General features: G+C 31.7%; 9 protein-coding genes and 2 non-coding genes across 30 annotated transcripts; 9 read left to right on the top strand and 2 right to left on the bottom strand.

The window, feature by feature from the left end:
• Positions 1-9,130: 9,130 nt before the first annotated feature.
• On the top strand, positions 9,131-10,249 carry LOC137828112 (transcription factor WER). 2 transcript variants are annotated; one of them, XM_068634555.2, is made up of 4 exons: positions 9,146-9,307; positions 9,387-9,516; positions 9,602-9,951; positions 10,042-10,249. In XM_068634555.2, the coding sequence occupies exons 1-4, from the start codon at positions 9,172-9,174 to the stop codon at positions 10,170-10,172; spliced, it is 747 nt and encodes a 248-aa protein (XP_068490656.1). In that variant the 5' UTR covers positions 9,146-9,171; the 3' UTR covers positions 10,173-10,249. The 2 variants fall into 2 exon arrangements, with proteins under 2 accessions (XP_068490655.1, XP_068490656.1); XM_068634554.2 differs by having other exon boundaries at positions 9,131-9,307; positions 9,602-10,249.
• Positions 10,250-27,798: 17,549 nt separating this feature from the next.
• LOC137827686 (protein indeterminate-domain 4, chloroplastic) lies at positions 27,799-32,065 on the top strand. Of its 8 annotated transcripts, none has more exons than XM_068633942.1 (5): positions 27,799-28,225; positions 28,352-28,387; positions 28,542-28,708; positions 29,117-29,513; positions 30,841-32,065. In XM_068633942.1, the coding sequence occupies exons 3-5, from the start codon at positions 28,570-28,572 to the stop codon at positions 31,889-31,891; spliced, it is 1,587 nt and encodes a 528-aa protein (XP_068490043.1). In that variant the 5' UTR covers positions 27,799-28,225; positions 28,352-28,387; positions 28,542-28,569; the 3' UTR covers positions 31,892-32,065. The 8 variants fall into 8 exon arrangements, with proteins under 8 accessions (XP_068490043.1, XP_068490048.1, XP_068490044.1 ...); XM_068633943.1 differs by having other exon boundaries at positions 27,880-28,225; positions 28,497-28,708; XM_068633949.1 differs by having other exon boundaries at positions 27,965-28,221.
• Positions 32,066-72,231: 40,166 nt separating this feature from the next.
• On the top strand, positions 72,232-73,460 carry LOC137827693 (uncharacterized). The gene is made up of 2 exons (XM_068633957.2): positions 72,232-72,984; positions 73,201-73,460. Exon 1 carries the CDS (start codon positions 72,257-72,259, stop codon positions 72,956-72,958), a length of 702 nt encoding a protein of 233 aa, XP_068490058.1. The 5' UTR covers positions 72,232-72,256; the 3' UTR covers positions 72,959-72,984; positions 73,201-73,460.
• A 1,388-nt stretch (positions 73,461-74,848) lies between these two features.
• Positions 74,849-76,926, top strand: LOC137827907 (Papain family cysteine protease). The gene is made up of 4 exons (XM_068634280.2): positions 74,849-75,356; positions 75,835-75,954; positions 76,159-76,402; positions 76,487-76,926. Exons 1-4 carry the CDS (start codon positions 74,889-74,891, stop codon positions 76,786-76,788), a joined length of 1,134 nt encoding a protein of 377 aa, XP_068490381.2. The 5' UTR covers positions 74,849-74,888; the 3' UTR covers positions 76,789-76,926.
• A 100-nt stretch (positions 76,927-77,026) lies between these two features.
• TRNAE-CUC (transfer RNA glutamic acid (anticodon CUC)) lies at positions 77,027-77,099 on the bottom strand. The gene has a single exon. It is a non-coding gene; the product is annotated as a tRNA-Glu (tRNA).
• A 3,570-nt stretch (positions 77,100-80,669) lies between these two features.
• TRNAE-CUC (transfer RNA glutamic acid (anticodon CUC)) lies at positions 80,670-80,742 on the top strand. Its single transcript has one exon. It is a non-coding gene; the product is annotated as a tRNA-Glu (tRNA).
• Positions 80,743-84,399: 3,657 nt separating this feature from the next.
• LOC137827897 (zinc finger protein) lies at positions 84,400-93,660 on the top strand. 3 transcript variants are annotated; one of them, XM_068634257.1, is made up of 5 exons: positions 84,400-84,607; positions 86,120-86,436; positions 90,804-90,891; positions 92,468-92,534; positions 93,294-93,660. In XM_068634257.1, the coding sequence occupies exons 2-5, from the start codon at positions 86,274-86,276 to the stop codon at positions 93,348-93,350; spliced, it is 375 nt and encodes a 124-aa protein (XP_068490358.1). In that variant the 5' UTR covers positions 84,400-84,607; positions 86,120-86,273; the 3' UTR covers positions 93,351-93,660. The 3 variants fall into 3 exon arrangements, with proteins under 3 accessions (XP_068490358.1, XP_068490357.1, XP_068490360.1); XM_068634256.2 differs by having other exon boundaries at positions 84,405-84,607; positions 93,179-93,298; XM_068634259.1 differs by lacking the exon at positions 84,400-84,607 and adding an exon at positions 85,005-85,415.
• Positions 93,661-95,288: 1,628 nt separating this feature from the next.
• On the top strand, positions 95,289-99,686 carry SCPL49 (SERINE CARBOXYPEPTIDASE-LIKE 49). The gene is made up of 9 exons (XM_068634255.2): positions 95,289-95,590; positions 96,130-96,298; positions 96,396-96,515; positions 96,775-96,918; positions 97,015-97,168; positions 98,096-98,184; positions 98,804-99,062; positions 99,155-99,288; positions 99,488-99,686. The coding sequence occupies exons 1-9, from the start codon at positions 95,301-95,303 to the stop codon at positions 99,614-99,616; spliced, it is 1,488 nt and encodes a 495-aa protein (XP_068490356.2). The 5' UTR covers positions 95,289-95,300; the 3' UTR covers positions 99,617-99,686.
• A 689-nt stretch (positions 99,687-100,375) lies between these two features.
• On the top strand, positions 100,376-103,461 carry LOC137827895 (vacuolar acid trehalase). 2 transcript variants are annotated; one of them, XM_090305089.1, is made up of 8 exons: positions 100,376-100,578; positions 100,854-100,937; positions 101,242-101,283; positions 101,714-101,755; positions 102,328-102,411; positions 102,795-102,882; positions 102,994-103,091; positions 103,172-103,461. In XM_090305089.1, the coding sequence occupies exons 2-8, from the start codon at positions 100,935-100,937 to the stop codon at positions 103,187-103,189; spliced, it is 375 nt and encodes a 124-aa protein (XP_090161215.1). In that variant the 5' UTR covers positions 100,376-100,578; positions 100,854-100,934; the 3' UTR covers positions 103,190-103,461. The 2 variants fall into 2 exon arrangements, with proteins under 2 accessions (XP_090161215.1, XP_068490355.1); XM_068634254.2 differs by having other exon boundaries at positions 100,377-100,578; positions 100,854-100,927.
• Positions 103,462-111,717: 8,256 nt separating this feature from the next.
• Positions 111,718-131,269, bottom strand: MOR1 (ARM repeat superfamily protein). 2 transcript variants are annotated; one of them, XM_068634253.2, is made up of 54 exons: positions 130,863-131,269; positions 130,580-130,685; positions 130,343-130,466; positions 128,996-129,075; positions 128,731-128,908; positions 128,559-128,623; positions 127,771-127,853; positions 127,571-127,656; positions 127,341-127,454; positions 126,563-126,682; positions 126,029-126,131; positions 125,407-125,543; positions 124,998-125,063; positions 124,784-124,901; positions 124,566-124,606; positions 124,111-124,182; positions 123,905-124,012; positions 123,705-123,810; positions 123,086-123,198; positions 122,893-122,980; positions 122,707-122,807; positions 121,860-121,967; positions 121,669-121,774; positions 121,522-121,601; positions 121,293-121,442; positions 121,087-121,162; positions 120,816-120,940; positions 120,607-120,717; positions 120,385-120,534; positions 120,210-120,284; positions 120,042-120,123; positions 119,851-119,960; positions 119,676-119,774; positions 119,517-119,591; positions 119,334-119,429; positions 119,141-119,242; positions 118,940-119,041; positions 118,582-118,764; positions 118,394-118,505; positions 118,054-118,130; positions 117,898-117,977; positions 116,294-116,353; positions 116,053-116,179; positions 115,828-115,950; positions 115,669-115,746; positions 115,422-115,580; positions 115,158-115,316; positions 114,403-114,500; positions 114,159-114,315; positions 113,961-114,077; positions 113,244-113,339; positions 112,877-112,948; positions 112,487-112,769; positions 111,718-112,398 (listed from the first exon to the last, which is right to left on the bottom strand). In XM_068634253.2, exons 1-54 carry the CDS (start codon positions 131,020-131,022, stop codon positions 112,124-112,126), a joined length of 6,072 nt encoding a protein of 2,023 aa, XP_068490354.1. In that variant the 5' UTR covers positions 131,023-131,269; the 3' UTR covers positions 111,718-112,123. The 2 variants fall into 2 exon arrangements, with proteins under 2 accessions (XP_068490354.1, XP_068490353.1); XM_068634252.2 differs by having other exon boundaries at positions 119,851-120,123; positions 130,863-131,241.
• A 9,384-nt stretch (positions 131,270-140,653) lies between these two features.
• On the top strand, positions 140,654-143,979 carry LOC137828107 (uncharacterized). 8 transcript variants are annotated; one of them, XM_068634544.2, is made up of 3 exons: positions 140,654-140,872; positions 141,114-141,207; positions 143,104-143,979. In XM_068634544.2, the coding sequence occupies exons 2-3, from the start codon at positions 141,139-141,141 to the stop codon at positions 143,881-143,883; spliced, it is 849 nt and encodes a 282-aa protein (XP_068490645.1). In that variant the 5' UTR covers positions 140,654-140,872; positions 141,114-141,138; the 3' UTR covers positions 143,884-143,979. The 8 variants fall into 8 exon arrangements, with proteins under 8 accessions (XP_068490645.1, XP_068490647.1, XP_068490643.1 ...); XM_068634546.1 differs by having other exon boundaries at positions 141,059-141,207; positions 143,100-143,979; XM_068634548.1 differs by having other exon boundaries at positions 140,656-140,872; positions 143,100-143,979.
• Positions 143,980-144,179: the final 200 nt, after the last annotated feature.

Below are 144,179 nucleotides of genomic sequence, written 5' to 3'. Positions count from 1 at the left end.
CCTTTTCTTCAATTTTCCATTCGGTAGTTTTGATTCCTAGAGTTTACTTCTTTTTCTACCGTTTAATTTTGTGTTTCCAGCATTGCGTTCTCAATTCTGTTTTGGTTCAGTAGCTATCATTTAAATTCTGTCCAGTTTTAATTCTTGTTCTTCTTTCCTTTTGTTTTGATTCAATTTGACAATACATGGACTTCCATATGAGTCTTGGTTGGTGCTTAGTTTTGGTGAGTTCTTGAATTTAGAACATTGATCCAATTCTAAAGTAAAGTGCCTTTCAAATCCAGCTCAAGTTGTTCCTAAGAATGTCAAGAATCATGTGTTCTTGTAGTTACATTCACATCAAGAATGTACAAAGGTGCAGGAAGAAAACACCATATTATTATTATTATTATTATTTTACACTAAGTAGTACACAAACCCCACAAGCTAGGAAACTTGGTTTTAGGGTAGCCAGACTTTTATTCTAAACTTTAAACTTTGGTAATGTTTTTTGGCCGAGCTTTGAAAAATGGGTCGTATTTTCACGACTAGCCTTAGACCAGACTTTGCGACCCTTCATATAGCTCGAAGGGCCAAGTTTATCTAGCTCGATGGTCCAAGCTTATCCAACTTGATGATCCGAACTCAGTATAATTAAAGTATAATTAAAACAATAATTATTATTATTATTAAGAAATGGTAATTAAAATAGTAATAATTGTAAAATAGTATGAAACACCATGAAAATTAATGATGAATTTTTATACCTAATGATGAGTTCTTATGGTTATGTCAGTTAGGTGGTTGATGTTTCACCACGACCCTGCCACATTGGCTTAGGATGACATGTTGCCCTAAAACATTACAATGCTTAAAAATTATGTTTCACGCTTTAAGACCCAACCCTACACAAGAAAGTGAAATGTCGCTAGGCATTTGTAAAAGTTACGATATTCTTATTTCTTACACTTTTCTTCTTGCTTCTTTTGATACTTGCTCGAGCATTTCATTCATCTTTCCTCTTTACTTCCATTTTCTTCTATTCTCTCTAGATATGTTCCTTTAATGGCTTATTCTTTGCCTTTGTTTTCTCACTTTGATTCCTCCAATAGTAATAGCCCTATGGTAAGAAGAGAGGTTACTTCTATCGAAGATGACTCTTCAATGAGTCATACAAACTTGTTTTCCATTTAAGAGGACTCCTTGGAGGAAGTTGTTCCTCCCAAATAACTGGGTTTTTATAAAATTCTTTCAAATACTATGCCATCATCTCCATATTAGGCCTACCATAAATGATTTTAAGTATTTTTACTTTGAAATGCAATTCTAAGGTCAGTTGAGTTTCATTGAACGAAGCTCAACATGGTTCTCTATTTACCATTTACGCCTCTTCCTTCGAAAAGTTAAATTTTTTTTTTGAAATGCTCGTTGCAAGACAACCAAAAGCCCATTTTCTCTTATCCAAATTTTACACCTAAATTTCCCTTATATTGGCAACGGCCGAACAAGTTCAAGTCTAGAGTCGAGTACCTCATTTCTTATAAAAAGATGATGAGCATATAAAGAATTAAAAACCTCCATCGCCCTATTAGTAATAAAGGCCTCCTCATCGTGCCTCTCGTGGAGGATTCTCGTGCGTTGGTCATGGGTAAGTGATAAGTGCAAAATTGCAGTAATATTTCATATTAAAATATAAGAACTTATGAGTATTAATTGCTAAAATAAGTATAAAATAACCCCTAATTTATGAATTTATAAATTTTACATATTTTTTCTGATTGAAGCCCTTGGCAACCAATTTGGTTGTGCACCTTTGAAAGCTTCCATCATCATTAAATATTTTAAAAAAAAATCCATTTACAACCTATCACAGTTCACTACAAAAAAATGTATATTGTGGCGGTTATTTTCGTATAAACTGGCGTTTATAACCGCGTACGCTTGTGGCGGTTTCCCAAACCGCCATAGAAATGGTCGCCACAAAGTTTAATGTGATGGTTTTACACTATCCGCCGCAACACCCAACACTTTAAACATAGTGTAAGTAGTGATGGTTTTTATATGTGAGTAGTGTCAGTTATAATTGTCGCAATTTACATTCATTGAAGAAGATTCTGACGCCATAATTATACGTAAGTAGTGTCAATTATAACTGTCGCAATTTATATTCATTTAAGAAGATTCTGACGCCATAATATAAGTAAGTAGTGTCAGTTATAACTGTCGCAATTTACATTCATTAAAGAAGATTCTGCCGCCATAATATATGTAAGTAGTGGTGTTTTAACTGACGTAATTTTAATTCTGAATAAATAAAAATTTAACCACCACTTTTTTCATAATAAAATAAAATAATGTATAAAGTTATAATCATCCATTCATTTCATTGAAAATTAAAGAAAAAATAATAATGTTCAAAAGTTTATATGTAATTGAAAATTAAAACACATAAAAAGTTCATACATCCCTAATCAAGTTTAAAATTACAACACATAATTGTTCAAAAGTTCATACATCCCTAATCAAATTTAGAATTAAAACACACATCCCTAATCAGTTTTGCTTTCGGCACTTGATCCTATTATTTGATTAGGTGATGGAGCACCACTTCCAGTATCTGATGCCTGAAAAAAAATTAAGTTAATTTTTATAATTATAAAATAAAAGACACAAATAAATATTTAAATATTTACACACCTCATTGATGGATGCATGAACCAAATTACAACATAATTGCTCTCAGCCATTCCGAGTCAAAATTTGGGAATGACAACAAATTTATTTAGGGTTTGGAATGTTAGGACTGAGAACCGCAATGAACACTAATCATCTCTCTCTAACTCTGTTGTTTGCTTCGTCGGCGTAGTTCTTGAAGATGTGAGTGATTTTCACTGAAGTTACATCTTTCCTCAGGCAAGTCATGAGAGAGAAGAAGAAAAATAAATATTTTATTATTATTTTAATTTAATATAATATTTACTAATTCTAGAACCCACATAATTAATATTTCCAACTTTTTCAAAATAATTGGGAATAATGAGGGAGGGAAAACTTATTTTTATTCTGAAGGGTAATTGTGACAATTGAAAATGACATATTTTGAAAGATAATTGTAGCAGCTAGTCAAATGACGTATTATATTGAAATTTGTGACAGATATTAATAACCGCCACTATTTACATGATTTTTTTGTAGTGGTTGCGCCGAGGGGAGCAAAAGTCCATGTATGATTTTTAATAGAAGATATTTGTGTTGCATGGCTTGGTACTAGTCAAGGGAAGATAGTACTTGCTTAACAAAAATTGTCTCACAAGGAACAAAGGAATTAGTTAAAGTATAAAGTTTTATTTTAAAAATACTAGCCTTAGCTCTAGTGATGACTATTTGTAGTATCACAAGAGTGGATATCATTAGTATTTAGAGTTGTAGTAGAAACATTAAGGTTGTTATAAGTAGACTAACAAAGTAAAAGAGCATGACCAAGGCTATGATCACCATCTAACATGAAATCAATATGCATAGATATATTACAATTATTAGAATTACAGATAAATTTAATAATAGTTAAGATAGAAGGTCGAGTAGATTCTAAATATGTGCGGGCGTGCGTGCGTGTGTGTGCGTGTATGAAATCATTGGTAGAAGAACTTGGGAGTCAAACTACATTCTTTACTGTTTTAAATTATCATTTATATTTTTCTGCTTAACAATCGCAACCCTTTTGCTTTACTATTATTACTAACATATTTGAATATCCTCCTCATTTTCATCTAACTCAGAATCCTCCTTTTGGTCCCTTTACTCTATGTTTGAGTTATTGTCCTCCAAGTGTATTGTTAATGGAGAACTCTTTGGGTGCTCCCCCTTTCCAAGGTCGAGTGGTGCAACTAAAAAAGAAACGTACAAACACAAAATAATAGAGTCTATTTTTTCTCATATAGATGACGTTTTCATCCAAACCGCCATCCTTAATCTCTATAGTTGAAAAATAAAAAAACAAAAATTTATTACACATAGACGACAATTTTGGTTCCAACCATCGGCTAGCATGTGACAAAATTGAACAATACAAAAGTCACAATATAGACCGTGATTTTTGTCAATAACTGTTGTCTATATTGTGATATAGATGACAATTTTGATTTGAATTGTCGTCTATGTGACGATTTTTTTAGTTTAGTTTGATTATTTTATTTCCTCCTCTTTGTTAACTTGTATTAACTAAAGCAGAGAAAGATTCAGGAATATTAAAAAAAACATATAAATATTATTACTAAATAAATATTAAAATATATTAAATTCATTAAAAATAATAATGATAAAAATAAAAATAAAAAATTACACTAAAAATCCTAAAACACTAACTAACCTAGTGTTTTATTTTTACATATGAAAACGTGCAGGAGCATGGAGGCAGCGCATGAGCTGTGGAGGAGGTGTAGGGAGGTTTGGAGGCGATGTAGCAAGCTGCGAAGGCATAAGGCAGGTGCAGGGAACTCTGCCCCTTAAAATGCAAAAACCACAAGAAAGACAACATGTAACACACAAAATGAAAAAAAAAAACTAAATGAAAAAAATTGATAGATAAGATCATAAGAAATGAAGACAATGGAGAGCAGAGATAACGCACAACAAAGACAATGGAGAGTAGAGATAACATGCAACAAAGACAATAAAGAGTAGAGAACAAAAAAATAATGACAGTTAAGTAGAAAGAACAAAGGGAGAAGAGTTGTGGAGGACATGTAAATAAGTCCATATACGACAATTCTTAGTTCATAATTGTCCTCTATATGAAATTTTCAACTTTAGGTCACAATTTCATCCTCAACTGTTATCTATTTTTAATCAATAGACTACAATTATCTAATAAAATAATTGTCTACACATTCTATTTTTATATAGGCAATGGTTGTCATCATAACTATTGTTTATATCTTGAGTTAGATCAAAAAATTGTGACTACAATTTTAGACGAAGAATAGTTCTAAACTGTCGTCTATAAATGTCGTCAATAAATGTCGTCAAACAAACCTTTTGCAATCGTATTTACAAGAAAAAAATTAAGAATTTTTCTATAAAAAAAACTATTTGACGTGAATTGAGATTTCATGAGAAGTGAATATTACAAAATAGAACAGAGATGAACAAAAGAGTAAACTGAAGACAAAGGATATGAGAATGAATATCTCTTCTTTCTTATTATTCAAATCAAAACAAATGGTCTGAATATATACAAGTAGTACACTCATTCTAGGTTTAACTAAAGAGGAAAAGAATCAATAATTAAATACTAGAATAATAACACACAAGACAAAATAAAGGTTATTCACCTCTATAAAGAGAAACAAATGATAATTAGAAAAGACATCAAATTATTCTCCTATATAAAGAGAAACAACTGATAATTAGAAAAGACACCCAATTAATATTAGGATCCTTCTATAACTCTGGTATCCGTATCCTTTAATACCCCGCCATAAGCTGGGGAGCAGCAAATATTGATGAGACCCAGTTTGGAACAAATATTCTTAAAAGATTGAGGACTTAAAACTTTGGTATAAATATCAGCTAGTTGCTCTGTGGTGGAAATGGGAAGCAAATGGATAAGACCCTTCTTTAATTTTTCCCGGACCACATGACAATCTATTTCTATATGTTTTGTACGCTCGTGAAACACTGGATTTGCTGCAATGTATCTTGCTGAGTTATTGTCACAGTATAAAAGAGATGGTTGCTCAAAAGGAACTTTGAAATCTTGAAGAAGATAAGTTAGCCATTGAATTTCACATGTAACAGTGGTCATTGCCCTGTATTCATCTTCACAAGAACTCTTTGATACTGTTCCTTGCTTCTTTGATTTCTAAGATATGAGAGAATTCCCAAGATACACACTAAAACCATTCACTGATTGTCTTGAATCACTACAGGTGCCCCAATCACAAAAGGCTTTAAGATGAACAGAGGTAGTGGAAGAGAAAAATAGACCAAGACTTGGAGCCCCTTTGATATATCTGAGAATTCTAATAGCTGCATTATAGTGAGCAATTGTAGGCTTAGGAAGAAATTGAGAAAGTTGTTGCACAGAAAATGTTATGTCAGGTCGGGTATTAGTGAGATACATAAGTCTTCCAATCAATCTTCTGTAGGCTTGAATATCTGTGAAAGGAACACTTCCAGTAGAAGAGAATTTCTCATGATTATCAATACGAGTGGGTGCAGGTTTGCAGGCTAAAAGACCTGCATCTGTTAATAATTCCAATGCATATTTCCTTTGATTTACCATTATTCCTGTCTTACTTCTTGCTACTTCTAGACCAAGAAAATATCTTAAATTCCCAAGATCTTTAATCTTGAATGTCTGATTCAAGGCTTGTTTGATTCGAGCAATCTCTTCTATTTGTTGACAAAGTGCTAGCATAACATAAAGAACCAAACACCTTTAATCCATTAAAATCTGCATCAGTTTTGAAAAGCATTTCATGAGGGGAAGAATAGTTTAAAACAGGTGTGGGAAGCATGTTTATAATATGCGCAGCATGTATCACAAAATATGACCAATAAATTTTGGGTAAATGAGATTGTATCATAAGAGCTCTTGCTACATCTAATAAATGACCATGTTTCCTTTCAACTATACTATTTTGTTGTGGAGTATTGACACATGATGTTTGATGTATTATTCCTTTACTAACAAAAAAATTAGTCATGACAAACTCAGTTCCATTATCACTTCTTATTATTTTTATTGTTGTCTCAAACTGTGTTTGAACAAAAATAACAAAATGTTCCAAAACCTTAACAACTTCATATTTTTGTTTCAAAAGAAAAATCCACGTGTACCTCGAATAGTCATCAACTATGGTCAAGAAATATTTATGGCCATGAATTGATGGTATTGAGTATGGTCCCCAAATATCTACATGAATCAAATCAAAACATTTTTTCGATTTAAATGTACTAATAGGAAAATAAAGTCTTTTTTGCTTTGCAAAATGACAAACATCACGAACAAAAGATTTATTATATTTAACAAAAGGAAATTTATTCTTGATAATATCAATACCAGAGTTATAGAAGGATCCTAATATTAATTGGGTGTCTTTTCTAATTATCAGTTGTTTCTCTTTATAGAGGAGAATAATTTTGGTGTCTTTTCTAATTATCAGTTGTTTCTTTTTATAGAGGTGAATAACCTTTATTTTGTCTTGTGTGTTATGATTCTAGTATTTAATTATTGATTATTTTCCTCTTTAGTTAAACCTAGAATGAGTGTACTACTTGTATATATTCAGACCATTTGTTTTGATTTGAATAATAAGAAAGAAGAGATATTCATTCTCATATCTTTTGTCTTCAGTTTACTCTTTTGTTCATCTCTGTTCTATTTTGTAATATGGTATCATAGCTATGATTAGAGCTCTGGTTGCTACATTTATCTATGGGTGACGTTGTTGATCCCTCACAAGATCTTTATTCACATTACCATGTTAGTTTATCAGATAATTCATCCTTGAATAGAGTTTACTCTCTCATTACACAACAAGAGAGGCAAGTTTTTGGTGATCAATCAAAGGCAATAATTGCTACTAGCAAATGAGGTTATAATAACAATGCTACAATCTATGGCATGGGTGGTGGATATGGAAGAGGAAGCTATGGAAGAAGATATACTTCCAAAATTTGCAATTATTGTGGAAAGACAGTGCATACCAGTGATACATGCTATAAAAAGCGTGGTTTTCCACCTTATTTCAAATTTAAAAATCAGAACCATCATCAAAGTCATGCAGCCTTTCACAATACAAATTTTAACAATAATGAAAAGAATCAATAATTAAATACTATAATCATAACACACAAAGACAAAATAAAGGTATTCACCTCTATAAAGAGAAGAAACAACTGATAATTATAAAAGACACTAAATTATTCTCCTCTATAAAGAGAAACAAATTGATAATTAGAAAAGACACCCAATTAATATTAGGATCCTTCTATAACTCTGGTATGTGTATCCTTTAATAGTGAATGAGCCACAATTGTGTTAATATTACATGTAAAAAAATTATTTTTAATTAGATAGTCAGCCGTTTTCACAGCCAAGAGGACCATTAGGTTGGCCTTTATTTTCTGGAAGGAAATCTTACATATTGATTGCTATATATAAGAATAATTATTCTTGACGCCAATTTTACATATACTTCTTTTCCATAGCTTTATGTTAGTTAGATGTGGAAAGAAAAATAAAGTAAATAAGAGTTACTAAATATTGTCTTATTGTTTGAATATAATGAAAAATAAATAAACAAAATACTTATTTTTTTTTATTTATTATAAGAAAGTTTAAGAAATTTTCATTTGAATAAAGTAACTTTTATAATATAAGCAGACAGAACTAAAAATACTACTTGACAAAACAAACTTTCCTTTCTACTTTTTTATCATAAAAAGATGGAATCTTTATTCTTTACACGACTCTATCATTCTAGCGATCTAGTTTCTCACTCTTTATTTTCTTCTTTAGACTCAGTTGCTTTCCATTAACACAGAACACAATGCTACGTTGATTCTTTGTAGTAACATTGAGAAGAGCAAATATCTTAGTTCTATTATTGATTTTTGAGGAGTAGTAAAACTGAGATTGGAGGGACCCGTGTGTGTTATGATATAATTGAGCACATGCTCTGATATTTCAGCCACTTAGTTTGCAATCTTCAAGGGTCGATGCCCAATCCTTTTCTCCATATCCTTTTGTCATAATAACTGTTCTCTTTAATCAGACTCTTTTATCTCAGTGAAATGCTACCACTCCAACACTTATTATATTATCAGAACATACTTTAAGTTCTCTTCATAATTATATAAATGTTACAAAGTGTAAACTTAATTTGATATATAATACTAGAAATTTTTATGTTTGCTACATTATTCTAAATCACTTTTCAAAATACTTTTTTCTCCTTTAAGGAGCACTATACGTAGTCCACTAGGGGTCCCATTTGAATGGAAAAAATGAGGTAAAAGAACTGTTATAGTCGTGATCCTCATTTGGTTGATTCATCTACCACATATACATGGCATTTATTTAAATAATTAAAAGAAAAGTGAGCAAGTATTTAAGGGGCATTAACAACACCTTTCAGAATCCAATAATAGAGCGAAAGAGGGTGAGTGAGAGAAAGAGAGAAGATGGAAAGAAAGGCCAACTGTGAGAATGAATATGCTATGAACAGAGGTCCTTGGTCTGCTGAAGAAGACAAAATTCTTATGAACTACGTTCAAGTCCATGGAGAAGGTAAATGGAGAGAGCTTTCCAAAAGAGCAGGTATATATATGCAATGCAGAAATATATAGAGTTTCAAAAGTATTCTACTTTCAAAATTTGATCATTTGTATTTATGTAGGCTTGAAAAGATGTGGCAAGAGTTGCAGACTTCGATGGCTGAATTATCTAAACCCAGATATAAAGAGAGGAAACATTTCTTCTGATGAAGAAGATCTCATTATCAGATTACACAAACTCTTAGGGAATAGGTACATCTGTTTATATTTTACATGCATTTACTCCATTTTTTTTTGTCAATGTATTAATATTTTATCATATTGTTATGGTGAATAGATGGTCTCTAATTGCGGGACGATTACCAGGGAGAACAGACAATGAAATTAAGAACTACTGGAACACTTATTTGAGAAAGAAGGTAGAGCAGAAGTACAATCAAAACCATGTTGTTGGCCATGACAGCAACATTCCTATCAACTTAAGCTCCAAAAATTTCTTGGATGATGTTCTTGATCCTACAAAACCCCCTCACCCAATGATGATTACACCAAAATCAATGAGGTGTACCAAGGTTATGATGCCAGGCAATGATTCAGTCAGCACAATGAATTTGATCACAACGACCAGGGACCATAATAACCCTTCTGCATCCATGTCACAAGATCACCATAACCACTGTTTAACAGGTGTTTTTCAAGACTTTGATATCAGTGACTTGTTAATGTCGTACGAGGATGATTGTCGTTTCAACGGGTATGCTTGTGTTGAAATACCAGAACGTACTTTTGAAGATGAGACTTGGAGGCTTGATGATTCAATGGTTGGAGAAGCATGGTACGAGAATTGGAAGCACGACAGTTACTTTTCACAAGAACAAGATATGGTCATGGGTTTTTCTTTCTTCTAAGAGTGGACAAAATTTAGGTACATTACTTTTAAGTGTTTTTAATACTGTTCTATAATCAAAATTAGAATTTCATTTTAGTATCATGTGCAATAAAGGTTGAAATTAAATGTTGGTACTAATTAGAAATTCTGATTTTGAATCAAGAACAGATCTAAAATCTCTTCAAGTATTTTGAATGAAATGGTCGATGATATTTAAAAAAAACAACAATGAAGTTAATAGAGCTTTTGTGGTTACTTTACTTTTGGTACGAACAGTGTGATTTTTATGAAGATGTGTAAGTTGTGTCTGGGACAATTATGCTATACCAGAAATACATTGCAATTTTGGGCTATTCTATGAAAGTTCTGAAACTAGTGTTACTATAGTATAAAGAACTGCTAAGGTTGTGTAATTCCTTTGAGTTTTCATACGGGTCTTGCAATAATATTACTTGGATTTTTTATTTTAGTAAAGTTTCAATTTAATCCTTAAATATGTAAAATATTATCTATTTAGTTTTTAAAAGAAGAAATATTTATTTTAGTTTGTACAATATCTTAAAATTACTTACCCTTGTTAAGTTTCATTACATTGTTTTTTCATTAAAATATAATTTTAAAAATTGATTTGACATTAAATAAAAATTATTTTATTATAAATTTATAATATTAAAGACTACTGTTGAAATAGAGGAAAAAGTTATAAAAGAAAAGAAGATATCAATTTTGTAAATAGTTATTATAAAAACATATACTACATTATATATATATATAAGTTACGAACATAGATTGACTTTTCAAATATTAAAACAAGCCTAATAAATTAACATTTTCACCATTATTTTTTATTTGTAGTGTTTGTTGTTAATGCATAAAAACAAGAATTGTAGTAAAGAGTACACATTAGATGTTGCATGAGTTTGTGTGAACATGAAAAAATAGGCATATGTTTAAAATATAAAAATAACTATGTTAGGACTTTTTCCCATTAATTTATAATTTATTAAATATTTTGCTGTAAACAAAGCAATTGTTCTAGAATATTATGTGTATTTATTATTAAAATGAATAATTTAAATTTCAACAAATTTTAGTAAAGAAAAGGTAAAAAAAAACACTTCCAAAAGATTTGTTGTTAATACGGGATTGAAAGAAATAACTTTACTAAATGTTACTCTTATTGGACTAAATTATTTCTTCTTATATATGTACATTATCAAAACATTATTATTTTATATTAAATAATGATTCACAATTTTTAAAGTTATATATACAATTATTTTATATATTAGGTTAAATTATGTTATGTAGCTATTCCAAACTTTAAGTAATTACTATGATTTAAAAATTTACAAAAGAAATTCTTATGTTGTTTGTAAATAAAACTCAATTTATGAATAGAGATTATTGAATTTTACTAAACTCTGGTAATTTATTTAAAAACTAAAATTTAATATGAGAACAAGCTCTAGTGTGATACCTATTAAATGAATAATTATATTTTGTGTTGGTTTTTAAATATGTCTTTTTGTGGCACGAACTTTTGAATAGGTATTTATAACTTAATCAAAAAATTAATTGTTAAATATAATCATTCATTATATTTAAGCAATTAAAATGTAGTAAAATTTTAAAATTATACAGGCTTTTTTAAAATCTTAATAAAATTGTAAGGAGTTATTATATAATTTAACCATAAAAAAGTGCATTAATTCAATATTTAATGTAATAATCAATTTAAAACACAAAATTACTGAAAGAATTAAGTATGTATGATTGCAGTTTGTAGAATTAAGTTTTTTTTTTAAAATTGCTTTTGGTTAAAAGTTAAAAACAAAAGTAAGATTTACGTCATAATGAGAATTATATGTTATGTTTTATTACAAACTTATTTTTAGAAGAGATATTTTAAATATAATTTATTTCGTTATCAACTTAATTTCAATAAAATTAGGTTTGTAAAAGTAAAGAAAAATAAAATCAAGTTTTTAAATACTTACTCAATATATACTTAATTGGGCCCATATTGATGTGGGCCTAGTTTACCTTTCCATCTCTAATGGATTTGTTTCTTTGTTAACTCCAAAAGGCAATTTCTTCTTCTACCTCCTTTTTTCATCTTTTTAATTGACACCCGTCTTTCCTCTTTTTGGATTTTAAAACTCCGAACTCTAAAATACCTGGAATATAGAATTATATTTTGAATAAATTTTAGTAAATTTTAGAATTTGAAATTTATTTTATAGGTTTGAAAATATCTTTTGAACTCTAGAATTTCAAATACAATTTTATATTTTGAATATTAGAGTTTAAAAGATATTTTTGAATCCAGAAAATACATTTCAAACTGTAAAATTGGAAAACAAAATTGTATTATGAATTTTTAAAAATATAATATATTTTCTGGGTTCAAAATATCTTCTAAATTATATAATTTAAAATACAATTTTGTATTTCGAATTCTTTAAAACATATTTCTTAGAGTTTAAAAATATATTTCGAACTCTAAAATTTAGAATAGAATATTTCAAATTTTAAAATTCAGAAGTTCTACGGATTATACAATTTGAAGATGAAAAAAAAATAAAAAATCCTGCACCTTTTGTCGAAGGGTAATTTTGAAATTGAAAGATTTAGGGAGGTGCAGGAAGATAGTGCCTAATTGCAATAATCAGCTATGGACTTTTATGGGCTTAGACCAAGGTAACATAAGGCTTATGCTGATATCTTCATGCACCTCTATGATTCCAACCTGCACTCCTATGATTTCAATCTGCATTCACACATACTATGATCTCAATCTGCACTCTTGTACAGTATTAAAATGAGATAACATGTATGCATCCCTGTGTAGTAATGATATGAAGTAGACGGAAACTGTGACAGATAATTATAGTATTTTACTTTATACAATCTTGAAATACAAATTTGTATTTCAGAACTTACAACAAATATATTTGACATTTTAGATTATATAATTTTGGAAAAAAAAATCAATTTTACAATGCAAAATTAAAACTCATAATATTTTTAGAATAATTAAATTTATGAAGTGCAGGTTAAAATCCCTGGGATGAAAAATTAATATTATTAATAAAAACTGATAAATATATTAATTTAGTTTAACAGACTCATTTAAGAGATTAAAACTGTATAAATATACCTGGGAAAAAGAATTATAAAGAGTCAGCTGAAGGGTAATAATCATCTTCTAATTCATGTTCTATCAAGTTATTGTCATTTGACTAGAGTTTGAGGCAAGGTTTGACGAGTGAAAACCTAAGGGAATATTTTCCTTTGTTTCTTGGCTCTTTTCTTTCAAAAAATAAAATATATCACTTTTTTATTTAATGTCTTTTAATAATATACAAATAAAATAGAATCCATCCATTTATTTCTGTCTCATTCTACTCTGCATTTATAAAAGGACTACTTAAAACTTTGTCAACCAAAAAAACAAGTGTTATTATAAGAGGGTTGTATGCGTATTTTAGTGATATTTTGTTAATTCAGTTTTAAAAAAAATCCTTAGTAACATTTTTAGACATAATTTTGGTCATACTTTTCTTAACATGCATTAATTTGTAGCAAGCCCCTAATGCGTGTTTTATTAATTGTTCTAAAATATGAGTAGGGATATACAAAGAGTAAAGTTTTTTTTTATCAACAAGAAACAATATATACATAAGAATCACTTCAGGGTAATCCAACTCATATACAAAAAACATGAGACGACCTTACAACACAATATCTTCCAACCGACTACTCATAACTAACCATGCCAAAAACCACAACGGCAAACAAGCTAAAGCGAAAGAAGACAAACCAGATGAACAAGACACCAATCAGAATAAGAGAAACAAGTAGAGGACAATTTAGAAGTAATCCAAGACTAAACTTTCAATTGAGCCAATGAAAAGATCTCAGAGTAGTCCAACACTCCACCTTTGAATAAAATCTTGTTCATATGACTCCAAATCTCACTAACCACCACAATCCAAATGATTTAACTCTTCCCCTTTTACCTTGCAAAAACAACAGGGAGCGCTTCCGACCGTAATCTCACGTCTAAGTAAATTAACCTTAACGACAATCTTATTTTTTATCACCCTCCAAGCGGTAACATGAGCAAAAGGCCAAGCCTTAATCCTCCAAAAGCAATTAAACATCCTCGACCAGATCCCCTCAGACCCACCTCTAAGAATCATGTACGTCGAATTAATTGAAAACTCATGAAACTTAACGTCTTTCTAGACCCACCTATCAACTTTATCCAAGACAGGACACAAGTCGTGCACTACCTCGAGGAGTTGACTAAGTTAGTCCTTCTCCCAATCAAAAAGACTTCTTCTCTACGCCAAAGACCACTCCTAGACACGGTTTGCCCAAGACCCACAATGTCCAACGACACATGTTTCTCAACACAAAGAGAAAAAATGCCTTGGAAACTTATTCTTCAAGATATCATTACCTACCCTCTGGTCCTCCCAGAACTTGATAATCTTCCCATTATCAACTTCCCATTTAAAGCAGTCATCGAAGTTATTACCCCAGTTCTTCAACTTCCAAATCTTTCCACCAAAGGGAAGCATTATAGATAAACATGTTCTCCTTCAGCTTTCTCCAGCCTCCATATTTCGACTTTAAAACCTCCTTCCACAAACACCCCCCATTAAACCCCAACCTCCAAATTCATTTACCCAACAAAGCCAAGTTAAAATCCTTAATATTATCTACTCCAAGCCCGCCACCATCTCGAGACTCACAAACCTTTTCCTAAGAAACTCAAACGATCTTTCTCCCTTTAGAACTCCACCCAGAGGAAGTTCCTCTGAATACTCACAATCTATTTCATCAAAACTATAAGCATAAAAAAACATTGACATATAGAACAATGGAATAGATGAAAGAACTGACTTGATGAGGCAAATGCTTGCCATAGATAAATTTCTACCTTTCCATCTTCTCAATCTGGACTTGATTTTATCCACCATTCAATCCCAAAACACTTCCCTCTTGTGACACCCCCCAATAGGCAACCCTAGATATTTGAAAAGGACTTTCATAACATCATAGTTAAGGATAGCCGCCAAACCTCGGATAGTGAACGAATCAACCCACAAATACTGCTTTTCAAAAAATTCACCTTCAAACTTGAGGCCAGCTTAAAACAATTTAACATTGCCTTAATGTTGAAAATACTTTTAGAATTCTCATGACAGAAAAACTGAGTATCGTCTGCATATTGAAGCATATTAACTTTAACCTTCTTACTCCCGATCTCCATACTTTCTACCGCATCAAGCTCATCAGCATTCCTAGAGACCCATGCCAAACCTTCAACCACAATAAGAAATAAAAATGGAGCGAGGGGGTTACATTGTCTCAACCCCTTAATCGGAGAAAATTCCTTAGTCGGGCTTCCGTTAACAAGAACAAAAAACGAAGCAGACTTAAGGCAAGATTTAATTCATAAAATCAACTTGTCGCAAAAACCAAGCCTTCCTAACATGTAGTACATAAAATCCCACTTCTCAGAGTCATAGGCCTTCTCGTAGTCCTCCTTGAAAAAAATGAAACTCTTCTTGGTCTTCTTATTCTCCTCAAGTATCTCATTGGCGACAAGAACACTATCCATTAAACCCCTTCCTTCAAGAAAAGTCGATTGTCTGGAATCAGTGACCTTTCGTAATACCTTTTTCAACCTAAGAGAAAGCAATTTAGAGATAATCTTGTACAAGCACCTGACCAGAGAAAAGGGTTTGAAATCACCTAACAATTGTGGGTTTTCCGACTTGGGGACCAAGTAAATAAAGGAAGCATTAGACTCCATAGGCCAAGAACCAGAGACAACAAAATCCTTCACTGCCAAGAGAATGTCCTTTTTTATCATATCCCAGTTATGTTTAATGAAGCTAAAATTAAAACCATCTGGATCAGAACTCTTCGAACTGTCACAACAACTAACTGCATTCTTAACTTCCTCTTTAGAGAAAGAACCAACCAACGTCTCATAATCTAAATCAGAAATAGAGTTAAAAAATACGTTGTCCAATCTAACCTGAGGCCCAATAACTCCTTCGAGTCTATTCTTAAAAAAATCTCTGACTCTATCCTTAACCACGTCCTTGTCGTCACACCAACAACCGTTATTGAACATGTCATTAGAGTTATTTCTTACCCTTCTCCATGTAACGACCGATTGGAAGTATTTAGAATTTAGGTCACCTTGTTGGAGTCACTTGTGACGAGCTTTCAGAAAATAGATCGCTTCTTGCTTGAAAGATTCTTGCTTTGTTCTGCCAACAATAACCTCATTTCCTCTCCTTCTGCCTCATTAAGAACGCCTTTCGTCCAAAATTTGAATCTTCTTTTTTAAATCCTCCCCAAGGCTATTTACATTCTCAAAGATATCTCTATTCTAGACTTTTAAATCCTACTTTAATCTTTTCAATTTTTCCTTAAAATGAACAACCATTTTCCAAACATGTCATATAGTTAGTCCATTTGTCTCGCACAAAATCAATGAACCTGTCATCCTTCTGCCAAATGTCCAGACTTCTTAACGGGTTCGAAACCCAATCTGAACACACGTCTTTAAGTACTAGGGCTCAATGATATGACACCGATCTACTAGAGACAAACTATTTACTATTTCACTAAGTTTCCAACCAATCCTTGGAAACCAAGACCCTATCGATTCTGCTCTTCACGAATCCATTTGGTTTATACCAAGTAAATTTCCTGCCAACCATCGGGATATCCAACAGTTCTGACCTTTCAATAAAATTATTAAACTCATTAATTTCTCTGTTGTAGTATGACACAAAAACAAAACTTTTTCTTTCCTCCTTCCTCCTTATAGCATTGAAGTCCCCAACTACACACCAAACCCTATTCGAATGATTTGTCCTTACTTCACAAATCTCATCCCAAATTATCTTCTTATCCCTCAACGACCCCAAGCAATAGACATTCACAATTGTAACCTGTACACCACCACCAACCTTCCAGACCCCTTCAATAACAGAAAATTGTTCCCGTTAGAGTACCTCAACAAATGAAAACAACTATTTCTCCATATTGTAATAATCCCACCAGCGTTACTACTCGCTCCATTCTCAACCTAACCGATGTCGTTAGAGCCCCACAATAGAAAACAATTCCCCTCACCAAACTCAAAAGACGTTGTTTCTTGTAGACAAACCACGCCTACTTGTTCCAAGTTTATTAACTCTCTTAGATATCTTCTTTTAACGCTTCCTCCTAGCCCCCTAATATTCAGACTAATTATTTTCATCATCAAAAACGTTGGCCTTCTTCCTTCTGTTAGAATCCAGAGCTTCCAAGGCTTGTAAAGAACAAAAAACTACATCCTCCTCACCATTAAACAAAAATCCCATCTCCTTCCCACAATTCTAAATTTTCGAGCTTCAGACACATCATTTTTCATCCAAAACATCATATTACAATTTCTAACAGCACTTTCGGAGATGAAATGACTAATATCCTCTGACCTCAAATCCACCGAAGAGGCAAGCTAAATATCCCTTCATACCAAGGAGGCAAGAACCTTACCCCGAAAAGGTTTAAGGTTTAAACCGACCAAACCAACGCTGTTGGCCAGCTTTCTCGGGAACAAAACTTGGCAATTTACTAGAGAAACCTAAGTTGATGCAAACAATTCATATATAGTCTTTGAATTGAATATTTGATGGAGATATGAAATTGACTAGAGATAATAGAATTTTATAATATATAATTGAATGCTTACTTATTAACCAGTTTTGTAAAGTTAAGTTAGACTTAAAGTTACTTTTAATTTGGTATTAAAGTCATCCTAGTAAGAGTTTGTTGGACTTATCAGGTCACTCACTATCAGGTTGTTATGTAAAATGTTGAATATCCCACATTGACTAAATATAAGAATATTTTATACTATACATGCATTAAAGTTTATTTTTTAACATATCATTTTCTATTAATTTGTTCCACTTAAGTGTACCTTATTTACTAAAGAGCGTGAAAGAATAACTTTGAGTCCAAGTAATGGAAACAAAGTACTTGAAATGTAGGTAAAGCCAAATTCCCAAAAGATTTATAATTGTTCATCTATTTTCTCTCTTAAGACATATGGTCCTTATCTAGGTACTTACCCCACATCATGTGTCTCAATTTTAAGCTTCTATCCAAACCAAAGCCACACACAACATGGTCCACACAGGTGACCCTTCATCTTTCATTTTCATTCCAATGTCAATTCACATATACCCATCATCATCATGTGTGATATCTTCCCCCAATAGATAAATGTTGAGTCATGCATACATACAATGCCAATTACTATTATGGATATGGTGATAATAGGGAAAGAGAGATTTCAACATTTGCTTCAGCCTTTCAGGAAACTATCAAATATAAGAACTACAAAAAAAGTTCACAAGACAAACTAGAAAATGGATTCTTAGAACAATATATCCTTTCGTTTTAAAAATTAGTTTGTCTATATTAAATAAAAATTTCTACAAATTTATCATAATTAATTTCAACTTTTATTTCATTTTTCAATGAATGAAACCCAATTTTACCTAATTGAAATTTTTTTATTGAAAGACTATATCATCTAAAACAAACTTAACTATATCTTTAAAATATAAGCACTTAAATATTATTTTTTAAAATATAACAAGACACAACTTTATTATTATAAAATTTAAATTGAAAAACCTAAATTAATAAATCATAAAAGAAAACTCACTTACATGGAAACTTTACTTAAAAAAAAGTAAAGTCCTAAAAACTGAAATCGTTTAACAAACTAGGACTTCGAAACCATCAAAGATGTAGTGACAATTTTTTTCATAAAAAATAAAATAATCATTTAGGTACAGTTGTCTATTCAAAATCTATTTATCCATTTTCATATTTTTTTTTAAGGAATACAGTTGCACTAGTTTTTCTTAAAAGTCAGGTTTGGATGAAAAAGTTTATATCTTTTGCTATTTAAGAAACATATTGGCATGTCAATTCTGATTGCTTGTTTTTCTTTCTTTTATAATCTTTTTGCTAATATGGAGAGAAACTTATATAAAGGGTAAGGCAAGTTTCATGGCAACACCAATTCTTAGCCCTCAACCAGGATGGGAGGTGAGTTACTGCTGCAATGCATGATAAACATTGAAGATTTGAAAATTTGATTCAATCATAGGTGCTTTTTGCTTCTTCTTTTTCCTTGTAAACATCACCTATTTCCATATCATTTCTATCCCTACCCGCTTTCTAGGCTTGAATCTTTCTATATTGGACTTGCTCCTCTTTCACTTATCTTTCATTTTAAGAAGTATTTTTTTTTTCATTTAGTTCTTTTTTACATTTTTTATTTTTTTTAATTTGCATTTTTTTAAATATATTTTTTTAAAAATAAATTTTTAATTTAATTAGAGAACAACATCTAAATATGATATTTTACGAAGGTTCTGAAACCTATGGTATTTTACGAAGGTTCTGAAGTCTATGGTATTTTACGGAGTTCTGAAACCTATGGTATTTTATGAAGATTCTGAAACCTATGATATTTTACAGAGATTTTAAAACAAATGATATTTTACGGAGATTCTGAAGCCTATGTTATTTTACAGAGGTTCTAAAATTTATGGAGGTTTTGAAAACTATGGTATTTTGCAGCGGTTCTAAAACCTATGATATTTTACAGAGGTTTTGAAACTCGTGGTATTTTACGGAGGTCCTAAAACGCATAGTATTTTACGGAGGTTATGAAATTTTACGGAGGTTCTTAAGCCCATGATATTTAACGGGGATTTTGAAAGATTTTTCCAAATGTTTAAAAAAACCCCAGGAAACACATTTCTCAAAGATGATTTAGCAGGAGAAACTGCCCTGAGTAAATGACTTAAGAGAGGTTTTAACCTTTAATAATGTAAAAATAAACTCCCGTTAAAACCATTTTTTCATGTAGTGAAGGTGTTATGATAATGTTAGAATAGATGTATATGCTAATATGGGGGTTTACTTTTTTTCTAATGAATTAATATACATTATAAGTAATTATTTTTATTTGATATTTATATATAAAGATAAAATACTTAAATGTTGTTTTTTTATAAATTTATTATTATTTTTATATGTTGTGCAACTTGTTCTATAAATATTTTGTGAAGCTTTACAAAATTTAAAAACAAAATATTTGGAGAAGTTATTTCTTATAAATTTTATAAAAGAAATTAGCTATGGATATTTTTTTTAAAGTCTTTTTTTAGAGATAATAATAGTTTTTTCTATTAGATGAAATATTTAAGTATCATTTACTTTTAAAAAAATTTTATTTTATAGTATGCTAGTGGTATTTTAAAAAGAATAAGTACAATTCAGTACTTTTTTATCAATAAAGAAAATCTATATACAAAGAATGAGTACATAGGAATGCTTCAACCTTATATACAAATAAATAACATATGACTATTCCTTATGTTAGCTAGTTTGTCCTTATATATTTATACAAATAATCAATCAACCCAAATGTTGTCTCCAAAGTTTGAGGTAACAAAAATTCCTTACAATGGATCAACAAATCTTGTCTCCAATATTTGATGTAGCGGGAATTCTTTACAATATTGAACCAAGAGATCCTCTCTCTGTAAACATATTTAGCCCTAAAAATCCCTTTATCCCCTTAGCAAAACAACTTGAGAGGTGTGATCCTACAACAAGTTTGAACATCCAACATAAAAACGAGCCACTAATTCCATTATTTCCTTTATTTCAACAATCAAATTATCACCAATCCCCTTTCCTATAACTATTCCACTTCTAGTAGTGACTGACTTACATTGCTCCTTGGATTTCTTCAACTGTTGTGCAATTTGTCCCATTTGTGTCTTCAAACTTTGAACAACAATGTCAAAGCTCCTTTATTGGGCAGTTTCTCCAAGGTATCCTCCAGTTTGCTTTTCTCTCTCTTGGGATGAAGGATATAATGGTTGTTGTTGTTGCTTAAAACTTTGATTTTGCTTGCTTCTCCAACCTTGAGTATTTTTGTTGGAGAACCCACCTTACCTCCTTTATTTCCATATAATGAGCTTCTTCTTCAGATGAATTATTCTGATAAGTACAATGCCCATTGGAATGATCACCTCTACAAAAATCACACTTTATTGATTGACTCTGACTCTAATAAGCTTGCACAACTTGTAATTGTTGTGGCAATTTAGCCATTTGTGCAGTTAATGCTTCCAACTATTGTGTTTGAATTTAGTTTTCAGCCAAAAATGTGTTTGAAGAATTATGATCCATCATCCCCTTCTTTGGCTCATTTTTACTATCATTTTGGGCTTGATAATTTGTGGATGTCATTGCCTCAATAATATTTGTTGCTTCTTTTGCATCAATTGCCATCATTGTACCACCAACTACAACATTTAGAAGCATCTTGTTATCATATATGAGACCATTGTGAAAAATGCTCAATTGAGCAATGTCTTCAAACCCATTATTTGGACATTTTCTCAGCGTCATTTTAAATCTTTCCCATGTCTCACAAAATGCTTTATCTGCTCCTTGTCTGAACATAGATATTTCAGACTTTGCTTTGATGTAGCAAGATAATGGAAAAAACATTTGTAGAAATTTTTCCTCTACATCCTCCCAACTATTGAGACTTTGATTTGGATGTGATTTGAGCCATTATTTTGCCTTTTCTGCTAATGAAAAAGAAAATAAACGCATATAAACATTTTCTAGATCACCTGATTGGAAGCCCATTTTTCCCACCAGTTCATAAAATGTAGACAAATGTGTATATGGATCCTCATGATCCATTGTTGTAAACGGATGGGTACTGATAAGACTAAGGAAAACGGGTTTCATCTCCAAGACCCTAGTGGTAGCAGGTATTGCAATACTAGAAAAATGCCTTGGCCCTTGCTCCATGGCATAATCTCCAAGGGTTCTCCTAGGAGGTGGTGTCTGCTCTTATGCCATATTATTCTCCTCCTGAAAAATATTAATGGGAAGGGAAGAAGTGGTTGAGGATTCCTCTCTAGCGTCTCCTTGTCTTTCTTTTGTCTTTGTCTTTTTGTTTCTTTTAGCTGCCTTTTCAATCTTTGATTCAAATAATATTTGGTCTTTGGGAATTTGACCTTTTAATATCATATAAGACAACTAAATCAAGGGTTAACACAAGGATTCACTAACAGTAATTTTTTTTTAAAAATTTAAAATTGAAAACAAATAAAGTAAAATAAAATAAATCTGAAATAAAATAACACAAATCTGCAATTAAAATGAAATAAAACAAAAGTTAAAAGCAATTAAAATATTCATAATATTTAGGAATTTATACTAAAAAATCAATTGTTTTCCAATAATGGTGCCAAAAACTTCATGACTATTTTACGAAAAGTACACCATGTTGTAATTGCTAAGGAAGAATATCATGAGGATCCTTAAGGAAGGATATCATGAGGATCCTTAAGGAAGGATATCAAACCCACAAGGAACATTGAATAATCAAGTATAAGATTCACTAAATAGAAAACAAAATAATAAAGTTTTTTGGGAGTTTGTTGTGATTGCAATAATTAAAAAGAAAGAAGTCAAAGAGATTGTTAGTTCAATTGGGAATATTGGGATTGAGGTTCGTCTTTCTTACTCTTTTGTATTTTGATTAGCATAGTAATATTTTATCTTTTGATTGATGTTGATGTCCATATAAAAGTAATTTATATCGATTACTCACATAAAATTATTAAGAAAGTCTCCTAAATATTGATTTCTCGCATATTTATAAAAACTTCTTATCATTACGATTAGATGTTGATAGCAATTAACATTTCAAATCTATTCCTAACATTATCATTTAGGTTAGAAACTTAGAAGTACTTTCCAGTTAAATCTAAGGATCTTGATAATGGTAAACAAGCATTACAAATAAAATGACAATAGCAATCATCAATCAAGAAAAAATATTATATTTAAATATCACCTCAATACATAAGAGTTTGAACAGATTACTCTCATTCCCAAATGGTAGAATTAGCCACTCATGTTGGCTATTACAAGCATGGAAAGCATGAAAAGAAGATTCAGGATGTTTCTCCTTGACAGCTGTCTCCTCTAGGGTAAGTGTTGGTGCATTCCAACTTTCCCTTTTTAGCTTTGTATATTATCCTTTTACCCTTTCATCTTCATTCTTTCCTAAAATCCTGAAATTAACACAAATTTGGGAATAAATCGTTCTTATTCAAATTATAATTAGAAAATATGTAAAAAGGTTTTAGTTCATGAATTAGGGGTTATATTGTGGTTATTTTATCAATTAATATCCACAAGTGCATGTATTTTAATATAAAGTATTACTGAAATCTAGCATTTATCACAAACCATTCCCCTTTTATGCCTTCCCACAAACCCCTCTTAGGTCCCTCCACCGCCATAACTCGTAAGTGACGTTTCCATTAACATTCAAGTTCCTCAAAAGCCATACTTAAATTCTAAAATATTCTTCCACAGTCCTTTGTGGTTACCCTAACCTCCATTTTCACTTAGACAACAATGTTACATTAAACAATTTGACATCTTTAAGTTCCAAGCCTCCCTCTTCCTTTGGTTTACATATGTCCACCCATTTTAACCATGATATATTTCTTCCTTTGTTTCACCTCCTCTATAAAAAATTCCTCTGGATAGTTCTAATTTGATGTCTTATAATAGCTGGAATTTTATAAAAAGATATGTAGTATTGGGGTCAAGAGGAAATGATAGACTTTAGTAAGCATACTCTACCCGCCAACAACAAAAATCTCATTTTACATATTTCCATTCTACTCTTGATTTTATTAACATTGTGGTGAATCGACAACATGTCGTAACAACCTAACATTTTTTTTCCATTTGCATGCCATGTGACATTTTTTGCATCATTAATATTGGGAAACAAACGTTTAAATCGCGGTATGATTGGAAGATATCATAATACTTTCTTAGGAGGACCCTTTTTCACATCATCTTCCTCACTGTCATCATTTTTCACTTTGAATCATGATATCCTGCATCTTGGACACCTATACAATGATTCAAACCTTTTTTTCTATACAAAATACAATCATTAGGACATGCATGTATTTTCTAGTACTCCGTACCCATCAGACCCAATATCTTCTTCACCTCATATGAAGGGTCGACAATGTATTACCTTTTGGAAGCATTTCATGCAACAACTCCAATAATTTAGTGAAGCTTTTATCGATCTTCCTATTTTTTGCCTTAATATTAATTAATTTTAATAAGACAAACATGTGAAACTTGAACAACCAAGATATAGAGATGGTTTTGAATCATCTTTCAATGAATCACACATATGTGCTTGTCGGAAACTATCTTCTCAAATATCATGAATCATGTCCTCCATGCAATCTTCAAAGTGTATATTAGAATATTGAAATTTAAATAGAGGTGTTATGTCTACAAATTCACTATGTCATATCCACGTTATATAACTCTTCAAGAAACCATCACAACATGTTCTCGTATCAACTTAATTTCTTATAGTCTCCCATTCAAACAATTAACACATGGATAATAATATCTTCCATTTATAGCTTCTACATTTCATTGAGAAAAGTGTAGAATCACTTATCCAACTTCAATCCATTACTATGTAATAAAAGCACTTGGTTTATCCATCAATCTCTCCCACTTTTTAGTCGATGTATTATAAAACACAGTACACATTGTCGAGGGTCGAACACCGCCAAACCTAATATCAAAGCGTTCAACATATAACAATTAACAACAACAAATTAATTTTTTTTTTTAAAATATACATTATATTCCAAACATAATATATTATATTAAAACTAATTTTCTATATAAATTAAAATTTTATTTCTAAATAAAATAATAAATTATAATAAAAATATTTAAAACTTACCTTAACGTGGCAGGACCAGAAGTTTTCAATGGTGGCTACATGAATGATGGTAGCAGCGAATGACGACATTAGCGCGAACAATGGCGACAATGAAACACAACTCTCGGTGGCAGTGAACAAGGGCACAACAAACAGTGGCGACAACGAGAAGCGATGGTAGTGACAACAAAGGGAGCGTGAGCGATGACAACAAAAATAGTGGTAACAAAGGCAATGGTGGCAGTGGCTCAGACGTCTTACACTCAGCAAACAAACTTCAAATGCAAAATGAGCAGTGAGTGCACAAGAAAAAAAAAAACAAGGTGAATGCATATATTACATCAATTCTTAGTAATAATCGATGTAATAAATGCCCCTAACATCACTTACCTTTTAAAATTTATACATTTAAAAGACAAATCAATACATATTACATCGATTGGATCTCCCAACCGATGTAATATATCATCCCAAAAAATGTAGTTTTTTAAACATTTTTTTACACTCGAAATCAATACATATTACATCGGTTGGACCTCACAACCAATGTAATACGTCACTAGAAAAATGTAATTTTTAAATAATTTTTTTACACTCAAAATCAATACATATTAACCGCTTGGACCTAACAACCGATTTAATATATCACTGTAAAAATGTAATTTTTTTAAAAAAAATTACTCAAAATCAACACATATTACACCGATTAGGAGTAACAACCAATGTAATATATGCACAATATTTACAAAAATGTCACCGTATTTTTCTTTACACCGGTTCTTTCTTAACCAACCAAATATGTTGTTGTAAAAAGCATTATTTGCACTAGTGCTTTAAACTTCTTAGAGGCCTTTTAAGAAAAAAAAATGTAATGGAACTTCGAGCTCCAAATATCTCAGATGTGGTGATTGATCATAGTGATATTATCTTAATAGACTTGAGGTCGGAAAATATATCAATTTGAAACTAGTTTTAAATTTTATTAATAATAGAAATTATTTTAGATACTAATAATTTTTTTAATATCTAAAATAATATTTAATATAGTCAATATAGTAACTAATTATTTTTTTACTATAAAATTAGTTTTTATTTAATGATTATATAATTGATTCTACTACCAATCTTTGACTTATTTTGAATTATAATAAAAATTATAAAATCATACCATTACTCCAATTTATCAGTTATAACTGAACATTAAAAAAAATAATAGCTACTACATAAATAAAAAAAAAAACATAACAATTACATGTAGATTCAAGTGTATTAAGCTTCTACGAAAGAAAGAAAACTTAGCTACTTCTTATCAATTATAGAGAAATAATCCTTCAAAAGGAGAAGAATTTTTCCGTGTCTCCAAGTATGTCTCAAAGTGTATAATTGTATGAAAATAAGGTTCTATTTTTTTTTTGTCTTTTATAGACACTCAACCTCTGCCATAGTGGACTTCAGATGGAACTTCTTAGGCTGTCCAAAATAAACTATTTAAGCACTACTTTCCTCTCAAGTTTGGCTTAAAATGCCTACAAAATGGGTGGCTTAAAGTGCATATATACAAATTCTTCTTGTAAATTTTTATCGCGTAAATCTAAATAGGAAACTTCATTTTCTCTATTTTAATGTTCACGATAACGTCTTCTTACAACTTTTATCCTTCAGAACTAAAAAAAACAAAGATAAAGTATATAACATGAAATTAAAACTAAATTTAAACATAAAGAACAATTTTATTCAAAAGTAAATTAAATTAACACAACTAAAATTAAAAAAGAGATCTAAAATAATTATATTTAAATTACTCTATAGATAATAATTATCATACAATCCTATTTTTTATATTATTTTTTATCATTTAAAAAAACACACAATTATGAATATTTAACATAAAAAGTAATGTTATATATTTATTAAATGAACTCAAAATTTTATACTTTCCCCTCAACCCTCCTAACTTTCTCGTCCTTGTGATATTGTAGAGGTAGTGTCGACCACATTTTATAAAATTGAGCTTCAAAGGGTTCGTAGATTTTTTTTGTGGACGCAACTTTAGCATCTTCCAATAAGTGCAGAGATGCAAATATTTTGGTTTGATCTTTGTAGCTTTCACTTCGGTGTTACGTACAAATTTGCCTTGGCTTTTCTGATATAGCATTAGATTTTGACCGACAAATTGATCTCCAGAACCAAATCTTATCATACCATACTCCCCTTTCATCTACACGCGAAGCAGCTATTTCAACATAGACTTGGTACAAGCATGGTAAAGAATGTTTCAAACTAGCATTGTCAATGCAAACATCATTTCAAAAATCCCTGTTTATCCCTGTTTACCAAGGTGGTTACAAACTGATAACATTTTTCCAAGCAAATATCTTCAAGCAAACAGTTCAAACTACCATTACAATTATTATAAAATAGGAGATAAACCCAAATATTGTCATCATCTACCAGCAAGCTCTCTGTCTACTGAGTTATCACGATTAGGTGTAAGAGTTCGAAGTACTTTGTCCGTAAATTACCACAAGATTTTGATTGAAAATATTTTTTACCAACTAATCCTAGAACTTTTATGTCAGTTTATAGTAACCATATATAATCGAATAACAGTGGAAAGTTGTATCTGATAAAAACCATGCTAAAGAAAGTATTGTAGACATGGTAATAATTAACAATAGTTATAATAATGCATAAACCAATTAGTTGTTGGGTAAAAAATGAGGAAAGTTGTATGGTTGTTGGTAAAAAGATAGGAAAGAAGAGAAGGAGAGATAAGGTGAGTGTGAGAGCTAAAAGGGTCGGTGGCCCCAGACCATCATCTGCTAAGGACACAGTAGCCCGTGCAGGAGCAGTATAACAGTGACATAAATTACCTCCCTCACTTCGCTGGCAACTTTACCACCCTTAATTATTCCTCCTTACAAAATGCACAACCATGAGGAGAAGAGGGGAAAAGAAGAGACACAGAGATCAAAAGAGATACATATGAGTTGATTTATATATGCCTTTTGGAGGACAAGCTAGCATGTTATTAACTATTATTATTATTCTTCTGTCTAGATGACACCAAATGATTGAGAAATAACAAGAGGGAGTAGTAGTAGCTAAATTTTATGATAAGAAAACAATAGCCAGAAGATAAGTAGGTATTCAGAGTGAATTGTTTTCTTCTCTTCGTCTCCTGTTTGCTTCTGTCTCCTAAGATACTTTCCTCTCGGTATCTTTTGTGATTTAATCTCTCAGTTTCTATTTTTTTTCTTTTTTCCTGACAGACAAAGAAAGCAGGGAAAAAATCAAACATACTTCAGGTCTTTTTTTTTTTCTTCATTCTGTTGTAGTTTCTTTTTCCCTTTCTTTTTGTTTATTCTTTCCAAGGGACAAGAAAACATGCAATTGAGGTTTTTTTTTTCCTTTCAGCAGAAGGATATTCGGATATTTGATAGGTGTTTACTTTTGGTTCAGATATTAGTTCCAGATTTGCACAACAGTTATGGCGGCAGCTTCCTCATCCACTCCATTCTCGGGAACCAGAGAAGAAAGCCCTCAGATTACAACACACCATCAACCCTCCACAGTTGCTCCAATCACAGTTCCTCAAAAGAAACGGAGGAATCAACCTGGAACCCCAAGCAAGTAGCTTAGTTAAATTTGATTGCTTAAACCACACACATATACACATCCTTTGCAATTTTGTTTCACTTCTTTCATTTTCTCAATAACAAACACGACGAAACCCTATTCGTGATTTAGGGCTATTGACTTCTTTAATTTACTGTAGAGACATTCAGTTCATGGTTGGATTGCTTTTCTCTAAGAATCTCAAAAGCATGAAACTTCTGGTTTAAATTTTTTAATAATCTTCGTAAATTTGTATTTTTTTTTTTATCATTACTATTGAAATTCCTACGTGGTTCTAAAACAAGGTCAAAAAAGAAAGATTATTCTTCTGTTTCTTGTGCGTATTCAATTTGAGCAAGTGATTGAAGCATGAGAGTTTTTTAATAATTTGTTGTTTGTCATTTTTGTGGGGGTAAAAGATCCAGACGCGGAGGTGATAAAACTATCTCCCAAGACCCTAATGGCAACAAACAGGTTTATATGTGAGGTGTGCAATAAAGGATTTCAAAGGGAGCAAAACCTACAGCTTCACAGAAGAGGACACAACCTTCCTTGGAAGCTAAAGCAGAAGAGTACAAAAGAGCAAAAAAGAAAGGTTTATCTTTGTCCCGAGCCCACCTGCGTCCATCATGATCCTTCAAGGGCTTTGGGAGACCTCACTGGAATCAAGAAGCACTACTCTCGCAAGCATGGTGAGAAGAAGTGGAAGTGTGAAAAGTGCTCAAAGAAATATGCTGTTCAATCTGATTGGAAAGCACATTCAAAGACTTGTGGCACTAGAGAGTACAGATGTGACTGTGGCACTCTCTTCTCTAGGTAACAACCCATTTTATCTTAGTTTCCACTGCACTTTATACATTCTTCAAATGTGTATATAATACACACACACCATCCAGTTTATGAAAAATTAGGGTTTCTCATACTCTTTGGTGGGTTTTGAATTTTTCACACTAGTAAAAGCTTTTAAGCTTGATGCATTTTTATTATAAGCATTTCTAAACGCAACCTAAGAAGGTGTCGCTAGTTTGAAAAAATTGAGTAAATAGTCGAAACAGAAGTTAAATGTGAACTAGAGCTTTCTCCATTCATTTCCTTGGGTGTTAGTGGAGGCATGGCAGGAGACTGCTCGCACGTGAGTAGACTGTTGAAATGGGGTACCAAAATTGACATGCTTTGGGAAGAAAAAACAAGCAAGTTCAACTTTGGTCCTCGGGAACTGTGCCCCCACCCTTATTCCCATTCACGTGCAGTTAAGCAACTCTGCAAAGGCAACAGGCATAGTGATACTGGGTTTGTTCTCACATGAGTTGGAGATGCTGGCTTTTGTTCTCTTTCGGCTTGGCTCGGTTCATATATAAATACACTTATCTTCTTGCAATGGGTCCGAGCTGCATAATTGTCACCACTTCCCATTATTTCTTTATTCATTGCTAAACAAATTCTCACCATTAATTCGCCACTTCTATATCAGCAATTTTTGTATTCTACCATTGCTTTGAAATGAATTCTCGTCGTAGAAAATAGACAAGTATTGAGGTTGTTTGCATTTATTGAACTGGCCCCATCTTTGGTCTTATGATAATTGACTTTCATCAGAAGCTGAAAATAATTCTCTTTTATTGATTAATGAGAGACCTTAAAGTGGCAGTTAGATTTGGATTTCTTGTGTGTATCATCTTTTGGTATAATGATCCCCTGGGCCCTCTGTTTCCATTAGAGTTTTATTTTCAAAATTGCAGTTCCAATTACAAAGAAAAAAACATTTCCTATTTTATTTTTTATTTTATATTTGACTATACCTTTGGAATTGGTTGGTTAAATAATTGATATATATATATATATATCTTGAACTTCTACAGTTCCAAAATTCTTTAGGTTGGACGGTGTTAGGTTACCTATATACGTTATTAAAATTAATATATGGTTTGGTTCAAGAATTTTATGTGTTGATGTGGTGGCATAATAGTTGTTATTGAGCTGATTAGGAACATTTTGATTATTATATTGTATTCTTACTGGAGCATACTAATAATATAATTTTAAGTCTTACTTAATACTCGACGTAATAAATTCACCTTTGTCAGTTTCTATAATGGAAGATGTGGTCAATTTATGTATACCTTTTATTATATTTTTGATGCAGGCGTGACAGTTTCATCACTCATAGGGCGTTCTGTGATGCATTAGCACATGAGAGTGCAAGATACCCCAGTAGCTCAAATCCTTTGGGAACTCATTTGTTTGGCACAAACCACACTAGTTTAACCCTATCCCAAGTGGGTACCCAACTTTCCCAAGTTCAAAATCAGAACCAAACAGTCACTAACATTGGTGCAGCTCTTAAGTTTGAGCACTTGATTCCACCTCTAAATCAGTCTTCATTTGGACACTCACCACAATCAATGCCTTCCTCAGCTTTCTTCATGAATAACAACACCAATCAAACATTATTTGAAGAACACCAATCACAACAAGGACAACTATTCTCAAACAAGCAACTACATGGCCTAATGCAGCTCACTGCTCTTGATGGCAACACTAACAACTCCAATTCTTCATCAGTTGCTGCTCCTAATTCCAATCTCTTCAACCTCAGCTTCTTCCCAAGTAGCAATAGCACTAGCACCATTATCCCTGATCAATTCAACAACATAAGTGGTAGTGACCAAGGAACAACACCACCACCACTCTTTGTTAATAACAACCCTGCAGTAAGTGATCATGTGGGTTCAAGTTTTTCTTCGCTCTTTGGTGATTCAATAGAAAACGTATCATCCCCTCATATGTCTGCCACTGTGTTGCTTCAAAAAGCCTCTCAAATGGGTTCAACCACAACCACCAGCGGTTCTTCTTTACTTAGAGGAATGTCTAGCAATGGTTCCAAAGCTGAAAATGGTCACCACCACCACCACAATCTTCAAGGGTTGATGAACTCTATTGCTAATGGAAACACGTCCTTGTTTAGGAACATGCAAGGGAATGAAAACAACCTTTCTGGGTTTCACAACGTCGACGAGTCCAACCATAAGTTGCCCCAGAATCTTAATAATGTAAACTTTGGAGGTTCTGATAAGTTGACCTTAGACTTTTTGGGTGTTGGAGGAATGGTTAGAAATATGAATGGTGGATTTTCACAGAGAGAACAACTACAACAACAACAACGTGTCATGGGTACTGAGTTCTTTGGACCCTGACCTGAAGGCAGCAGCATAGCCAAATCATCATTTTGGAAAGTCAACGTTGTAATAAGGAAAAGATTAGGCACAATGAAAAAACATTAAAGAAATAGCTTGTTACGTATGTATGAACTTATTTAAAACTGCTTTAAGGTTATTTTGTTATGAAAAGAAGTCTAATTGGTCTATTAACTATGATTTCGATTCTATAAATTGCAACTCTTATGTTTTTCTTGAGTACATCGATCCCTTTCTCTTCAGTACTCTCTCACTTTGACAGTGATAGACATCTGAATAAATTTACTGTTTCATTGAATTTCATGATAAAGTTTAGTTTGAGATAGAAAAGTAAATACGGTAAAGCCAGCCAGGTTGTGCACAATGCTCAACAGACGAGGATGCTGACTCTCTTGCTCAGCATCTTCACGTATTCGATATATTCCAATGGAAACGACAAACCCTGGTTTCCTTTCAATTTCACCATTGTTTTCTAGCTATAATTAACATATACCATACCCACTACAGCTACACAAAACTTAAAAATAAAGCAGTACCAATTTTGTATTTCATACACCTAATTCCTTACTTTTCAAGAAAAATCTTATTAAAAGACCATCACATAAGATACCAAGACTAGTATAAACGTGCATGACAGCATACAAATCAAAAATATAATTACGATTTTTTACATTTAAATTATTATTTATCAGACACCAAACTACTTTCTTTTTTTAAAAAAGAGACATGTGCTTATATCATAATTTTATATATATATATATATATATATATATGAAAATACTTATTTAACAATATTATTAATTAAAAAAAATGGTTACTAACTCCATTAGCAGCACTACAAAACTTGATAAACGCCGTTCACATTTTGATGTGCTTTTGTTGACATTCCTTTGCTTAAAGATGAGCCTTTTTAGCCTATCATTTTGAAATATTCCTGAGCATGTTGACCACTTTTGAAACTCACATTCTTATGGAGTTCTTCTCTCTCTGAACTGTTTGCATGTTAGCATGCACTGTAGGGCAGTGCCGTGGTTGCTCACAATTAGGGTTAGGTCTCACGTCATTATTCATTTGGTGAAAGATCTTTATGGCGTTAAGTAAATGAATAAAGGTGTGATGGCTGGGCACAGTGCTCTGCATCCAACAGAGACAGTATAGTCTCTGAAATGTTCGTTATTGTAATTATTAGTAAAGATATTGTGACACTTTTGTCGCACCTCATGTCATTTGCCTCCTCATATGGGAATCACTCGTCCGTGACTATCAAACCCACTCATCTCATTTCGTCTTTATATACTCTACCACTTTCCTCTCCATTTTTCTTTTTTCGGATAATTCTTTCACACCAAACCAAACTCCAATTTCGAACAAATCCTTATTCCACACGTTATCAAAATCAAATGTTTTTATAATGTTAAGTTTCGATCAATAACATTTCAAATGATCATATACATGTTACTAATGCGTTAGTGTCGTGGGGTGGGGCTTTGTTTCAGGTGCAAATACAGATTTTTGCGAGAAATGAAAATTTAAGGCTTCCGCCTTTTAGGATGCAGTGTTGTGTTGATAGTTATTTTATATGTTATGTTGGACAAATTTTAAATATATATATTTTCTCGTAATTTTTTAAATAAGATTTATTTAAATTTTTAATATTTTATATATGAATTAAAACATCTTTCAAATATTCTAAAATATATATATATATATATATATATATATATATATATATATTCTAAATTTTCAAAAATATGATGACTGCACATTCATTATATATATCAGTATGTGGAATATGAGATTTTCCATACAGATTTAGTTTTTCCAATTTTTTTATAACAAAGAATAATTGAATTTAATGAAGACTTTATAGTGTTCAAACTCTTATACGATAACCAAAACGTTTTCTCCTAGTCAAACCAAAAAACATTCTTCCACGCCATACGGGAACAAATCTACCACGACTTAGAAAAGCTTAACACAACTTAGCAAACAGATGGTTCTGCATAAAAAAAAACACCAGCAGCCACTAAATTTCCTAGCAATTAACCTGCATAGAGCCAAGTCAAACAAATTCCTAAAGAGGGATTGTAGTATTGATATAAATAGACAATAGAAGATAGAAAAAATGGTTGTTCCCAATCTCCTATACTGTAAGATACCATAGTCTAAACTTGGCTTGCAACCCCTCCACAGTAGGCTTGCTGCCATACCCCCAATTGCACAGAGAGCAAGCCGCTGGATTCCAACTCTAATGCTCCCTCGTCGGCAGATTAACGTCACTTGAATTATCAAGTGCAGGACAATGTCTTGTGGGAGATAATAATAGGAAAAAAAGTGTTTTGGAAAGACATGAAATCAAATATTAAAACTAAGCTTTCTAGTTGGAATGGAAAACATTTATATTTTGCTGGAAGAGTTATTTTGATAAAATCTGTCATGTTTCAGCTGTCGCTTTATATTACTTATCTCTGTTCAAAATGTCTATGGCAGTTGCGAAATTAATCACAAGATTACAAAGGGATTTTTTATGGGGATGGGGAAGTGATAAAAGGAAGATAGCCTGGATCAAGTGGGACTTCCTATGTCAATCCAAATCGGAAGGAGGACTATGAATTAAGGATGTAAATTTGTTTAATATTGTTCTTCTTGGGAAATGATAATGGGGACTTGGTTGTGAAAAATAAGGACTTTGGAAACCGGTATTGGAATCTAAATTAGGGGTGGCAAAGTGGGATGGGCCAGCAGTGGGGCAAGGCGGGCTGGCCTGCTAGCTCGCTAAAAAAAAAAAAATTGACTTGGCAGCAATGGTCCGTGGAAGAGATGCAACTTTGAGTGAAAGAAAATTAGGTTTTCACTCAAAACACAACGCAACTATGTTGTTCCAAAAAATGTACACGACGCACTCTCTGTTGCAATGTCGTCGCTCGCTCCACCTGCGACTTCGCTCGCTCCACTTGCAACTCCGTGCGGCTTCGCCTGCAACTGTCGCGCTACTGCACACTGTTGTTGCCGCACATCGCTGCTATCGCACCGTTGCTGCCTCCACTTCTCCTCCATGTTTCAAAACAAAAATGCAAGCCAGCCCGCGGGCCTATGCGGGGCGGGCGGGCCGCTTTGCCACCCGTAATCTTAATATGGTTCTTGGAGAGGGTTGGATGATAGTGTTGTGTCAAATACTAAATCTTGGTGGTGGAGAGATATCAAGAAGGTGTGTGGAGGAAACTCAAATTGTTAGTTTGATAACCAGAGAAGGTGGAAGGTCGGTGCAGGGAGTAATATTCTGTTTTGGACAGATTATTGGATAGGAAATGATTCTCTGAAAAATAGAAATCCCATAATTTTTTAAAACTCAGTGCTTAAAGAAGGTTCTGTAGGGTATGACATGAAAACCAATGGGTATGGCAAATAGAATGGAGAAAATAGTAGTTTTAATGGGAAACTGAAATTATAAATGAATTTATGGATGAATTGAAGACTATTAAAATATATGCTTGTAAAAATGATGAGTGGATGTGGGTAGGTGATACCTCAAATTCTTTTATTGTTAACTCAGCTTATAAAATTCTTTGCCACCAAAATATTTTGCAGCCACATTCATTCTCTGCATTCAATTTTGATTCTTTTTTTAGCCTAAAAGCTCTTCCATAAGCACATTACTTTGCCTGACGTGTTTTAATTGGTAAAATTGCAACATATGATAATTTAATACATAGAGGAATTAAGGTTGGAGAGGGGATGTGTGCCATGTGTGGTCTGAGCTTGAAACAGTAAATCATCTTTTTTTCACATATAAAGTGACTTCTAAAGTGTGGTATATCTCTGATGCTTGGGCTGGTAGAACTTTTGTACATTGTGATAATGTTACTCAACAAACAAATAGGTTTTACAGGTTTAAACTACTTGGGAAATTGTGTCTGGAAATGTATGTGGATTTCCATTATTTGAGGAATTTGGAACCATAGGAATAGGATAATTTTCAATAATGCAATGGTGGATCCTGTTAAAAAAATTGCTTTGGTCCAAGTAAAAGCGTGGGCATGGGTAAGTTATAAATTTCCAAAGTCAAATTTCTCTTATTCTGATTGGTGTATTAATGTATATGAAAGTTTAAAATCACTACATTGATGATTAACACATTTTCTCTACTTTTTTTGCTGGATTCTCGGTTTGCATGAGAGGAATTTCCTTGGGCTACAACTATAGTCATAATGGGTGCTTGGGAAACTGCAGTAGATAGCAAGGAGGCAAAGTCTTTCTTTAGAGTTGACATGCTTATATTCTGGAATTGGATTGCTGGATTTTTTTATAGATAGCTTGATTTATGTATTGATATCTAGATGTTTTTAAAGATGTTTAAGCTTATTAGAATTATATGGGTAGAATATGGCTATGTTTTGGTCATTTTTATCTGGAAACCTCATTTCTCTAGCATAGGGGATTTTTGTACATGGGTTGGAGTACCCTGAGTACTCCTATTTATTAAATTTTTATTGTTGATTAAAAAAAAGTGTTGGACAATGAACCACCATTGTCTAGTGATACAAACCACAACAATCAGTAGAGGACTAAGGACACAACAAACAATTCACAAAAAGGTCAATCATCTCAGTATACAAAGTCGGGTCCACCAAACCTCGAGAAAGCATCAGCAGAAGAAGAACAAGCTATAAACCAGAATATCAGAAGTTCTTCCTTTTGGCCTTTCCACAAGAGAAAAGTTATGTAAGTAATTTGGGCTCATTTTGGGGTCCAAAATAGCAAGATAGGCTAGAATAGGTGCCTATAGCATAATAGGGGGTGTAGTTATCATTTTAGCTTGTTTCTAGTGTTTTAGGAAGGAAATTTGACCTAGTTTCTAGAAGAACAAGACTAGGGTGCAGTTTTGAATTAGTCAAACCCTAAAGGCAACCCCCTCACACATTTACCACCCTACCCTTGCCCTTCTTGTCCACCAATGCACCCATTCCTATAAATAGGGTGCCTTACTCCTTGTTTTTTAATGTTGAATTTAAATAGAAAAGTTACTCTGCACAATTTGTGTGAGGTGTTACTGAAGCCTGTTTCCTCTTAGCATTAGGTCTTATCTTTAGTAGTGTGAGACTCTCAAGTGGCGGCTCTTCACTCATCTTGGTGGCTACCACACCCCAAGTGGCGTGAACCACTCTCGCATTCACTCCATAAGCTACTCTTCTTCCACTCTTTTCAATTCATTTCCATTTCATATATGTCTTTATCTTGGACTCTTACACTTTGTTTTGCTTTTGTTATATGCTAATGGTTCATCATTTGGTTCGGCCATGACCACCATTGATACTTACCTTATTGCCATTTCCATTCCACATTGCATCATTTTATATTGATTTTTCATCTTTGCCTTTGTGAAGTGAACCTTCACACTTACTTAACTATTTGGTTAAGTTCGTGTTCAGTGGGAATCTTCCTTAGGTTTCACCATAAATTGCTAAAATCCCAACTTTAAGCAAAAGTGTCACCATAAAATGGAACCATCTAAAAATCAACTCACATCATGTGGTTATCAGAGCTTAGGTTCTTGAGCTTATTTTGCTTTGAATTGATTTGGCACTTTACTTTTCTTACACCTTTAATTTCTTATCTTTACATTCAAACACCTTTAATTTCTTGTCTTTACATTCAAGCACATATAATTTCAGTCCTTTACTTTCCTTTTTTTCAATTTGGCATTATTGTTATTCAATGGCTTTGTTCTCATTTTGAATGTTCCTTTATGTCTTTTATTGTTCTTGCCTCTTTTGTCTTGAGTCATATGTTCTTTAGTGTTCTAAGAGTCCTTATATTTTGATTCTACTTACTTTGCTTTTAATTGTGAAAGTTTAAAAGTAATTGGAAGTTTGTTTTAGTAGAAGTAGATTTAAGTTCCAAACAAAAGATTTCAAGTCATCAATTAATTTGAATCCCAAACTTTTTGTGATATTTGGAGGTCTATGAAAATATGCATGATCAAAACTATGGACATTTCATTTCCATAATAGTATAAAAAAAAATAAGAGAAGTTGTGCAAGTCTATTGGTTCCAACCTTTTCAAAATAGCAACATTTCAAAATAGTGGGTCCATTTTGATTGACAAATTGATTTTAACATTGTGGAATTTTTATCCTTTTGCTTTAACAATTTCTAAAGAAAGTTTCATTGTTAAAAGTTTAGTAAGTATCTTAGATTCTTTTTGTGTGCCTTTTTCTTGATTGTCTTTGTTAAACCCTAAACCCCAAAATCATGTGTAGCCACAAATCTATCCTCAAACATAGTTTTTGCTTCCCTTCGAACAACCTCAGGTTGCTCACACCATTGATCCCCACAAGGACACCTTTTACCTCATTTCTAAGTCTTCTCCATCTAATTACGGAGTGGTAGAATTTAGAATTAGAGTCTCCATGCACAAACCAGTTAGTTCTAGCTTTCTGCCTAAAGAGAGACTTCATCTTTTTATTGATCACTCTCAATTGACCTGTAAGGTCCATTCTCTTCAACCTTGCGTGGCCTTCGAGGTCGAAGACGTCATCTTGGATATCTAAAACCTCAATTTCCTTCATAATTTTGTTCTTCTCTATGTTCAGATGCTCAAACACATCTCTATTCCACTCTTTGAGGTCTGCCTTAATACTTTTTAGCTTGTATCTTTGAATTTCGTTATGCTTTAGCCTTGAACAGAGTAAGAATTCCACTTATCTCTCACCATATCCTTGAATCCATACTCCATCTGCTAAGAATCAATAGTCCTGAAGGGTCTAGGACCCTAATCTTTGGCCAAACATTTCACCACTATGGCACAGTGATCTAACACCTCTCTTGGTTGTACATATTGTTTGTCCATTGGCCATTTCCGTAACCAAACGTCAGACAAAAGCACTTTATCTAGTCTGCTTTTTGTTGTACCATTTTCCTTGTACCAAGTATACTTCTTACCCACAATTGGCAATTCCACCAGGAAATTCCTTTCGATAAAATGGTTAAAGCCAGTGATCTCATTGTTTTGGTTGCCCCTTTCACTTTTAGCTTTTCTTTCATTTTCACATCTTACAGCATTAAAATCGCCACAAAGACACCATGCCAAGTTCTTATTTGCATTTTTAATGGTTGTCAATTCCTCCCATAAGGTCACTTTGTCATTCAGATTGCACGTTGCATACACATTGATCCCCACACATTTTATTTTAGATATGATATGCTTACCAAAAATATAAATGAAGCCCCTACCTCCACGTGACTATCACAACGAAACGCTTCTTTATGCCACGTAATTAGCAAACTCCCATCACCACTTATACCTTCATTATGTAACCATCCCACATTATTATCCTCAATAGCAAAAAACACCTAGCTTCTGAGAACGCAACTGTTTTTGTTTCTTGTAAGCACAACACATTCGCACTCTCGTTGGCTATAATATTTTTCATATATTTAGCCTTAGTACCCTCCCTCCCCAAGACCTCTTATATTCAGATTCACAATAATCATAAGAAACTCCCCTTATTTCTCTCCTCGTACTTTTTCATAACCTCCAAATCTCTTGCTTCCCTTCTTTCTATTTCCTTGACCACATCATCCTTATACCCACAACATGAGACCCCTAACTGTTTTCCTACCTCCCAAAAATTGATATATAGGTTCATCAATATTTCCAAAAATCTGAAATCTACTGTTACAATTAACAATATTGTCGCCAGATAAGGTGTTAGAATTTGTACTAACCCTTGAATCTGAGAAAATCCCTACATAAAGACTTCCCGCTCCAATTCTAGACTTCCCCCGAGGCATCCTGCTTGATTCTCCCAACTCCCACAACCCTTCTGACGTCGGTGTCGTGGCGGGGTAACAAAATTATCCCCCTTATCATCTTCTTCATCATCGAACACTAAGGATTGTTTTTCGTGGTCATCAATGCTCTGAATCTGAATACCTACTTCGTCCCTGATGCCTTTGTTAATGAGACTGGTTCGGGGACCTTCCTCTATGTGCGAGTTGCCCACCTGGGCGGAGCACGCGCTACTATTGATGGGTGTGTAATGTGTTTCTCCATTCTCGATAGCGCTACTGGTTTCCACAAACATATTTTCTCCCCTCTCTATAGCACTACTGTTTTCCATGAACAGATTTTCTCCATTCTCACTATCGTCGCTAGCTTCCACGAACGAACTCCCTTTCTCACTGTCGTTCAAAGTGGTTGTCACGGTTTCGCTCCCAATGGCCCATACGCCCTCCTCACGTACTAGACCAACCATTGATTCTACGTGCCCACCCTCTACATAACATGGGTCGTCGTCCCAAAATTGGGCCTCTACACCTCTCCCCGAATAGGCCTCTACGCAGCCTTTGGGCCACATTCTTATTGGACTTGCTACTGTTAAAGGCCTCCACAACTACAAGAAGATTGGTCAAGGCTACTTGGACAAAGTTGCTTTTGCATGCAACATTGACCATATAGGACACATAAAGTTGAGTCCCCTACACATTTTGTCTGCTTCCCCTTTACCTTATTTGTGTAAGAACTACCACCTTTCTCCTGCCCATTTTTATCATGCACACACAATTCCTCAACATACAACAAGTTTGTCTTATGCGGGATGTTGACATTCCCACCTCTCATCGAGTCCTCTGGCCACCGCAACTCCCCTCCCCCTTTCCTGACATCTTCATCAACATTCTTCTCCGAAAACTAGGTTTCCTCCACAAAGGACTCTGATAACGTTATACTACCTAATGAAGCATAGTGATTAAACGTGCACTTACATTTACCTTCAACAAAATTAGGGTGCTCCTCTTCAATGCAAATGTTATATACATGGCCATTGATCTTCATCCCCTTAGCTAAGCTGATAGAGCACGACTTAAGGAGACGCAGTTGGAGTCTTGCATACTCAAGGTTATCCCATGATTTTGTTGCCTTATCAATAAACACTAAGGAAACTACCTCACCTACCACTTTAGAGAAGTAATATTTGTTCCACAGAGATATAGGGAGCCCATAGCATCTAACCCAAACAATTTTATGGCCTGCTACGTGTGAATCTGACCATGGCTCAATAACCTCAAAAACATTTTCAAACCATTCTTTGTTAAACATGATAAGATCTTCCATCTGTTCCCCTTCTCTAGGAGTTAACACAGTCAGATTATCACCCAAGTACCTCACTTTAACCATATTCATCCCCCCATGATGAATTCTTCACACAACTGATTATAGCTTAAATTTGTTAATATATGCCTCATTGCACTATTAGACATCCAAGGTAGGACTTGTTGCTTGGTTTCAATAATAGGAACCTTCCATACTCCTTTTGAAGATTTTTTCACTGCACCCGCGTAGGATTGCTTTTCTTTGATCACTCTCCATTCATTCTTCTCCTTCCCTTTCTTAACCCTTCATACCTCTTTGTTGTTTTTCTCCCTTGGTTCTTGTTTGTAGCGTTTCCTAGCTTCATTGAACTTACGGTATGGTTGTTCCACCGCAGATTTTGTGTGACTCACCGGTTGCTCCAACTCTGCTCTTCTATAACGCGGAATATTGACATAGAGTTTCATATTGCCTACGCGAACTTGGTCCAGCTCCCTCTCCAGCGTACTTGTGTTTTCCACATCAAAGAGCCTCAAAAACCCAAATCTTCTCCCCCCACCTGTTGAACACTTCCTTTACCCTAGTCCATCACCGGAAGATCTTGATCCTATCGTATTCCCCATAATTATCTGGAAAATTTGAGAAGATGAAAGTTGTAAAGCTACTTGATGAATGTTGTGGTCTCTGATCCTTACCAGAGCCGTAGAATGCCATAAAAAAAAGTGCAGTATATGAAGGGCAGTATCAACACTGGTGCAGCAATGCTCTAGGCAGTGGCTGAGGCAGCTGCTACAATGACACTGCCTCTAAAATCAGTTCCATGCAATATCTGTATATGTTCTATTTAGTTTTTCGGTATAAGCTGATTAAGTTTGTTCATTTGATTTAGAAAAAAAAAAATATTTTTGTTAACATTTTAATTATTAAAAGTGTTGGTTTTGAAAGGAAAAAACGAGCTTGCAATCTATTATTTTATGATATGCAGTGAATTATTGAAAGTATATAGGAATAGTTTTGTCTGTCCCCATTGTGATTAACTCAATCATTCATGAACAAAAGGCTCTGACTTGCATATCAAAGTTATCTATTTGCTTGTCCATTTGCACGTGAATTGATGTAAGCATGTTTTTCCCTTTTACAAAAACAAAAAGTAACAAGTAATGCATTGGAGTTGGCCCAGGTATCAAATTTTGACAGTAGGATTTTATAACATATATGCACAAATATACTTGACAATATAATATTATATCTAAATATGCAAGCCCATTTTGGCAAAGATATTCATTTCTTCACTTTGATACCCCTAAAGTACCCAGAAAAAAGAGTTAAATTATTCGTAATAGTAAAGAAAAATATGATTAGTTATAACAAATGACAACTAGGGAAGGCAGCTAGTAAAAGAGTCTCTTCGATAGGAAAGATGTCATGGCAACCCCAAAATTCTTAATTTTTCTTAAATTTTATAAATAATAGTATTTTTATTAAAAAAAAGAAAAAGTTATATATTCAAAACAATCATAATATGTATTATAAAAAGATACTTTTGAAAAGAGAAAATACTTTATGCTTAATTATTTTGTTAAGAAAGAAGAAAATATAATGAACTATATATGTTATCAAATGGGATAAATATAATATTTATTAAAAATATATGATATAATTATCTTTTGAATAATACTATATTAAATAAAATATGTTATAAAATAACACGATTAAATAACATTCAAGTATCATTATTGTCACCGTCAAATTCTTTAAATAAAAACTATCTTAGATATATTAATTTTAGAAAGTGAAAAGTGTTCGTGGTTTTAAATAACTGATTTTTAATGTCAATTAATAAGTCTTTGTTAATTATTACTCTAGAAATTTTGAAAAGTAATATATAAAATAAATTTGAATGATTTTCACTGATTAATAAACGATGATACACAATATATAAATAACATTACACAAAAAAAGGTAGCATAGCAAAATACTTCTAATTAAGAACAAATTTCAATTATAAAATAATTTTCTGCCTAAAACAAATATTATTGACTGGTAAAAGAAGGTTGGGATCTTGGACCCTATTGCAAAAAATAAATCCGTTCCGCAGTATAGATTCTCAAAACGAGTTAGCGATGGTAGTAATCGACACTGTTAGTTTGCTCTGTATCTAATCAGTGATGTAGATTTTTTAAACATGGTATGCAGTTGCAAGTTAAATTAATGAATATGGTGGGTGGTTTTACTTGTAAACCATTAATAATAATTTTTTATCATTTTTATTAATTATTTATTATTTTTAATTATATAGATTGACATTTTCAGTTTTTTAATATTATAATATTTTTCAATGTATCCACAGTTTGACTACTTAATTTATTTATTATTACTTAATTATATTAACACTTTAATTTTTATTTATTATTTTAATAATATTATTTTCTAATTATAGTTAATATTTGGTAAAAATATGTAAATTTTTTTATTCTATTGTTATAAATAGGTAAATTGAGTAAATTCATTTTTTATTAGTATAATAAATGTATAAAGACTTGAGGAAATAATACATGTGACTCAGATGTAGGACTAGTTAAGGAATATGTGTTTGTTCAAAAAAAAATAATTGGACAGTTATATTACGATTTTACAGGTAGATAATATATATAATTTGTATAAGGTAGATTTATTTTCATATGAATATATGAACAATTTTTTTTTGTTGAAATTGTAATAGGCATTGATACACGAGCACTTTTTAAGGATAGGAGTGAAATATATGAATCTCACTTTATTAGGGGTTGACTCATGAACAAGAAAATATGTCACTAGGCGATATATACACAATGTTTATTTTTTCTCAGCAAAAAAATAAATATAATAAAAGGAGATACTTCACAGGTGTCTCAACCCTTATACATTATATAGCCAAATCCAACATGCACAAAACCTGACCATTCAGGCTCTACAGACCTCCAAACCCAACCTCAAAAGAAAGGAGTGGCAAACCACGCAAGTTAGCCCTTACTCCCCTATCCAGGTTCATACAACCAGTCTTTAGTCCAAACAATACACACAAAACAAATCCTACTACAACCAAAATTCTACAAACATAGTTACAAATCAAAAAACTAATACAACTCAAATCCCTTACCCACAGCCAAACTCACAACATCATGCTAAAAGAACCACTCTTCTTCAAAGCCTAGAGTACCTTTACCTTCATGCCGATATGTCCGATTTCCATAAACCCTGATCAAAACACACCACCAGAGATAAAGCAAAAAACTAAGCTTACCTATAAAACACCAGATTCCAACTTACAACCTACAACCAAGAATAAACCCCTTTGTTGGCCAAAGACCAACGTTAGTAGAACCCAAACCATAAAAACAAGATATATCAAAGTTAACTAAGCTAACCTACCGGCCCCCACAAGATTCCCCCCACTAGCACTGCCCGACAACGTCCATTTTAAAGGCTCATTACCCTAGTAGGTCAAGAGCTCCAACCAAAAAACCTACCAAGATCCTATCAAGTTCTTCCATCCAAAAGGGGAAAAGTAAAACAATAAGAAGAAATAAATCAATAAGCTTCAAAACCCCGGAACCACCTGACAAACCTGCAACACATACCAAAACTCACAAAGACCCCAACTCCACATTTACTTTTTAATTGACTTCAAATAGAACAAAGGGTCCAGACACCATTAAGCATACGTAAATGAAACATTGTTTACTCTACTCGTGAGCCAAGACCACACCTTGAGTTGGGCCAAGGTGAAGATCTCCAGACAATCCACTCTACCATTCTTAAAGATAACGAGGTTCCTTTGTTTCTAAATTTCCCCAATCATAGCAATCCACAAACACCTTCAATATTTCTTAGTCTTCTGAGAAGTTCAATCAAGGTAAAACTGATTAAAGTGAGAACACGCGTCCCAATGGTAAACGAAGGCCTCCCCAATCCGCTTACTACACAATGTTAGCATTATGTATATGCAGTTGGATGGTCTGACCCATGCAAGGATAATTTGGAATCCTTACGATGACCATCATCTTAGTAGTTCATTCGAGTTGATATTCATGTTCTTTTGATATGCTCATCTAGGTACGTGTATACATTGCCATTTGTTAGAGCGTATTTTATGCCAATATGGGTACAAGCTAGAGGTGGCAATGTAGAGTGGACCATGAGGACCGACCTGCGGCCCGCTACTAAAAAGGGTAGGGCGGGTTCACTAATCTAGCTCGCTGACCCGCTTAGGCTCATCCCGCATAACCGCAACTCGCGAAGGCCAACAGCGGGGCGGGACAGGTTGGTTTGCTGGCCTGCAAAATAAAATATATAATAATAATAAAATAATAGTAATAATATTATTATTATTATTATCAAAAAAATTATTAAAAATAATAATAATAATGATAAAATATTTTTGTTTTATTTTTTTATTTTTTATTTTTATTAATATTATTTATAATAATAAATAATAATAATAGAAATAGTATTCATAATAATATTAATAATTATAATATTATTATTATCATAATTAATATTAATATTATTAATACTATATACAGATATAATAGTAAGTGATATCTACATATATAAATATTTAGATAAATTTATCTACAAATATAAAGATATAAGTAATTTACATACAGATCTATATCGGTGGGTAATATTTTATTATTAATATTATTTAAGGATGTATGTCCGTAGATAAAATATCTACAAATTTTGTTTTCATAAAAAAAATTCATGATTATAAATCACACATATTACCTTCAACCCCCAAACTTCTCCATTGCAAAATGATTTATTCTATAATTTAAAATAATTTAAAAGTAAAATCACATTATTTTGTACAAGTTACAGTACTTTCCAATAAACATGTATTTCTTCCTTGACCCATTTGCTCTTTGTCGAACCTCAAAATGACAGTTACAAATGGAAAGTTTAACAGTCACCTTATGTACCCATTAAAGTCATCCTGCATACCAAATATCTAAATAAATACATTATAACATAAGTATATGTCATATGTCTTGTACTTGTTGAATCATTTCAATGGATATTCATATAAAATGTGACTGATTAAAACACGGTCATGAAGGAGGAGCGATGGCGGAGGACTGGGGAGGAACGTTGGAGGAGGGAGAGAGAAGGCCACCGACGGAAAACTGAGGAGCATAGAAATTTTTTTTCGGTGAATAATTACTTTACGTTCTTCTTTTCAAATTTTCCAGGTGGCTTTGGCGAATATGACATGCTAAAGATCTTTCAGAAATGGGCTAGGGTGAAAGAGGTATTCATCTCAAAACGTCTTAATAGATGGGGAAGAAGATTTGGTTTTGTGAGGTTATTTGATGTGGAAAATATGTTTTGTCTGGAGAAGCAGTTGGATCAAATCTACATTGGCAACATGAAGTTATATGTGAACATACCTAAATACAAGAGAGTTGTATCTGCACAATTAGGTGGTGAGTCTGATTTACCCATACAGGCCAAAAATCATTTCACTCATGAACCTGTGAAGCCAAAAAGTAAGGAGGTATGGAGAGAAAAAAAAAAGGAAAGGATGTCAAAAGGGCACATAACGTGAGTCACTCTTATGCTTATGTAGTTAGAAATACCTCACAAGAGAAGTGGAAAGGTCTTGTCTTTGAAACTAAGTCACAAGTTCTTCCTTGGATGGCTAACAGTGCAGTTGGATGGATGTCCGAAGACATGAACTTTGATTTACTATGTGAAGAACTTATCAAAGGGGGATGAGTATGGTTAAAGTTAGATTTATGGGAGATAACATGGTACTCCTAACACCTAAGGAAGGGGATCATATGGAAGACATTATTAAGCTAAACAAAGACTGGTTTGTAAGTGTGTTCAAGGACGTAGAACCATGGTCTGAAGCATGTGTAGCGAACCACAGATTGGTATGGGTCAGATGTTATGGTCTACCCATATCTTTGTGGACCAAGGAATGCCTTACAAAGGTGGTTGGAGAAGCAGCGTCTGTGGTAACCATAGATGAGGCTACATTATCATGGGAGAACCTAGAATTTGCTCGTTTCCAGGTTCGTATGTCGTTGTCCTGTAAAGAAGGGGTGGTAAAGGCCTTTCAGATTAATGGAAAAGCTTTTAATATTTCTCTAGTTGAGGAGGAACCCTTGCAAGGGGTAGGAGTGTGTAATTGCCCCGTGAATCACTACGACTCCTCAGATAGCGTTTCTTCAATGGAATCCTTTGTTGAGGAAACGATTTTCTCGTCAAGATCTAGTGATGATGGGGATGAGAACGGTGATGACGGTGGTGTTTTACGGCAACCGGAGGCGACCAAGGAAGGAGACAAAGTTTGTGCTCCGCTAGAGACAAAAAAAGAAGCTCTTGGAAGAGTGTTGTCAGAATGATTTGGTGTGTCAGCAAAAAGACAGATCCTCCTACTCAAATAAGGCAATGCGTGAGAAGGTAAGTTCTGATGTAGGGGCAGCTTTATCAGTGGCACAACAGGTCAACGCAGCTTGCATGATTATTCAAAATTCTTTGGCTAACTTAGCTGAGGTACAATTATCTTGTGCAAAGGTTACTTGGCCTGAAACATGTGTGGGCCATCTTTTTGTCGTTGAAGCCCAAAATCAAAAAACTTTGTTATTGGGCCCTGTGAATACGGGAGGTGGGGGTAGAGAGGCAGAGGGTCATTCAGGGGACATGTTAGGAGTGACAGGAAGTCCGAAGGCTTCGCCTGTCTACTCCGGTGACGTCGAAGGTGAGATGGAGAATCGTTCAGGTGAGTTGTTATATGGGGCACCCCTACCGACGAAAGGAAAGGCGAATACACTGACTAAAACAGAAGAAACTCCTTTTGTTAAGCGGTGCGGCAATGACGGAAGCTCCTCGGAATGCAGCGACAAGGACCTTCTTAATAACCATAATCAAAGTCTCTGCGAAGAGGGAATCGAGGATAATTTAGTGTTAGAAAGGAGGACCGATGGCACTGGGGAGGAAGATGCAGGTGCGAAGGAAGGGTTCAAGTCACCAGAGAGAGTCCAGAGGATACGCGCTCTCTGGGAATTGGGTGCGACCTCTGCACAACCACGAAGGATGTCCAAGGGAGGCCAAGGAACCCTTCAATATGGGATCAGATCCTCATCCAGGTTAAGCCTCTGCTCTAAAGCCGGAACTGATAGTGATATTATCAATTGTAATAACCGTCTGAGGGTCGAATGGAATGATACTGAATCTGTCAAGTTGTGGGGAACGGGTAAACATCTGGGGATGAAATGTTCAGGTAATGAGGAGGCAGTGATTAGAGAAATGGATTGTATGGAGGTTAGAGATAACGAAGTAATGATGTCGTCTGAGGAGGATGCCGGTGTGTTATGATTATTATCAATATGAATATTAGAGGTCTGGGGGGTTTCTAAAGCTCGCTATTTGAAACACTTTATTGCTAAGGAGGGTACGGAATTCTTATGTTTGCAAGAGACAAAAGCATCTACTTTATCAGACAATAAATGTTTTTCGCTATGGAGAGATAGTAATGTTGGGTGGATACATAATGAAGGAGTGAATGGGGCAGGGAGCATCTTATCCATGTGGCACAAAGAAGCATTTCGGTATGATAAACATGTTGTAGGAAGTGGCTTTATTGTTATTCTGGGCCAACACCTTAAATCTAATAGCTTGTGTGTTGTGATAAACGTTTATGCAGCATGCAATTTAAGTGATACGGTTGCTCAGTGGGAAACTTTGACGTCTTTTAAGAGTATGCATCAAAGTGTGGCATGGTGCTTTTGTGGGGATTTTAATGCAGTTAGAAGAGAAGATGAAAGGAAAGGAGTTAGAGGCAATTCTAGTCAAAAAAAAAGGAGATTAGTGGCTTTAATGATTTTATTGAAAGCAATTACTTGGTGGACGTGTCCGTAGTAGGTCAAAAATATACTTGGTTCAAGTCAAATGGTACAGGTAAAAGCAGATTAGATAGGTTTCTTGTTTCCTAAGAGTGGCTTCAAATTTGGCCGTCTTGCAAGCAATATGTACAACCGAGAGTGGTATCCGACCATTGCGCTATAGTGGTGAAATTTTCGGTCAAAGATTGGGGGTCTAAACCTTTTAGAACCATTGACGCATGGTTTATGGAGCCTAGTTTCAAGGACTTTGTGAAGGAGAAATGGTGTTCTTATAATGTGCAGGGGAATAGCATATCTAAACTCAAAGATAAATTGAAGCTTCTAAAGGCCGACCTTAAAGAATGGAACAAAAATGTGTTTGAGTGTCTAGAGTCCAAGAAGAAGCAAATTTTGAGGCATATTGAAGATCTCGATGTTAACGATGACAACAATATTCTTGAGGAGCACGGTCAGTTGAGAAGAATGGAGTTGTTTAGTCAGTTGAGGCTGATTGATAAGCAGGTGGAATCTCTTTGTAGACAAAAATCTAGAGCAAACTGGTTTAAGTTGGGAGATACAAATTCTAAATTCTTTCACAATGGAGTCAAGTGGAGAAGACTTAAAAATGAGGTCAAAGGTGTAGAGATTGATCATCAATGGTGTGAAGAGCTGAAAGTTATTTGTAGGGAAGCTAAGAGTACATTTAATCAAAGATTCTTGGTTACACATGATTGTGGGGTTAATCTTGGTATTGTGGAGTTCAAAACCCTTCCCGCGGAGGTTAGTTTAAGAATAGTGTCCAGCTTCACAGAGGAAGAGGTGAAGGAAGTTGTTTGGCAATGTGAAGGTTCAAAGAGTTCGGGCCCGAATGGGTTCAATTTCAATTTCATCAAGAATAGTTGGGAAACTTTTAAGTCTGACATTGTGGAAGCGATGCACTTCTTTTAGGAAACGGGGTGCATTCCAAAGGGGTGTAACGCCTCTTTCATCGCACTTGTACCTAAAGTCAGGGACCCTACTACGCTTGACCAGTTCAGACCAATTTCCCTTGTAGGATCCATCTATAAGATCATAGCTAAGGTGTTATCGTTTCGTATGAAGGATGTCCTCTCTCTGGTCATTGATGAGAGTCAGTTAGCTTTTTTGAAGGATCGTGGAAGGTTAGATAGTGTCCTTCTGGCAAATGAGGTGGTTGAGGAGGTAACTAGAAAACGGAGGAGTGGGATTTGTTTGAAGGTGGACTACGAAAAGGCGTACGACTCGGTTAAGTGGAAATTCCTCTTTGATATGTTACAAAGGTTGGGATTCCATTCTAAATGGATTGCGTGGGTCAGAGGATGCTTGGAGTCGTTGTTTGTGTTTGTTCTGGTTAATGGTAGCCCTACGGAGGAATTTAAACCCTCTAGGGGGTTAAGACAGGGAGATCCTTTAGCTCTGTTTCCCTTCCTCGTGGTAGCTGAAGGCTTGGCCGGGTTAGTGAGACAAGTGTCAAAACTGAATTTGCTCAAAGGTGAGAAGGTGGGGAGGAATGAAATTGAGTGTTGTTTGTTACAATTCGCTGCTGACACTTTGTTTATGTGCGAAGACTCATTCTTTAATGTCTTCACTATAAAGGCGATGCTAAGGTGTTATGAACTTGCCTCAGGTCTAAAAATCAACTTCCACAAATCAAAGTTGGCAGGCATTGGTGTTGATAGCTTCTCCCTCAATACCTATGCAAAAACTCTGAACTGCATGACCATGACGATCCCTTTTAAATATCTGGGATTAGAAGTAGGAGGTAACCCAAGGAAGAAATAGTTTTGGGAGCCAGTCATAAACAAAATCAATGCTAGACTTAGTATCTGGAAGGGGAGATTTTTATCTATGGCAGGAAGAGTCTACTTACTTAAATCGGTGTTTACCGCCATTCCTCTCTTTTACTTGTCCTTCTTTAAAGCACCGATGTCGGTTTGTAACAGAATAATCAGTATACAAAGGAAGTTCCTTTGGGCTTGGGGCAGAGATAACTGGTCTATATCATGGGTAAGATGGGAGAATGTGTGTAAACCCCTTGAGAAAGGAGGGTTGGGGATTAAAGATTTCATAAACTTTAATAATGCTTTGCTGACAAAAATGGAAATGATGACTGATGAAGGATGAAAAAGGGAAGTGGAAAGACATTCTTTTTTCTAAGTATGGTTCGGAATTAGGAAGAAGCCAAGCCCGTTCGAAATGACAGTCTTGGTGGTGGAGAGATCTTTCTAAAGCTTGTGGGGAGGGTGAAGATGATGATTGGTTCCAAAAGACTATTGTGTGGAAAGTTGGTGATAGAGGCAATGTTAGATTCTGGGAAGACGCTTCGGTTAATAACAATAATCTTAAGTCTATGTATCCTAGACTTTATTCTCTTTCTATGGATCAAGGAATGAAGGTGGGAGAGGTAGGTACGTGCGAGGTTTATGGATGGCAATGGAGGCTAAATTGGAGGAGGGCTAGGTTTGATTGGGAATCCGTTTTTGGAGGAAGAGTTGCTTACGCACATTAACAAAGGCATCATGAACAAGGAATCCAAGGATATTCTTGTCTGGGGAGGGGATACCACAGGGAACTTCTCTGTGAAGTCAGCTTATGTACGTCTGGCTAATCAAAACAATGATGCACATGATAGCGGTTTTTGTTCTCTTTGGCAGGTTAAAGCAATGCCTAAAGCCCTTATAACTGCATGGAGAATCTTACTCGACAAAATCCCAACTTCTGTTAATCTTCTTAGGAGAGGGGTGGCAGTAAACTCTTCTATTTGTGTGCTTTGTAGAGAGTCAGAAGAAACTACTCAACACTTGTTCTGGGAGTGTTCTTTTGCACAACGAGTTTGGTCTTTATGCTTCAGGTGGATAGGTGTTATGTTTGTTCAACATAAGGATTTGAGGTGTCACTTTGAGAACTTTTATCTGGCTCATATGTCTATTAAGCCGAATCAAGTGTTGAAAGGTATGTGGGTGGCAATAGTTCGATGCATCTTGGAGAAGAGGAATAGTGTTATCTTTAAGCTAGGGGTACCTGACGCTGAAGAAATTTTCCAAATGGCTCAACTCCTTACTTGGTTATGGTTGAAACACAGGGTGTGCTCCTTTTCGTATGCTTCTTCGAATTGGCATCTGAACCCAAGCCAATGCCTTCAAAGTGTACTCTGAAAAGGGAGGTCTCTAGTGATGATGGACTCGAAGCCAAGGAGCTTTTGGAGGAATGATTGATGGTCATAATGGAGGAGCATAGTATTCTGTAGTGGTGTGGTTGTGTAGTTGTTGCAGAAATCAAACAGAGCAGGGTCTTTTAGAACTTTTGAGCAGTTAATGTGAATACTGATATTCACACAGCTTGTTTCTATATCCAGATTTGAAGCATAACGGTTATGTAGTGAAGCAGATGAAATTAAGGGAGGAAGTGGTGAGGAAATCAGTAGGAAGTGTTGAAAGGTGAGTGAAGTAGGAGCTGTGGTGTGGGGTAGCATTTTAGAAGTTTTTCCTGATGTAATGTGATTGTAGCTACTAGAATAGATTGGGATGGAGTATCCTATTATGAAGGAAAGCTTATGCCAAAGCTGAGAGTTTATGTGAATGAGTGCGAAGGGACTCTCCTTTTGAATCTTTCAAATGCATGAGTCACGACTATGATCAATCTCTGACCACGGTGTAACAATCTAATGTTGAGGGGTTGTTTTGATGCGTTGCAGCCAACTATGCTGGTGCAGGGTGGACCTAAGTTATATTGCATATTTGTGACAAGCAGCTGAAGTGATTGGTCCTTTGGAAGGCGCATTTTTGCTGTTGTCCAAATAAGAAGGTAAACCCGACATGCTGCTTTAGATCTTGTGACGTGGTTGGTTTTATATCTGGAGCTCCCATTGGTGTACCTGGAAGGTGCTGTTGGTAAGTGAAAAAGGTGGAATCTACTTGGCTTTAGTAATTAAGGCAATCCAAGTGAAGATTTGGTTGGAATGTTGTTGGTTGCTAGTTTTGTGCAATGTAGGTGATCCGGTTGTAAGCAGTTTGGGGGTCATGTGTACATTGAAGTACCAACAAGATGGGCCAAGGGACTAGAAGCAGGTTTCAGCAGGATGTTTTTGGGGCTGCAACAGAGGTATTGTAGTCATGGGACAGCATCCAGATGGCGTTTAATGTAGCTCATGCGGTACAGGTTGCTGGGACAAGTTTCCTTGTTTCTGCGGCATAATTCAGAAGCACTTTTGTAGCTGTATTGGCAGCCCTTTCGTGTCTGGTTTCTTAGTGTTGTATTTATTTTTATGGTTTGGTTGCCTCGATCTGTTATAGCTATATGTGGTGAATGGTTCTTGTATAAGGGTTTGAAATGTCCCTTTTAATTTAATTCTATTCTTTGCTAATAAAAAAAATGTCATATATCACATGTTTCTACTTAAATTAATTAAATTATAATTATATTATTTGTTGTTAAAGAGCAAACACAATTTCCTTCAACCAATTCATTTTAAGTTGTCACAAACTTCATTATATCCAATTGATTCATCACAAACAACTTTTCTACTTCATCGTATATTTTGGTTCAATATTAGAATTTCATCTCTATATTCAGCCCTCACTTCTAAAGTTGTTTTCTATAGTTGTTTGTACAAACCAATGAAATATATGTGATTGTGATGCAATTCCACAACTTAAGAATAAAATAAAAACAAAATATTTAAAAAAATCACAAATTTTATATTTTAAAATATATATTAAAAATATATAAATATAAATTTCAGATTATAATTTATAAAATAAAATAAAAAATTAATATTATAGATTTATAATGTAAAAGTAGTCCAGATTGTGTGATATAAAAAAGTGAAACTCAAAATGCAAAAATTCAGATATTCACCAAATGCACTAAGCACCACTACGAACCACACCACATCCTTCATAAACGTAACAAACATTCTAACACCAACTAATCAAATAAAGTATTTAATTTTAAAAAGATAAATTTAGAATATTTAACACTAAAAAAAATCATGAAATAGAAACCAATTTTTAAAAATCAAAATAATTAGCTGTAATAGTAACTAAATTAGAAATCATTTTAAAAATTAAAAAAAAATATTTTTTCTAAATTAGTTTCTATTATTGTTAAATGGTTTCTAAATTGATATCTAATTAGCAACCAAGATTTTTTGTAACCAAATTTAGAAACTAAATAATTGGTAGTTAAAACCTTAGTAGTTAATTAGATACCAATTTAAAAATTATTTAACAATAATAGAAACTAATTTAGAAATCAATTTTTTTTAGTTTCTAAACTGGTCTCTAATTTAGTTACTATTACAACTAATTATTTTGATATCTAAAAATTGGTTTCTATTTTATGATTTTCTTGTAGTATAAATTTATGGAGGTGTAAATTGAAATTAGGAGTTTCAGAAAGAAAAAGCCCAGGAGAGATCTTGAAAAGAGTATAGTTTGGCCCATTCAAAACTACTAAAGGAGAAATTGTTTTTTTATTATTATTATTATTCTTGTAAACAATAGTTTCGAGCGTTGAATAAAAAAGAAAGGGCTCCTTTAAGAAAGGAGTGACAGGGTTGAGAATTAGCTTTTTATTTCAAAGCTTTCAAAATTAAACAAAATTAAGGGTGAGCGGTGTATTGTTAACTTTAAAACAACGCAAGCGTTAAAAGATATATAAATATTTTAGATGATAACCTTAGAGTAGAAGTTGTATATTTTAAATGATACCTGAATATTTTATTATTAAAATGAAAATGATATATAAATAGAAAATTCAGTTATTCATGTTTCATTTTAAAATAACCACCATCTCTCTAACTCTCCTCGCTTTCGTTTTTCCTTACTCTCCCTTCTCTCTAACTCTCCTCGCTCATCAGTTTGATGATCAGAGTAAGTTCAGTTTTGTTCCTCTTTTTCCTTTTCTCCCTTTTCTATAAGATTCTAACTTCCTAGTTTGGCGATCAGAGTCTGCCGTTGGACTCCTGGTTTTGAATCCATCAAAATATTTTCTTTAAGTTCCTTCTTGACCCCTTTTTCTTTTGAGTTAATTTTGATCTTATTAGATTTTGTACGGGTTAATCTTAGATTTTGTACGGGTTAATATCTAACTCAACTAGTTATATAGTTAGATTTTGAGTAGGACGGTGCATTTGGTAGATTTGGAGCTCTTAGTGAGCATCAGCTAAAGAAGCTAGTCTTATTATTTTCAATGAAACCATAGGTTAGAAGATTCTGGATTTGGAGGTGACGCGGTCACCAATTTCAATTGTTTTTGCTTTCAGGATTGTCTCTTCAAATGGTTGATTGTGAATTTTTTATATTGATTTTAAGGTGAATAATTTGTTTAAACGGTTTGAGATAGAAACTGTTTGAGATAGAAACTGTTTGAGATAGAAACTGTTTGAGATAGAAACTGTTTGAGATAGAAACTGTTTGAGATAGAAACTGTTTGAGATAGAAACTGTTTGAGATAGAAACTGTTTGAGATAGAAACTGTTTGAGATAGAAACTGTTTGAGATAGAAACTGTTTGAGATAGAAACTGTTTGAGATAGAAACTGTTTGAGATAGAAACTGTTTGAGATAGAAACTGTTTGAGATAGAAACTGTTTGAGATAGAAACTGTTTGAGATAGAAACTGTTTGAGATAGAAACTGTTTGAGATAGAAACTGTTTGAGATAGAAACTGTTTGAGATAGAAACTGTTTGAGATAGAAACTGTTTGAGATAGAAACTGTTTGAGATAGAAACTGTTTGAGATAGAAACTGTTTGAGATAGAAACTGTTTGAGATAGAAACTGTTTGAGATAGAAACTGTTTGAGATAGAAACTGTTTGAGATAGAAACTGTTTGAGATAGAAACTGTTTGAGATAGAAACTGTTTGAGATAGAAACTGTTTGAGATAGAAACTGTTTGAGATAGAAACTGTTTGAGATAGAAACTGTTTGAGATAGAAACTGTTTGAGATTGAAACTGTTTGAGATTCATGTTGTGGCTTCCTCATCCTTTTTATTAAATACTATACTGTTGGATATAGTTGTAGTTGGAAGATAATTTTATTTCATTCTCCTTTTATTTTCATTCTAGTTGAAATGAATTGTTGGGTGTTTTGGAAATTCTAAATTGTGGAATGATTTGATTGTTTGATGTGGGAGATTTTAATGTTTAGAATATATTTTTAAATCAAAACATAGTATTTTCAGGAAAGAAAATATCGTGTTAAGATTGTTTAGGATGTGCATTGACTAGGGATTCGTCTAGAAGGAGATATCCTGACTCTCCTGAGATAATGAAATCATATAGATGAAGTTATCATACTAGGAGAGATATGATATTGAGATTCTTTATGCGCATAACTGTGTGGATTTCACAGTGAGGTAGTATGACAGGTACAGATCTCTGAGTCTAAGTCAACGCACAAGTCTTCCGGAAGTAGAGTCAAGAGTCTATGTGTTATGAGTCAATAGAAGTCTGATATATGAAATATGAATTTTATGAATGTAATAGCCACTTGATGGTTTGAGAAATCGTATGAGAATTGATGAATTATGCTTATTAATTTAAAATTTGAATTATATCAAAACTTTTTATATAGATAGCTTACCCTGTTATTTGTTTGTGTTTGTTTCTTTATCTGTGATGATCGTGTTTTACACGGGAGCAGATGAGATTGCAGATAATAGAGCTCCTTAGTTAGCAGCTGGAGAATGAGATAGTTTTATTTGAATGCTTTGTTTTGTTGTTAAAACTTTTGATGTATATATTAAATCCCTATGAGGAGGGATATTTCTTTTGAGATACACATATGAGAAAGTAGTATATATATTATTCGTAATTAGATATTGCTTGTTTTACTTTTATTTCATTATATATGGGTAAAAATTAGGATGTTACAAAAGAAATTGATTACGTTAGCAAATTTGATTGAGAATTATTTCATGTGTAATATCAACTTTTGTTAAATTCTTTGTTTTCAAAAACGTCTTAATGAGTTTAGAGAAAATAATGTATATAAATTATAACTGTTTTAAATTTTAAACATTCGTTTAGTAAACACAATATAATAAAATAGAAGAATATGATACAATAAAATAAAAATATGGCATGATGAAAATATAATAAGATAAAAATATGGTAACAAACTAAATAATGTTAAGATATAAGATAAATTATATTGAAATAGAAAAAAATTGCATATAATTTTATAGAAAAAAATTTAATTTATTTTTAATAAGTTATAAAAATTATTAATTAAATTATACAAAATTATAATATATTTATATAACCATTTCTATATTACAAAAATGATATAATGTTTTCAAAATATAATTAATATCTTAAAAATATTTGAATAATAATTATTTAATATCCTAAAAAATATAGTTAAAATTTTATGTCAGAATAATTATAAATACTAGCGGAAATAAGTGTCCACAATTTTTAAATAATTATATAAATTTGTTGTGTTATATTTGTTATAGATATTACATTATAAGTTTATAATAAAATTATAATGTAATATCTATAACAAATATAATACACCAAATTTTTATAATTATTTACAAATTAATTAATTTTATTAAATTAGTATATAACATAAATTTATAAATTTTATTATATATAAATAAAAATACTAGTTTTAAATTTATGTCAATATTATATGTAGGAAAAATGGAAGAAGATATACCCAACAAATTATATTACATTAAGATAAGATAATTATTTATTTATCCATAAATAGAGTTCTAAAGATGTGACATTTTTGTTGAGTTTTTTTTGGAGAAGACCAGATACTCACTTGAATTGATAACATTTTTTATCTAAGCATATGTGACTATTCTTAGTAATATAATTTTTATTGTAATTAACTCAATTTTGTTTGAAATATTAATAAATATATTTAACATAACTCTATTTAATAAAATTAATTTATGAAATAAAATTTACATCAACTTACCTATTATAAAATATTATTATTTCTAATTAATACATAATTTTTAACATAACATCTATCATCGAGATTGTTAGGTTGTGTTTAATACTATATAATGAATCATTCCATAAGAATCTAATAATAGATAATTTAATCATCTAATAAATTTTTATTAAAATAAACTATATTAATACCATATTAAAAAAATAAACTTTAAATTTAATTCAATCTTATCAAATCTTATTATCTTATAAAGTGTATATTGATTTATATATTATAAAATATTTTTATTAATAATAAAAATCTTCAACATAAATATTATTTATTAAGTTATATTTTCTCATAAATAAAGATGTAAAGACAATATTGAGGGTTTTAAGATGGGTGGCTTGATTTGTGCCCTATTTGGGACATCACGATTCAAGGTTTTAAGGAGTGAGAATAATTTTGTAGAAAGAATCATTTAGTTTTCCTAAATTAATGCAATTCTCACTTCCAAATATTTCTTTATACTTTCGTCAACATCGGTAGCTCACAGATCTGGGGTCTAGTGCTCCAGGAGGACGGCCATCGATTTAAAATGATTAAAATTTGTTTCAGACAAAATAGTAAAAGTAATTATTCTATAATATTTTTTTGGAATAAAATATTGTATTATAATAAAATGTATTAAGTTTTTTTAAATAAAATATTATATTATAATAAAATAATAATTTATTTAAATATAAATGAATGTAATCAGTGTGAAAGAGGTCGCAAATTCTTCAAAAAAAATTCATTATGGGAGCTGTCAAAACAAAAAAAAGAAAGAGGTTGCATTTGATTAGTGACCACCAACTCCACTATTTTATGTGAAGAATATCGATAACTGCTCCTGATGATGAAAGGGTGCCTATTGTCTCAGACACAAATCACCAATTGCAGATTTGATTCAATAAAACATGTTTATTTTAAATGTCATTACCGACATGCTTAATTCGAGAACCTTTATAAAATCAACCGACATGTTTTTTTCTGAGGTGCTTTCGAAAACACCAATCTCTCATAAACTGGTTTTCCACTTTAGATCCATCAGGATCTCATATGTCACTTTCACTTAATATTAAACTTGTTTTCGAGAAGGGGGAACAAATCTTCACCATTTTCCAACTTTCTTTACCAAAAATCAATTTTAATTCTTCAAACTATAACATGGAAGGCCTAAGTTGATTATTTATTAAGTTTTATCAAACTTATTAAATAAAATACGTTTTAATATTATCAATACAATACTTGTTAAAAATGTTTGTATAACCATTGCAATATTGAATTAATGTAAACCAATATTATAAGTAAATCCATTTAAAGAACACCTAAAATCTCTTTCATCTGAAATTATGCTTCACCCACTGTTAGAAAATATTTAAATAAAAATTAATTTTAAAAATAACAAATAATTTATTTTTATCTTAATTAAATTAAATACTATTTTAAAAATTAAAAATTTATTAATATCTAAATTATTTTTTGTTATTAATAAATAATTTTTAAATTAATATCTAATTAGCTGTTAAGTTTTTAATTATTAAGTATTTAAATTTTAAAATTGGTAATTAAAATATTATAATTAATTAAATATCAATTTAAAATAATAAAAAATAATTTAGATATTATAAAAAAATTAAAATATTATTTAAAAGAATAATATCTAATTTAATCAATATAAAAATTAATTATTTTTTAATTTTTAAAATTAATTTTTTTTATAATAAACAGTAACATATAAATTAAAATAAAATGGTAATTTTTTTTAAAGAAATCATACAAAAGTGAATCTGACTTTAAACCACTTAAGTTGTTTTTAAATTATTTGTTTTAATATTTTATTTAATTTATGTAATTGTGGGATTGAGGGCAAGTTATATGCATTCATAGGACCGTAGGAATCCAAGTTGATGTTCAAGTTGATGCGTGACTAGGCTTAGCCTTCAAATAAGAAGGACATAGATATGAAAAACAAAAGTGACATAATAATTTAAGAATAATCGCATATACTCATAATTAAACATGGTATAGGCTACTAGTATATATACAAACGTATGTATTTAATTAATTAGTTGTTCTCGTTGTTAAGTTTATTCTTTATTTTTAGAAATATAGTTAATATTCTTTTGTCTTTAAGCAAATGAGATATTTTTTCTTTTTTTCTGAAAAAAAAAACACAATCAATCGTTCCATGTAATCGGTGAAATCACCTCGATGAAAAAATATTTTATGTCTTACTATTATTCGAATTTGTCTTTATATGAACAATGTTTAATTTAATTATTTAAATTAGATATGAAATTTAACGAATTCTTATATTTGTTTTAAATTATTAACAATATTTTCTTTAATACTTTATTTTGAATTTTATTTTATTATAACTTTTTATTTTTAATTGGTGCTAAGAAGACAGTGTATTCTTTTTACATTAATATGAGACTAATTTTATCCCCATCAAAATGGAAATGAATAATGTTATTTTTTTCAGGAATGTTAATTTTTACTTAAAAGGTAAAAACAAGTATAGTGAAACTTATCTCCACTATTCATCATCACTATCATCTATAACTCTTAAAATATGTTTGACGAATCTCACTTTCAGAGTGTGTCCATAGTTAAAGTTATCTTCCTCCATGGTTTTTTTTTTCTTTTCCTTTTTTCCACATTGTTAAGCTATTTTTTATAATATTTTTTACTCCAACTTATTTTCTACATGATAATATTTGGAAATTAATTATTTTTTAGTTTAATTTATAGTCACTTTAGTTTAACTTTGACGATCTATATAGTTATTATATAAAATAATGAACTTATAATGTATATTGATTTGTTACAGTACAACAACTTTTATACGGTCACTGTACTTTCATATGTATAAATTATTAAAATACTTGTTTTCTATTAAAAGACTCTGATCCACGCAATCCATCTATTGTGAAATCACAACTTCCAAAGCATATCAAACAGAAACATTCATTTATTGTGAAATTCTAACTTTTAAAGGATATGAAAGAGAAACACTCAGCTGACAGAATTGTATGCCTTTTCATAATTGACAAAACATTTTTTTTTTTTTCTCCTCATCTCATCAATAACCTTATTAGCCACTAGAACTAGAACGTTATTTAACATTCTCTTTACTTTAAGAAAGTTGATTGACAGTCATCTATAACCTCGGATAAAACTTGTTTTATGCGACATGATAAGACCTTCGAAATAATTTTATACAGTGAACCTACAAGAGAAATAGGTTTGTATTGGTCCAGACTTATAGGGTCCCTAACTTTGGGGACAAGGATAATAAAAGACGCATTACACTCTTTAGAAATACAACTTGTTTCCTGAAAAGGGTGAACAACAGCTACCACATCAAGCTTCAGCACTTCCCAACTGTTCTTGATAAAATTAAAATTAAAGTCATCTGGTTCAGGGCTTTTTGACCCCTCATACAACCAGACAACATCCTTTACTTCTTCCTCTGTGATCTTGGACACCAGACTTAAGCTAACCTCCTCTAATAAGGATTTGAACTCAACATGCTCAAGTCTGACTCCAAAATCCTGAGTAGCCGAGAATTTAGCTTCAAAAAGCTTCACCACTTCCCTGCGCGCTACCTTAGATTCCTCAACCCAAAAACTTCCCACTTCGACACCCTTAACCTCATTTCTAAGTCTCTTCCATCTAATTACATAATGATTAAACTTGGAATTAGAGTCCCCAAACGTAAGCCAATTAGCTCTAGCTTTCTGCCTAAACATAGATTCCAACTTCTTATTGATCTCTTCTACATGATTGATGAGAACCAACCTTCTCGTCCTTAAACTCTCTGGCAAAGCATCACCCTCATCTTTGACATCAAGCTCCTCAATATCCATCAAACAATTCTTCTTCTCAGATTCCAGATGCCCGAACACATCCCAATTCCACACCTTGATATCAACTTTCATACTCTTCAGCTTACCTTTGAAACAAAAATACTATTCCCCTGACCAGAATAAGAGTTCCATTTATCTCTCATTGTGGTACCACATCCTGCAATGACATCATCAAATGCAAAAGTATTAATCAATTGGACGCCATAGTGTCGACTACACATGACCATGAAGTTTTCAGTGACAATGGTAAAATAATCATAGTGAAGGCAAATCTGAAGATGATAAGGGAGTGTTATGTTGAGAACATCAAGGTCATCTCTTATTTTGTAAAGACCTTGACCACAACAACAATTGGCGAGGCCATAGCCTACCCGAAGGAGCACAGGGAAGTAAATGACCAAGGCCATGGGGATACCAACAACTTTATCGAGCAGGCGTTTCACATTGAGTTCCCATAAGACGATGAGAATGAGGTTTTCTAGATCCTAGGGCCGAGTTTGTGGAGAATCGACCATCTTTTGATGAACCCCTAGTATAAGTGCAACTCAAAAGTCAACCTGGAGATTGGTAAATCAGTTAGTTGATATCTTCGAAAGCGGATTGAAGATGTAACATTCCTAATTTTTACCCATATTTAATAAAACAGAAGTAAAACAAACAATATCTAATTAACATATGAGTATATACAACTATCTCATAATTGTATAATTTTAATATATACACCAAAAGTTTTAAAAACAAAACAAAACATTCAAATTAAAGTAATTTCATCCTTCAGGTGCTCACTAAGGAGCTCTATTACCTGCAATCTCATTTACTCTCGTGTAAAACACGATCATCACAGATAAAGAAACAAACACAAACAAATAACATGGTAAGCTAGTTATATAAAAATTTCTATATAATTTCAATTTCACATTAATAAACATAATTCATCAAGTCTCATAAAATTTCTCAAATCATCAAGTGTCTATTAAAATTCATAATTTATCTTTCACATGTCAGACTTCTACTGACTCACAACACATAGACATTTGACTATATTTCCGGAAGACTCGTGCGTTAACTTAGACTCAAAGATTTGCACCTGTCATACTATATTACTGTGAAATCCACACATTTATGCGCATAAATAATCTCAATACAATCTCTCCCTAGTATGACAGGGTTAATTCATATAGCAAGTCAAATTAGTTATCTTTCAATCAACTTACTCATTCATATGAACCTCCTTTGACTTTCACCACCTGAATAACTCAAAATAACTCAAAATGATATTTCTACTTTAAACTTTTACTATTTTTTTAATTAATACAACATTTTTATAATGTTTTTTATTATATCATTAATAAATTATTTTTAATCTACAAAAATGAAAACCCTATCAAATATTTTTAAAATTTTGAATTCCATTATGTCAAAATAAATTTTTTAAAATCTGTTTCATAAACAATTCATTTTGAAATAAATAATTACTTTCTACATTTATAACTAAAATATCAATTAAAAATAATACTTCTAAAATATCAATTACTTTTTAAAAAACCTACAAATTACAAATTTTTAAAAATATTCATTTTAAATACATTCATTTTTTTCTTATAACAATTAAATCTTATAACAAAAATTACAAAAACATTTTTTTTTAATCTTTTCAACTAATAACATTAATAATTTATGTCCAATTTAAAAAAATATTAACCATACAGAATACAAATATTCATTTAAAAAAATTATCTATTCTCTTATAAACATTTCTATTAAATGTTAAAAAAAAATTAACTTTATATATTTATTATTATACAATATTTCAGTTTTCTTATACAATATTTATTAACTTTGTATATTTATTATTATACAATATATATTCTCTTATAAACAATATTTATCTTAAATTTTTCAGTTTTCTTTAATCACAACAACTTTTTTTATTTGATTTAATTATAACATTAATAATTTATGTTTAATATAATAAAAAACCTAAAATTTACAAATTTCTGTTTCCATTCTGTAAATAATTCATTTCATAGAAATAAATATTTTTCTTAATAAATTAATAACTATCTACAAAAATTAAAATAATAAATCAACTGAAACAATTAATTTAATAAACTAAACTCCTTAACATATTTAATTAACTATCTAGTAACTACTTAACATAATTAACTAAACTAAACTCTAAAAAAATTATATTACAACAACAACCTTAACATAATAAACTAAAATAAATTCTAAACAAATTATATTACAAAACCATAATCATAAATATAAAACAGAAATTAAATAAAATAATTTTACATAAAAAAAATTTAAAACCTGAAGATAAGCACTCAAGAACAGCAATAGGATGGCTTATAGGAAGATCAACACACCTAAAAATAACAGAAAACAAATAAATTAACAAACATTTATATTTCAAAAAATTTAGAACATAATCGATTATGGCATCACTTACACACACAGGATAATCGATTATGAACGCATAATTGATTATGTTAGTAGGCAAAAAAACAACCATAATCGATTATCACAACACATAATCGATTAGGAACCCTTTTACACAGTTAAGACGATTATCAAAGCATAATCGATTATGCTACTAGGCTAAAAACAACAATAATCGATTATCACAACAAATAATCGATTAAGAGCAATTTTACACACTACAGATAATCGATTATGCCTGGGAAATTTTGCAGATTACACTATAATCGATTATTTTGCCTGTGATATTTAAACCATAATCGATTAACCAACAATCAAACATATAAACTCACCTCAGATGAACCCAGAGATGAACCACATGAAGGCACAGATGAACCCAGAGATGAACACATCACTTTCAGATGAATAACCTCTGCGTTAATGAAGCCCCTAACACACACTATGACTTACAAATCTCTCCAACTACACACTCTATGCTTCGCTCTCTCTTTGCTTATGCTTCGCTTATCTGTGACTATGAATGGAGGAAGCAACGTTTATAAAGAAACCAAAAATCTCACGCACCTACCTCTCACCCATTTCATTGATGAGGTTTCAAACTTTCACATGGTCAATAGATTCCTGAGCCAAGTCAGGAATTTCATGCTTTCATCTGGCATGCATGCACAGCCACTGTGCTTCTTGATTCCAGCACAAAAGTAAGGGCATCATTGGAATTTCGTGGTGATGACTTGGCACTTGCACTGCACAGTGAAACTTTCTCTTCATCTTTCAGAAGAAACACAATTCACTCAACTTTCTCTTTCGCTGCACCCTCACCCGCAACAATGCATGGATCCAAACGGGGTGTTGTTGTGACTTTCGTCGTCGCCAACAGTGGCACCCCTGGATCCAAACAAAGCCTAAGAGCTTCAAACCTACCAAAAGCTTCAATAGTAGCTTAACATGCACCACAAAGTCCTGATAAAATTTTTAACTATATGACTAGGACTCTGAGATAACAAAGACTAATCTTAAAGCTAAAAGAGTCAAATGTGTAAACTTAAATTGAGACAGACCTACAAGTTCAAAATTTGACTCAAAGAGAAGAGTAAAATTGAACTTACTCTATAAGAGATTTTGATTGGGCAGTCTTGTAGTCTTCGCTGCCAAGAGTTTAATAGCAGACTCCGATCGTCAAATTGATGAGCGAGGAGGTCATAATCTTAGAGAGTAGGGTGAGGAAAGGAAAAAAGAAACTTCTAGAGAGATGGTGGTTCTTTTGAAATGAAATCTGAATAAATGATTTTTCTATTTATATGTTCTTTTCATTTTAATAATAAAATATTCAAGTATCATTTAAAATATACCACTTTTACTCTAAAGTAAATTTTTAGATCCTTATAGAAAAGGTACTATTCAGTAACTCTGACCTCTTCACATGGAGTCTAGTGGAAACGCTAGAGATTGATCCTAACTTCATATGTCACAAACTTACCATACTCCTACACGCAAAACCCATAACTCAAAAAGAATCTTGGGGAACCCAAAGATCTTTGGGCCAAAAATATACCCAACATATTGTGGGATATCAGTGTATTCCCCAAACATCTATGGTAGAAACACCTTTTTGATTGATTTATGGTGTATACATTATGATTTGCGTTGAATATAAGATAAAGTACTAATTTTCCTTAACTCAATATTTTATCCCTAATGTTCTTCAACTCAATAGGATTTTTTTTATAAGGTTTTAATAAGGTTTATTCTTTCAAAATAAAAGTTTCTTTTTACACATAACTGTTTACAATTATACTTATTATTAATCTAATTAATTTATAATCTAACATAATTAATAGCTAAAACCTTGATAGATAATAATTTAACAACTAGTTTGTAAATTTTATTAATAATAAAAACTACTTTATATATAAAAAATTGTTTAGTTTATAAAATAGTATATAACTTACTTAATATAATAACTAATTTTTTTCTCTAAAATTAGTTTTTATTTAAATATTTTCTTGTAGTATATAATATTATAAAAATTAATTAAAAATAGGCATAATTACTTTTTTTTCAACATTTTATGACTTTATTTAATTTAATCTCCGTATGTTTAAAAAATTCAAAATGTTCTCAATCTTGTTTAGAAACGATTTAATGTGATCCTTCATGCTAAATGTCTTCATTTTAATATCTTAGCGATTTAAAAAAAAAAAAGGTTTGAATCATCCTATTGAGTTATTTTTAAAAAAACGGGACCACCCTAAACTCTTAAAAACATTGGAATCAGATTGAATAGTAAAAGAAGTTGAAATCATATTGAACTTTCTAAACAAGATTGGTATCATTTTTTATTTATTTTTTAAATATAGAGATTAAATTGAATAAAGTTAGAAAATGTTGCAAGAAAAAGGGTAATTAATTATGCCTTAAAAATATTTATTTTATAATAATAATAATTATTTTGATAATTATTATAATATCAATTTTTATTATATATTTTACTTTTATTATCATAAAGAAAATTATTTATCTCTAAATTTAATTTTTATTAATAGTGAAATTTCGCGCCATTTTTCTCCATTTATTCAGTTAAATAACAATAATTAAAAAAAATACTAAGATAATTAAATAATAAACAATTTATCATTTAAAAAAATATTTTACTAAATTATTATTACTTAATTGAAGAAACTTGAGAAGATGAATAAAAATGTGAAAAATTAAAATCAAAGTAAAGTTTTTCAGTCATGTCATATGCATGATGTCAGTGTACTGATGTCGTAGTACAATAATATATTTTTTGGGATATATTTAGACTAGTCTTTCTAAAAGGACTTTTATAAGAAAAAGTATGAAAAATAAAATAAAACAAATTTCTTTATAAATAAAAATTAATATATATACACAAATTAAAATTATTTTTTAATTTTTATAAATTAAATTATACATAAACTAATTTTATAAAGAATTATTTTATTTTTTATTTATCTTTTTCCTCATAAAATTCATTGAAATGAAATTCAGTCTTATAGGTACATTTAATTTGTATTGATTTGAATGTTTTAAATTCCTTTTGTCAATATCAGAATGGAGAGGCACTTCAGTTCTTCGAAAAGTTCTTACCCGATTTCTCGGATTAGTTAAAAGTCAGTTTCGTTACATCGAATATATATGTGAAAAATTATATTTTAAGATATATTTCACAATTTTATTTTAATAATTTAATTTTAAAAATGAAATATATAATTAAATTATTAATATAATTAATTGGTAAATGATTGTTTTCGGCTGTTAAAGTATAATATATATGCCAAATAATTACACTTCCGATGATATCATATTTCGTATCAGAGCATTATATAGAGTTTAATCTCTACACAGATTGAGACATTTCATTTTCCTAAACATATTTTAATTAAAAATAATGTTGTAATGTATGTATTTTCTTATCACAGGCCTAAAAAACTGCAAAATTTATTCCATGTTTGATATCCAATATCCGTCGACTCACTTATTTGACTTTAAAATTATAATAAAATCACAACCACCTCTAAAAAAAATTGAATTACTTACCAATAAAAAACCTATGTAAACATGTAACATTTATTTTGCAATGTTTGAAATCTAATACGTCGCACTTATTTATTGTGCAAAACAGATTTGAAGACACTTACAAGTTCACTTTAAAACTTTCCCTAGGAACAAATAATCCCCACACTTGCTTCATATCTTACAAAATCTAGTAATTTTTTATGTAAAAACTACGAAACAGAATTACAAAGTCACTACGTTTTCTTGATACATGTATAATACAATGGCAGTGCAATCAACAACAGAGAAAATGTGAATACCATATACTAGTTTCTCATAACTATCAAATATAGTTTCAGAGATTTAGTTCCCTATAAACTAGTGTTTTAGTTCCCTATAAACCACACACAACAACAAACAAATAATTTGGGGAATGAAATTTGTGAATGCTAGAAACTTATAATCAAAGATAATTAAATATATATTATGCTATGTTTTGGGATGTAAAGAAAAATAAACGTGCTTTGTCTTAATTAGGACGCAGCCTGTGAAATCCAAATTCAACGTTCCAAAAGCAATTAGAGTCACAACCGTTCCAAAAACGCTTTGGGACACTTGCTCCTAAAACCATTGGTGCATGCGTGTAGTATTGTGAAGGAAACAAATAAAGTTAGGAAGATGCTTAGAGCTAAATGGTATATAAAAGGGGCTAGTTTGGGTTTCTCAACATGACCATATAACCAATACCAACTTTAAGGAAATTAGGGTCTTTAGTGGCCTTTGCTTCTCTCACTCTTGCATTGGTCATAATATTTTTCAGTCTTCCTTTTCAAAGTTTCCTTCACTGTTAATAACAACTTTGCATAAGCACAAAATGAAAAAATTTCTCATTATTGGCAACTTCAATTGCAAAGTCGTGCAGCAACAACTTGATTTTCTCACAAACAATGTTTTCTTCCTCAAAATACATGTCAAGCGTACACTTTATTCAGAACTTTATGTTCACATGGCTACAATTTTCACTTTGGGTACAATAATCAAAATGTCACAGAGATTCATTTTGGCAATGAAGTTTGAATTCAAACTTATTTTGATTGATTGGGTGAATTTAGACTTTCAGGAAGTCTATTTAATAGAGTCTTATCTCCTATCCAATTCACACTGAACCACCCACGCTCATTTCCTATATTTCTTTAGCTTTGCATTATGTTGGAACTCTTTAGGTGTATCAAGTTATCTTCAAAGGTAATTTTTGTCTAAAACTTTAATTAATTATAGTAGCAAGCACATGCTAATAAAGATTATGATATATCATACATTATATTTTAGCTCTGATAAATCGTTTTGTATTTTCTGTGGATGGATTTGTATGTATTATTATTGGAAATGGTGTTTTAAGTAGGAATCAATATGGTTGAAATTTGTTTATGTTTAACTAATACACAAAATCTTTATTTAAGTCTCATCAGTATATGCATAGAAAAGAAACTGATTTACAAATTATTGAAAAGATACAATCACAGTTTTTTGTCTATAAAAATTAATTATACTAGCCCATCTTCAGATTCAACAAATGCACATGCAATTTCACGAGTATTATTCGAATAAATATTTACGTTTTGTATAAGTAGAAATTATAATAAAAAAAATTATTATATAAAATATTTTACAATTATAATTTATATTTGAAAATCAAAATTACAGTTATTAAAATTTATAACAAATAAATATTTCTGAATATGTAAAATATACTTGTATACCAGTAAAATAATTTTAATTGTAACATAAACTTATTTTTTAAAATCATTAAATTTAATTTATGGATAAAGATAATAAAACATAAATTTTAAAGGTGATTAAATATTTTATGAAGTTGGCTAGGTAGATAGGTAGGTAGATCTCAACAATAATATTTAACAATTTACAGAAGACATTACAAAATAAAATCCCGAATACTGTAAATTTTCAAATTAATATTAGTGAAATTAGGATACCCTATGCTGCCTTGGAAATAAAACTATTCATTAAATTTAATTTGATTTTCTCTTTCTGTTTTCTGAATTTTGAGTCACTTCTGAATTATCTGTTGAGGAGTTTTCATTCAATAATTCATCCCAGCTTTACAGATTAAGAAAAAAGAGTTTGAAATTCATACAAAAATATTTCCAACTTCAAATATAATTCTCTGAAAACATTTAATTGAGCATGTAAAATAATATAATTGATCATATTATAATAATTTATACACAATTATGTAAAGTAATACATTTTCTTAATGACTGTGTTTATCCACATCCTTTCTTATAATATTATATTATAATAAGTTTAAATTAACTTTAATTATATTTAATCAAAAAAACATTTTAATTTAAGTTCCCGAAAAAGAGGGAAAATAGAAAACAAAGATTACTTTGGATAACTCGTGAGTCTTGGCCTACTCCAGTAAGCTATTATAGGTAGAAATGCATGACAATGGCACGTGAAATGGTGCTTTCGGGAATGGAGCATAGAATACCATTTTTTTTTCGTATAATTTATAATGTCAAGAAATAAAATAAAAAGAATATACATTTTAACAAAAATTGAAAATATTATGAAGATTTTTATAATATACAAATAATTATAAACCTAACTTTATAATTCATAATTCAGTTTATAAGATTAAATTATATTTAAAATTTATTATTTAATATAAAATCAGAGTTAAGTTTATCTTAACAAAATTGATTGAGTTTAGCATATCCTCGGTTATTAGATTATTATCAAATAAAATATATATATATATATATATATAATATCACGAATTAGAAAATTACAATACCACGAATTAGAAAATTTCAACCTAAGAAAACGTGCTGAAAATTTTAGATCAAAGTATAATATTTGATAATATATAATATGTAAGTAAATATCAACCTCGTCTTAAATCTATTACTTAATAAATTTATTTTAAGCATTAATCAATGTACTACAAGAAAATCATGAAATAAAAATCAATTTTTAAAGATCAAAATAATTAGTTGCAATAGTAACTAAATTATAGATATTTTAGAAAATAAAAGAAATTTTAGTTTCTAAATTAATTTTTATTATTATTATATAGTTTTAAATTGATATTTAATTAATAACAAGATTTTAAAAATCAAATTTAGAAACTAAATAATTAGTAATTAAAACATTAGTTGATAATTAGATACCAATTTAGAAACTATTTAATAATAATAAAAATTAATTTTGAAATTAATTTTAAAGTGATCTTTAATTTAGTTACTATTTAATTTATTTATTATTGTAATTAATTATTTTGGTCTATAAAAATTTAGTTTCTATTTTATAATTTTTTTTAATAATATTATATATATATATATATATATGGACCTGCATTGAGCTGGCAAAGAAAGTTCAACTCCCAATTTAAAATGTTTTTTCACTTTAGAGTGTTATCTCCCAAGTTGAAACCTTCCCACTTATCCTTCTTACGATGCACAATTTTTTAAAGAAATTTAGCCTATAAAAATGTTTGAGTTCCTTTTTATTTAGTTTTCTAAAAATACTTATTAAAATATATAAAAAAAAAGAGAAAAAAAAACTTGTAGTTTGTTCAGTGGAGATTTTTTTTTTTCATACAGTTATTAGAACTGAAAAAATAGTTTAATAAATACTTAATTAATGACAGGGAAGGATGAAAAATATGTAGTTTTAGGTGCCCCTATATCATGCAGTACCACTTTAGACAAGTACAAGTTTCAAAGATTCTGAAATTAGATATGAATTGGGAAAGTAAGTTAGAAAAATAATTTTTAAAATATGTGAAAAATTTATCCATATTTTTACTTTAGTTCCTCAATTGATACAGCTGAATTCATTTATGTCATTATTTTAACGAAAAAGTAGTACCCAAAAATTATGCATGTTTTTTAACAGAGTGATGTTTCAGTGCTAGAAGCAACAAATAATTAAATCATATTGTTTGTCTTTTCTTCCGCCACACAGAGAAAAATAAAGGTTGTGTCAGCATTTCAGCCTAGCTACAGACTCCACAGTCTGGCATCCCTGCACTTATTTTTATTTTACCTTTTTCATTTCTACACAATCAAAAGCACTTCTACAATACAATATTTATGACTCAGAATAATTCAAACCAATAAGTTTACCATATTTAACTTGTAATGTTAACCTTCTTAATTAGTTTCAAAGCAACAAAACTTAGATGTTTTTGGTTAGTATTTTTTAATGCTCCTATTCAATCATGATCATAAGTGAAGTTTTACTTCAACAACATGCATAATAGGAAGAATACATTACACATCATCAAATGAAGTTGATATTTTGATTAGAGATCTGCATAAAAAAAGGCACGTAATATTTTGATAGATGAATCGAATCCAAAACCGTGTTCCAAAGGGTTTGAAAGTCAATGTCATGGCAATAGTTCAAAACCAGGATTACGTACGTGATAACGTGTTTCCGAGAAGGTGAGTGTGGAAGTGAAAAAAAGTAGAGTTAAGAAAGGTGTAGGTTGGAGTTAAATGGTTCAGAAGCAACTATAAAAAGGGATGCAGAAGCTCACTTTAGAGCATAACCAAAACTCAGTTGGAGGAAAATGGGGTCCCTAATGGCCTCTGCTTCTATCACTCTTGCATTTGCCATTATCCTTTTCAGCCTCCCATCTCAAATCTCCGGCAACCACTACTCCTACTCCTCTCCTCCACCTCCACCAGTCTCCTCACCACCACCTCCCTACCACTACCCATCTCCACCACCACCAGTGCACAAGCCCTACCCTCATCCACACCCAGTCTACCAATCTCCACCACCACCAGTGCACAAGCCCTACCCTCATCCACACCCAGTCTACCAATCTCCTCCACCCCCTCCTCACCATTACCCTCACCCACACCCTCACCCTCACCCTCACCCAATCTACCACTCCCCACCACCTCCACCACCAAAGAAGCCATACAAATACCCATCTCCCCCACCACCAGTGCACAAGCCTTACCCTCACCCACACCCAGTTTACCACTCTCCTCCACCCCCTCCTAAGAAGTCATACAAATACTCTTCCCCTCCTCCACCAGTGCACAGGCACCGCTACCCTCACCCCCACCCAGTCTACCACTCCCCACCGCCACCAGTTCCCACCTACCCTCCCCATGTCCCCACCCCAGTTTACCACTCTCCTCCACCATCACCTCACAAGAAGCCTTATAAGTACAAGTCTCCTCCTCCTCCAGTCCCTTCACCACCTCCACCCCACTACTACTACAAATCCCCTCCTCCTCCTCCTCCTTACCACTACTAGATACCACCCTTGCATCACACCACATGGTAATAAAATCCTCCCTGCACACCTCATTACAAATTCCAACGTTTCCTCTTACCCATTTTCGTTCTCTTTTTTATTGTTGCGTAAATATCTTTCATTTCAAACAAAGATTTATCTTATGAAACATTCTCTTAGGGTTGAATATGTGAAATCCTTTTCTTAGCGTATTTTAGTAAGGGGTAACGTGAACTGACAGACTGTATACGTGTTTTGTGTAGGATCTATGCAGAAAGTGTGGAAGTGAAAGTGAAAGCCATGAAGGGGAAGGTGCACTTTGCTTGCAGATCCACGAAGAAGTATAAATGTTTATCAATTGTTTAGAGAACTGTGTTTAGTTCAATAGTTATTATGCTTTTGTTCTATTATTAGACAGTTGTAAGGCACTGTGTTATACATGTGTCTGCACTTGTCTGCATCTGTTGTAATTTTCAAAGTCCTCTTTATCAACCTCATCACCAATAAATTATTCCTTCTCACATTTATAGTCGTCATAAATTAATAATTTACCTTCAGTTCTTTGTTGTTAATAATTCATTATCACGCATTATTATATGTGATACTATTAATCATTTGATTTCAGAAGCATATTTTAAGAAAAAAATCTCAACTTGGAATAAACATAAAATAATACTTATGATATGTTAACATTTTGGTGAGGGGAAAATTGATTCCTTCTTTCTTTCCTTCCAATTAAGTATCTCATGTTTTCGTCCTAAAAAAAAAATAAAATATATATATATATATATATATATATATATATATCCAGAGATTTCTTCACGTGAACAAAATCTCCGTGATTGACGTTGGAATCCTGTCCTGAGTGTAATAATTTTATCTAATGTGCTTCTTCTGACACATTTATTCGAATTTAAAAATTTGTTAAGTTTAAGTTATGAACGAGTTAATGAATAAGAATAAGATTTATAAATCTTAATATAGTTTTAATAAAGAGGTTTTTTACTACATAAGAACAAAGTCTCACGTAAAACCAATTTCCCTTGACAACAAACTTCTTGTTTGCGTGCGTTTTTGGCCCAATCGGTTTTAGTGACCTTTCTCTGTTCTAGTGACCTTTGTGTGCCCTCAAGCTTTAACCTAATTGATTGTGACCTTTGTGTGCCCTCAAGATTGAACCTAATTGATTGAACAAAGTTTTGATTCGGGAGTTCTATTCCTAGTCAATTGTCTCATGTCTGACACCATGTATGTTGAACTAAAGTACGTCATCAAGTATGTGTACCATATAAAATCTTCGAAGGCATCTACAAAATTCACTACATTATAATTGCTTTCCTTGACCATTATGATGTAGGTTCGTAGACCAACGTTATTAAGAGAAATCAAATCATAAACATTATTAGTCCATACGTGAAACTTTATTAAAAGAGAAAAAAAAATCTAATTTAACTATTTTTATGAATAAAGATTTATTTTTAAAACAAAATCCGAAGACAAAGGTTCATTTATTAAAATATTTCAAGAGTATCTCTAGGATATAAACCATTCACTTCACTTTATAGTGCTTAGTTTAATATAATTTAATTAATTTCTACTTCGACTATATTTTTTTTATTAATAAATTGATTAAATTATCAATATTATTTTTGATAAAAGATGAAGTAAAGGAAAATATTATTTTTGGTCTTACTCAAAGTTTAAGACTCTGAGCCCTACCCACGTGTCACGTTGCATGTTGAGCCTCACCGCTGCATGCTGCCACCTTTCCATGCGCTTGAAGTTCACACTCCTACCCCTGCACTACACCCTCATGTGCTCTCCAGCACCACCCTTCCAAGGCTATAACTGTAATTACAACATTCACGAAGAAAACCCCATAAAACGCAGAAGAAGAAGAATAAGAAAAACGAAGTTAGTAGCAGAGCAGGTAGAGGAAGCACGCACGAACATGGTGGCAAAGCGAGGTCATGCCCTCACGTGCTTCGCACGTATTTCACTCGTTCTCTTCGCTCTAACCCTATCCTCTGCTCGCCAAACCACGGTTCACGACATAGCCAAAAAGTTGAAGCTCCAGGACAACCAACTTCTGCGAACGGAGAAGAAGTTCAATGTCTTCATGGAGAACTACGGGAAGAAGTACTCCACCAGGGAAGAGTATTTACAGCGTTTGGAGATTTTCGCCGGAAACATGCTGAGAGCGGCGGAGAACCAGGCGCTCGACCCCACCGCCATCCATGGCGTCACGCAGTTCTCCGATCTAACCGAGGACGAGTTTCAACGGCACTACACCGGTGTCAATGGCGGCTTCCCGTGGAACAATGGCGTCAGAGATGTGGCACCGCCGTTGAAGGTGGATGGACTGCCGGAGGATTTCGATTGGCGAGAAAAAGGGGCTGTCACCGAAGTTAAGATGCAGGTATATATGTATGATAAGTTTAGGTTTAATTTCTATGAAAATAATTACATTTTCAACCAACTACAATTCATGAGTATTATGATTTTTTGAAGTGGTATATTTTTTTTCACACTACTAACTAATTATTAGAAGTATTTAATATTATTTTTATTTTATTATTAGCTAACTGATTCCAGCTATCAACAATTAGTAACAATATCACTATTCAAAAATTACATTGATAGTAAAAAATGTATGGGGAGAAAAATTAAATTCCACCTCATAATTTCTTGTTTCAGTTTTTTTAATTTGACAATGATACTTGGTACTGCATGTCTCGCACCTAATAAATAAGGAAGGTATATGAAAAAAAATTAAAATTATAAAAATAAAATTGAAGAAGAAAGAAATTATTTTCCTTAGCTAATTAGTGATGTGAAGACTTAATTCATCTGTCTTCTTAGAGTAATGGCATACTTTGTGCATAATATGAAAACAGGGTAAATGTGGATCATGCTGGGCTTTCAGCACCACAGGATCTATAGAAGGAGCCAATTTTATTGCCACCGGAAAGCTCCTCAATCTCAGTGAACAACAGCTCGTAGACTGTGACAGCCAGGTACTATATTAAAAACATCTCTGTTCAAGGATTATTGTTAGATGCATATCTCCATGTAACTTGCTTTCTTCATTGTTTTTAAATGCACATAAATAAATGTCACAAATTTTATGCATCTCGATTCATTTCTTAACTGGGTGGGGTTTTTCTTTATTGCCTTTTTCTTAATGGGTGATGATTTTTTCTTCAATTTCTTTTTCATAGTGTGACATAACAGAAAGCACCACATGTGACAATGGCTGTATGGGAGGTCTTATGACAAATGCCTACAAGTATTTGCTGCAGTCTGGTGGGTTGGAGGAGGAGTCTTCATACCCCTACACAGGGGCGAAAGGTGAATGCAAGTTTGATCCAGGGAAAGTAGCAGTTAGGATCACAAATTTCACCAACATTCCTGTGGATGAAAACCAAATTGCTGCATATTTAGTCAAACACGGTCCACTTGCTGGTAAGTCCCCTTAATAAAACAATCCTTAATGTTTAATGTTAGTAGTATCTGTATGTCTTAACATTCATGGACTTTAATGTGTAGTTGGTCTGAACGCAATTTTCATGCAAACATACATTGGGGGTGTCTCGTGCCCTCTCATATGCAGCAAGAAATGGCTGAACCATGGTGTGTTGCTTGTGGGTTATAGAGCAAAAGGCTTCTCAATTCTGAGACTTGGCAACAAACCATACTGGATCATCAAGAATTCGTGGGGAAAGAGATGGGGAGTAGATGGGTATTACAAGCTCTGCCGAGGGCATGGCATGTGTGGAATGAACACAATGGTTTCTACTGCAATGGTGACTCAAACACAAACAGCTTCACACAATTATGCTTCCTATTAGCTACCTACTTCTGCATTATGCTTCCTATAACTAGAACTTTCATATGTACTATAGTTGTGAAGATATATATGTGTACGTGTGCACTATCTATAATAAGATCTTTATGAATGAAAACAGATCATATCATGTTAAGAGTTATCTGCAATGTTTGGTGAATTTTAGTTGCTGATGGAGTGTTTACGAGAACTGTGAAAATGGAAAATGGTGTGTGTCCACGGAATATAAAAAAATTAAAAAGTTCCGTTGCCGGGACTTGAACCCGGGTCTCTCGGGTGAGAGCCGAGTATCCTAACCAACTAGACTACAACGGATTGTTGAAATTACTCTAATTTTATAACTATATATTGTTTTTTCTTTTATTAAGAAAAATATACTCATCTCCTCTAAGGTCATTTGTATAACACATTTTCTTAATAGTTTTAAAATGGTAAAATTACTCACTGATTAGAAACTAATTTAAATTTTAGTGACTGATGATAGAAATTAAGTTAATTATCATTATTTAATGATCTATTATTATAAAGATTAATTTAATAATCAAATATATAGACAAAAAAAGATGTAAAAATCAATTTTGTGATTAAGTATATAACTAATATATTATTAAAAATATGATTTAGTGTGATCAAATATTTAAATGGTAAAATATAATCACCGTATTAATCTTTAAATAATAATAATTTACTTCAGAATATTATCTACTTCCTATAATCACTATATCAATCTTTAAATAATAATAATAATCTACTTCAAAATATTATTTGTCTACTTAATATTCATTCTTTAAAATAATTATTATTAATTAAAATTTTATTTTTACTATAATTTAAATTATTCATTGCAAATTTAAAATATGAGTAGTCATTATTTTATTATTTATATATTACTGTATACAGAAAAGTGTATTTCCTTCTTCTTTTCACACATTTTCATTATTTGTCCACTATTTAGTTCTCACTATGTACTTCAATTCTTATATATACTTTTATCATACTAAAATGACTTAGTTTTACAATTTAAAATCAACAGTGACATGTTGTAATTAAATTCAAAGCTAGAAAAATATGTTTTACTGAATGAAGTGAAGTTATAAAAATATCAGTTACTCTTCAATGTTTCACCTACAAATAAGATTTATTTACATCTTACCCAAATAAATTTGAAAGTGATATTTATATTACATTAACCTTCACTTCAAATTCATCAATCTCTTTCAAATTAATCTGTTTTTCTATATGTTCTTGCAGTTGGTGATTCTATATGTTTTTCTATATGTTCTTACACGGTTCCTGAAATTCAGCAAAATATGTACAAAACTCCAAAACCTCAGAGTCAAAGGCTTGATTTGTTTTTTCCAATCATAACTTTTTCTTTTTGAATTCCTTAAACAGTAACATAATATATTGCATGTTCTATCTTCAATCTAATTTAGTTTACTCTTCTTTTGTCGAGTCTTTTTAAATTATTTTTTATGATTATAACACTTTGCATTTCAAAATTCTTTCTTGTTGATCTGGTAAACATATTGAAAATTTTCTCTACATTATTTAAAAAATATAATTATGTATAAAATTAATAAATATAAATATCAAAATTAAATTAGATAATTAAACGAAGTTTTATATGAAATCAATCAATAACTCTTCAAAAAATCAAGTTCTTTAATATGTCCAACAAAAATATAAAAAAAATAGGTAAACTGCAAATAGCGAAACTAAAATGTGATTAATATCAACATGATGGAATTTGTTTAAGTATAGAACTCCAAGTGTTTTTAATTTTTAATTTGCTTAAGTAGATCTAAAATTCATGAGAGGATGCAAAGTTTAACATAATGGAAATCTAAGTTCTTAAATATAGTAAGAGATCTAATATTCATTGTTTTAAACCGTAAGCCATGTTATAGTGTGAGTTTGGTGGTGCAAAAGTATATATATATATATATATATATATATATATATATATATATATATCATAAAGGAATATGTAAGACTAAGATTCAATATGCAAAGTTGAATATTAGATCACCATTGTGATTCTTTTTAAATTGAAAAAGGAATGTTACACCACAAATATTATTTTTCAAAAATAGAAAAACCAAAAAATCATAATATAAAAATAAGCGTGCCAATATATATTTGTTTTACTTCCTGTGACATCAAAAAATATTTTATAATACTCATACAATGATTTGGGCTTAATACCTTTTTCAACTCTTCGCGAAAGTGTATTACATTTGTTTACTCCTTAAAAACAATTAAATTAAAACTAAATAAATCTCTTAATCCAACATTAAAAAAAATCATTCAATAAAAATTAATTATAAAAAAAATAATTAGTTGTTATAGTAAAATTATTTTAAAATTTAAAATAAATTTTAGTTTCTAAATTAATTTTTATTATATTAAATAATTTTTAAATTGATTTTTAACTACTAATTATTTATAAATTTATAATAATAATGTTGATGTCATTTCTCTATAAACTAAATTGAAAAGCATACAAAAGATTACTTTGATTTATTGAAGTGATATGAGTAATTGTATAAAAGATTAATTATCCTTCGTAGGTCCCTATATTTATTATTCTCCTCCATAATAATGTAGATGTCATTTCACTATAAACTAAATTGAAAAGTATACAAAAGATGACTTTGATTTATTGAAGTGATATGAGCAATTGTATAAAAGATTAATTATCCTTCGTAGGTCCCTACATTTATTATTCTCCTCCATAATAATTTGTTTGTTCAAATTACATGACCATTTATTTAAATTATAGTCATTACCAAAAAAAAAAGCTTATAATCCTAATTTTTGCACAAGAAACTATCTTCTTCTCGAAGTACATGCAAGTTCTTCCTAGACCCAATCATTCTTAATCTGCACCAAACATAACTTTTTATTTCTCAAAATGCCAAATAAAAATTTAGAATTAAAAATAATACATTCCAAAAAGATATATCTGGAATTCAAAATTCAAAATCTCACCGGATAAAAAAAATTGTAATAGATAAAATTCGTTTTGAAAAAAAAAATCTGAAACATTTTGAAAAAGAGGATCTGTAATGTATAATTCTATTTATTTAAGGGTATTTTCGTCTTTTTCATACTGAAATTGGGTGCAGATATGCTTCAGGAAGTAATTTCCCGAAGTATATTATCAAGGTTCAGCCCAATAAGCGCGAAGATGAATCAATCACTATTGAAACCCACTAACATATTTCTTCCCACAGTATGCAATACCAGTAAAAAGATCAACGCTTTTTCTTCCTACTCCTATAATTTCTAGCTGCACCCTTTTAAGTTTTTTAAATGAGCATTTTACCTTTTGTAAAAGTGACTTCAGATTTAAAAGTATTTTAGAAAAAGCTTTTTTAAATTTTCAAAACATGATTTCCAAAAGAGGATTTCTATGACAAAATTTTTGGAATAGGATTTCTAGAACATGATTTTTATAAGTTTTTCAGAACAAAATTTCTAGAATAAGTTTTTTTTTTAAAAAAAATATGATATTTTCTAAATGAGTTTTCTATAATAAGTTTTTTGGAATGAGCTTTCCAAAACAAGTTTTCGAAAACATAAAATGTTCTTAAACAATTTTTTCAAAACAAGTTTTTTGGAACAAAATTTCTAAAACTTATTTACAAAATAAGTATTTTTAATCTTTTTATTTTGTATCAAAAGTGCAATTAGTACCAATGGGGTGTAGGAAGAAAAAGTCGAATATCTAACTTACTTTTATTTAAATGTCTGATTGAGAGAATGTATCAAAGTATACTCAAATTTGTAGAGGAAAAAAAAAGAAGAATATGTGTCTTAAGTAAATTGTTTAAATTTGGTAATTTTCTTATATATTCGTTATTCAAATGTGGTATGCCTTCCGTTGTAGTCTAGTTGGTCAGGATACTCGGCTCTCACCCGAGAGACCCGGGTTCAAGTCCCGGCAACGGAAATTCATTTTTTGAATTAAAGAAAAATATCTAAAAGTTAATCAAAGTTGCTTTTACTATTAAAAAGTATTTGAAAACATGCATTAGTTTATTATGTTTATTATTGTTAGTTTTTAAATATTAGCATTTGGTGTAGGAGACAAAGTATAAAAAAAAAGTATATTTTGTTATCTAAAATTAATTGTTGTAAGACATTTTCCTAGTCTTTTGTCAAATCATTAATTCTCTTATAAAGGAAGCTATTTAATGCGTTTGATGGATCATTGAAAAGTTTTGATTTTTATGATAAATTGTATTTCATTTTCAACCATTATTTAATGTGTTATTCAAATTGGATCCTTTTCAAATCTTTATTTTATCGTTTAATGAGTTATAAAAAAAGTCTTGTAATTAATATGTTACGGTTCTCTACCCAGATTACTAGAAATTACATAATTAAGCAACTAATTATTTTCAATTACTTATATAAATAAAATTTACATAAACTTTAATTAAAATAATAAACAATTATAAAACAGCATTTCATAACTAAATTTCAAAAGTTTAAGTTTTGCTTAGCTTAAGCGAAAATAGACATCGTTTGAGCAAAAATCTTGTCGCTTAAGCAAAAATTGAGATCGAGAATAAGTTTAGTTCCAGTGTTATTTTTGTTTGATTGATAATCCTTTTGCTTGAGTGAAAATAGACGTGGGATCAATATATTTTTTCCCATTTTTGTTTGAGTGAGAATTCGCTCGTTTGAGTGAAAATACAATTATGCCTTATTCTAACTTGAGCGAAAAATCATCGCTTGAGCAAAAATTACAAGCTAAACTTTCATAAAATTGATATCTTTAAGCTTTCTCTCAAAAATTCAATATCAAATCTATATTTTCACAAAACATATCAAACCAAAATTAATACCACCTTACTAAAAGTTGTACAAGTACTCTGATTCAGCGTGTCAACCTATATATCTATAAATGCATGATCTTTAAATCAAATTCATTCAAATTAAACATTCGGATTCAAACAATCAACACTCATTAGTCTTTATACTTTAAATGATTCATAATACAATTTAAACACTTTCAATTGCTTGTTCATTCATTATCAACATGTAATTTACCAAATTAACAAAATTTAACATATCTATGCTCTGACATTCAATCTAAATCAAGACTACTAATTCACTCAAAACATCATTGCAAGAAAATTCGAAAGTTGGTAACCATGTCACATTCACATCCAGATTTCTACCAAAGGTTCTATTGAAAAACAAAATTAATTTCCCTTACTAATTAAAAGTAGGTGTGTTCCCGCCGGTTGACTCACTGCATCAGTTGCTTCTAACGACAACCTTCGACCCTTCTATCTCCGCCTAAGAATCGTACTTCCTTAATCAAGAAATATCTCATCTGCAAAGACAAAGGGCGCCTTGACGGTCGTTTGCACTCCGACGCTCAAGTCAGTATAAAGACAAAGAAATACCAAGTGTATAAAGTAGTTTCAGTCTTAGAAACTGTGTACCTTGCTAGGGTTCTTGACACCCTTTATATAGGTTGAGACTAGGGTTTACCTTTGTGTTGTTACCCTTGTCTAGGGCTCCTTGGGGAACGTTATTGCGCCACTATTTACGTAATCTTAGCATATCTGGCACATGGACTTCCCTTAACTGGAGTGCAACGAATAACAGAGTGGCCGCCTAGGTACCAACTTGTACACCTAATATCTAGCGCCATCTGCTTTGTGGGTGCCCTAAGTATTCACATGTCATGCATGCAACTTTCCCTAGAAACCCTAACCCTAATGTGCCTTAGCGCTTCCCAGGATTATTCACTCAGGTCGCGTTTGCATGCGCTATACACACCACGTGCATGGATTGTTCGTGACTTAGGTTTCCCACATATCTAATGCCTTAACTGTTAACTTAGCATAATTCTGGGACCCACCTCTCATGGCCCATCATAACGTTTAGACTGCCGATGTCCGATCTCTCCTTCTGTTGGCGAGGGCCGATGTCGATCTCCAACATCGGGGTCTATAGTACTGATGTTTGAAGACTCACCAATCCTCTGATAGGTGCATATGGGGTCCATCGTACTTGGCCCCTTTCCACTATCAGGCACCGGTGTGCGATGTTTGAGGTCAGTCATTGGAATCGATGATCGAGGACTGGTCGGGATAGTGTGCTTATAAAGAGTTCCAACTCTTGGGATAACTTAACCTACACCACATAGTCCTGGTCATGATTCAAGCATATCACTGGAACTTTGAACTAACAAGAACTAATCCTAAACTTGTACCACAAAGTCTTTATCAATGATTCAAGCATATATCATGAGACTCTGAACTAACAAGTGAAATTTTAAACATCACATGCAACCATATATGCTCAGGTAAACACTAAAACTCAAAATTCACTAAAAAAAAAGAGAGCAAAAATGAACATAATCTAACTAAAATTTTGATAGAACAATATTACTTTCTTCACTGTCAAAAATATAAAAATAACCTCTTAGTCATTCAAATGAAAAAGGTGGTTAGAATCTTAAAGAAAAGACAAAAAAAATATAATAGTTTTAAAAAGATGATTTTATTTATATACATTTTTTACTCTAATAATAAATATTTAAATATCAATTTAGTTATATAATTATACTTTAAAACTATTTTCTACCAACAAGACGATGTAATTAACTATGACTATAATTCTCAATAAACATAAAAACCAATCGGGTATAACACTCGTAAAAGGAATAGTTTATTATAATTTCCATTATATTTATTTTACTTTAGATACGTAACAAGAGGAATCGTGTGTGGTTCTTAGGAGCTGAAGTTGTTGCGTCATTGTTATGACCTCAAATGACTAAAAGCCTCTCAAATGCTTTTTCAATTCTGGTCCACCTTCATGTCATGAATGGTTGGTGGAGGGGTATTCCAGTCATATTGCTATTACACCTGTACAAATAATAAACAGCAACAGTTTATCCAAACTCTTCCAAGTGAAAACAAAAGTTCTTGTAAAGGGATAATTCTAATTATCTATAACATTTTTTGCAATTTAGGAGAGAAATAAGAAAAACAATAAAACATGCAATAAAATTATTAATGCAAAAGAAAAGACTTTTCATTTTAACATTGTGAGAAATCATCATAAATTCAGTGTTAAGAAAAAATTTGGGAGAGGTGGTGATATAAACACCACAATAGAAAACATATATTTCACACATCAATAAAATAACATTTTAATTATATTTAATTTGTTTTTCAGTTTTAAATATTATAATATTATTATAATGTTGTATTAAGAATATGTTTTTATTGTATGTGGTATAAAATAAATCTTTACCTCTGCAAGTTTATCATAAATAATAGTAATAGTTAAAAATAATTGGTGAAATGCTTATTAATTTAAAATTTATTTATAAAAATTATATTTTATTGGTATAATAGACTTTTATTTAGTTCATTCTTAAATCTTTTATAAATAAATGTAATCTACTTAGAATTTTAACATATGAATTAATCCTTTTATATATTTTTTATTATTTTTGAATAATATTTTTTTATATAATAATAAATAATTGATTATTTTATGTGTTAGCTTAACTGAAATATAAATTAAAATACCGAAAACTTTTATTAATAAATAAATAAAAAAGTGGTGGCAGGTCGCCACAGACACATGTCCACAAGCAGAAATTGAAAACGTAGAGAATGGAGAAAATGCATGTTCTTCTGTTAATTGTTGTGGCTAAATGCTTTTAAACTCCGAGACCAACGTTTCTAAAACGTACCTTGAAATTCTTAGCTTCTAATTCTCCTACAATTAATCTCTTTGCTCAGCCACCACCACCTACCGTCACTCAAACCACCATAAGGGTATTCCCTGTTCCTTTCTTTATCAGGATATCGCACAAAAGTTCAGTTTTTTTGTTTGTTTGTTTGTTTGTTTTGTTTTGTGTTTCGTATGCTGTTTTTTTTATTCAGATCTGGTGTAGTTTTTTTCTTTTGCTAAATGCATTCCTCGTTGAGGGACAATGTTGTTTGGTTTTGTCTCTTACTTGGAATTATTGGGAATCTCTTACTTTTTTTGTTATTTGCTTTGGAATTTGTGTTATTCGCGTGCATGCTTGCCAGTTTATGTTGCTTTCATGATGAAGCTGTGCTGTGTTAATTGTACATTTGAAACCGACACAAGTCTTGAGCTGTATACAGTATGAAAATATTGATTTGCAGGGTATTATTCAAATACGGTCTTTGGTTTGTCTGAATTTCTGTTTCCTTTTTGTTTATATAAAAACAATGTTGGGTGTTTCAAGTCAGGAAGATTTGGGATCTTGAAGTAGCATAGCTGTGTTCTTTACCTACTGTATTTTGTTTCAGATCTGGAAGGGAAGTGAATTGAATTAATGGATAAAGTTTTCATTTCATAATATTGTGTTTGATAGGAACTTGGGTATTAAGGGCTACCTAAGTCCTTCATAGAGTAATATAGGATACTCAGTGAAGGATTTAGGTGCCTGGTTCTCCCTAACAGTTAGTTTCTGAAAGTGGGTTCTCCAAGTTTTTGGGTTACTTATCAGGATCCGAGTACCAAACTTGTTGTATTCCAGTTGAAGTTGAAATATTAGGAAAAGCGTGCATCGAGTTTTGTATGGTATCAGGTCGAAGAGACTGTAATTTTCAGGTTGTTTTACTTTAGGATTTCAGGAATGATGCTCATGTATCTGAAATAACTTGAATTGAATGTTCATATTTGTTATATTTGAACTTGTGAGACTGCACATTCTGTCATTTATTCATTTCAATTACTGGCCAAAATTGGAAAACAAAGCAGGTACAGGGTGAATTGGCTTGTTTAAAAATTGTTACACACCATTTTTTGGAATCCAGTGTCAACTTTTGCATAACTACTAATTAAATTGTCATTGAGAACTCAGAAACGTTCACTTTCTGCATTATAGGAAAAGACCATTACTATGTGCAATGTATAACTTGTATAACATATCACGCAGAGGTTTTGTCACCTCCATTTATTTGGTTTCCTTGATAATACCCCAAATTATCATAATCTTCAGGCAATTGATACCACATTATAGAAGAGATATAATGTGGAACCAATTAGAGAAAATGAGGCTTGGGGGAAGATAAGTTTTATGAGTGTTGGTGCAAATTTAAAGCAATGCATGAAGAAAACTACTGTTGAAGGAAGATATTTATGAATGTTGTTGTAAACAATTTGTGAAATTTACACTTCATCCTATTTTATCCATTTTTACTTTACCTTGTTGATTTTTTGTTTTCTTTTTCCAGTTTTATTAGCGTTGTACAACAAACACAAATTACACTTTGCCAATAGTTTTCCTTTGATAGTTGTTCGTCATTATGCAGCAACCATGATAGATGAGCACCAGTTCTTTTCAAACCCTGTGACATGAACTGCAATAACTGTAAGGAAGCTTGGAGGTACCTCTAATCTTTTGAAGGAAACAAGTATTAATATTTACTGTATAATTACTGCGGGGAATAGTCATTTAGTTTGGATATGATGGAGTTCTGTGCTGAAAGTTCCCATTCAAATGGGAAACAAACTTTGAAGCATTCTAAACCTGCAGATGAAGTGAAAAGATCCAGTGAAAAGGCTCACAGAAGTTCCCTTTCCAATGGAAAGCAAAATTTGAAGCAAACTTCGACTTTTGTTAATCATGGTGAGCTTGTCATTGTAATGTTCATAGTCTAGTATGTAGATGGTCGTTTTCCTTTAGCATTGTTTGTTCATCTATTCTGTTCTAGTTTTCCACTTGAAAAGTAATAAACTATCTAGACATCCCATAGCTTGTTGATAGCTATTTTATTCATGTTAGTTACAAGGATGGTATGTAATAGTTTTGCTTATCCGTTGAAATAACATAACTTGAGGAATATGGAGGAAATTGTCCATGAAATATCTTTCCAATCTATATATACTAGGACTCCAAATATGTAATAAGAGAAAACAAGCTTCAAATACCTTTCTCACTATAAGGAGAGAGATCCAAAGTTCACGCACAAGAGATTCAATCCTTTTGATTTCAGCAAGAGCGGTGATATTCTGCTTTCATGCTACTTCTTGAGACAATCTTTTGTTTATGCAAGGACCACAAAACAAGATTTGTACTGAGATATATTACACAGTAACTGGTGGGAGATTTTCTATCATCAAGATCACACCCCCAATCAGCATCATTGAACCCAACCAGAGAGAGCTTTGCGCAGCGGCGAAGAAGATCGTGAGTGAGAGTGGCAGCAAGGTATCAAAGAATCTGTTTAACTGCCTTCCAATAGTGTTCCTACGGATTATGCATGTATTGACAAACTTTGTTGATAGAGTAAGCCAAATCAAGATGTGTGATTGTCAAGTATTGCAGAGATTCAACAAATGAATGATAGAGAGAAGAATCTAGAACCGTTGTACAATATTGAGTTAAACATAATAAAGAGACCATAGATGTTGGTTGTGACTTAGACCCAAGCATGTTGGCTTTATGCAAAATATCTTTTATGTATTTTGTTTGGGATAAGTGAATGTTGCCATCTCTGATCCAAGAAGTTTCAATGCCAAGGAAATAATGTAAGGAACCCAAGTCTTTCAAGGCAAAGTGTGGATGTAAAATTTTTAACGAGAGATGCAATGGCATGAGAAGAACTTCTGGTGATGATAATATCATCAACATATATGAGAATAAACATAGTAAAACTATTTGAAAACATAGTAAATAGAGAGGGATCACTTTTAGCAAGAGTGAAGCCAAAAGAGGGAAGAGTTTGACTTAGCTTGTGAAACCAAGAATGCGGTGCTTGTTTGAGCCCGTAGATAGCCTTTGTTTGCTTGCACACAAGAGTGGAATCCTTGGATACAAAGCCTGGAGGTTGCTGCATATAGACAGTTTCATCCAAATCACCACATAGAAAGGCATTGTTGATGTCTATTTGATGTATTGGCCATTGAGATGATAAAGCTTTGGTGAGAAAAACATGTATGGTAGTAGGCTTAACAACCGGACTAAAAGTATCAGTGTATTTCAATCTTGAGGTTGATGAAAGTCTTTGGTGACAAGCCTGGCTTTGTGTCGCTAGAAACTCCCATTTTGCATTAAATCTGTTCTTAAAAAGCCATTTTTAGCCAACCTTTCTCGCACCAGTTGGGAGATTGGTGAAGGTCCATATTATTGGCAAGAACAACATTGTATGTTGCATGGCACGGTACCAATCTGGATTGTTGAGAGCATCGTGAAAAGTACATTGTTCAACATACGAAGAAGTACTGGTAGTAGGAATCTTTGGTTTGAACACACCAGCTTTGGCTTTAGTAATCATGGGATGAAAATTATTGGTTGGTTGGTGAGGGAGAAGGAATACTTGGATGAGTTGGAGAAGGTGTAAAGCAAGAATCACCATAACCCTGAAAAGTGGGACTGTCAAAACCCTGCACATTAGAACTGGTTGGAGAATTATAAATATCATTTGAGTGAGTATCAACTATGTCAGATCTATCAGTTTGAATAATAGTAAGAGGAAGAGTGGGTGATGACTGATTATTAGTAGAAAAATTAGTAGATTTAAAAGGATTTGGATTTAAAGAGTAAGGAAACAAATTTTCATTGAAAATAACATGTCAAGAAATGTTGGTTCTACCAATAGTGGAAAGGCATATATATCCTTTATGGTTTGAATTGTAACCAAGAAACAACCACATAAAGGACCGAAAATCAAGTTTGCGTTTGTTATAAGGCCTTAACAAAGGATAGCACGCACAACCGAAAATTCTAAAAGAGTGATAATCAGGTTTTCTATAAAAAAGAGTTTCATAAGGATTATTATTGTTAAGCACCGATGTAGGTAAGATATTAGTGATCTTGACAATAGTTGTAAAAGCTTCTCCCCTAAACTGGAAAGGAAGAGAAGCAACAAGCAAAGAAATTCCAATTTAAGCTATGTGACGATGCTTTCTTTCAATTGAACCGTTTTGTTCATGAGTATGTGGACAAATTAATCTGTAATGAATTCCATTTGTAGAAAGATATGGTTTTAAACCTAAGAACTCTCTTTGGCATTATTAGTTTGGATGCACTTGAGAGTATAGCCAGTTTTGATTTTCATAATATATTTTAAGGGATTGAAAAATAGCAAATATTTGTGACTTAGAGTGCAACAAATAAAACCAAGTGAATTTTGAAAAAGCATCAAGAAAAAGCAACATAATAACGTGCACAAGTGGAAGCAACAACTAGAGAAGATCCCCAAATATCAATGAAAACAAGTTCTAAAGATTTTGTATAAATAGTTGAAGAATAAAGGTAACTGATAGGATTTCCTGAGAGCACAAGATTCACATAACTATTTGTGTGACATAAGGTATATTACAATTATTCATAACTTGGTGAACAATTTTGGCTAAAGCGTGTCCTAGCCGAGAATGCCACAATTGATAAGAAGACAACATAGGTGAAACAATAGTATTATGAGTAGAAAAAGCAAAATAATGATGAAAAGAAGGGAAGACATGGAGGTCATCCTTAAGTTTTTCGTGAAGGAGTATCTCCTTGGTGTCCTGGTGTTTAACATAACATTGGTTAGGATAAAACTCAAAGAACACATTGTTGTCTTTACCAAATTGTGCAATGCTAATTAAATTCTTGGTAATTTGAAGAACATGTTAGAGTTGCTTTAGAGAGACTTGTGGCAAAGTGTACACAACATTGCCAACATGATGAATGGACAAACCTGTACCATTATCTATCTTGACAATTTCAGAATCAAAATATGTGTTTTTGGTGGATAAATTGGTGTTGTCATGAGTGATGTGATGAACCACTATCTCGATATGGGGAGGATCATGCAACGTGGATGGAGTGCCAAGCAATGAAGGTTCGTTGTTGTCACGAACTGGAGAGAAAGTATGAGAAGGATTAACACTGATATTAGTCTGAGAGTTGTGATCACATCGATGCCAATAGTCAATGGCAGTATGGCCATTCTTGGCACATATCTAACACTGAACCTGAGAACCCTACAAAGTAGAGGAAGAAGTATTGTTCCAAGGACTTTTGTTATTCATCTTTTGGCCAAAAGATTATGAATACTTTGTGAAGTTGTTTTGGCAATAGAAAACATATCCAGCTCTACGCGGATGTGAAGTGTTTCAATCGCGACTGCTTTGCAAAGTGTCAGTGGACCACGACGTATAAACTAGATTAGCTTGAGGAAGATTTTGGTCAGAGGCACAATTATTCTCAAAGTGTTTTTCTTGGACAAGTATAAGAGCTTTGATTTCCTCAACACTGTATGGGTCAAGCTGTGAAGTAACCAAGGTGATGAAGCTGTCATACTCCTTAGACAAACCATCAAGAATTGCATTGATGTGATCCTCATGTGAAAGAGGAGATCCAACAACAACAAGAGTATCTACAGTTCTCTTGAAGAATGAAAACCCACCATCTTTGTAAGAATTAGTGTGGTCACTGAAGCAAGCAACCAAACAATGAGCAGTTGATCTTGTTGTTCATGGTTGAGGAATTCAGTGCTGATATTGTTGGTGATCTCATCTTCTGGGGTTTTAAACTTGAGAGGAATGGCCGACCCTTCCAAGAATTGAGTGAGTTTAAGATCATGAACAGTTGCAAGAACCTGTTGTTACCAGAAAATGAAATGTTCATCATCAAGCTTAAGATTGATTGGAGTGTTGAATGTATGGAGAACAAAGGAGGATGATCAGTGTTTAGGGTAGCTAAGGAAGAAGAAACCATGGAAGATCTTTGGCTTGTGATACCATGTAAGGAGAGAGAGAAAAGGAATGGATGTGTGTATCAGTATTATAGAAGGAATGCAAAAACAGAGTACCTACACTTGAGAGCCCATGCACCATTCATACCTATACTACGTAAAACTCACTGAGAAAGAATTAGAGAAACAAATAATGAAATAGTACTAGCTTTATCATAATTTTTCAGTTTTTCTATTTTCTGTTCATATTTTAATTTTTCTACTGTAATTTAAAACCTAATGTGAATTGATATATATATATATATATCTGCAGCTGCAATTGCTTGGCATGAGGATAGAAGAAAATGGATTGGTGATAGGTCTCAACATCCACCAAAAATAGCTAAAGATCAAATTATTAGGTATAACTAAAGCCAACTTTTTTTCATTCACAGTAGGATTAATCATTGTTATTAGAGTATAGTTGTAATGAAAGTTTGGGAAGGTGTTTTATCTTATCCTTTTTATGAGAAAAAACAGGAAATGAGATAATGGTTTTGGAGGGTTTTTTTAATACATATTTTTCTACTTTCTTATAGATATTTGCAGCCTTATTTTCCAAACTAAAGTTTCTTCATTATGCTTAAGACACAGGAAATCACTCTATTGCTTGTCATCTTTTATACCCGTTCCATGGTGAAATCCTATTCCTCACCTGATAAACCATCCTTGCCAATGAATTAAATGTTCTGTTTCTGGCATTAAAAGAAGTCATCTAATCTGATCTCCTTTTTCTGGTATTACACTTTAATAATTTATTTACATATTTACCTAATTCATAAATAAACAATAAATGGCACGTGTAATTAAATTTTAAATATCTATTTGGCATATGTTATAATTATTAAATTACTAAATTGGTTGTAAACTTCAAATTGGGTTGAAGGTGACTCATATAAGCATCACCCAATGTCATAACTAGCTGTTACTAATTCTGAAAGAAATATCCATGACTAGAGTTTCTAAGAATAAAAAAGATGTTGTTTTTACATGCCTGAAATACAGTTCACTGGTTAATAGATAAATTTATCTGATGAGGGAATAACTGGCATTCCTATTGAAATAAATTTTAGATTATTATGGAAAATTATTTTACATGGTAATTACTTTCATGATCCAATCTAAAGTAATTACATTGAATACACTTTTTTATATATCTGGCTCATAAAGATATGAATTGATGAACTATACATCCTTTTTATAAACTTTCAGAGCCATCAAAGTACAATCTAATTATTCATTCATATAGATCACAATTGTTTATATATTTATCAACCATTTATATAATCTAATTATTCATTCATACAGGAATTTACAAACCAATCGGTAATAGAAGATAGATTTATCTGTGGACATTGTCCCGAAAACTACAATCTCTCCTTAAAGGAAATCAAATAAAAACACTAACAAAGTGGTTCATTTGTGCTCTTTGATAAAGTGAGGATTGAGAAAAGAAGTATGATATTAAGACTTAAACAAAAGAGGAGGGTTCAACCCCAAACACTAGTCAATTAATTGGGAGAATCTCAAGACTTAAATATCACTCCAAATAGTTGATTCCATCAAACTTATTAATTCATATAGCACTTATAACATGTCATCAATAGCAATATGCAACGAGAAACATGCATGCATAAATTAGATTCCACCTGAGTTATACCAAGAATTTGCATCAGACTTAAATACCGGTAGATAGATTGCTCAAAGGGGACCATGAAAAAGTTTAAAATTGTAACCTGAGAAGGCCTGCACTTGCTTTTCTTATTCTTTCTTGTGTGTACAAATATATATTTTTTCATATAAATTCTCTTCAATACATGTTAAGGGTTTTCTGTCCAATAATAAACAGGGATAATGTACACAGATAAATCTGTGTTTTATTACCAATTCACTTAGCTTCTTTAACAACTCTAATAGTTTTGAACATGTTTTTGTCAGCTGGTCAACGTCTTATGAAGAGCTACTTTCAACTAACGAACCTTTTGCAGAGGCAATACCCTTACCTGTAAGATTCCTTTATCTAAAAAAATCTAATCTAATGCATAAAAATATGTGTTCAAATGAATCTCATAATGTAAAAGTCTACTTATAGTATGTAAATCTCGGAGCATGAACTATAGTGTTGACAATCAAGTTAACCCTTTCTTGCCAAAGTGTTTTGATTGTTGAGTCACAAAGAACTCCAATTTCTCAAAGTATCTCTAATGCATAGGTCTTAACTAGAGTCTTAAATTTAAGATTTAGGTCTTATTAGAAAGTCTCATTGAAACATGCTGTATGATATTGTGATGGTCTTAAATTTAAGATTTGTAAAATAATTTTATTTATTTATATATTTAAATAAATTTTGTAAGGTGTAAAATATTGAAATGCAAAAGAAACATTATAAAAGTGCAAATCTTATAAGATTTTATCATTGGAACAAAACTTGTAAGAGTATTTTAAAAATGATGTAGTATGGAGAGATCCACTTAAGCTAAAATAAGATCTCATGAGAAGGTTTAATAAGACTGTTGCATTGGACATGCTCTCACTTTCTCTTAACCAATTTACACCTGCATCAGTAATTTTAACTCAATACTTGTACATTCATTTTGTAGCTTTTCCAGCTATTACATTGAAGAAACCTTTACCATTGTTGTCTTTCAGAGAATTCCAGAACAACTGCATTTTATAGTAATTCATTTGATGCTAAAGGAGTTCTTGAATAATATTTCTTCCATGTACTGAAACAAAATTGATGTATTGGTGGTGGCTCATGCAGGAGATGGTAGATTTCTTAGTCGATATTTGGCTTGAAGATGAAGGCTTCTTTGACTAGATTGTTGGAAGTTTTAGTTAAATGTCCAATGAAACAAGAACTGTGTGTAAAGCCTCTAATATGCAATGACTTCATTGCTCTTGTAGGTGTCCTCCAAGTTAACCAAGCATCTAATCCTTTTATATGTAGAAATCGTTAATGGTTATTATTTTGCATCATTTATCCAATGACACATTTCATTATATATGCACAAACCCCACAAAAAAAAATTTATTTGTATCTACTGATCCATCAGCAAATGAACAAGTTCATATCCATGTATTAAACAGACGCTTTGATCAATGCTACTTTTACATTTATAAATTCAAAATGTGCTGCAATTGTGTTTTGTTGTGACTTCCTGTGACAAGCCTAGGATTTCTGTTCGGAGTCATCATTTTTTTATGGAACCAAATAGGATATAGAACTTTTATAAAATACATGATGTTATTGTTTCATATCTTTAAAATATTGTATGAATTGTTTATTGTCAATATTAAAAAAAAAATCAGAAAAGTAACATCAATTTTTCATGATAACATACTAAATGTTTGTTTTAAATTTTTTGTTTTAGGGTTTTCCTAACCGTCCAAAATTCTATAACCTAATGTCTCACATAACCGGTCTTTAATTAAGATCATTCAGATTACCATGTAACCAATAATTAAGATCATTCAGTTTACTATGTAACAGGTAATTAAGATCATTCAGTTTACTATAGATGCTATTTTTATTTATTTATTAAAACGCACAATAAAAGAGCCATGGATAAATTCAGAGTATTTTCTTCTTCCATCTAAACTTAAAAACAATCTTACTACTTCCACAATGAAGAGAATCTAATTACAATTGTAGAATGAATGTATAGTACCAACTGATGATTTGGACAATATATCTAAAATTATTTTTATCAGTATAAAAATCTTTATATACTAAAATTAATCTCGTTATTTCCTTTTCTATTTGTTTCAAAAATCTATTTGTGTTGTTGAGGGAAGGTAAAATAAATAAACTGTGAACAAATGTTATTTACAACAATTAATAAAATCAATTCATTCTTATAACTGCCTTTTTATTATATATTTTTTACTATTTTAATCCTAACTTGCTATTTTTTTAACATTTTAACTGCTTTACTATTATTGTAAAAAACATGTACACACATTTTAAGAGTACCTACACTATTAATTACTCTGTTAACTCGAAATAAATGTTGAACATTCCATTGCTGAAGAGAGAAAATTTTCTCAAGTCAGATTGCCCCATGGGCCATGGCAAACTTTGTTTGCAAATTATCACAATGATTAAGTTACGCCATCAGAGAATAATATGAATTTGTAACAATAAGCTACGTTATTACGTCATTGACGTAACTTAAACAAAGACGATTAGTAAGGTAAAACACGATTAGATATTAATCAAACAAAAAAAAATGTGTCATTGAATTAATTTTATGCATAAATTGTTTTAACATGATGTAAAGATATTAAATATCACTTAAATTGATAGTAAGGAGAGACTACTTTAAATTAACACTACCTATTATTTTTGTGATTTATATTTGTCTATTATCTATTTCATTAATATAAAAAGTTCCTTTTAAATATGTATCTATATACTTATTGCTGATAAAAAAAAAAAATTCTACTCTTGAAACAACTATTCTTTTAAACTTAAATGACTATTCTTAATAAAAGAAGTTATTTATACAATAAAAAATACTATCTACATTAAAATTATAAAAATAAATTAATATTATAATTTTTTTATTTTTTATTTTAATAATTATTATCGTAAGAAAAAAAAATAGCCACACCTATAAATGGATGTGTGTGCTTCCCCATCTTTAAATAAAGGTAGTTGGAAAATAGTGCATGCAGGCGCCACGTGTCGTTGGAAACTTCGATAGTACGCAAATAAGAACATTTTATTACTATGATCCTGAAGTGGAACAAAAGTGTGGAAAAGAAAATGGGGCACTGTAACGGTTTCTTCACGCTGTGCCCTCTTCTCCTTCTTCTCACGCTTCCTTCTCTTTCCGGCGCCGATCTCGAGTTCGATTTCTCGGCTAAGATCAGAGACCTTAACCTTTTTCCTTCACAAGATGTCAACATCGTTCACCACCCTAATTGTCACGCCAACAAAGTTGTCGAGAAACCCCTCAGATTTCCAAACTTGTTGCCTTCGCACTCTGGCGTTTCCCTCGACAATTTGACTCATTCCGCTGGTTACTATCCTATTGTCCATTCTCATGCAGCCAGGTTTGCTTTTGATTTTATTGGATGTAGATTTCAGTTTATGTTTTTCAACGTTCACGTTGAGTTAAATGGTTAAACCCAAGCTTTGTTGTTGTTCGTACCATTTGTTGTTCAACCTTATGTTTCTTTTCAGGAAAACAAAACAAGAAAAAACATGAACATTTTTAAGTTATGGTTTCGTCTGGCTAAATGACTTATTTAATACGCCGCAAACGCTTGTTATATAAGTTGGTTTTAGTCCGTGGAGAAAACTTAATTCATTTTATCCTGGAGAAATTTTATGATTTTTTTTAATTGTTTTCATATAAGTTCTATTTAATTTCATAGGCTATTCTGGAGAGCTTATTAAAATAATTTTGGAACATAATTCTAAACTATTTTTGGGAGCACTTTATAATACGATGAAGAGGGGAAAGAAAATGGTTGTGAATTAAATAGTTTTTATTCCTTTATGTTGGTGAATATGATTGTTGCGGGGCCAGTGCTGCAAATCCTTGGTATGTAATTGTTATTTACTTGTGGGTTTGGGTTGAATGGTGCAGGATGTTCTACTTTTTCTTTGAATCACGGAACAGTAAGAAGGATCCTGTTGTGATTTGGTTGACTGGGGGCCCTGGTTGTAGCAGTGAATTGGCTGTGTTTTATGAAAATGGCCCTTTTAAGATTGCTGACAATATGTCCCTTGTTTGGAATGATTATGGTTGGGACAAGGTAGTCCTCATATTATTTGTTGTCTTTCAATTGCCTTTCTTTTGTTCCTGTGATTATCTTGTATGAGGTCTTGATAAATTGCCTGGTGATCTTTCAGGTGTCTAATCTTCTCTATGTTGACCAACCAACTGGAACTGGATTTAGTTACAGTACGGACAAGCGTGACATCCGTCATGATGAAGAAGGTGTGAGCAATGACTTGTATGACTTTTTACAGGTACTTGTGTTTTCTCTGAATACTCGTTATACAACATTAATGCAGTGTCTTCTTATCTGGTTACCTGACTTATGTTTGTTGTTTCTTTTCTGGAACAGAAGCTGTATCTCCTATCTTTTTATCCTCTAACATTTCTTAATGGCTCTTCTTAGAAGGCCAAAACTAAGCAATGTGTTGTTACCTTTGATTTTGATTTAAACACCTTGCTGAGCCTCACCAGCAATGTCTTGTCTTAGCAAGTTTTCTGTTTACCCTACAGGCCTTCTTTGCTGAACATCCTGAGTATGCAGAGAATGACTTTTTCATTACTGGTGAATCATATGCTGGACATTATATTCCAGCTTTTGCAGCTCGAGTCCACAGGGGAAACAAAGCTAAAGAAGGAACTCATATAAACCTAAAGGTCTGTTCCATTGATATGTGAGCTATTCTTTCTTATGTTTAAGATATGCACTGAAAGGTGAGGTGACTTCTTGGCTGATTGGAAGTTGTTAAACAGGGATTTGCCATTGGTAATGGACTAACTGATCCTGCGATTCAGTATAAAGCTTACACAGATTATGCACTGGACGTGGGCCTAATTCAGAAGACTGACTATGATCACATCAATAAATTGATGGTCCCAGCCTGCGAAATGGCAATAAAACTATGTGGTAATTACATGTGATTTTGTTCCATGTTGTGCTTTTAGTGGATGTTGTGTTTCTTATATTTTGTATTTTGGAAGCTAGGGCTATAATTGAATTAAACCAAGAGAAATGTTATAGGTATTCATGTATTTATTTATTTTAATGAATGCTGAGTTCAACCTCTAGTTCAGTTCCTATTCTAAATTTTAATTTGAACTCAAGTTTCTTTAATGAATCAAGCTTACCTTTGGTGAATTTAAGTTGATTTTAAAAGTAACTCTTGAGAAAACTACATTTGTCTTTTTGAAGTATATGTATGTCTTTCTATATTAGCAAACTAATAATATACAATAACATCATAGCTAAAAAATATTATATATGAATAATTACATAAATAAAGTATACAAATTGGGGCAAATTAGTACCTTGCAAATGTTTATAGTTTTTTATTGTTACCAAGACTTGCCTAAATTAGTTATCTAAATTGTTCTTTAGAGTTGTGTATTGTCCATAATATACAATAATTTAAATTGGATATATTATTTAGTGTAGTGTATCATATTATTTTTTTAAGTATGTTATAACTATCTTGATTCTCGACTATAAATGCATATTACCTTTTTCCAACCTCATCCAGTGGGATTAGTTGTTGTTTGTAAAAGTGCATGCTACTTTTTTAATTATGGATTATAAGAAGAAAATTCTCCAATCATATTTAGAGTTTTACATTGACAATATGCAATGGATTTAATGGGAACAGCTACTGTAGTTATGCCACTTTATTTAAGTTTTGTCCTTATATGAAATACTTTTAAAATTCTACATATATTAATATTATAGTGGATTTTAACTTCCAGAGCTTAATAAATCTGTGCTCCCACTGGCGGTGGTGTCTTCTGATTGGCTAGTTTCTATTACCTTTGTGCTTAAGATTTGCTTCAATCCTTTCAGGCACTGATGGAACAATTGCATGCACGGCTTCATATCTTGTTTGTAATACGATATTCAATTCCATCATGTCACATGCTGGCAATATCAATGTGGGTAACATAGTTGCTTCCCCTTCTGTGCGGTTTAGATGTCTGTAGTACTCAAGTTTGCTTGTTGGCGGAATTTAATTAACTCTACTGAAGCTCTTTTGTGGGAGCCCATTGTGCATGAAGCATGGTCAAAGTACAGGCTTTTTTGTTCAAAGAGATTCTGATACCATGTTAATGAATCACTCAATCTAAAAAGTCTGTTGTCAAGTTAGGAGTTAAGATGGATTTTGATTTTCTTGAACAAATTTTGATAAAATTTACTTAACGTTTTGCTTCCCATAATAATTTCTTCTGAAAAAAAAAAAAGTTAAACATCAACATGTTATATGGTTGAATTGAAGTAACCAGTTTATGTGATGGCAGCACATGATTAAATGTCTGAACTATATTCTCTCAAAATGAATAGTCATGTGGTTAGTTGACTTGCCTAACCAACTCTGTAACTCTTTGTTTATTACTTTCTCAGTGGAGTATATTTTGAACGAGAAATTTTAAGCTTTTAATTCTGTATGTTAGCTAGAAGGTTTTCATGTGTTGACATTTATGGAGTTTGTGCCAAGTCTTGTAGGAACACAGCATATTCAAAACTTTGACCAGCTACTTTATTATTGTGCTGCAGTATTATGACATCCGGAAGAAGTGTGAGGGGAGCCTCTGCTATGATTTTTCGAATATGGAGAAATTCTTGAACCTGAAATCTGTTCGGGATGCACTAGCAGTTGGAGATATTGCTTTTGTGTCTTGTAGTTCCACAGTTTATCAGGCAATGTTGGTGGATTGGATGAGGAATCTCGAAGTTGGTATTCCTGCCCTTCTTGAGGATGGAATCAATATGCTTGTGTATGCTGGGGAATATGATCTCATCTGCAACTGGCTTGGTAAGTGCTTATGCCTTTAAAATTTCATATATTAAACTTTTCAGTGCAATGTGTAATGTTCTTTTTCCTTGTGGTATGAATTCAATGATTAGGTAATTCAAAATGGGTTCATGCCATGGAGTGGTCAGGCCAGAAAGAATTCGTGTCCTCACCCGAAGTTCCTTTCACAGTTGATGATTCTGAAGCTGGATTATTGAAGAATTACGGACCATTAAGTTTCCTAAAGGTATGTATCTCTCTCATCCCCACCTCCAACCCCCTCCCTGCACACACAAACATTGTAGATGTGTATGATTGTCATACAAAGCAAATACAAACTTGTCCTTGCTGCTTTAATGTGTATGATATGCTTCATTTACCTACGAACTTTCCTGTGGCTTGGTAAGATGAAGACTTACTTTGATATTTTGTGGGGGGAAATACAGGTCCATGATGCTGGTCACATGGTGCCGATGGATCAGCCAAAGGCTTCGTTAGAAATGCTGAAGAGGTGGACTCAGGGAACCCTTTCAGAATCTGGAGATGATGCGGAGAAATTGGTTGCAGAGATGTAATCTGTTACATTGTAATTAGTTCTGCAAAAGAATACAAAAGTATAATCCAATAACAGAGGAAATTAAGTAACCAGCATGTGTTTTCCACCAACCCGAACTCATTATCTTAAAACCAGGGTGAATCAAAGCCGTGCAATGCAAGCAAAGAACTAATAGAATTTAGTAAAATGTAAAATGTTGAGATGTAAATGGCTTACACTTCAAACTTCACATCGTTAGATTTTCATTGCTTACACATTGCTGAGTGGCACACGAATCCCATCCATTGCATAATTTTTATTTCTTTTACATGATAAAATTATTAAATATAAAATAAAGAAATAGGTAAGATTTCTTCCAGTTTTGAGAAACTGAATATAAAACATCCATAGGTAATGTAAACAAATGAAGTTCAATGCTTTAATAATATTATTTTACTTTTCATTTATAAACATTTTCGAGCTATATATAATTTAGACAAATTTTAACTATTGTTCAAATAAGTAAATATAGAAGTATAATTAATTGAGAGAAAAAAGGACTAATTTGAATTATAAATTGATTTAGTTTAGTTAATTAACATATTTAATTTAAATTAGTATACAATGATTGGAATATGCTATTCAACGTATTAAAGTTAATATAACAGTAAGGTAAGTTATTCATTATAACAGATTAACTAAAGTAAAATGAAAGATCAAGAGGAAGAGTACTTCTTTTAATTATTCTTGGAATAAATTGATTATATATATATATATATATATATATATATATATATGTGGGAGAGTCGTAGGAGGAGAAAAAGAAAGAAAAGTAGTGAACAAAAATCATGTCATCTGCTACTTCCATTGGATTATCAGCAAATTCGTGGTTGCGCTGTCATGCCCGAATGCCTCCTTCATGTTTTCCAGTTTCAGTGTCTTATTCTTCTTCTTTGAACTCTTCTAAGCTCTGCCATTATATCCGGAGAGCATCCTCTGAAGGTAAAATTTACAGTCCTATCATTGTCTTCTCTTCATACCCATTTGGGGCATCGTGCCTTTCTTTAAACCAACTTCAATTATGTCAACACTCCTACCCACAAGTGATGTGAATTTTTTGTTTTTTCTTTCTATGTCGTGAAGTATATAGATTTGGAGTTGGAGCTTCTGAGCTTACTTATCTAACTTCTATCAATAAAATTGACAAAAGAAAGGAACTTTTATTCAGGGGGTGCTGCGAATTACAATTCTTTATATAATGTTTTTCCATATTACAGGACTTCCTAATGAGCTGGTTGAAGACTCCAAATTCGTTCCTTTGAATGCGGAGGATCCTACATATGGTCCACCTGTAAGTCATGGTTAGTTTTGAATAACATGTTTTCTATCACTTATTATAACTTTTCACATCACTGCCACGAGAAAATAATTTTCAACATACACACTCTTACAAAATGCCTATTAACTAACTTTTCATGGAAATTAAAAGTTGTTATCTTTCTAGTGTCTCTAATGGGCCTTGATTTCATATTTATTTAGCTTTGGAAATTTAAATTGGGTGAGTTTTGTGGATGCTCATTTCACTCTATCGTGACTTGGGTCAGAACTTTGTAATCTGGCTCTGACATTATATGCAGTCAAACTCAACTTTCTTTCGTTTTGCAGGCCTTATTGTTGTTGGGCTTTGAAGCAGAAGAAGCTTTGAAGGTGATCTTACCATGACCCATGTAGTATGATATGCTAGTCTTTGTAAAGAATAACGTAGTAGTTTCATGTCTTGAAAGATTGAAAATGCCTTCTGCTGTTTCTTTTACTTAAGTGGTCTTTCGGTGTTCTTGAATGTCTAATCAAACTTCGGTCTGGTTATTGTTTGTGCTTTCAATTTGATGACCCAAAATATCATCGATGAGTACCTTTTGTTGATATTTTTGCCACTGTTGAAAATACTCTATATACCTTGTAATGTATCATTAATTTATCAACTGCCAGTAAATTACTATAGTAACATAGCCAAGCAGCTTATGGAGATTATCCAGTCATATTTAACTTCAGATATATTACCATTCAATGCCTAGGTCATCTATTCTTTCCAAATATGTCATTTGTTAGTATAATGTTCATCTCGTTTCTTGAGCAGATTCAACAGCTTTTGAAAGAGTTAGATGGTGAATTCCTGAAGGTAACATCTCATTTCTTGTCTTTCATGACCTTTTTATTTGAAAACCAATAATATTGTTTCCAGGTCTGATTAAATACCCACTTAAATGGCCAAATATTGTTTCCTAATCACAACTAATATAATCAATGCTGTATCTCTTTGACCTACGTGGTGAATTGTGTTACTTTTAGTTCTCACAGATCATTGCTTCAACATTATATATTTCCAAGAAAACAATATTATCATGGAAAAATTACTACGAATTTGATAGTGTAAATAGCACATCACAATCAATTAAAGATGCATTAGATCAACTAAGAAAATGAATATCTATAGTTTACCCATAAATAAACGAAGGGCGAGTTGTGCACAAGACTCCCAGTTAAAGTATGGAGAAGGTAGATTTTAGAAGCCTTATCCCCACAAGTCGATGGGCTATTTCTAGGAACCTCTTACCATTTTGGTTGAGGCTCACCCTCTAGGATTTTTCACATCACTAACAAATTTGGAGGTAATGTAACAATTTTAATTTCCGTAGTTATCTTGAAAAGTATTGAAAAAATAAACAGGGAATATAATGTATCGCATTGCAGGTAATCTATTGTACAGAAGACATGATTACAAGTTCTCTTTGGGAGGCAATGCATACAACACAACAGAGTATGGAAGAGGTCAAGGTATAATTTTTTATGTATTACTTTCATCTAACATCTTTCTCTGTCCACTCGTGAACTTGAACTCATAGAGTGATAATAAATAACAGAAGAAAAGTTTTTCCCTTGTTATTGCAGCCTACCATTTCACACAAATTCATCATTTATTGGCAGTTTGTTATGTAGACATGACATTATTGTATCAAAACTGTGGAGAACTCACACCATCTCTAATTTTGTGAGCATAAGAATCTTTAACCTACAGCACTATATAAGTTAATAAACATGCTTCTAATGCAGTAAGGAACTTTCACATAGAACATATTGATATTTCATTCGGCCATGACAATCCTTAACTTGTGAATTACATTCAAATCTCTTCATGTTCAGTATTTTGTACCCTGCAGATAGCCAAGTCACTTCCCCGGATATGTTTCTTGTCTGGTTTAAGCGGAGAGGAGATGATGATGTTCATAGATTCTTTTCCGGAAACTGGTAAGAAAAATATGATCACATCCTCAATAGTTCCTTTGGGTCTATTGAAGATAAAATCTTTCTTTCTTAATATTCTTAGCAGAACAATGGTTTGGAGTTTTTGTTATGCAGGACTAAAACCAGCTGCATTTGCTGCACTTGTTCCCAACAGTGCCAATAAACCCCTGCAGGAACTGATAGAAGAAGTAAAGGGAGACCATGAGACGCTGGTATGTATTTATTTCGGAAACCATTCTTTGTCATTTTCAATGAGCTTATGATCAATCGGAAACGTATTTTATGACTGCAGACTGGAGAAGAGATATGAATATTTAAATTCCCACTGAATCCATGGGAGCAATTGGAAAGCCACATAATCTGATGAATCTACACTATTAAATCTCAATCAAGTTAGGATTTGAAGTGTACAAAAGCTATGATTGTTCTTAGTCATTATTTTTAGACCATCTTTTCTTTTTCCTTTGTTTAGCAGGAACTTTTAAATTTTGGTCCGTCCACAATGTTAAATAGGATATTTCCTCAGCAGTAGCTGTTACGTGAATTAATATTTATCAAAATTATTAGAATTTGAGGACTGAATGTGCCGATTGAATGTAGGCTTTTGCTTCCTACAACACTTCAATTTCTACTTGCATCCCACAATTTTTGAAAAACCAGTTTTGCCTTTTAGAGTTTTATTTGAAAGGCATGACCTCCATGGAAGACGTGTTTGGCGGTGGTTGTTTAGAAGTAAGACTAGTTGGTTTCAGGTATAGAAGGGTATTATTTTTAGTATTAATGGTTGAAATGATGAAGATGAACGTGTTTGTAGAACAAACAAATGACTTAGAATAGCATTTATGGAATTGGTGGAGAACATTCTGGATAACACAATATGGAAGAGTGCAGGTGGTTGTCATGGTACTCTGTAATCGTTTTTCTAGAACATAATTTTGTACATTCTGGAAAGCACATTCTGAAAGTAACGCACAAGATTTATGGAATGGGAAGTTCATAATATTTTTGAAAGCCTTGATCCAAAAGGTTATGTTATGGGTTATATGTCTTTTGAAAACTGTGTTATGGAATAATAATTATTTTATGGAAAAAAAATATTCAAAATAATATTTGTGATTTCTGCAAAGGTAATTCTATAATTGTATTGTTTTCATCCGGAAACCATATTCTGGAATATAAAATTACAATTCCAAAATTACTTTTCTAGAAATCATAAATATTGTTTTGGATTTCAATTTCTAAAAATTAAATTCTATATTTTGTATTTCCTAATGTTTGGTTTGGATTGGGCAGTGGAAAGTTGAGGGTGTGAGAGGGTGAAAGTATGAAGATTTGAGAAAAAGTGTGAAGAAAGTTGAAGGTGTTTGGATTGGGGTAATATGTTAGTGTAGATGTTTGACGAAAGTTTATTGAAGTTTGTGAGTGATGTGATGGTTGTGAGAATTTTTTTTTTAAATATGTAAAAATATAAGTTTATAAATTTACCCTTTTAAAATATTTAAATAATAAAACATGAAATATAAAAAAATACAAGTTCCTTATCATTTTTAGAACATAATTTTTTTTGTAAAAAAAATTATAAATAATATGATGAGTGTGATTGAAAAAAAAAATTTACAAATTCATTTAATATATAAAAAATTAATTAAGTATTTTAGAAGATTAATATTATTTATTATTATAAATTTATTTTTATATAAATTATTATATTTATTTTTATTATTATTATTAATATTTAATATAAATAAAGCAAAATAAAAATAATTAATAATAATATTATTATTATTTATTAAAATTATTTGATTTATATTTATTATCATTATTTTAAAAATTTATTTCAGTTAATATTATTATTTATAATTTTATTATTATTTTATAAATTAATTTTAAATATTATTATTATTTTAATATTTATATTATTAGTATTAATAATACTTTATATTTAAATTATAATTGGATGATTTTTATTAAAATTTATTGTCATGTAAAAGAGATAAAAAGGACATAATTGTATTTTGTTAGATCCATGTTCCTTCATCTTTCTTTACAATTTGCTCAAGATGTGAACAATACTAACTCATGTACCACTCACTCCCATTTCTTATCAAATTAATATATCTAAACATAACTCTTATTTATGACTTTTAGCATAAATTTTACTTTTAGTAATGGCTAAGAGTAGTAATAAATTTTAAAAAATTATATTTTTTCAACTATAATTCTTGTATAGACCATCTAATCAATAGATTAGATTATATTATTGAGGTGATATTAACTTTTGAATTTTCAATGAAGTAAAAGGAATAAATCTATCAAAGTTGTTAACCAGGAGATCTATGGGTTAGAATACAATATAATATATGATTTCGTTGTAACTCAATGGCCCAAATTTTTGTTTTAGCTTAGTCTCATCCATTTCTAGTGATTCATAACCTTATAAAAAAAAGAGAATAACTAAGAGAAAATGATGAATGGATAGACAGAGGACTTCACATTTACTTTTCAATTTTTATATTTTAGTTAGTTCTTTTTTTTAGTTTGCAATTTTTTTTTATCACTCCTTTTTCTTTCTATTCTTTACACTTTATCTTCTTTTATGTTTTTGGTTAAGAATATTTACATTTAAAAGGTGATTGAATTCTTAAAATGGATAACATCGAATATGAAATTGTGTTAGACAATACTCTATTCGAGTTGTTTTCCAATCCTATTCTTGATTAAGAATTGTTTTCTTTGAACATGCACATCAATTGATTCTATGTTTCATTCATTAGACAAGGAATTTAGATTTGGACTTCTTGCATTCAAGGTTGAACATAATCTGGTTTCCGTTTGATGTTTTATATTTTTGAAATGAAACTTTTTTTCTCTTTACTGCAATTCCTTTTAATTTTTGCGTTTAGATTTTAGTTTATGCATTTATTTCTCCCAACTTCAATTTATTTCAATCACAATTTCAATTTCAGTTATGCTTTATTTTTTATTCCAAGTTTTTATCGTTTTAGTTCATTAGTTGTCCTCCATTATTTTCTTGTTTTTAAGAATTTTATTGTCTCTTTTCAGTTTTTGTTGTTTAAATTTTCTGTTGTTTACGGTTTCTTCACTTTACATTTTTGTCATTTACCTTTTCATTAGACGCTCAAATTTTCATTGATAAGACTATTACACAGTCTAGTAAATGATTGTTGACTAGACGATCTGATAGTTGCACTTATTTTTATATTTCACAAATTCATCTTTGTTTTAGTTTTTTTCTTTTAATTCATTTTTTACATTAATGTATTACTTGAATAGTATAGTTTTATTTTAACCGTCTAATGCATACTTTGTTTATGTTTCATCACTGTAATATTAATTTTTGTCCATTTAATTATAGTTTTTAATTTATGTTTCTAGTTTTCATTTAATTCTTTTGCATAATTGATGACTATTTTACGGCAAATGTGCCGTGTTGTCAGAAATAATAGTTTGTCCCTAAGGACGGATATTGAACCCACAAGAAACAATTGAATTATCAAGTATAAAATTAACTAAATAAAAAACAAAATAATAAAGTTTGTTGAGAGTTTGTTATGATTGCAATAATTAAAAAGAAATTAATTCAAAGAGTTTGTTGGTTCAATTGGGATTGTGGTTCATTCTTTTTACTTCTTTTGTATTTTGAATAGTATGGTAATATTCTATCCTTTGATTGATGTTGATGTCCATATAAAAGTCATTTATATTGATTTTTTGCATATAAAATTATTAAGAGAGTCTCCTAAATATCGATTCTACGCATATTTATAAAAGCTCCTTAGCATGATTAGATGTTGATAGCAATTAAAATTTCAAATATATTCCTAACATTCAAATATGTTAAGCATTATCATTTGGATCAGAAACTTGGAAGTACTTTCCAGTCAAATCTAAGAATCTTGATCATGGAAAACAAACATTACAAATAAAATGACAATACCAATCATCAATCAAGAACATAATATTATATTTAAATATCACCTCAATACATAAGAATTTGAACAGATTATTCTCAATTCCAAAGGGTAGAATTAGTCACTCATGTTGGCCATTACAAGCATGGAAAACAAGAAAAGAAGATTCAGAATGTTTCTTCTTGACGGCTGCCTACTCTAAGGTTTCTATCACCTCTTATTCTCCCAATTGATATCTAGGATTGTGTCTCACGCCTCATATTTAACCTAGTTGGACTTGGGTTAAGTGACTTCTCGCCTAGACGTGGGTGGACGAGTTAGAAGAAAACAGGCCTAACATCTCTAGAGTGATTTCATCTGGGCGAGATTGGGCTTGCATGGGTGAGATCCTCTTGGAAGTTATGGCTTGGGCGATTGCTGGAGCGTTCCAGCTTTCTCGTTTTATCTTTGCTTATTCTCCTTTTGCCTTTTATCCCTAGAATCCTGAAATTAACACAAATTTGAAAATAAATTGTTATTTTTCAAATTATAATCACGAAGTATGTAAAAAGGTTTAAATTCATAAATTAGTGGGTTATATTATAGTTATTTTATTTATTAATATCCATAAGTGTTAGTATTTTAATATGAAATATGGCACTTATCAATAATTTCATTTTATTTTTAGTTTCTATAGTTCAATTGTTGGTAGACGATCTAGTAGTTGAATATCATTAGATGGTATACTTCGCAACTCTGTTTTTTTGTTTGTTTTCATTTATGTTGTTATATGTTTTCAATTATAAACTTCATTCAAACTCCCAATTTTAATTTGTGAAAGAGAGAATACCAAACGATGGATTCAATTAACATGTGTCCTCAAATTTGACCTAAGTTAGCCTCTATATATTTAAATGGGGAACTTAGTTTTTGTTTGATAAACTTGATGCCAAAAAAAAACTTTATCAAGATATAGATGATGTTGATATGGAGTACTCTTTATATTATAATACATTGTATAATGAATATAGGGCACATGATTGTATTGATGCATTTATAACAAAAGAGATAAAGTTCACGGTCACATTAGTATTTACATAATGTGTATTTATAAAGCATATTTGGTGAATTAAATAAAAAAAATCATACTTTTGTAGGTATTTGTTGCTCAGGGTGACCTATTGAAGTGGGCAAGAAATGTTGCCTATAAATTTGGCTTTATTATTGTTATATTAAGGTCGAATACATAGAATGGACAACGATGAAGGAAGAAGTGCATATTATTATATTTGAGAGATGAGGTAAATACAAATGATACAAAATGGACTTAGAAGTTATAGTGGAAGTAGGAAATGTTAGTGACCTTTTAGGTTATGAGAGAAACCGGTAAAAGTTGGTGAATGATGGATTGTAAAATACGTTAGTAGTCCATGCTTGTTGATATAACAAGGAGTTTAGTGAAGCCTAGAAATATTTTGCTAACAATAAATGAGCATAATAAAAAAAATGTAATTACTATAAAAACAAGTTTATAATACAAGGCATGTGTATCATAGATCAGTCTGAGCTTATAAAACTGAAATGTAACAATTGATAATGTTAGTTGAGTGAGACATGAATATTCATTGGTGTTGGTTTAATGAGGGTACGAATATGATGACAAATATCTTTTACCATTATGTTGATGATGAATAGTACTTATAAAACTACTAAATCCTTTTACCATTATGTTGATGATGGATAGTACTTATAAAACTAACAAACAAAGGATGTCCTTACTTGAGGTTGTTGGTGTTAACTCAACATTGTTGACCTTCTTTGCTAAATTTGTTTTACTGACATTTGAACGTGAAAATAACTTTATGTGAGCCTTTCTCAAGGGTTGTTTTTTAGAGTTGACTCATAGTTAATGATAAAGATCTTGCTCTCATCAATGCAATAAATGGTGTGTTTCTCGAAGCTTGTAATTTTCTATGTCGTTTTCACATTGATAAAAATATGAAAGCAAAGTGTAAAATATTAGTGAATCCATGAGAGGTATGGGATCAAGTAATGGAAGCTTGAGGATCTAATGGTGACTATGATGATGCAGAAGGATTTTGACATCGTGTTTAGGAATTTGAAGTTGTTTGTTCTCCATGGTCTATATTCATTGAATATGTCGATGGTATTTGATTAATTTCTCGCAAAGAAAAATTTATTAAGGCATTAGTAAACCTGTCAAGGTTGGGTACTTAAGATAATATGTGGTACTCATAATCATGATTTGTATAATACATTAGTTGGTCATCCATATGCAGGAAGATTAAAACGAATGAACATTCAATGCTTGTTGATATGACTAAAAGCATGGTTAAGCCGGGTACATTCTACGTACTTTGAAGGAGAATAATGAAGATAATATGACAACAATAAAACAAGTATACAATGTAAAATATACATAATATAAAATATAAAAAATATTTTTACCGAAGTGGGTTGGAAAACTAAAAAAAAAAACACCCAATATTACGTAATCCAGAACTCAAATCATAAACTATACCGGATTACGTAATCCAAAAATCATTGAACCCAAAACTATACCGGATTACGTAATCCAGAACTCATTGCATCCTACACTATACCGGATTACGTAATCTGGAACTGCTGGAAAACCAAAAACTCTACCAGATTATATAATCTGGAACTTCTGAAAAATTCATAACCTACCGGATTACGTAATCCATAATATAATTCAAAACGTACCGGATTACGTAATCCAGTTCCTATTGTCCGAATAACATACATGCTTTTCAAATGCTTCCCATATTCAAATACTTCCCAGATTACATTTCAAAATTAAAATCAGTAAAATTACTAACATATGCATGAAAAGGACACTCGTGAATGATGGAGAAAGAGAAGTTTAACAAAGATGGAATGGAAGTGTGAAGAAAAACGTAAAGAATGAGATTTTGAGGGAAGGAGAAAAGTGAAGGAGGTGGGAGGTGGTGGGAGCGGCGCTTAAGAGTAAAATGAAAGAAGGTGAGAATGAAAAAGTGAGATTAAAGTAGCTTAAACTAATATTTTAATATTTTAAACTAATATTTTAAACTAATATTTTAATATTTTTACTGAAGGGTATAATAGTAAATGTGTTTTTAGTATAGTATATTTAGTATAGTATAGGATGCTGAAAGAAGCCATGGAGGTGAAGGAAGAAGCTGTCCAATACAATTCAACCACAAACCAAAAAATATTTTGATATAATCTGTCCTCCACAATCTTCTCAGCATACTTGACCAACTGTGACAACAATAGATAGCTTGAGGAAATCTTCCCACAGGAGAGAGGGAGAAATAGCAAGAAAAAATCTAGTTTTAAAGAATACCGTATTATTGAGCATATAATATTAAGATTTCATTGTATGAAGGAAGTTCACCATAGAACACTAACAAAACATGCCTAATTTTTGTTTTGTCTTCAAATTTGTTAAAGAAGCATCTACACTTAGTGAGACTTGAAACTACTTAGAAGCATCTACTTAATGTTTCACCGAAAACAATTGAGTACATATTGAATTTGCTGAGAACTGAGACGTTTAGTTGATAGGTTTCTATAAAAGTTTTTTCGCGTAAATGAGTCTTTGAAAATATTCTCATTTTATATCTAAGTCATTTCATTAATAAAAGTTCATACAATAGTTAAAATATCATGTTGATATGTTTTTTCCTTCTAGGTGACTCCTACGTTCGAGACATAGTAAAAATGAAATTTACTTACGTATAAATGTGACTTTAAATAATTTATCATCTTATATATACTTTTAAAACTTTCCAGATCTTGTAAAAAAAATACTAATGTAACTCAAAGTTTGCTCCAATGATAAAATGCGAGGTCATTGTCATGCCTAAAATGAAAATAGGGAGGAAATTTCCTTTTTACTACACCATGACTTTTAGAGTTAGGTCCTTTCTTATGCTTTCTCAATCTTCTGTCGTGGTGTTCAATATGTGGTGAAGATATATTGTAGATATGCATTACACCTCTAGATTTGTTGACAAAAAACATAACATACTACTCTTCTTTGAAGTTCTTGATGTGTTGGTTTAACTTGTTTTCATTAAAATTTAAATGAAAAATGTTTACTAAATTTGTCTTCAGAAGTCGGTTATTGTATTTTCTTGTTTAGGGTAATGTTTACTAAATGTTCCTGAAGTTGTTTGATTTTATAGAAATGTTCTCATCCACTAATGTATTAGATGACCATGAAGATCTTGGTTGTATTGGCCACGACCATAAATCATTATTTCTACCACCAGAATTTTGAAGGGATAAAAAACAATAAATCAAGCAGGATTCTTATTTGTAATCTTAAAAATTTATTGAATATAAATGAGGTTTTTATTGATATACAAGCAGTTGACTACCTAAGGGGAAAAGGAAGCTTCATCCAGAGTGATGCCAAGAGGAGCTAAGAAAAAATGAATTTAGAAGGTTCTCCATCCCCTTTTCAAGTTAAACCCCATTTCCCACATTGATTTGTTTATATTTTAGTACCTTCTTTTAATTAGACACCAAATGGATTTAAGATATATTATTTTGTTCGAAGATTTGAAGAGTAAGAGAAGTAAGGCCTTTAGATTAACTTTGAAAACATTTCAAAAATAATAGAAAAACTTGAATGCAAAACAATAAACTATTCAATTACTCATTTACTTGTATTTAAATCTCATCCTACTCAATCTCACACTCAATAGACGTGTAGAAATAAGAAATATGACATCTGATAAGATTCTCCTTAACAAAAGACACATGCAAAACAAAACAAAAATCAAGAATAGAGTTGTGCGTTTTAACTTACTCTTTTATTATTGAAAAAGTACAAATTTGAGGTCACATTGATTAGAAGAATTGAAAATAGTATGCTAAGAAACAGCGGGAACGATTAATGAACAAATTCTAGGACATTGAACGTAATGTCCTATAATTCATTTTGCATATTTAAATTGAAATACCAGTGTCAAAATTTCCTGAAACAAGCTAATGCGATAACACCAAGCAAAGCTCAGCATCAGTAAGGAATGATCTGTAAAATTGCATTAAATTGACGCATCTACATAACTCCTGTTAGAAAAACAAAGCTCCACCACTACAATATACAACGAGCATGAGGTGAAATAATTGCAAGACGGCAACTAATCCTCCGATGCTCTGCAACGTCAATGTTCCGTAGTTTGAAGGATTATACATGTTTCATCTGTACCGTATTGAAAATTATATGACGACACGCTGTGTGCCACTGCATCAATGAAATCTGACAATAGTAATGAATTATTTTCTCTTTACCATCATTAAAGAGGTTCAAGGGAACCACTTTTCAATCTTTCCATCCGCGCTTGAAGGCCAGACAGTGCTTTCTCGTCCATAGGAAGTACACCACCTTGTAAAGTATTCTCCGTACCAACATGCTCTGATGTACGAGGAATCTGACTAGGAGGAAGTCCATGATTCAAGTTGTCATTTGCACTTGCTAAGTGCCTACCAACAGATTCTGTACTCCCAGCTGCAGCTGCTAATTGCATACTCTTCATCCTCTCTCTTATTGCATCTAACGTACCACTGGTTACTGCAGTTCATATGTAACTTCTCCTAGTCAAAATTATTTCTTCAATGTAAAATTAGGGTACAAAACAACTAAAATTATGTTCACATACCTCCTGTCATAAATCTATCATTTCTTTGGTCACCTAATGTATAGTCAGAATTTAAAGCTCTAGACGTAATGGCATTCACAGGCCTATTTTCCTCACTGTATGATGGCGGTAAATTAAAATTTGTTGGGTCAGGTTTCACATTTAATTTAGCATCACCCAGTGGATTTGCATTCACAGGTGAGAGAGGTGCAAAATCAGGGGAAGATATGTTTAAAGATGCCGGTGGAGGAGTAGGCATAGGTAAACTCGAGGGAGTTCTTCCAGCTGCAGCATTCTTCTCCATCTGCCAAAATGTTAAAATCAATTGCCAATCGTCAAATACTCCGAATTGCTCATAGAAATACAAAATGCAAGCATTAACATGTGGTAATACAAGTAAATAATCTCAACCTGAGCAAGACCATCTCTAATATAGGTTCGAAATGCCTCACTAGCATTTTGAAGCTGAGCAAATATGTCAACCTAAGATAAAGCACAAAAACCTTAATCAAATAAGCAAAAATCGTATAGGATGAACATTTACTAAAAAACATCACATTACATATCTGAAAATTATCATCATCAATCCACTTTGAAATTAGCAGAGCATGAAATTGAGTTTGAAGGGAAAGTGGAAGAAAGGAAAATTTCAAAACTGTTTCTGTACGTTAATTTTTCTCTTCCTTATCCATCCATCCACTTTCACTATAACTAAACAAGAACAAAAATCCATATTTCTGTTATATTTCCTCCCAATCAAAATACCCTTAATTCTTACCTTAGGGTATAATTGGGTAATCCGATACAGCTCATATAGCCCAATTGTGCAAGTTTGCTTCTCCCCAATCTTCTTAAATATAGCAGCCAACTCTTGCTGCAATATAATTTTGAAGACAAATATAGTCAAGGGTGAAATATGGCTTTTAAGTTAAGTTGCAGCAAAATATGATATTAGAACATGATAACACAACGAAAAACAATAAATTAGAAACATTGAAAAATATTTGTTAGGATTGCGAATTAAATTATAGGGATAATAACAAGAAGTTGAGTATCTTCTGTGCTGCCTCACTAATTATGGCAAGTGGGAGTCAAATAGAATTAATGGCACTGTCAATCCCCTGCGAGGCAAGCAGACAGATTCACAGGTCATTCTCACCTTATGACCCATTTTTATAAAAACACCTCATATTTCTGTTCTCCTTGAAGCACAATTACATCTCTTGCTCCATGTCCTACTTATTAATGTATTGTATTATAATGTATTAGGCTCTTATGACATTAATAACTACGATTTTTCAATTTAAGTTCGTTTAATGTAGTGAAATACAGGTTATTTTCTTTTTTTATGCACATGTATACGTATGTACAAATATAGTTTCGCATTCTGGGGGTAGGATCTTCCATCCAAATAAAATTTCTAGGTAGAATTAAGTTTAACAACAATGATACTGTTATAGTACCCAAGATACTGAGAAATAAAGCATAATTATACCTTTAACTGGGCATCAGCAGAATGGGTTCCTGAGGCTGAATTATTGGTTGCTGAATCTCCCCAATGATTTTGTCCCCCAGGTCCAGATGCAGTCAACATTCTAGCGGCAGCCAAAGTCTAAAATTCAAAAGTAGGAAAAATAGAGTATAAATAAGACTACTTCAACAATAAATCACATTAATTTGTTTTAATTTATACCTCAAGATTAAGTTCAATGTAGGCAAGGATGATAGGTTGAGGTTTTGCATCAATAGGAACCATTGAAAGATGACCCTTTATCGCTGCACCACGAAGCTTGACAAGTTCATGCAGAACAGTTTTTACCATTCGTAAGGGTTTGTCATCAGCACCAGCCCTGTACATATTAAACATTAGAAAATAGAAGTGATTCAAGTATTATTTTATAAGTAAAGAAATAGCAGCTCTATCAATCACTCAGTACCTTCTTCTAATTTCCTCCATTCCCAAGTCTTGCAGGTACAAATGGATGCTTTGAAGTATGCGATCTAGGTCAACATCATATATAGTACTCTGAAGAACCTGCAGCACAAACAAAATACATGTTAATGCTAAACAAAAAACTTCAATTAATAACTATTCAAGCCAAATTATATAAGTCTACAGTGCTTAATTAAATATCAATAGAACCATATATAATTCCAATAGATTGGTTAATGGATTTGTTAATAATTGAATAACCAATAGAAATTAACTATTAAATAATCATCAAAAAACTAAAACTGTTAATTCATCCATCCAATAAATATTATAACAATTATGTGGATGGGTAGATGAATCATGAACTAGATATTTCTTTGCCACCAAAATTGGCATGGTGAATGTACAAATTTCTTCATTGAAAAGTTATCATTTTACAAAGCATAGTAGCCAATCTTAGATATGCTATTACCACGGCTTGCGTAGTAGACTCTATTAGATATATAAGTGAAAGTTTAAAGTCAAAAGTACTATAAATTCAAGACATTCATCATTGATTCATGCTACCTGTGGAAGTTTAAATAAAAAGGAAATATAATAACCTTTTAGAACCCAGAGCAAATAACAAATTGCTCGATACAGCAACCTTTGCTTATGGGCTGTATTACATTAGTCCAATTAACTTTAGAAAACCAAAATAGTTTGTTTTATGTTTATACTTATATCCTTTATCACTTTACCGATGGCTGCACAAGTTACCTTTGTAAGCTTGATAAGGCATTTCACAACTAGATCAGAAAACTTTTGATTTCTGGAAGAAAGAGACTCATTTGATGCTGGTGAAGGCCACCTGGATGGATCTAATGGCCGTAAAAGATTGATTAAGACAACAAAGGAAGAAGTACGATCTGCATTATCCTGTATTTACACAATAACTAGTTACTAAATAACCTGCACTATAATACATAAGCATAATGCCTCACATTGCAGTTCAACAGATGGGGGGGAGATAAAGTTCCTAACCAGAATCTTGAGCATCAATACATTCAATGCTTTCAACAACTGGCTTCCATCTTCCATATGAGGAACCCTGTCATCCAAGAGCCACAGAAGCAGCTCAGTAATGAGACTGTTAAGAGTGCTCTCATTTACAGCATGTGCTAATCTTTTATTCTGAAAAGTCTGCAATTCCCAACACAAATTAGCAATCACAAATAGCTATTAAAAGACATCATATGATACAAATTCCAACACCACCAAAAAAAATTACCTGCATGAGAGTATTAAGCACATATTTACAAGATCGTGACGAAGCCCCAGTCAAATTGAAGTCAAAGGTTCTTGCAACCTATTTAAAATGATTGGACAATAATTAAAACATGAAAAACATTCCCAAAATGAGAGAAGTATATTAAGAAAGTTATCTCACCTTATTTGCAAGGCATGAAACTAACCTATCTGCATCTTTCACCAGTTCATCCATAACAATGCCTTCTGGGTCATTAGAGACCTGACCTAACTCATAACAAATAACTTTCATTCCATCAACAGACTGCACCAAGAAAATCAGAGTTCAACATCCAATTTCAAAACATCACAAAGTGAATTGGAGATCTCAAAAGATTATATCAGCAAATTATTCAGTTTAATTCACCTGTTCAGGAGAACCAAAAGAAATTATTTCAAGTGCTTCATTCCAATCCGGGGGTCCATTAGCAACAGCAGAAGAACGGGAAGTCAACTGTCTCTCAATGTTACTATCAGGTTGACCATAATTTTTCCTAACATCAACATGAGCGATAATGAATAATAAAATGGGATAATTTGGGACAGGATAAATTTCCCTTCAATCAGGAGCAGAAAATGAATGAATATCAGTAAAACTTTTACCATACCTCAATATAGGACCAGCAAGAGATCTAGACATCTCTCCACTTTGCTCTGCAACATCAGACCTGGTAATGGAAGCAATAACAGAAAATTTTCACGATTAAAAATCTATATTTAACTTTTTATGTTTAATAATCTGCACACAAAAAAACTCTTCAGTCCAGGTCATCAGGAAATACGTTAACCAATCCCACACTTGCGAATGAAAATGAGAAAGGATGCTTAAGACATAATTATCTCTCAGCTTATTAAGGGAAGATATAAAAAGACTACACCTAGGGCTTTAGGTGAAAAGAAGTACAACAAAAAACAGCCTTTTAGCTTTCCCAGAACTTGGTTAGAAGATAAGTTAATCCAGTTTAAGACCCATATACACCCTTCATGTTCCTCCGCCTCATTAAAAAAGAGTTCATAATCCTGAAATAATCACATTGAGAAATCACAAATAAATTATACTTCCTTATGACTCCTATAAATTCTCTAAAGGAAAGCCTGGAACCAACCAAACCATCCAAGTATTCCCAAAATTTCTTTCAAAAGCACTTCTAATCCTTCTTGTGGTGCATAAGAACTATGGATATTGATAGCCTCTTGCGAAAAAATCAATTTATGAGAGAAAATGCTATCTGGATGTACAGTGCTACCTTTGCCAAATCGGTAGATTGGTTGGCAGTTGACAAGCTCTAAGGTCACCAAAAGCATTATATATCATAATAAGCTAGGATAATAGGACACAATTCAAGATTGTCAAACTTGAATTTACATAAACTTGTGAACCTTCCATAAACTCAATGCATAACTCTTAGGTAGTGGAAAAAATATTAAGAACCCTATTATTAATGACATATAGGCTTACCCAAACATTATTAACAAAATAATTCAACATTTCAAATTTGTCATAAATCAAAAAGAAAATCAGAATAATAAAGTGCAATAAATTAGTACTAAATAAGCTCAAACTACAAGTATGAACAAAATATATAAAGATTCATAAAAACGTGTTAATAAAATGAAAACATTTTATAAAGGAGTTAACTTCTTCAAATCAAGTCAAGGTATAAAACAGTCATTTTGAGATCAATGGGAGCAAAATTTTAAAAATAAGTTCAAACACATTGAGTTGAGAGTTTGTGCAAGTTAAATTGTTTTGTTTAACTAGAACTGTAAAATCATAAAAGAGTTAACTCGAACAATCATGATATGTGAAAGTCATTGTGTAGTTAGTTACTAAGTTCATTTCTACTTTCTCGAAAGGAACTATATCATGCATATCCATCATAATATTTTCAATATAGACAAGATATACTTTCAATGTTTTTACCTAAACAATTCATCCAAATCCTAAAATTTAAACAGCCGTAATCATAATGCACCTTCCCCCAAAAATATTTATGCTACACCAAATAGGATTCCAGCCTCGTTTAGTAGATAAAATTATCAAACATATTAAGAGTAAGCAAATGTAAAAAATAAAAAATTAAGTGATGCTTATATTTTCATTTTTAAATGATGATTGTGATCAAGAAGAGATCATAGAACAAATTATAAGGAAATAATAAACTGACGGAACAGCATAAAATAAAGAACGGATTGGAAAGATTGGACACACCCATTTTCCCTGACTGAGCGTCGTAAAATGGCCCTTGCTTCACCAGGCTTCCCTTCCTTCTTCTTTTCCATCTCCCGTACCTAATAAAGTACAAAACCAACATCATCAAGAGCTCAGTACATCAAATGGAGACAAATCAGTAAAGTATGTACTGACCTTCCACTTGAATCTATCATCTAACATGCTTTTTTGAGCCTCTGTTAGCTTCCCAACAAAATCCCAGATGTCATTACCTGCATAGCAAGATTAAAAAAGAAAAATAACTCAGCAGGTTTATGAAGAAAAGAAATAAAAATTCAGCATCTATGTTCGGAAAGTGAAAAAGTAAGTGGATCACTTTATCCATGGAGAAGGACATGCCACTCATGCAATTTTCACACTAGTGCAAAAACTCATCCCAATCCCTATATATCACCAGGCAGAAGGCACAACTCTTTCCCAAGCACGTTGAAACACCTTGAAAATTTGAAACATAGTTCTAAAGGGTGTGGCATACCTAGAATCTTATAACCAGTAGCAAGTGTATTTAATGCAGCTTTCCTAGTTTCACCATCCCGTTCTGCTGTCAAACTAGCAACAGCTTGCAATGATTTTAGCTGCCCAGTAATCTGTCCACATAATGTCAGTAGTATTCGAGGAAAACAATGAGAGAAGAAAATAATTAAAAAAAAATAGAAACAATACCTCAGCACCATGATTATCAATAATAAATCCAACCAGATCAGCACATTCAATTCGAGTTCGGTTATTCTTGGAGCGCAAACCCTCTAATATATAGGGGAAACATTTAGATGCTGAATATATGGCAACAAATTGTTTGGTCAGCTCGCGCATTTTTTCTCGTACTTTCTCAATGTTATGCCCTAACTGCAACAATAAAATAAGAAATTAACTTCTACTTCACCGTCTGTAACACCAAAGTAAGCAGACTCCTATAACCCAGTACCTTGCGTTATAACCAAAAATTAGCTGAAATAAACTAAACCATTAGAAAGATTCACTGGAATAATAACATTCTACAAATATAGTTGCTAATATTAACCTTCTCTACTAGGCATGGAAGAAACACTGCCACTTCAGATTCTGTGAGAGTGTAACCCTCATCCTTCAAGGTGTCAAGGAGTTCTGGAAGAAATTCCAGCACCTGAGCAATTAAATTGAATAAAGTTACAACTGACACCGTACATCTCCAAAATAAAGGAAGGAAATGAAATCACAATAAATAAACAAAAATAAACAAAACCTTCAATAGACATGTTGTGTTTGATTTGCAAAACTGTAACACAAACCACCTCAGAAGAATGTCTAAAACTTCTATTACTTCCTTAGCAATGGACGGAAGTGCCTGAAAAGTGCAATTGCAGTTTGTAGAAGTTCCGGTACATAAAAACACTTCAAAAGCACGGTAGTTATTGAGAATGTTAAAAGAACAATACCTTCTGCAGCATTAGAATTCCATCAACTTGCTTCTTAAAATCTGCACTTAAGAGTCTCCTGTGTAAATCCTCTCGGAAATACTTCATCATATCATTCTGCAAATTACAATCACATTTAATATAATTCAACAGTTATAGAAAGTTGGGAGTTATGTATGCTTAGTCCTCAACAAACAGTCCCACCTCAAGATCTTGAATTTGCTCAGGACGTGGGTCCTCAAACTTACACCTTCGAACCACCATTCTCTCCCTATCTTCCTGCATGTAAGACAATCATCAAGATTACAGTCCAACCACGCATACTTTTAATATCTCAAGTAAAACTTGGTAAAACAACAATACCTTATTTGAATCCTTGATATTTAACAAAGCTTGAGACTGTACCACTATATCTTGAACAGATATTGGTTCAGATTTAGTGCCTTTTGTTGCCACAGCTCTCTGTTGAGATGATGAAACAAATGGTTAGAAAAAATTCCAAACAAATTTAAAAGTAATTAACAAAAAAAAAACTTACGGAAGATGCAGCTCTGTTTCCATGTTTTGAAACACCATTGGCAGTTGATTTTCCCACCTTCATTTTTGCTGGTGCACCCACTGAAACTGATTTAGCCACCTCAAATGACTCTGAAGACAAAAATTGTGAAGGTAAGATAAAAATAAGAAGAACAAATTCACCATGATTAGCAAAGAAGAATGAGAACATACCTTGAAAAGCTCCATATGGTTTCAACTTCTCAAGAACCAAAGTCAAAGCTGGTCCATGAATGTCTTTAACTATCTTTTCAATCTGAAAAAGCAATTTAAAGATGCTTGGCTATCACAATAATGTTAAGAAAAAAAGAGAAGAAACAAGCATTGTTCTAAAACACATACCATTTCATGTCCACTAACTCTCAGTATCTCATTAATGCAAGCTTCTGCTGCCTTGCGAACATCAGAAGATTTATCCTAAGAATAAGCCATCATAAATTTCGTTCAAAAGATTAGTGTGAATTAGAATTAATTTGATAAATGTTATAACCACAAAATCTGAGTAACCAGACCGTACTGTCATTGCGGAAGAGGCAGGCTTCAGCAGTTGTGCAGCTTCAGCAAAACTACTTAACCCAGAAAGTTGCTTAGATAACCAATCAAAAAGATCTTTACGCCCATCCGCACCAACTTTAGAGTCCACCAAAGCAATTGCAATATATGGAACCTAAAGTAAAAAACATACTAAGGACCCAGATACTGAGGGCACAGAAAAACAGAACATAGGATAAGGACAGACCATTTTATCAAGATGAACAGCAGCCAACCAAGAATCTAAAGTATTCAGTACACATTCTCTCATGTGCTTCTTGTTGTCACCAAGACATTTCAATATATCAGACAGAATACCCTTCAACAAACAATTTCAGTTAGGTTCATATAGTAAACAGCAAAAGGACAATACCACAACTGGAAAAAAATTATGAAAGCCTGACAGAATCATCTTACCTTGCTTGCCTTTTCTACAGCTTGCCCCATTGCAGATGCAACATTGCCAATTGTCGTCAAGGTAGCCATGACAATGTTTTTGTTGCTATCAAAGAGTCGTCCCCTAAGAGCTCCAAACAACTCACCTGGTAAAAAAATAGTAAAGAACAAATAAAAAGACTGACAAATTCTAAAATATACCAAGCATCTTATTCAATGGGGTAAAGGTTGATGAAAGGGTGAGTAAAGGGCATAAGGCTAAAAAACAAAACAAAAAATGTTAATGAAGTACCAGTTCCAGTTGCTTGAATGCGCTTATTAGCCTCTTCCAATATTTTGTTTACAGCATCAACAGACTCCATACGAACCTATAGTAAGGAAAAATGCACAGCAAAATTAGTAGCAAGAGTACAACAACATACTTCCCTAATATCTGAAAGCCCAAAACAACCTCAAATACAAAATTAAAAGCAAACTGCTTGCTTTTATCAAACAAACCTTCCAATCAGGGCTTTCCAAGCTCTTCAGAAGAGTTTGAGTGATCTTTCCACTGATGTCTTCACGAGGCAAGCCATCAAGTCCACCAGTAACAACAGGTGTAGAGGAGTCCGAAGTCCTGACAGTTCTCTTGGTAACTACAGATGCTCCCTGAAGCAGTCGAAATTATATGACAGCACTAGGAAAACCAAGACACAACATACAACTAAACTCACCAAATATAGCATACCTCAAAAGGATTCTTCTCATATTCCGTATCAAGGGCACTTAGCAGTGCAGGCTTTACATCAGTAAGAAACCCTTTAATGTCTGCAAGAAAAAAAGGCTTAGACCCTTGAAAACAAAATTGAGAAGAAAATCTGAAACACGGAGTCACCTGGACCAACAAATCTATGCAGAACACCCAAGAGCTTAATTGATGCATTTCTAGTAGCAGCAGTACTTGACTGAAGCCCAGTGTCTTTAAGAAAATCAATTAAATCCTGCATAATAAGATTTGCATTAAAAAGTTAGAAACTTTAACCAAAACATTGACACTAAAAAGTACAAAAAAAATCTATAATGCACCTTAAGCTTTATATGAGAGACACCAAAATCCTCGACAGCAGAAACCATCCACAAAATTCCCTCACTGAGAACCTTAGGATTCTTATGCTCCTTCATGATCTTGTAAATCTACAATAAAAAAACAGTTTTCCAAACATTCATTAAATCAAGATAAACAAAATCAATAATATATATCCAAAAAGGAACAATCTGGCATTAACTTAATACCAGGAATTAATTACAAAAGTTAAACAGCTACACTGAGACTGTTCTACAAAAGCTAATTACTAGTATTTTACTGTATTACAGTCACAAACTTACAATATCCTAAAACTGTTCACTGCCATCATTTTAACTCTTACTTTTTTGTCATGTTTCTCAAAAAAAATATTACTTAAGATTACTAAGAAATTATGAGATTCAACTATGAAATATATAACTTACACTGATTTATTAAATAGTAAAAATTTGGTACAGAAAAAAAAATATACATCAGTTATATGATTTGCTAAGCCAACCATCTTTCACAAAACCACACATATTTGACGAAATGTCACCTTATAATCATCAGATGATTAATAATGGATAATCTAAATTCACCTTGTATAAATGTTCATGTAGTTAACACTAGTCACAAACAACAGTGCAAACAATGACACTTACCAGTAGTGAAAAGACAGTTGTATTACTTAAAGCAGTGATAACACAAAAGGAGTTGCTAATAGACCATAACTTTACCATATTCAAAGCAAAACAAAAAAATCAATCACACCCTTTCCAGGGCATATGTTTATATGATTCACAGGCTAGGAGCACACTTGCGTCCTAACAACCAGAATATATGCTTATAAAGGGAAACCAAGCTTACTCTTTCAAAAATGAATCCTGGACCAACGGCTTCACAGAAAGTACTCAGGCATTTCATAGCATGTGCACGTGTCTTAATATCTGCTACACGTTCACTTAGTCCTAAAAATGAAAAACAAGTGGCAAATCAGACCAGTCGTTCCTAAAGTAAAAACTATTTATTAATGGTCATAGCTAAACTACCTACCCGAAAGACAAAGTACTACACACTTCTTTGGAAATTTAGCTGCAGTTGAACCTATATGAGTGACCACTTCAATGACCTGCTGCTGAACCTGCACAAGGAAATACAAGCTTAGAACCCTCTTAATCTCCTTCCTATGTTTTACAACAAATCATTAAAATAAAGCATTTTAAATTCCAAAAAAAAAAATTAGAACCTGAACATTTTTCTCTCCCCATCCAGGTAAAGTGCAGAGTAAACGAATCAAAATTTCTGCTGATTGGTTGAGGTCCTGTAAGCCTTCTACCTGCTGTTTCAGTGAAGAAATGGCTGCAAATATCTAACTTCAGCAGCCTTATTTTATCAAGCATTTCATAAAGGCATCACCAGAAATTAGAAGGAAAACAGACTATATTTTATTATCTTTCATCCCCATCACTTTTGACCACAGAGAGATGACAGACCATATTTCAAAAGATATCACAGGATGAAATGTATTCAAGTTTGAATATGGCAAGCCCAGTTTCACTGTATCCAATGGACAATCCAAAAATACAACAATTACACTTTACACAAAAATTTAAAACTGAGACTCTACATTTAAAATATAACAGCTTAGTTACTAGCAGTTTAGTTCTATGCTCAGACCAAAATTTATGTTACAGGATAAAACCAATCCATCAATAGTCCAACTCATCATATAATAGACATTGTAATAATCATTCAGAGGTTAAATCCTCAACCAGATGACCCATCCACCCCATTTACCTACATGCATCCTCCCAATATCAATAATAAAAAATAAACAAAGTCACCACAAATAGGAGACTGCCAACCTTCTAGACGCTCTTTCCACACAGCACTTTTCAATAGAGCAATAGTATCTGACTGTATAAGAGAACCTATTCGATTTTCAATCTCTTCAAGACCCATCTCAGTAGGCTGCATAATGTTAGACGCAGATTAAATAAATATAATCAGTTATCAAAGAAACTGAGAAGAAATATTCAGATTGAAGAGACAGATATCAATTTACCTCAACATCCTCAGGTTGTTCAATTGATTTTGAAGCCTTCACTTGTGCAGCTCCATCTGTTTTTTTGTTTGTCCCAGACTTTACAGCCCCTCCTTTCTTAGTGACAGGCTAGAATGCACAAAATATTTAACTAATCAACTCGCATTCAACAGAAATACAATAATAACGTCATCATATATTAAATAAAAAGGAAGATACAATCTTACAACTGACTGAACAGGTCTCTTTCCACTAAGCATGCTTGCTGCTGACCTTTTGACAAATGCACTTTCAGAGGTCTGTATGCAAATCAAGTGGCATATAAATGTTGGTCCTCCAATATATACATTCAACTTTAAAATTAAATCATCAACAAGTTTGTCTTTTCTATATTCTTAACATAGTTCTCAAATTCCTCTCCAAAACCCATTTTAGCAATTTAACATTCATATTCCATGTGAAATTTAAGGTAAAGATTGGAATCACGTTTTTTTAATGGTTTTAAAAACCTTTGGGAGGGAGATTGATTGATCCATGAAAGGGAAACTGGGCAGAGGAAAACTTCCAAACTACTTATAATCCAACAAAATAACCAATTAAAGCTAGGAGCAACAGATGAACGAAGTGAAACTTAAGTCAGATTTCTTGAGCTAAAAACAAAATAAAAGAAAAGTAAACCCACCTCAGCAGAAGATGCACTTGCACGCGTATTTTGCACAGAAGCTGGAACATCATTATCAAGTGTCAGCATAAAACGAACATATTTACACATTAATCATCAATAAAATCACAATTTAGATAATTAATCAAATTAGGAAAGTTGGTCTCTCAAGCCCAAAACTTGCATTTTCCCTTCACATCTAATAGTATATTTTTTTATAATAAATAAAGAATACGAACCTGCAGAAGAACCACCAGGCACAGCATCTTCAGAACCTGAAATCATTTCCGAAAGCTTCTTTCTTCTAACATCATCAAGTTTCTCCAACGACCTCTCAAGAGGTCTCATGCCAACCAACTATTTAAATGAGTGAAGGAAGTGTTGTTCAGAACCAAGTAATGTGCAAAAGCATATTCTAAAGCAAAAAACAGATGTAGTTGAAACAACTTCTACCTTAGCTATTGCTGCCAATGCTGAAAAGGCAGCATCCCTGACTTCAGGAGTGCCGTCATTTAGGCACTGAAATATCCAAATTTTATCATTTTCAAAACATATACAATATAAGACATACATTTACAGTGTATTTTTTACAGAAACGATTGAAATAAATTGTATCCTAGAATAAACAGCAGGTCAGAACTTGAAAACTAAACACAAGGCAAATAATCACAACTGTAGTCAAGCAATTTATTAAATCATATTTTGAGTACCAAGGAAAGAAGGGGATCAAACTGTTATTTAAATAAAAAGATTTAAACTGCTGAACCTTATAAAAGCAAAAGACTCTAAAATCACATTTAAAATCCACCAAAAAAACAAAGCATGCCTGCTAAATACAATTAACCAGCAAGAGCAAACTGACCTCCATACAGATTGGAACATAATCCTTGTGCGCCTTTGTAATAACACCCTTGGTACTGGTTTCAATACAAAATGTCACCCAGGTCAAGGATAACGATCGCACAAGAGGGACTTTGTTTTTCGTGGCAGTCTTAACATCTGGCAACAGATTAAACATAATACACTCAACAAGAAGCAAACATAAAACACTAATAACAAGATTAAATTTAAGGTCAACATGCAGAAATACAAACAACTTACGAAAAAATACAAATACAAAATACCAATCTAAATCATGAAGTGTTTCATACAGTAGTTAAAACAGCAATATGAATCTACAGCTAAATAAATAACAGCAGGAAAATATTCAATGAGGTTTAGATCATGTCTTGCAGAGGATACAGAATCTAAAGGGAAAATAGCACTAAAAATCCGTTGCTTTGACATCTTCGTGATGGAAGATAGATATTATAATCTTCACCATGAAAAGCACCAAAGGGCAAGGCCACAGGAGTTGGGAGTATGTACAAAAAAGAATTTCAGAGATAAAGATTCTTTAAAACCAGTAACTAAATTATTTAACCTATAGCCTTTCAAACAAAAGGCTGCAGAGTTGAATAAAAAATCAAGGATGTGAAACCTGCCTTCAACAATGTCTATGAGGCTGATGCACCCCGCTTTATGCATTGCTTGAAGAGTCTGTATCAATGCCTCAGCCAAAACAGGTTTTTTTTCCTTCAATTTTTCCTGTTCATAAAAAAAAACATAATAAGCAAGAAATATTTGAAGAGTAAATTATTAACTTATTTTATGTGTATAAATACATTCACTATTTACTTTAACAATAATTTCCATGCAAACTAGAAGCACAATTCTCATTTTAACACCTCTAAAGGCCATTCAAAACAGAAGACATCCAACCTTCTCAAAGCCAAAATCAATTACTTCTTCAACAAAACACAGCAGTAAAAGAAATGTAAGGTGATGAGCAGTTCAAAATGAGAAAGAGCATACTCTCAAAACCATTTCTGTAGATAAACCAATTTAAATAAAAGAGATAATAACTTTATTGCATTTAAATCAAATAACCAATGAAGACTATAAAATTAATAGATACCAAAAGAAATAAGCATTCAGTTGTTAACCCCTTGTACATTTGGCTGTATGACAGTACTTACAAGCAAAACAGGCAATAAAAAACGAGAACTCGCAGAAAAATGAGTTCTCAATCCACGAGCAAGATTGCCAATAGCCTGAACAGCTTCAACTGCAACAGCAATATTCACATCTGTAATAAGCTGCAAGCAAAAACTACTAGTTAAAATTTTGTCAACCAAAAATAAATCAGTAACAAGGAAAATACAAAAAAAAAAAAACAATATCAAGTCATATATGTCCCTGGTCACAAAAATGGTCTTGATTCACGTAAACAATTAAACATCAGAGTAAGAAAAGAACAAAATGCACCACTACCAAACTTCACAAATATAAGCAACCTATGTCCTATACCATATAGTCATAGGCATATGATAGAATACAATACAGGCAAATGCATCTCTGAGCACAAAGATCTTTAAAAAATATTGCACCTTACATTAACGTAAACAACTCCTAACCTCCACAAAAACAGAGAGAAATCCCAGAAGAAATTGCCAAGCAATAAACAGAAAGAAGCGTGAAAGAGTGCACAAAATAATAGAGGTGGTAACTCTTCACTAGATAAATTATGCCCCAATATAGTTTTACATTCATGTCAAAGGCAAAACTAACAAACCAGACCCAATCATTTTAACTCCTCAATGTCAACTATTCATCAACACAAGATATATCCTAGAAGTCTCTAGGAAACAGACACAACATTTGAGTGAAAACATATAGATCCAAACAATGTCAAAGCTTTGTACAGAAAAGGCCAGGCCATTTCATTTCTATAAAACACAAACAAGTATACAATACCTTCTTTAAGGTCCGACAAACTTCAGAGAAATCACCAGAAGAAATTTTTTTAGTTGATGCAAGCTTTGTTAGCTCAGCAACAGCTTCCTTCCTTTCAGACCATTTGGTGGCTTTCTGAAGATTAATAAGACAGAAAGTAAACAACAAACTGAGACAGATTCAAAGCCTGTAACAAAAGTAAAGGTACAATAGCTACTGAGTAGAATCTGATAGAAGGGGCAGAAACTGACCACTCCATCCCAAAATCCTGACTTCTCCAGCGGAGTCAATATATCAACAGGATCAACAAGTTCGTATTCATCAATTTCTTGAGGAGCTGATAATAAAAGCATTTGACAACCAAGAAAAGGCATAGATCAGTATTACCGAGGAAAGACAATGATGTCTGATACAGAGAAAAACATACTCCAGATACAAAAAAATTACACACCATCATTCCCAGAATCTTCAGTAGGGACAGGACCCACAACCTCTGACACAGCTTCCTGTTCGGGTTCCTTGTCTTGCTCAGATCTAAAAACATGACAGAATATTTGATTAAAGAAGGGAAAGCCAATAAATGTTTCGTATCAACATATTGAACTAAAAAAGATCCACGCCGGTTGTATAAGCATAACATAAGTGGTGTTTGATGAAAGTTAGTCATAGCCCAGTGGCTAATGCCATCTTTTGTTAGTAAAACCTTAATAAGCATGTTAAAATAAGGAACTACCACCTGGAATTACATAAAATATTTGACTTCAAAAAATTAAAATGTATACAACAAAAGTGCTTTGCAGAACTCAAAAATGCTCCATATTTTTTTGGTGGTACAAAATTTATGTATGATGAACTTAAGTCCCAATTATTCACTCGCCAACAAATCACTTATCACTTTCAAATAGAAAAAATATATAATAATATATCTAGTTCAGATTTAGGAACGATTTCAAGATTCTGAAGAAACAACAGAAAAATGGGTACTTGGGGGAATATAACAACTGAATAAAGCAATACCTAACTGATAACAAAACTTCCAAAAGCAATTTAAAACAAAACACACAGATACACAACCCCATAACAACTAGGAAAAAAATAATTACAAAATAAAAGGATGAAGTAAAAAGAGTATGCACATAAGTCATACATGTCCCAGTACGTATGGAAAAGAACCTATCATTGTATTGAACACTTAGTGCGGAGAAATTCAAACCAAAAGAATTAAAATCAAGCATCCACCTTATTTTACGGGTTGGCTTTGCTGTTCCCGTAACATTTACAAGTTCTGCTTCTAGCTCTTTTTTCTACAAGAATGGGGAAAAAGGTAGTCTATGATTTCTTATTGGAGGAGAAAATAAAAAAAATAAATAAAAAAACATGACTGCAAAAATAGACAACCAATCTAACGTACCATTGTGTCTCTCATTTTCTCAAACAAAATTGACTTTACACTATCTTTACCAATCCAACGGCAAAGCTCAAGAGTCAACCCTTTAGAGGATGCACGAACATTTTGATCTTGATGATCAAAGAGTTCTGGAAGCATCTTCAAAATTCTTTTTGGGGGCACAACTTTTGCTCCAAATTCACTAGCACCATAGAAAATAACAATAATAATTCTATAAAATCCATAAAAAGAAACACCTATAATAGATATTGCAACAAAGATTCCAAACCTTAAAGCTTGAAACATAACATCTATTGCAGGTACCACCGCTTTAGCAACTTTGTTTTTTATTGCTTTCTCCATTGCATCCTAAAATTACAAAAAGCCTTCAGAAATTATTGGAAAGGAATAATATTACAAGTAGACCTGAAGTTATTCATGTGTAAACCCCAAATAATTCACCACATTGGAAACCAAAACTATTTGAAATCAACAGTTTTGGGTATCAAACATTCGAATTAAAACAAATTATATTTGGACCCATAGAACATAATTACATTCCAAGGGTTTTCCTACTAACAATTGGCACTTTTTTAAACTACCATACCTTAATTTAATTTTATATAAATTAAAAAATCAAAATTAAAATATTGATAGATAACTTATTGGAGGGGCATTAAGTAACCTCGTGTACGCTAAAATAACCCATAGCCATGAGGAAGAAACAGAAACGGGAAGAATATGACCAATAGATACACTGTTATTGACTAGTCAAATCCAAAGAGAATTCACCATGTAAAACATTTTCGTAATTGATGATAATGAAAATGGAAAACAAAGCTAAATGAAATAAATAAAAAAATAGATTGAAGGACAAAACCATGAAAATAAAAAAACAAAATGGACCCCTAAATAATATATTTTTATTCAAAAGGATTTTTCCTATTAATAGTTGATGATACTTTTTCCATAAACCAAACCCTTAATAAAAGTAATAAATAACACTAACCAGTAAAAGTCAAAATATTATTTTAGTAACAAAATACAGAATACAGCATTTTGCTAAAGAAACAATTGCCCGAGGTAAGCCATTCATTCAATCTAAACTAAAGGAAAGCATCAAGAATAAAATTTCTATGTGAAAACTGTAGCTAAAGCCCTGGTGTCGGTTATTGTTAAAACAGCATCCTACAACCAATTCCTGAGAGATAGAGGAAGAAAGTTTGCCATTGCCCAGCGGCTCCAAGGAAGGACAAAATACGAAAGAATCATTTAGACTAACACATAAAATTCAGTGTCTTCGTCACCAAAGAAACTAAGAGGCAACATGGTACCTATTAACATTGTCCTTTCATGAATAATATAACTGATAGAAAGCAAGCACGATAAAATTCAGCATTCCAAATAACTGGAAAAAGCATAACAAAAACAGGCACTGTGATTAGGACTGCGTGAAGACTCTTTTAATGTCCGCAATCATTGCCAACACAAGTTTAAATTAATGACATAAACAGAACAGACATCACTACTGAAACAAAAATTCATGGGAATCTCAACTCAGCTATAAACAAAAGACAACCCCTCTCCCTCACAAGTAGAAGGCCATTCAATAGCAAAGAACCCAAGTAAATAGTACCAGATACGCATCCACGGCCTCTAATTCCACCCATAGCAAAAACACTGCCTGAGCCTTCTCCACCGTCTTCGGCCTTCCCGTCAGACATTTAGCCACAACCGCATCGCAGACCTCCTTCCCATACCTACTCCGAAATTCAAATTCAAATTCAAATTTAAACAGGAACGGTAAGTTTTTTGAAACAAAAACATGCAAACAAAATACAAATCCAACAAACAAAAACAACGAAATCCTCACCTCGCGGCGTCGGCATCCGCAGCTCGCAAGTACGCAATCAACGCATCCAGCGCCTTCTCCTGCACCGGCGCATTCGAATCCGCCACTGTCTTCTTGAAAAAATGTCCTGCCAAATTCAAAAAAAAAAAAAACAATGAACAAAACCACGAATCAAGATCCAAACGAAAATGCAGCTTAGCAAATAACAACTCAGCAGTGAACCGCATCCAGATCCACCATAGGGAGATCGGGAAGCGAATCCGAAAACTTAAAAACCCTAGGCGAAGAGGAAAAAAACACCGACCGAATTCGCGGATGCGAGCGTCCTTAGGATCGGTGATGGAGTCGCAGAGCGACGCCAAATCGATGTTCGCCTCATTGCGCACCTTCCAATTTTTGTGGAAGAGGCGATCCTCCCATGGCAATTTCTTTGCCTCCTTCAACAACTTCTCTTCCTCCGACATTGTTGCTTCTCTCTTATCAAACTACAATCCGCACGTCTCAAGCCTATCGATCTCCACCGAATTCTATAGAGAGAAACAAGAGTGTGTGTGGTTGTTTGTGTGTGTGCTCGGTGGTATTTTGGCTTTTGGCGAGTGCCGGCGAGACGGAATGGGGGGAAAATGTAGAAGAAACGGTGAAAGAGCGTGCAATAGGCTTTTGTATATTTGCTTCAAAAACACAACACAGAAAGAGGGGTTTTTTGTTTTGGATTTTTTTTTCTTTTTATTTATATATTTATTTATTTGGTTTTCCTTGGTCAGTTGGGACGGGGATGGTGGTATATTGGGATTTACGTTTTTCCATACCCACATTCCTTTGGTGCGCGTGTGGACACAACGCCAATTTTGAATTGAGATCTCCCTCACAACTCACACATCAGCATCACACTAGGACAGATTGTGTTATGTTGTTCTGCAAAAATTATATCTTATCATCCTCTTCCAAATTTTCATTCCGTTCACTTTAATAATTGAAAAGCTTTTTATTTTCTTTCTTCTCAAATCAAGAGTCAAATATAATATTTATATATATATGACCATTAATCATCTATAACCTATTGGATTTTGCAACGGTTCTTTTTTTCAAAAAAATTAACCTTTCCAATCTTTATTTAGTATTACATAATTTTACTTTTTAATAACTAAAATATATATTTATCTATACTGTTGTATAAAGAGAATATACTAGTTAAAATTATTTATTTATTTATTTAATAAAATAAGTAATTGAATATTTTTTATTATAAAATAATATATTATTTTGTTTAAATAAAATTTTTTATTTTTATATAATTATGTATATATATTAAATTGTAAACTATATCATTTTTTATTTATTAATTATTCATAAAAATAAGAAAATTATATATATATATATATATATATATATTAATGAAAAAAATGTAAATACAAAATGCATGTGGTTTTGTTAGTATTAAGAAAACTCATTTCAAAAAATAGTATGTTGCTGCTATAGCGTTTAATAACTACAAGTTTGATGGGGTGTTGGTACTTTGATACATAAAGAAGTTAGGTCATGGACTCATGATGCACATTAGATGATGAGACATTAGACGATGTTGACTAACCTTCTACCTCTTACACGAGAAAGCCCAAACCTACAAATGTTAACTCCAACTATGACCTTAAGTGTGATAGGGAGATGAGGACAGGCAAGCCTACGCATGGACTTCCAACTTTTTGTAGTCATTATTTGGATTATAAGCAATTTTAGTTATTTCAAAGGAAAATTGAGTATTGATTTGTGTATGATTGTTATTGATGCTAAATTCATTATTTGTCTACTAAGATAAAAACGAGGGATATAAAGGATCACTTTTATTTTTTTAACTTAAAGAGGAGATTGAAAGAGTTAGAAGGAAAAGTACTATTAGTTATTTTGAATAACATAGTATTCTTAGCTATTTTGAATGTGAGTTTAAAATTGTGTTTTTGAACTTGTTAAAATGATTACTTTGGTTGAATTTTGTTTTAGGTGAGTTTTAGGCCTTATGCATAAATTATTATTTTTGCATATTCCACTTGAGCATTGAACTATTGTTCAAGCGAAAGCTTTAACCTTGGGCATAAACACTTGTCACTTGAGTGACCAATAAAGTCATAAAAGTTTTCAATGAGTATTTGATATTTGATTTTCTATGATTTTACAATCAGATATCGCTCGAGCGACATACTATAGCTTGAGTGAGGAAGCGACATTGCATGAGAAAGTTCTTGTGGATATCTTTACATTCTTTTTTATATATAATTCACTTAAGTAAGGAAGTTTCACTCAAGTATGATTGTTAGTTTAAGAATTAAATGTAATTATAATATGATGTTATCTTATACTAATTTTAATGATTATGCATTGTATACAAATGTGATGTGTTTTTTTTAGTTAAAGTTGTCTATTTGTCATGGTTTGCTAACTAATTTATGATTGTAGGTATTAACTATAGATTCCTACATCTAATAAAGATCTACTTGTTCTAATGGTAGTCTTACCCACGTAAAATAAAACATCGAGTGGTGAGAAACTAATATAATTTTTATACGATGTATAAACTTAGATTGCAATGAACTTACTTTAATCAACAAGTTATTTGTATGAATTGATGTTTTTTTAATAATTTATTATTTCTTTTGTTATCACTATAAGAAAACCATCAAATAACAACTAAAATGTAGAGGAAAAAAAATTAGTTGCTATATTGACTAAATTAGATACTATTTTAGAGACTGAAAAATTATTCGTATCAAAAGTGGTTTCTATTATTAATAAAAAAAATTATAAATTAATTTATAAATTAGTATCTAAATTATCTAACAGATCTTATCTACGAATATTTTAGATTCTATTGTCTCTAAAATACTAATAAAGACTACTTTAGAATATAAAGTAACAAATAGTTAAAAACATTTTAGATGTCAATTTAAAAATTATTTTATAATTTTTATTAATAATAAAAACTACCCTAAATACCAATAAATTTTATAGTTTATAAAATGATCTCTAATTTAATCAAATAATAATTAATTATTTTGATTTCTAAAATTAATTTGTATTTAATAATTTTCTTGTTATAATTATAAACAAATAAATAAGACAATTGACATATATATATATATATATTATAAAAGGTATGATATTCGTAAAGGAGAATATTATTATTTGAATTGCATTAATGAGAAAATAAATAATAAAAGGAATAAAAAATGTGTTGCTTAAATAGATGCAAATAAAAGAGAAAAAAATTGAAAAAATATCCCATATAATATAGTTTATATTAAATAAAGACACGTCAATTTTACATTTCAAAATTAGACTGAGATTAAATAGAATAAATTTAGAGAAAAATGCACCGTTAGAAATAAATAAAATAGAATGTGTGAATAGTTTATAAAAATTAGATAAAAAATAGAATTGTCGGAGATATAACATTATAAGGTTTGAAAATGTTGATTTAGGTATAAAGTCTATTTTTTAATACGGTATCATAATCATATCAAACTTATCCTAACAATAATTTGTCGGGCTTATTAGATCAACCGCTATTAAACCATTCATAAATATACAGTTTCATGTATGAGTTGAAAAACCTCAGCATGGAATAGTAATTTGAAGATCTTACATCAACAAAAACACAAAAACATTTTATATTATATAAATGGATATAAACTTCACATTTCCAAAATATGAATAAATAGTAGACATTTAGCTACCTTTATTCCAGACAAATTTATTGAATTCATGGCAGATCATCTTTAATTGGATGTTTATAGTCCGATTTTGTAAAGTTGAATTAAGATTAAAATTAACTTCAAATATATCATAGTTTATTAAATATTTTTCTCAAATAACTAAAAATTACATTAACAAGATTAGTATTTATTAAAAAATAAAACAGATATACTAAATGAAAATATTCTCATTACTCATGATTACATATTACGCATAATACAAAAGAGAATGAAAAGTTAAATAAATTATACAAAAATTCTTCTATACTAATTAAAATTTTATATTTTTATTGTATTTATTTATTATTTACAAATATAATGTTACAAAAAATAATTTTCTCAGAAAATAAAAATGAAGAGAGAAGTAAAATTTGAATATAGTATATTTGTGTATGGTATTAAAGGAAATGCTAATAATAACAGTAAAAGTATGCAAGGTATCTGACAGACAGGACAAAAATAAGAAATATATATTTAAAATGAAAATAATATAATATAAAAAATGATTTATTAGCAGTGGATATAGTTTTGAAGGAGAGTGCGGTGGATGGCGTGAATGTACTCGCGAAGGAGGGAGCGTGGGATGAGAAAGGCCATGAATGATTTTGGTGGTACTTTAGTTGGGCCGGTCTTATGAAATTTACATTTGGATGGAGAGAGAGACACCAAACTTGTTTTAAATCATTTTTTATTTATTTTAATAATCCTTATTTCTCTTATTTCAAATCTAGCGTTGCATAAATAAGATTTCAGGTTGAATTATTCTACAGTATCAGAAAAGTTATAATAATTTTCAAAAATGTAATGTGATAAGATGATAGCAATTTGTATGCGTTTTATAGTTTTCTTTTTGTCAATTTGAAAACCTAGTTACATCTTCCCACGAGAAAGCAACCCCTTCTCCTGTTTCAAAAAGCTATCTCGCACCTACTTCCAAAATTTAAACTTCCACACACTCTTCTAACTAATCATTTAATCATAAATGTTAAAAATAATATTAATTAATATGATAACAGATTAACTATTTTAGTAAAAATAACATATTGTTACTTAGTTTCTAAAAAACTACATAACTATTTTTCATAATATTTTCTGTCAATCAATTACTGACAGTTATGTTTCTTGACATGGGATTATTTAATATGGTAACAAATTGAATGGTTTAATAAAAATAATAATATATTAGCCTTTAGTTTATACAAATATACATAAATACTGTTAACAATATCTTCTAACAATCAAAGACACTAATCATTATTAAGAATTATGATTCTCAGCATTTGCAATTCCGAAAATCATGATTTCTCAGTGTGAAATTTTTTCTCCTACCAAACATCCCTTTCAGTAACACACGCAATTTTATTTTTTTAAATATCCAGTGTATGATTATTTACATTATTAATAAATAAATAGAAAGACATGATAAATGTACTTTTTAATGTTATTATTTTTAAAATCAACAAAATTTGACGTACATAACAACGTTTTATTATTGAATGACATTAAACAAAATTTATTTATATATATATGTAATATGAAGATTTTATGCAGTCAACTAATTATAAATTTTTGTTTGTATAAAAGTCAACATATGAGGTTAATATTAAGGAAACTAATTAAAATATGATTTACCGCATCAGTATATACAAGGCATACAAATAGTTAGGACTTAGTAACTGAGTGAGCTCAAAATCTATTTTTGGTCTCTTTATCACTAGCTTCAAGCTCACTTATCATAAAAAAACTCATTTCATAATAGTTATCTTTGAATTTTTTAATGCTATCACAGACAATTTTTGTATGAATATTTAACCCTATTATTAGAATACATTATAAAAAAATAAACAAATAATGTGTTTCTCTTATTATTGATTAAATTTATAAAATCACAAATAAAAAATTAATGTTATGTTTATTCAAGTGCGAAAAAATTGAAATTATGAAATTTTGTGCTTATTATATAAAATGAGAATCCAAATAATCTAAAGAATTGTTTTATATTATGTTTGAATATAAAATTTAAGAAGATAATTTATTTTTATGTACCGTTAAAGATTATATTGATATTAGTTACAAGGAAAAAGTTTGTTGTAATGCAAAAAGCAAATAAAGGAACTTATAAGAAGTTCAATCTGAAGAATTTGTTTTTGTCTTTTGTAGGTAATTATTTTTTACATTTGCATTTTTTATCACAAAAGTAAGAAAAGAATAGAAATGTTATGTGAGTTTTTGACCTTGATGAGGTTTTTTTTTTTTTTTTTTTACCAAAATGGAGTCCGTTTAAAAAAAAATTACAAATATAGGCAAGTCGTGTCAATTTGGCACGACTTCATATGCACAAATCGTTCCAATTTGACACGACTCTGCCATGTCATACTAAAGTCGTGTCAACTTGGCACGAATCTGCCACATCTTAATTTTTTTATTTTTTTAAAATTTTATTGTTTATATATTGGGTAGGAAGTTATGTAATGTTAAAAATTAATTTGATACATAATTTTCTAAGAGTGTTAATTTTAAGGAACAAAAAAATTGGATATATAATTATTTTTAAATTATTTAATTATTTCAAAATAATTACAAATTATTTATATTATTTGACTTATTTAAAATTTATATAATTATTTTTAAATTATTTAATTATTTCAAAATAACTACAATACTTATACCTTTTTATATTTTAATATAAATGACATTAAAAAAAATAAATAGGTTTAAAAAATGTATTATTTGAATTGTGATAAAAAAATTATTACTTCAGAAAAAAAAATGAATAATTGTGATACACGATTATCCAACTTTTTGTTCCTTAAAACTAACACTCTTAGAAAATTATGTATCAAATTAATTTTTTACATTACATAACTTACAACCCAATATATAAACAATAAAATTTTAAAAAAAATTATGACATGGCACAAGTCGTGGCAAGTTGGCACGACTTCATTATGACATGGCAGAGTCGTGTCAAATTGGGAAGATTTGTGCATGTGAAGTCGTGTCAAATTGGCACGACTTGCCTAAATTTGTAATTTTTTTTAAACGAACACCATTTTGGTAAAAACAAAAAAAAAAAAACAAACTCCATCATGGTCAAAAACCCAATGTTATGTAGGAAGGGATTGTGTTCCTGACTATTATATGGAGGTTTTGTAGTTTAATAAATATTATGTTTACAATAAGCATATAAATAATGTTTCAGAAGGCAATGCACACAATAAATATCAGGTTGTACTATGTCTATTTTGATTGTTGGAATCATTTAAAATTTTTCACAAAAGAATGAGTGATATTTTCTCTTTATACTATATTGATGATTAGTAAAAGATAATTTGGATTTTCACAATGAAGGTGGAATACAAGGTTTTCAACCATTTAAAGCATAAAATAATACTCGTGTTAAAAAATTGGTAGAAATGTGAAATGCTAAATAATTTGAGTTTTATTTTCAATAATTTAACAAATTTTGCGAACATGAAGACATTACGAGACAACATAAAATTTGTCATAATCCACAACATAATGAAGTCGCAAAAAATGGTGAATCTGACGCTATTGAAAAAAGTAAGGTACATGGTGTTTCATTACAAGTTGAATAGAAAATTGGGTTGAGGCAATTAACACAACATGTTTTGTGGTGAATTAGTCTCTGTCCACAATTAATAATTTCAAGACCTTATTAAGGTTTATTTTGGCTAGTGAGTTGATTATTCAACTTTAAGAGAGTATCAGAGTTAAATGTACTACAATGGAGATGAAGGTAAAAAATAAAGGTGTTTGTACTTTACATTGCATGAGTGAAAAAATATTTAAAATTTAGTCACCATCTGAAGTAGGTATGATTTTGAGTAAGGACATGACATTTTATGAAATGATCATGTTCAATATGAAATATGGAGGAAGTTCGAGTAAGTTTGACGAGGTTACCTAGCAAATGGAAACTAAATTATGACCTTCTGAAACGTCAAAGCAAAATAAAATGGAATTTTATGAGCAATACCAACATCTGCACTAGTTGGAGTATGGAGTTGAGACTGTCCAAACACATAAACTGTGTTATATAAAGTGAATGCATACTAGGGTGAGAAAACTTCCCACAAGGTATAAGTATAATGATCGATTGAATCTAACAAATAAATTATGGTGATGTCAATAATTTTCCTTTGCTTTTGAAGAACAACACTTAAGATTTGGAGGAGATGCCAAAAGAAGAAAAGTTGTTGAGTGCTAATGAGTCTTCAAAAAGTCTAATGCTTGTGTTATGAAGCATCCAATGTTGAGATTGAATTATTTAGAGCACCCAATATTATTCCCATAATGTATAATGTTCCTTTAGTAATTAATGCCCATATTCAAAACTGAAATGTGGATTATCATGAGATTTACTCTTTGATGATCAGACACATGTCCATCAAGGTACTATTTACTCCTCTAGTAGCAAAGTTGGGCATGAAAATTAACTTTACATGAAAACTACTTTTTGCCATAATTATATAGGGGAGAATATACTACTTTCTCAATTGGATGAGAATCCTGACAAGGAGGTCATGATTTGCAAATTGTGAATGTCATTATATGGGTTGGAGTAATTTCCAAAATAGTGATACAAGAGATTTAGGTAGTTTATCACGTGTCATAAGTATGTCAAAAATCCTTATGAAGCATGTGTTTATCATAAGGAGGTGGAAAAAGTTATTGGGTTTATCTAATTTTGTATATGGATAACATGATCAAAACTTTTAAAAATAGGTTGGAGATTCAAAAATTGAAGTTATTGTCAAGCAGATAATTTGAAATGAAAGACATGAGAGATGTTGAAAATATTTTATGCATGAAAATTTGGCCCAAAATAATATTTTTCCTAAGTCAAAGAGATACATTCAGAAATCTTAAACTATTGTGTACCAAGTCAGTTTTAACATCTTCAACGTCCATTCATTTTTTTATGTTTATTAGTACGCAATCTTAAGTAAAGAGTGAAAATATGTTACATGTTTACTGTGTTAGTGCAATTGAGAATTTGATATAGATTATGATGTGCACTAGACTAGATTCAATATTATAGTTGATTTCTTAAGTAAAAAGAGCGTTGATATAGAAGGAAACATATCCTTGGATACTTTCAATATTTATATTTATAATCAGACAAACTTATCCATCAATCCATTTACATTTTTCTTATATTGTATATAAAATATTAAAATTAAATCTAAAAATTATTTACATTTTTCTTATATTGTATATAAAATATTAAAATTAAATCTAAAAATTATATTTTAAAGAATTATAATTTTGTTCATTGTATTATTTAAAAGAACTAATAAAATTTAAATTAAATTATGAATATTTGTTTATTGTAATTCTATTAATAGGTATAACATGTAGTATACAAAAGTAAACATTTCTTCAATTTATCTAATTACATACTTTAATTATTCCATTAAAAAAAAACCCATTGTGTTTTTAAAAAATACATGTATATTTTTAAAAAAATCCAAACTTTCTTATAACCAGTCCAGTTTTTAAAAGCAGGTTTGGTTCGAACGGAACAATGATAAGTTTTTGGCTGATGCACTGTACAACAAACACGTTGTCATTCTCGCTCCACTTAATGACTAATTAATTTATGAAAAGTTTCATAAGCACTAATTAACACAACAAACATTTTGCATTAGTTAATTGTTATTTTTGGGAAAGTTCCTTCACAACAAACACGATGTCAAGGTTTGTAGAATTGAAAGAAACTGATCCAAAAGTACGTTAGAGACATTTCATTGAGTTTTATCATCAACTGATCTTTTCTGGTTTCTTTATAAACTTTGCAATCACCCTTTTATGCAGGAGAAGATTGCACAATAAATTAGAGAGGCAACAAATGTAGAAATTTGGAAAAGATGCAGTACCTACATGCCTCATTCAATGTAGAAATTTCCTTTTCAAAATATTTTTTATTCCAAAATAAAAACAAAGGATCAAAATTACATATTATATAATAAATCTCATATATGTAATAATCTAATTCTAAATCAAAAACAAATAATCACATAAAACAAACTAAAGTCGTTAGTCTTAGTTTGTTAGTCACCATTGGAGCAAGGGAAGTTTTCTAATGATATTATTTTAATTATCCAATTTTTTCCGGTCTTTTTAAAGTATTAGGAATTGAATTTTGTAAGACTAAAATTACGCAGTTAAAATATTTAAAGAGATGGAAAATTTAAATAAGTTAAAAATTACTTTGATAGTGTTAAGATATTTTTAAAGATAATTATTATAAAAGATAATAAATTTGTTATTATGATTGGTGATTGGATTTCCCTATAAAAAGAACTGTTTACACTGTGATCGCATATACTGTTCTCGAATTTATGTTTGTGTCACTGTCGGTGTTGCATCGCGTGTGGTGGTGGACTATGGACGCCAACACATAATAAAGAAAAGACAAGGACCACATCGTAAGTGTAACTTCTACAGAACCAAACGAACGGCGCGGCACTAGCATGACTCTCTCTCCTCCTGCTGTTTCCAATACTTCCTCACACCTTGTCTTCACTGCTCCCACTGCAGGGTAGGTTTTCTCTTTCTTCTTCTCCTTACAGTTTCTTCACAATAATCATAAGCCTCTTTAATTTTTCACTAACCTACTTAACTCCTATCACCATCATCGCTCCACATGGGCGCAAATAAATCAAATCGATCACCTTTTTCCTATCATTTTTTTTCCTTCTTCCTTTAATTAGAGCTGATTTCCCAGCTAGGACTATCGATTTTGCAGCAACAAAGTCAACCTTCGTTTCAAATGCTTGTAGGATTTGACATCAATACTCGCATCAAATGCCCTTTGGGGGGGATGGATCTCCTCTGACCATGGTTTTATGTGAAATTCTGGATGTTATCCTAATAGTAAGCTGTTTTTCTTTTTGTCCTTGGTCTTCCATGTTGGTAATTGCAGATTGGATACAAGTCTATTGGCTTTCACGCACCACAAGTGTGCATCTGATTGATTTTTGTATTGGTGTATTTGATTGGACACAAAACTCTTGTGTAGTAGAGAATTATGGGTATTGATCATTTTGTGATTAAGGATTAAAAAAATCATTTTTTTGGGTGCAGTATACTTTTTGGTTTTTCCATGTTGGTAATTGCATCGTGGATACAACCCTACTGGCTTTCGCGCATCATAAGTCTGCATCTGATTAATTTTCTGTATTGGTGTATTTGATTGGAGAGAAATGTATGTGTAGAGAGTTATGGGTATTGGTCCTTTGCGATTAAGGATTGAAGTGGTCAAATTTTTTTTGGGGGCGGCGGTACTGTATACTTATAACTTTGTTTAACAAATATGAAATTTGTATAAATGGAAGACGATAAGGGTAAGGGATGGAGGGAGGAACAATAGCATGTTAAGGGAGGCTGTTGGTTTATCCAGTTTCCACCTTTATGATTTTGATTTCTGAGTGTAGGTTTCATGTTGGGGTTCAAATGCTCCTTGAATGGTTTCATGTTAGGTTTATTACTGTTTAGTGCAAATAGGAAATGCTATTCAGGATAAGTGGATAAAAAAAATTCATTGATAGTTAATGCTACGTGAGTTTGAATATTTGTTTGTTACAGTCTAAAAATGTTGGTAAAGTAGTATAATAGTTTTGTGCAAGTCTCTTGAAATTCATATCTCACGTATTCCCTTGTTTCTCTTATCTGCTTTCTATGTCATTTGAGATAGTTCCCAGTTTGTTTCTAGAAAAATGTTTGATTGAGATAGTCTTCTTTTTTGAGTGATTTTCCATGTTTTTTTTTATCATTTCTCAAACTTTGCATGTTGTCCTTCTTCATTTTTTATTTTATTTCCTGTTCCTTTTTTCAACTTCCCTTGGACTTCTCCAGTTCTGTTAGAACCATGGTGGTGTGGGGTCTTCTGATTTGGCATGTTTGTTTTGCCTTCTAGACTCCTTTCATAAACAATTCCTCTTTGTTTCGTGGCCAATAAATGCATACAAATCCTCTCTAAATTTAATCAAGCCTGTATCCCTATTCTTGTTCTGCCACAACCACAACTTTCCCTTTTGATGCTTATATATAGTTGTCTTGTCTCTCCTCCATACAATTCCTTTTTTGGGATTAAAGCTCTTCAGTTAAGTTTCGCCTCCATAATTATCAATTTATGTCTTATTTCCTTTTGTTTCTGTTGGTCCCATTACCAAGTTCAGCTTTACTACTCTATTTTCTTCAATCGTACTCATAAATGATGCAACAATTTCTGGGTATGTTTCAATAGGTTTTAGCTTTACATCGCTATAGAGGGAAAGAATAGGGATAGAATTTATATGGAACTCATTCATATATGTTTGAGGTTAAAAAATTTGTGGTCAAACTTAAATGAAGCTTACTATCTTAAATCCTATGCCTGAATCACTCTGGTAAATGTGGAATCCTTTCAGTTCAAAATGCCATTCTCATCCTAACTGAACAATCAAAATGTTAGCATAATATGCTTTAGAAAAGAATTACACATATTGTGTCTGATGCCGCCTGTAGCAATTGATTATACCCAGCATTTTTCTTTTCAGAATGTACATCTAATTGTGTGTGTATCATCTGTTCTATTGAAACTATTAATATGCTTTGACACTCTTCAGGATTTCGATCACAGAATGAAATGTATCAATGTATTGGTTGTGTAAATTTTCCTTATGTACGGGCTAATATTTCAGTTCAATTTGTTACTCTCTTGCTTTTACCTAGATATCTTGTTTTGTTTCCTTTAACAACAATGATGAAATATGATTTTACTCCAGGAAGATGCGTGATTTCTCCGTCATAGATGGTTTTGTGGAGATAAGTGAATGCATGGCAGAGATGACCAAGTACGTGGCGAACGAACCGTCTGTTGGGCTTTTCTTTATCCAACAGCATGCCCAAAATGCAGTACCCAATGTCATCGGGGCTAAGAAAAAGGTTGATGAGAAATCTCATGAAACAACTTTGCACACAGAAGATTTGGAGGACTCTGTCACGTTGGTTCAATCAATGAACGAGCATGGATTTCCCATAGCTGATAAGATGATTGGAGAGATTAAGAAGTCTCTGAAAATTATAGGAACAAAACAGCCGAAAAGAGGGTTGATCAGTCCATTATCACGTTCTCATTCAGAAAGAGCTAGTTTTTATACTCAGGAGGGAAATGAAAAAAGAAATAACTATTTTTCAAATGTTTTGATGTCAGCAAAACAGAAGGCTAGCAGCTTCAAGTGGGGACAGCGTGATGCTAGTGGATCCATAGATTCCATGGATGAAAAGCCACAGACGTACCCTAATTTGCCATTGACAGTCTCATCTGCAAACATCACTTCATCTTTTTGGGCTGCCAAAACTGAAGAGTTTCCTGTAGCAATTCAGGGTGAAGATGAGTCTCAACATGAACAGCCTGTGGCTAGTGATATTAGCATTGATTTATTGTCAGCATCATCAGATAGATATGATGATTTCAAAGCTTGTAAAGAAGCTAAACTAGAGGAGTGGCTGGATGGAACTGGAACCCTTGATGATAATTGCGGTACAGGTGATGAGAAAAGGTCTTAGTTAGCTCAATAAAATGCTTCAGCTCTTAAAGGCTATTGTGCAATTTCAACCATCTCTAAATATTGTTTATAAATAAAATGGTTTTTTTATGCTGTAGTAGAGTTGTTCTTTAAAGTTTAAACAAGCATGATAATGTAGGTGATTTGGTTAGGTATGATTTTTCATTCCTCTACCTTGGGAATTTCAATATTTTTTATGTCATCCGAGGTAAAAGGAGCTTTTCATGAATGATGAGAAATAGTACTAGAGTGGTTAAGTGCATAATTCATTGAAGGCTGAGTTTTATGATGGCATGG

Source organism: Phaseolus vulgaris, chromosome 7 (genome assembly GCF_051622355.1).
Source record: "Phaseolus vulgaris cultivar YP4 chromosome 7, ASM5162235v1, whole genome shotgun sequence".
Taxonomy (NCBI): Eukaryota; Viridiplantae; Streptophyta; class Magnoliopsida; order Fabales; family Fabaceae; genus Phaseolus; species Phaseolus vulgaris.
This window is presented reverse-complemented; position numbering and strand designations above follow the sequence as displayed.

Bases quoted from the DNA above. Each gene is read 5' to 3' on its own strand.
- LOC137827895 (XM_068634254.2), top strand. From the start codon at position 100,425: ATGTCATCTGCTACTTCCATTGGATTATCAGCAAATTCGTGGTTGCGC. The intron at 100,928-101,241 runs GTAAGTCATGGT...TTCGTTTTGCAG, and splicing joins ATCCTACATATGGTCCACCT to GCCTTATTGTTGTTGGGCTT. The intron at 102,883-102,993 runs GTAAGAAAAATA...TTTGTTATGCAG, and splicing joins AGATTCTTTTCCGGAAACTG to GACTAAAACCAGCTGCATTT.
- SCPL49 (XM_068634255.2), top strand. From the start codon at position 95,301: ATGGGGCACTGTAACGGTTTCTTCACGCTGTGCCCTCTTCTCCTTCTT. The intron at 95,591-96,129 runs GTTTGCTTTTGA...TGAATGGTGCAG, and splicing joins GTCCATTCTCATGCAGCCAG to GATGTTCTACTTTTTCTTTG. The intron at 96,919-97,014 runs GTCTGTTCCATT...GTTGTTAAACAG, and splicing joins GAACTCATATAAACCTAAAG to GGATTTGCCATTGGTAATGG.
- LOC137827907 (XM_068634280.2), top strand. From the start codon at position 74,889: ATGGTGGCAAAGCGAGGTCATGCCCTCACGTGCTTCGCACGTATTTCA. The intron at 75,357-75,834 runs GTATATATGTAT...ATATGAAAACAG, and splicing joins TCACCGAAGTTAAGATGCAG to GGTAAATGTGGATCATGCTG. The intron at 75,955-76,158 runs GTACTATATTAA...TCTTTTTCATAG, and splicing joins TCGTAGACTGTGACAGCCAG to TGTGACATAACAGAAAGCAC.
- LOC137827686 (XM_068633942.1), top strand. From the start codon at position 28,570: ATGGCGGCAGCTTCCTCATCCACTCCATTCTCGGGAACCAGAGAAGAA. The intron at 28,709-29,116 runs GCAAGTAGCTTA...TGGGGGTAAAAG, and splicing joins GAATCAACCTGGAACCCCAA to ATCCAGACGCGGAGGTGATA. The intron at 29,514-30,840 runs GTAACAACCCAT...TTTTTGATGCAG, and splicing joins TGTGGCACTCTCTTCTCTAG to GCGTGACAGTTTCATCACTC.
- MOR1 (XM_068634252.2), bottom strand. From the start codon at position 131,022: ATGTCGGAGGAAGAGAAGTTGTTGAAGGAGGCAAAGAAATTGCCATGG. The intron at 122,808-122,892 runs GTAGGTAGTTTA...TTTCATTTTTAG, and splicing joins TGTAGTACTTTGTCTTTCGG to GACTAAGTGAACGTGTAGCA. The intron at 120,941-121,086 runs GTACTTCATTAA...TTTTTTTACCAG, and splicing joins CATTCAAGCAACTGGAACTG to GTGAGTTGTTTGGAGCTCTT.
- LOC137828112 (XM_068634554.2), top strand. From the start codon at position 9,172: ATGGAAAGAAAGGCCAACTGTGAGAATGAATATGCTATGAACAGAGGT. The intron at 9,308-9,386 runs GTATATATATGC...GTATTTATGTAG, and splicing joins AGAGCTTTCCAAAAGAGCAG to GCTTGAAAAGATGTGGCAAG. The intron at 9,517-9,601 runs GTACATCTGTTT...TATGGTGAATAG, and splicing joins CACAAACTCTTAGGGAATAG to ATGGTCTCTAATTGCGGGAC.
- LOC137827897 (XM_068634256.2), top strand. From the start codon at position 86,274: ATGATGGAGTTCTGTGCTGAAAGTTCCCATTCAAATGGGAAACAAACT. The intron at 90,892-92,467 runs GTATAACTAAAG...TGTTTTTGTCAG, and splicing joins GCTAAAGATCAAATTATTAG to CTGGTCAACGTCTTATGAAG. The intron at 92,535-93,178 runs GTAAGATTCCTT...GTTGTCTTTCAG, and splicing joins CAGAGGCAATACCCTTACCT to AGAATTCCAGAACAACTGCA.
- LOC137828107 (XM_068634542.1), top strand. From the start codon at position 140,805: ATGACTCTCTCTCCTCCTGCTGTTTCCAATACTTCCTCACACCTTGTC. The intron at 140,873-143,099 runs GTAGGTTTTCTC...ATTTTACTCCAG, and splicing joins TTCACTGCTCCCACTGCAGG to GAAGATGCGTGATTTCTCCG.
- LOC137827693 (XM_068633957.2), top strand. From the start codon at position 72,257: ATGGGGTCCCTAATGGCCTCTGCTTCTATCACTCTTGCATTTGCCATT.